This window comes from Halichoeres trimaculatus, unplaced genomic scaffold, assembly GCF_033239565.1.
Source record: "Halichoeres trimaculatus isolate MK-OKI-2021-1 unplaced genomic scaffold, fHalTri1.1 fHalTri1_scaffold_12, whole genome shotgun sequence".
In the NCBI taxonomy this organism is placed as follows: Eukaryota; Metazoa; Chordata; class Actinopteri; order Labriformes; family Labridae; genus Halichoeres; species Halichoeres trimaculatus.
Genome location: NW_027437190.1, coordinates 30,339,026 through 30,460,921, shown reverse-complemented (window position 1 = coordinate 30,460,921; position 121,896 = coordinate 30,339,026). Strand labels below are relative to the sequence as shown.

The 121,896-nt window shown below is 39.2% G+C and overlaps 2 protein-coding genes across 2 annotated transcripts; both read left to right on the top strand.

The window, feature by feature from the left end:
- Positions 1 to 5,029: 5,029 nt before the first annotated feature.
- Positions 5,030 to 9,934, top strand: LOC141801311 (cysteine-rich venom protein). Its single transcript, XM_074684306.1, has 8 exons — positions 5,030 to 5,093; positions 6,206 to 6,306; positions 8,455 to 8,545; positions 8,875 to 9,011; positions 9,107 to 9,195; positions 9,307 to 9,389; positions 9,501 to 9,657; positions 9,743 to 9,934. Exons 1-7 carry the CDS (start codon positions 5,030 to 5,032, stop codon positions 9,635 to 9,637), a joined length of 702 nt encoding a protein of 233 aa, XP_074540407.1. The 3' UTR covers positions 9,638 to 9,657; positions 9,743 to 9,934.
- Positions 9,935 to 12,069: 2,135 nt separating this feature from the next.
- Positions 12,070 to 69,041, top strand: plcl2 (phospholipase C like 2). Its single transcript, XM_074682973.1, has 7 exons — positions 12,070 to 12,486; positions 12,928 to 13,384; positions 35,199 to 37,682; positions 39,821 to 40,024; positions 47,591 to 47,666; positions 60,556 to 60,665; positions 66,185 to 69,041. Exons 2-7 carry the CDS (start codon positions 13,133 to 13,135, stop codon positions 66,386 to 66,388), a joined length of 3,330 nt encoding a protein of 1,109 aa, XP_074539074.1. The 5' UTR covers positions 12,070 to 12,486; positions 12,928 to 13,132; the 3' UTR covers positions 66,389 to 69,041.
- The last annotated feature ends 52,855 nt before the right edge of the window (positions 69,042 to 121,896 follow it).

The following is a 121,896-nucleotide window of genomic DNA, read 5'->3' as shown; positions in this document are numbered from 1 at the left end:
TACATGTTTGACTTAACAATTAAACATAATCAGTTCAGTCACTAGCACAGTTAAAAACTACTACTAATAATAATAAGTACTTGTATGCACATAGCCAGGTATTTGACGAAAACAAACACCCCCCATTGGTTTTAAAAAATACTTTCATCCACATGCACCAGGAAAATCTGCCGATAAGTTTGGCTTGAAGCATGCCAAACCCACATTAGGCGGTGTTTTTCAGATGTAAAACTTGTGCCAGCCAATCAGAATTAACTCCTGTCATTCAACTGGGACGTTTGAGAACCAAAAACTCTGTTTCCCGGTGTCTACACAAAACTATGAAACAGGAGTTTTCCAGAACCTTCCCTTTGGCCAGAGTTTCCAGAAAACATTGTTTCTAGTAAGGTAAAGCTGTGGGTGTGGATGACAGGCCTAAACGTATAAAAATGTATGCAGCTTTCCAGATACCTTACATGGCCTAAGTTGTGGCCAAGCAGCAACCTCCGGTCTAAGGACATGAGACAATGCTGAAGTGCTAAAATCTGCTGTTTCTGCGGTGTCTGTTTGAGGCTGGCTCCAGAAGTACCAGAAGTCACATACACACCAAGCAAAAAAAAACTGTTTTCAAAGCAGAAATTAACCTATTTATAGCCTGGTTCAAAAAAAATTCTCCTGTCTAATTTGTTAACTTTACTACCAGCACACATGTACGGGGGGTGAATATTTTTCTAACCGGGCAGTTCAAAGGATCGCCCAATAAGAGGCACAGCTTAAGGTCACGCGACCGACAGGCGCCCTATAGCTTTATGCGAAGCCTTTGCCACTACCAATATGGCCGCTAAAGCAGATGTGCTTCATTTTCCGTTTCAGAAACAGACGGGTGACGTCAGGGAGACTACATCCATGTTTTATACAGTCTGTGGTTGTGGCACAGCTTGCATTCAACTTCACAAACCAGGGCCTCCCCAGCTAATCTATAAGTACAGTTCACAACTGCTAGCACGACGCTATGACACTTGTCTACCCTGAGAGTAAACCAGCACAAGAAACAGATGATAGCTTGTCACCTATCCTGGTTTGTTTGTATTCTGATACAGGAAATGGAGTCGAAGTTGTAAGCACACTATGAGCACTCGACCTAAGTGATGCCAAAGCAGATTTGAACAAAAACTAGTGGTGCTAGCTCGGCTAACTTTAGCCACACTCTGCAAACCAACATTATCTCCTCAGTGATCCCTTTTCAGCTGTATTTAATCTATTGTGCTTGTCTTTGACTGCTTTCTGGGCAATTTTCCAATCTTTAGACTCATCAGTTAACCGGAATTTATAAATTCACTTTAAGGGTTTTATCAGGACCGGAAGCTTGAGTGAATTTTATAATCGCTGTGTGCATCTTTTTCTGCTTTTCACAACATATTCCTAGTTGAATTTCATACATTGTACATACACAGAACAAAAGTGACTTTATAAGTGTTAAAAATGTATAAATAGACCTCTTCTTGTTGTAATTCTAGTGGTTTTTAATAGAACGTGTCCGTCGCATGGATTGGTCAGTGTGTGTTCACATTTTGTTATTGTTTAAGCACTTGAATCGAGCAGCAGGGGTGAACAAAACAGATTTCAAACAAAAGCCTTCCACCTTTCCTCTCATCATCCCCACAGAGCTGAGCTACATTATGCTGTCACTTTTCTGCCCAGGTGCTCGCCTGTGGCTGCACTCAGGTCTGTCTAACAGGAGTTCTATAATGGCCAGCATAGCCTGCCATTACTATAAATGGGCCTGTGTATTCTTGCTTGATTGCAAGAGTTTTTGTTCCAGGGATACTATATCTGAATGAGTGCAAAGCTATAAGATCAGACTGTGAAAGCCATCATTGTGTAGAATGTCAAGAGCAAAGCAAATGGGCTTTGTGGACTGTATTCTTTTGGCTTATTCCTGAAAATACAGAGTTCATAAAATCCACCCAATCCTAGACTCTCAATCTTTATTCTGGCCACACAAAGTCTGTCTACCGTGTATAGGCCATTCTTATCCCCTGTTTGTCAAGTCCAAGACAATTTGTCACACCCATCCCATGTCTCGTACAGAGTCACAAGATCCCTCATTGTCGTTTGTGTAAGACAAACTGGGCTTTCAGCTAAATCCAATGCAAAGTAATTAGTGTCAAATTTAGATGCAAAGAGCAAGCACTTCATCCATCCAGTGCAGGGTAAATCCGGTGAGGCAGGATGAAGACTGAGAGAGTCCGTGATGGGAGGACATACGGGTTGATTGATTGGGTTGGACAACAAAGAGGTTTCACTCAAGAGAAGAATCACATGTGTGATTAAACGTCAGTGTTGAGTTATTTCTAATTTCTATCAGCAGATATCTCATCAATCTGAATACAGGTAGTACTTTTGTCCACCAGCACTTCTGCGGGTTTCACATCCATGCATGAAAAGGAGTTTGTGTGGAAACCCATCAGTTATTATCTAAGAAACCTGATCTTTAATTTATCTCTTTATTTTAAATAAAACTTCAGCTTTAAGATGTCATCTCTTAACTCCACCTACATTCTTGCTTCTTGTTATTGCTAGGACTGTCCAAAAAACAGCAGCACATTTAAAATGGAGTCTTCACCCAGAGCCATGTATGTAACGCTAACTGCTGGATACAAGAGATGCTCTCGGCGACCTTTTTTTTTTTTTTTTTTCGTCAAATAAGGAGAAGTTGCCCTAGACCTGGTGGTTCAAGCCTGATATAAAGAGACTTTAGTCCTCATTGCATGAATCTGTCCTTCGGCTCCCAGCCTCAACCATTTGCTGTACGTATTCCCCGACTCTTGACACCCCACATTCCCTGTCTCTCTTGGTGTAAAAAATGCCCCAAAAAAATATTACCAAGAAAAAAAAATCTGCCATACTAATATGGTTCAATGTCGGTAATGATAGCAGAGCTAGCACCACCAGCTTTCAGTCGTCCTTGCTGGGGAATGAAAAAATGTCTCTCCTGGTTACATTTTGACCTGGTCACCCAGAATGCCTTTTAAACAGACACAGCCTGCAATTTTATCTCAATTTTTGTTGATCAAAATACTGAAAAATCATACTTTGGTAGATTTAAAAACTTGTTTGTTCCTATTTCCATTAAGCTTTTAAATAGTGCTTTTTAAGGCTGTAGGGATTGTGCAACATTCATGTGATTTTCTTTCTTTTATAGCTGGGTATGTGCAATATGTGTATAACATGTAATTTCTGTAATATGCAATATGTGTAAGTATGTGCAATACTGGTGATGTGCAATTTTGTGTTGTTTGTTTTATCAGATTCTGGAGACCTGTAAGCAGCAGGCGAGTCCAAAACAAATTTCCCTAGGGGGACAATAAAGTATATCGTATCGTATCATATCGTATCGTATTGTATCGTATCGTATCGTATCGTATCGTATCGTATCGTATCGTATTGTATTGTATTCTTCATCAAATACCATCTGACATATGTGCTTGTTTACATCAGGGTAGTAGAGCACTTGACATTTAAATGCTTTGTTAATTAAATGCACACATTTGTATCAGGCTTTCATCTCCTCTGAAATATTTATATGGTCCAACAGTTTTTTTAACGGCAGTAGTAAATAATTTAGTCAGCTAAATGCATTTATCCTTTCTGGCAATCATATCCACATTTGCTGATAGCTGTGATAGCAGGTTCTGTGTTCTTTAAACGATAAGTGGCGAGCCCAACATACCAAGCCAAAAGAAGCTCTAATTATTTCCTAAAACTAAGGGTTTATTCCTGTTTTTTTTTGTTTGTTTGTTTGTTTTTTTTGTTAATCACTTCTGACATTACACATTTTGGAAAAATAAACACAAAACTTAAGATGTAAGAATTGAATCAGCATGACTTTTAAGAGCTCATTTTTTTTAAAAAGAATTTGCATTATAATGAAACATTTTCCTTATTTTCCAAGCCTTCACTACAAATTTAAATAAATAATAATAATGGCTTTTGAAGATAAGTCATGACTTGAAGCCAAGTCTCACAGTTTTGCAAAAATAAATAAATAAATAAATAAATAAATAAATAATAATATAACAATTAATTATATAATAATAATAATAATAATAATTATTATTATTATTATTATTATTATTATTATTATTATTATTATTATTATTATTATCATCATCATTATTATTATTATTATTATTATTATTATCATTATTATTAACTTTGAGTATGGGTTGCTTTTTGAAACAAAATACTTTAAAGATTTCTTCCCTATTCTTGAGTATAGGTGTTTTTATATGACCTCTAGTGTATGTTTTTTCTGCCAGAGCAGTGGGTGTGTCTTCAGTTCAAATGAGCTGTATTAATCTAATCCATTTACCTACAGGACAATATGGCAATATCTTATAATCTACCAATGCTCCATTTCTTTTATTTACCTTGACCTCAGACGCCTTCCAATTCTAAACCAAGTAAACTGAAGCCAATACATCAGGCACTCACTACACCCTACAGCCTGCCAATCCATATTTACTCATTCACTTGTCTTAATTTGGAATAAGAGTCTTGTTGGAGCTGCTTTAGGGACTTGTTTTTGTCCAGCCCGGACTACTATGTGCATGACGTGTATGTATATTTTGCTGTATCATGAGCAGCTGGAGAGGAGTGTGTTGAACAACAAGCCGGCACCTGGGTTGTGTCTATAAAAGAGGGAAGAAGAAGACTGCCAACTCACTTCCACCTGAGGAAGACCAAGGAGAAGGTATGTGTCTCAGTTGAGCCTTTCATTTTAAAATCATCTCAATTAAGTACGTTTTTTCAATGAATATATTTATTGAAACTATCTCAGCTGAAGGGAAAACAGTATCCTCTTTCCGATCCTATTTCTTGTATTTTCTCCTTATATAGTCCGTGTAACTCTCATTTAGTCCTAAGAATCAGACCTCTTTTTAAGATAACATGTTAGAATATCTTATAGGTTTGTCAAAATGACACTTTTGCAGTAACATCTCTCAGTTCATTTCATCCCTGTTAACATTTACCTCTTTCCAGGAAAATGTTAGCATTCCTGATTTGCATCGTGACGCTGCATCAAGTGCAGTCTGCTTGTGTTTTGGTGAGTCATTTTTAAGCCACAATTTTTAAAACCACAATTTTAAGTACAACTGGATGTTTTCATACAAAATGATATGCGCAACACCAGATTACAAAGTTAGCTATGCAGAATCATAGATAAGGAAACAAAAGATCTTCTATCAATAAACGTGTTAAAGTAGTGAGAACGACACTTTGTATAAATATTATCATTGTTGGACTGAAAATTGGTACATTACAGGAAGGAAAAAATGCATAGCAAAAGATAAGATAAGATAAGACATACTTTATTAATCCCCGGAGGGAAATTTATTTATTCATTATGGGTAATTATTACATTTTTCTCCTTTAATTTAGTGAAATGTAATAAAAATAGATGATAATCATAGAAATTTAAGATACTACACTGTTTTCTTCTTTTCAGAAAACCTTAAAATATTTTGTTTTCTTCTTGCTTTTCATGTTCAGTGTTTATGCAGACTTCTGTGTGCCATTCACAGGTGTTTTATAAATAATAGTGTGTTATATTGTCATTTTTATTAGGGTGCAAGTTATATTTCAGCTAAGCTAAGCTAGCAGTATCTGCAGCAAGAACAATTTACATGACAATCTAACGAGGCAAATGCTTGTTTTTTTTTGTAATGTTTTTTATGCTAATGGTTAAAGTTTCAAGTAAATTTTGACACCAAATAAGAATGTGCATTTTAGTATGTATGATGGTATAAATAAGGAATTACCGTTTTTATTTCTGTGGTACTGACCAATGCTTCTCTTTCCAACAAACTTCTCTGCGTCCACAGCAAGGTAAGCACTTTTTAGCTTCTCTAGCTTGTTTAACTTAAAAGAAATACTAGTTATTTATCTCATAGTAGTTTATAGACCACACTAGTCTGTCTCTCAATAAGACAGTGGGATCTGGTTCAGTTCTTTTGTGTATATTCTCCTTCCAAGTGGAGCCATCTCAGAGTAATTAAACCAGGATGTGTTTGTGAGTCATACTGATGTTATTAAGCTGCCAGTGTAAATATTGCCCTTTATTACGTCCTTAATCTTTTGTTGACTTATTGGTTTTATGTGTGTGTGTGTGTGTGTGTGTGTGTGTGTGTGTGTGTGTGTGTGTGTGTGTGTGTGTGTGTAGACATTTGCCCAGAGAATAAAGCAGTTCAGGATGAGATCGTTGACCGGCATAATGCCTTCAGGAGAGCCGTGCTGCCAGTTGCCTCAGACATGCTGAAGATGGTCAGTCCTGTTTCATTCAAGCGCAGTGAGCACACATCAGATCATTGTTTCTAATTATTCTTGGCATTTTTTCCCTCAGGAGAAAAACCAATATTATTTGTCTCTTTTGCAGAAGAAACTGCCTAAAAATCAAGTGCAATCAAGAAGTTTTTTGAAATAAAAGCTTGATATTTTGATCGTTAAGAGCAGGCTTCTTATAAAATCAGGTCAAAACGTGAAACTATGAAGTGAAATTTGTGTTCGGTAGTTTATTTTATAGGCGGAACCCACATACTCAGATCTGCTGCTCATTTCTCGACATTTGCATGTTCCTTACAATTGTGGCACCATTTAAGTAAGTAAGTAAGTAAAGGAAATTTTATTTAGTATAGCACCTTTTATAGAATGGAGTCACAAGGTGCTTCACAGAAAATATAAAATTTGAAATAAGATAACAACACACAAAAATAATCAAAATTGTAGTCGAGGGACGACCAGCAAGCCCTGGTCAGAAGACCTGAGTGACTTACTGGTGAGAAAGGGGTGAAGCAGGTCAGCAATATAATCATGAGCCTGACCATGGGGAGCTCTGTAAACAAGGACAAGGACCTTGAAATTAAGTTTTGATTTGACTGGAATCCAATTTAGGGATGATAAAATTGGTGTGATGTCAGTCGTCCGACTAAACTTGGTTCAGGAGACTTGCAGCAGCATTCTGAACTAATTGAAGTTGGTGGAGAAAGAATTTACTGTATGGAACCCCAAAAGATTCATAATCAAATAAATAAAAACAACATTTTGAAAGAAATACCATTTTGATAAATAACAGACAAATATATAAAATGTCTATTAAATTGTGAAATATGGCAATCTTATTATTTAATATGTTTCAGTATTATCATTACATATTTCATTATTCTTTTAACAATTTCGTACTTTTTTTTTTTTCCTTTTTTTTTCTTTTTTTTTTTTTTTCCAGAGGAAAAAAAAAACAATTTCGTAGTTTTTAAATGTTTTTTGCTAAGTGACTTTGTAAAAAAAAGTTTTTTATTTTTATCTTATAAAAGCATGGAAAATTAATCCCCCCCCCATTTTAAAAAGTATGAAATCGTTAAAATAATCATTATGAAATATTTAATTATAATAATTTGATATAAAAAAATAATAAAATATATTTCACAATAATAGTGCTATATTTCGCAATTTAATTTAATTTCATAAATATTTTTTGGTTATTTAGCAAAATTTCAAATCTCAAAACGTTGTTTTAATTTTTATTAATTATGAATCATTTGGGGTTCCATACTGAGGCTGGTGAAAAGTGATTTACACTAATCCAGTCGGGATGAAACAAAGACGTGAATGATCATTTCTAGTTCAGAACGAGATACAACAGACCTGAGATTAGAAATGTTTCGTAAATGAAAGAAACATGACTGGGACGACTGTTTCATGTGGTGATCGAGGGACATGGACTGATCAAATGTAACATCAAGATTTCTGAGTTTAGACTGGACAGCAGAAGAGAAGGAACCAATGCAATGGTAAACCTTTGCAGCCACAGAATCAGAGCTAATAATTAGGACTTCCGTCTTGTCAGCATTTAACTGCAGGAAGTTATAAGCCATCCAGACCTTAATGGCGGTCAAACATTCAAGGAAGACAATCAGTTTGCGTCATCAGGCTTAAATGACGCATACAGCTGTATATCATCTGCATCAAAATGAATGAATGTGCTAATAATTTGCAATGCACCAGTCCAACTTTTCTGGTCCCGATACCGGTACCTGGGTTCCTTGCTTTTTGAACTATCTTTATAAATGTAAATCTTACTATAGAAACGCACTGTTAAAAATATCATTCATCTCAGCATAGAGATGATTCATTTCCTTTTCAAAATGAGCAGCAAATCTGAAGGTGCAAGGTTTCTGTTTGAAAGCCAAAAGAAAAATCTCATGTTTGTAGTGGAATTTATTTTCATCTTTTAGCCTGAAAGGAATCAGTCACTTCAATCACAACCTCAACATACTGCAAAAGCTGGGGTGGAACATTTCATTGTGGAAGATTCAATCAAATATTCTTTGCTATAAAATAACAATATAGGGTTTAAAACCAGTTTCTGAAATGAAATGTTTGATATTTTCTTTGTTGTTTTTTCTTCTATTACAGAGCTACGATGAGCAGCTGGGTGCCACCTCTCAGGCCTGGGTTGAAAAATGTAACCTGAAACATGGACCACCCAGCACCCGCATGCTTGATGGTATTTTCAACCTTGTTTTCCTTCTTTTAACCATCCCTTACACTTTTACTCTTACCCGCCAACACTAATCCCTCAGAGATGAATGCAGCGTGAACTGACCGACCTTATGACTAATGCTCACACTGAGCACTATCTTATCTCCAGTCATTATTTTAATAACAAATAACACAGATTATGATGTGTTATCATTATAAGGATTATCATCAACAGGCGTCCTAATGAATCTTGTTTTATCTAAATAACTTCATCTAGAGGGAGGTGAAAATCAAGCTGTGTGTTTGCAGACGTCCATTAATCAGTGCTGTCATGTGTGTCCCTCCACTGAGCAGGATATGAGTTAGGGGAGAATCTCTTTGACTCAATTACACCCTTCTCATGGACCCGGGTTGTCAACGCCTGGCACAATGAGATGGGACATTACGATTATCCTTACGGCCTCAACATCACTACTGGTCACTATGTTCAGGTAACACTCTTGTTACATTCATGTATTCACTGTATTATCCTCCCTTGTAACTTATGAAAGAAACACTAAAGCTTACTTTTTGTGTTTATTGTCAGATTGTGTGGAACAGCTCTTACAAAGTTGGCTGTGGAGTTGCATTGTGCCCAGACAACATCTACTTCTATGCCTGCCATTATTACAGAGCGTAAGTGCTATGTGTTTGGAAGAGCTTAACACTTCTTTAATATGTTTAATAGTGTTCTCAGCTGAGTCAGTTTGGTTAAAAATGACTCAAACTTTGTGATTTGTGTAACAGAGGAAACTTCCTGAACTGGCCGCCTTACAAGCTTGGATCCCCGTGTGCTTCCTGTCCGAATGACTGTGAGGACAACCTTTGCAGTAAGTCACAGATTTTATGACACATTAAATATTTTTTATAATAAAAAATATGGGAATATTACTCATAAAGAATCATTTACATATAAGATTAAAAATCTGTTTTTGTTCCAGCCAACGTTTGTCCTTACATCAATTATTTCACCAACTGCAAGAGTTTGAAAGAACGTGCTGGCTGTGGACATAGTCTGGTCAAAATCTGGTGTCCTGCTTCCTGCAACTGCATCGATGAAATTGTTCCCATATATTAAATCTAAATACTTAAGCAAATGTAAGTTTAAAACTAATCTTTCTCATTTTTATTTGCCTTCAATTAAAGTTACATTCTGAAATATTAATCTCTTTTCTACACCCAGAGGGAAACATCTGAGTTTGGAGAAGTATTCCCTGTGTTGCAGGACCATGGAGGATATTATACAGACACATATCTACATCTCAGCACTGGGAATTGCAGAGATGATAGCAGACACAAAAAAAAATCATGGTGCAAATGTTTCATGCACAACACAATGCATATTAAACATTCTGATCCAATATGGTGTCTTACAATAAAGTCTACAGCAGAAAGCAAGTTGTGCAAACTGTAATTTTGTTATGGCTGAAAATACATGCATTAGTGTTTGAATTCTGATGACTGGCTTTTACACAACAGACTTGAATCTAAAGCTGACTGGTTCAAGAAAGTTTATTCGACAGAAACCAGAAAGGGTAGAAAATGTTATTTTTCTTTTAAGTAGTTGTAGCATTTAGTTCAAAGAATCAAAAAGCAGGATATTAAAATGTGGCTTATACATTGAGTCTAACTGTATATTGGTAAAATAATACATTATAATAAAAGAATACAAAGAAAATCTCAAATGAATCAACCCCGCAATAACTTCTGCAGACCAGCAGGTGGCTCTATTGCACAACTCAGTGACAGCTGTGGGGTCTCATAGTTTAGTTTAAAGCTGTGGTCTGAACTAGTGGCCTATGAATAAACTGCATTTAATCATGTAGAACAGTGTCATGCCTCATTACTCTTTCTCTTTCTGTGAACCGAAGCAGGAGCTATAAGCTATATGAAGCACGTCGGCCTGCATGTTCAGTACATGTGCTTTAGAGTTTAGCACTAATGCTACAAAGTTGTTTCTCTTTTTAAAAACTCCATGAACTAATGGTTTGTGATGCTTTTGTTTGGTCACGTAGGCAACTGTGCAGGATTATTTCAGTAACCTCATACAGCATCAGAAGAGGCTTTGTTTTAGTGACTGTTTTTAGTTCATCGTTAAGATCTGTTTGTTGTCACTGTGCTCTGTTCTGATTAAGAGGAGACGAGGTAAAAATCTTGATTGTGGCTGTCCTTGGGGGATTTTAAGAAAATCTGACAGCAGAATGAACAGAGTTAACACGACAGAAAGAACAAAAAGTGAAAGTAAAGTGAGGAATTTTGATGTTTTATGCCATCGTCATCATCCTGTTTTAGATTAAGAAGTTAGATGTTTAAGTGTTTACGATATTAAGTCATCATTAGTATAATTTTTAATACACGATTTGTCAAAGAATACATTTTTTTTTATTCTAAGACCAAACTAAGCTTCTTGAAGTTATACTATTTGAGGAAGAAAGATCACTTTGCCTCTTTCAGCATTAACAGTATCTGGGAGGTGGCTAGAAGTGGACTTGGACCCTCTTGAGTGGCTAACCCCAAATCCCAGACTATGATTGGCTTTTTCAAAGAGAGAACATCTCAGCTACCCTGCAAAAGCTGCCCTGTTAAAATAAACTATTTGGGCTGTGTTTAACTAAATTAATTAATTAATTATTATTTTTATTTTTTTTTTAAGGAAAAAAAATAAGCTCTTGCATTTCAAATACTTCAATAAATGCTATTTCAATTTCACATTTTCTTTTAATATCTTTTTTTAAATATAATTAATTAATTAATTAAATAAAGCACACAGAAGTATCACATCTTATGTTTATGCTCATGTTTGTAGTTTAAGATGAGATAAGTAGGGATATAAAGTGTAAATAAATGCTGGGTGTGTCTGTGCACACTTCGGCTATTTGATGCAACCCTGCCGCAGGGATGGGTACCTTTCACATTTGAAACGATACGGTACAGATTCCTGGTACCTGGCAATTGGTATCGGTACTCAACAGTACCAATTGCCAGTACTTTTGTGTGTTTATGTGGTAAAATATATCAATTTGTTTAATAATAGAATGTAAATTCTTTTCAGTTTAACATATTTATTATCTAATATATAATCTTGTAATGCTGTGTTCATGTCCAGCATGGAAAATCACCTACTTTTCCACTCCAATAAAAGTACCTAATTTGGTACCCATCCCTAACCCTGCATTAGTTAATGCTCCATTTTTGTCACTCCAGATAAAAAGTACAGACAATATATCATCTTATTTTTGTGTGGCCTTTAATTTAATTGTTTTATTTGTGTTTGTTTTCTTTGACTTCTTGGTGCATGTATTTTTCCGTTCATGTGTTATGACTTCAGGGTTGTTTCAAATGAGAGTATTTACTTGATGATTCCTGGGTTAGATAAACTGTGCATCAGTGCAGTGCATAAAATTTAGATTTAAAAAGGCAGGTAAAGGTGGAAGTAAACGGTCTTCCTTTAGTGAAAATAGCCTGATCGTGTTTGATTGACACCACAGCCTGTATTGCCAGCTGCGCGTTCACGAGACATACACAACTTTGTTCCATGGAAACGGCTTCAGTGAGTGACGGTTAATGAAGAGCCACTTCAACTGATTACACCTAACGGCAAATCTCAGTTAAGGTTCACGTTAGCCCAAAAACTCAAACAGAGGAAGCCTCGACTTCGACTGAGGTAGAGAGTGAGGGGATTTTCTTCATTGTTTGCTTACCCGGCGAATAACAGGAGAACTCCTGAATGGACTTTGTTTGCGGCGAAAACCAACTCCACTCAACGAGCCTGCGAGTGAGGAGAAGCTAACGTCGGTTAGCCACCTAGCCGTGCTCAGCTCAGCTCAGCAGCACAGACACCAGGCGGTAGACTGGCTGCTCAGTTCCAGCCACAACTTAAAAGGACGCCTGTTCTTCTTATGGAGAGACACGGCAGCAGCCTAAAAGGCAAGTACATGAAGCTAGGCTTAATTTTTCCTATCTTTAAAATGAGTGTTAAGACAGGGAGAGTGAACAGATACCTCAACGTGCCGTTTGTTGTGTTATTTAACTTACCGTTTTCGACAGATACAAGCATGCAGATGGTGTTACTACTGTAAAATGCAACACAACGGGGTTCTCCGGGTTCTTAACACTGCAAATGCAATAAGTTACTGGAAATGCCACAAAGCCTGTAGGTAGAGGGAAGCGTTTTATCACACTGCATTCACCGTGATAGTCTTAACTGATTGTAAGTTAACATCCGCTCCCTGTGTAACACTCCACACCTCAGATTCATGCCTTCTTTGTAGGACTGTGCAACGCTCATTACATGCTACTATTAAAGCAAATGCTGTTATTAATGACACAATGCTCAATTATGCTAATCGCTGTGGTTTCTCTCCACAGAGCACAATGCACGGAGCAAGCCCCTGTGTCTGTAGGAACCTGACAGATATGTGCACCGAGAGATGATATGGCAGAAATGCGTGTTACAACGAGGCAATAGGCCAGGCAGGAAATTGGAGTAAAGCTGAAACATAAGGCTTTGCTACCCAGCAGCTTGCCAGCTTGTGTGAGTGTGACAGTGTGTGTGTGTGTGTTCTAAGTGCCTATGGCGGAGTTTGGGGAGAACGGCAGCCTGCCTCCATTGAATCTTGGGGATACGGCCGTGCCCAGCGACGAAGCAGCAGGGAAGACGCATTGCGAAGTGTCGGTGCTGAATGGAGACTGTGGGATATCAGATAATATGGTCGGCTCAGGATCCCTTGTCGCACCTGGCAGCCAAGTCGGGGTGGAAACCGGCAACACCTCTGTTGGGTTGGATGGGAAATCTGAAATACCACGCAGGAGCAGTATTATCAAGGTAAATACTACAGTCTCTGTTTCATTCATTCATTGTGCTGAGCTAGCCTGCACATCCACACTGCACATAAGGTTGCAAGTTACACTTAAGGCTTCTTATTCATCTCACAGAAGCATGGACATGGTGTCATGCTGCTGTAAAATAGATAGTTTACATGAAAAAGGCCTGTGGTGGAATCACAAGATGCACAGATGTGTGTGGAAAAACCTTCTCTTATATGATCCTGAATACCAGTACGCTTATAGCTATATGTGTGTGATCTACATTGTTCCTAGAAAGGGAGGTGGAGTGTTACAGTGTGATAGAAAAGTATAAGTTACCAAATGCACAGCTCAGAAAAAGGTGGAAAGGATTGTGATGATGTTCGATACGAAAAATGTCTTTAGAAGGTTAAAATAAAATTTCAAAAATAGAGGTTGCACATGCCTGAAAGTGGAATGTGGTGCGTTGAAGAATGTTTTAGTTGTTAGGAATGAAGTGAAGTGTTTATGTGGGGAATAGCAGCATAAACAGATCAGTCTGTTCACTTTAATGTTAGTGATTTCTGTTAGTGAAGAATGAAGCGATGAGGAACACTTTGTTTCCACAATCCTGCAAGGTACCTGAGCTCAGCCTGCAGCAGCATCGATAGCAGTGAGTCACGGGCGGACCAACTGCTGCGTCCAATTTAAAGAGACTCTTTTATTTCTTTTAAGCCATCCTTTCAAAATAAAGGATAAAAGCATTCAAAAATAATCTTCAAAATAAGATAAAAGTCTTAATCCTCTATTTTTGTTATGGGTCAGAGAGAGTTTCTCCATTTGCACCATGCAACCAAAGAAGTTGAAATGTTTGTGAGTTGATAAGTTTGTAAGGCTTGTGGTAGACAACCAACGCATGACTTTTGTGGCCACAACATGTAATATTTAGTGGCCGTAAAGTAGCTGAAGTGGCCAAGTGCCAGCAGACTGAGCCTAAAGTCGACTCTTAAAAGGAACCCCGACAAGCTTAAATGCTTGTCTCAAACAAAAATTTGTTGTTAAACGACATAAAGAATTGTTTTGTCTGTAAAAAAAATACAGTTTAAAACACCGTTTCTATCCTACGGGCGCAGCCATTGTTTTATTCTTGGTTGATGACGTAGATTGGTTGCTTGGTGCCGAGCGTCTGGATTTCGCCGTTTACTCACTACTATTCGCTGTAAGTCATTAGGTTTCAGGAGCGAAAAAAACTTATTATAATGCCACATTGCGCTGCTTTTGGGTGCACTTTTCAGTCGAAAGGAAACAAGGAGACTGATGTTGGTCTGCAAAGCTTCCCAAAAGACAAGAAAAAAAAGGAAGTTGTGGGAAATTGCTTGTGGGCGTAAACAACTTCCATTGGACAACATCAAGTCATCGGTCATCCTCATGCAAAAAACACAACAGCGAAGGATTCTAGTGACTGAAATTATTTTTGTCAGCATTAATTTAATCTTAATTTAATCAACCTTGAACGGCTGATGACAGAAAGTGAACCTCCTTACAGCATCTCCCTCTCCGTTGACATAGCGACGCAGCAGCCACGAGCACACCAGCGACTTTGGCTGGCTCTCGCCTCTTCGCATCCTTGTTCGACTTCATTTTGAAGTTCGTTTGATTGTCTGTTTTCAGTATTATCATTTTCACTTGTGTCTCTCTCGGGTTCAAACTGAAATGGTTGAACAGACGACATGACTTTGCGTCGTGAGGTTAAATCCTATATTAGATTGAGACCGGTGCAACCATATGATGTCACTACCCAGACGTCATTGCGGCGTAAACAACAATAGTGAAAATATTTTTTCAAATTTTATACAAACTAAGATATTTTGAGAGATTTTATTATCGTTCTTATGTAGCTGGTAAAAACACTGATCATTTAGGAAAATGATGTTCTGGTTGCCAGGGTTCCCTTTAAGCTTTTACACTTAGTAAAACAACCCTGTTTCTGTGCTGGAAAAGAAGCTGCTGTATCAGAAAGTCTCTGAAAAAGACACGTTAAAAAATCAGGGGAGTTTAATGTGAAAACAAACAATGCTTTGAACAAATGAGCATGTTTTGAGGTGTTAGCATTCAAGTTTGTGTGCTGCTTTCTGAGGCTTTGTATTTAAAGTTTCTGATCCCTTGGAAAGAGACGTTGGGAGTATTGCTCAAGGGATATCAAAGATGATGACACTTCCTCTCGTTGCTTCAGTCTACTATATGTTGAAACCCTCAGAGACTCTGTCTGTCGCTAATGTCAGCAACTCTCTCTCTCGCTGCTGTATCCGTCACAATGTCAGCCAGAAGCAACAAGATTAAACATGGTAAAAGGGAGTTACAAGGCAATACCACACAATGCATTTATTATTCTCCAACCTATTGCATTATCTTTCTCATTAACATAATTCTACCACTGCAAAGCTTTTTTTTCGATGATGTTTACATTTGTGTTTCAGAGGTCAGTAAATTAGTAGTCAGAGTTTCATTCCCTCTAGAGCCAGCTAGATTTAAAATGCATGAGCTGGTGTTAGGAATGTGTTGAGTAGCACTTTTCAAATGGCAGTGTCTGATGTGTTGGAGTGCATTAGGTGGCTTAATCTTTTATTACCATGCACACAATCCACCCATAATTATAAAGTCTGTGATTTGATGCAGGAAGTGAGATGTCTTTGCTCAGCAGCAGAAGTGGGCTCAGCTTTGCATCTTTTTTTTTTGGCGAGTATCAGAAGCAACAAATTCTTGGCACATTGTTGTTGGTGAACTCTGATGTGCCCTCTGCCTGAGGATTGATGGGGATAATATTGACATTTCTGCCTTGTAAAGTTCCAAGTAATCTCTCACTATACAAGAAACTGTCTCACTTCTCAGGCTATTAAAGCACAATTTATTTCAGTATCCAACTCAGATGTCTAATCCTGTAAATTATCAGCTCTAGGAGGAAGGAGTAGGAGCTTGTTCGAACAAGAGAAGTGTCAATTTTGACTCCTTTTTGGGGAAATTTTGGATACAAGACAAGACAAGACTTGCATTTAAAGATGAGAAAGTGATGTTCCTGTCAAGATTGATACCGCTCTCCAATTAAGTGAACTGGACCAGAGGTTTCTACAGGCTGGTCCAGTGTGGGCAGCCATGCAGACAAGACATCATCCCAAAATGCTCAATGACCTGAATTCAATTAAGTGGCATCTCAGGCTACCTGATACAAACCATCATGACAAGGGATTAGAAATAAGAACTGGGTACAACAAGTCTGAAAGAATTTGGTAGCGTTCACTTAGCAACAGAGCTCATAGCTGGATAAACATCCGGTGAGTCATAGATGAAATGTTGACTTCTGATAAGTTGGAGCCAAAATTAATGTCATGCCAAGTCAGAAAATAGAGGTTGTTAGGCAGATTAGGACAAAAAACACAAACAAAAAATGTTGTTAATACATTATCCAAGGCAAAATATTGGTCTAAATTTACAATATGTTGCTGATAGCAATCTGAAACAACAGTGCATGTGTAATAATAATAATAATTTTTGATTCATAGTTGAAACCCCTTAAGGAATTCATGTTGCTTTGTTTGGACAAAAGGAAAGTATTATGACATGATCTCGGGCTGGGAGGATATGCTTTTCTCCCAATTCAATTCTTAAACATTTTTTGGGGTGCCGATTTGATTTAAATTGCGTTTCTTTGACATTTCCGATTTTTGTCATTTGTAGTTTGCTTTTTTAACACCACACCATGTGACAAAGTTGAGTTATATTGATGATGACTACAGACCATCAGGAGCCATATTTTCCCCAAAAAATGCACATTACATGAGTCAGTTTTTAAGCTTTATCAAGGGGATCCGACATCTCAACTGTTTTTTCCAACCCAACGATAAAGACTACAATCAGCACAATCAGTTGCTTGTTTTATTTCTCAACTGATAGACTTATTTCCACAGAAAAAGGTTTTATTTTGTGATTTTATGTTATTTTTTTAATCGTATTTTATTGGTTTTGAGTCTGTTGATTTATTTTATTGCTTGGCTGCTTGTCTTATTTGTTTATTGGTTTTTACCATTTGCTGTTAATTTTTACCTGTTTTTACTGTACATTGTGAAGCACTTTGTTACGTGTATAAAAAGTGCTAAACTTTATTATTATTATTATTATTATTTATTACAATAATAATAATAATAATAATAATAATAATAATAATAATAATAATAATAATAATAATAATAGATAATAATAGATAATTATTAAATTATTAAAATGAAGGATTTAAATTTGAAAAAAAAAAATAAAATCAGAATTTAAAATTGTTAAATAAAATCCTTATTCTACATCCCTTATCATAATCTCATAATTTGAAGTTGTGTCAAGGCAAAACTCAATTTCTTTTATCTGAAGCAAATCATATATTCAGCAATCCATGACCTAGTCTGCATGCTCATATTTTCTCCAAGGCATTTTGTTTTTGACAGCTATGAAAGATCAAATATTGCACTGATACAGAGGTTGGACAAGAGTAAACAAGACAGCTAGTTTCACACAGCCAGTCAGAGCCCTCAGTTCTTGTTAGCTGCTGCTCTGAAGTAACTGGAGGATGTGGTCGGGACAACGCCAACCACATTCTAATAGTAACAGCTGTATTACTGAGTGCCTTGCAATAACCGGGTTTTTCGTGGAACACATAAAGGGGTATGGGTGTGTACATATTCATGCATACATGCTCGTGTAGTCAGAGGGTAAGCTAATGGCACATCTGAACTGTCAATCTGAGACCTTTCTTCTCCAAATGAATGTGCACTGTCTGCAACACGGTAAATCTTGCAGTTCTCAGCTGACACATAAACCCTGTGCAGATCTTTCAGCTGGATGTTTCCTGAATTCTAAACTGAAAGAAATACTCTACACTCATCTTCCCACTCATATTTCCAAAGATGGCTAGTTTTCAAGTACCAATATATTCATGTAAGCTTCTGTAAGCTCTCTGCCTTTCTATTTGTATGCTCAATGTATTTTCGGGGTTTTGTTTTTATGAAGAAATCACCAAATATGCTGCCTCACAATCACCCAGTTCTGAACTCTGATGCTCTCTTTCTTTGGCAAAGACTTCGTGGACGTGTCCAGAATACGAATACGCTACAGGAAAGTTAAGAGAATTATTTAAGGGTGTTTTTGTACTTTGGAAACCGTCTTTGACCGCGACCTTTGACCACATCCTTTCCACGAAAAATGAGACTACCAAACTCTAACAGCTGTTTTTCTCCAACTGCAACAGGGTAAAATGAAAAAACAAGTCTGGTTGTAAGCTTTTGAGCCTATTTTCTTTTCAGCAGATAAAGAATGGTGAAGTAATAAACTTCATTAAGGAGCCAATGTTTCCAGCCCTGATACTTTGTGTAGACATTCTTTTTTTTAATCACTCTTCATAGTCAAACAGCTGTATGAAAAGAAACGGCAGTGTGTATATTCAGGTCAAACCAAGACTGTGTGTTACAAAGGCACTTGTGCATTACTTGACTAATGGCCCAGGTGTTTACAAATTAATTTTAAACTCTGTCTTCACAAGTAGATTATGACCATGTTGCATGTGGGTGGCCAGTGGCAGCAGAACTAATGAGCCTGTGGCCTCTTTGTTTTCCCACCTTACATCTCACCTCAGATCCTCTTGAACAAAGACGGACTTCTCATGCTTTGTTGAAAATACTTATTTCACAGTTTTGGTTGGAGGAGAAAGCAACCTCAGTGTGTCAACCTGCTCAAAGGGAAACAATATGGTATTAGTTCTGGTGAAGCAGCAGGGCTGTAAGATGGTGACAGCTTTTTACATGGGGATCTTCATTTTCTATCTGAACTAATTTGAGCTACACAAGCAGCATGAGAAACAAAGATCAGGGAGCAAAGTTTTCTTACAAAGTACGACTCCTGTGAGGGGTAGACATCCTTTGATTTCACATATTGTGGGCTACAGAGTTGAACTCCAGCACCTGTAAAGATGAGAGAAGATGGGTTAAAATCCATCATCCCACCTGTGTTTTTGTAGGTGGGATGATGGATTGGCAGTTTTGCTGTGAAGTCTAGAAACACCATCAACCTCCCTGCAGCACTGTTCCTTTTCAACTCTTTCTTCATGTGCCGAGGAGTCTTTCATCTCTTTGTCAGAAACTTTTGTACACCTTTGCACTGAGCTACACTGTGCTAGCTTAGGTTCTCTTTTGATCAAAATTACTCAGATAAAGTTTCTTTTTGCACTTTGCAGCACTGAGTATAAGATTTACTTCAAACTCTGTAAGTGGTTAATATATGCATCTTTTATAGAATTAATAAATCAATCAATCTTTATTTAAAAAGCACCAAATCATAACATACATTATCTCAAGAGACTTTCCAAAAGAACATTAACAGGTCTAGACCCGTTAATGTTGATAAAAATTTTATTAGCAGTAACCCAACATCAAGACAAGATAAGGAATCTTATGTCATCTTAACCCACCATGAGTACAGCACTTTGAAGCATTTAGCAAGTTACAACGGCAAGGAAAAACTTCCCTTTAACAGGTAGAAACCTCGGACAGAACCAGACTGTGTTAGACAGACATCTGAGGAGACTGTGTTAATTTAAAGCAAGGTTAAATGCTAATGAGGATGCTATCAATATAGAATAGAAAAAAAAATACTTTATTTATCCCCAGTGTTAGTGCCATTAGCCATGTCTGTGAATAGCATGATGCTACTCTGCCTTCTGGTATTTCTTCTGTTTGTTTTGCACGCCTAGCTTGCTATCCTCATTAGGGATAGCTCTTGTGTCCAATAACAATGGACGGAAGGACAGGTCGATGTCGTCACTTCTTAGCTCTCCCCTCAGTACCAGCACGTCGTCCTCACCTCCTTCTCCTCACCTTGTGGGAAAACATCAGGCCTCGCACCGGTTAGCATTGACATGCTACAGGCTGCTAAAATCTGATTTCACATGTAAACAATGCAGCCATGGTTACATGTATGATCTCCGGACAAACACAGGAGCAAAAGTAGTAAAAATATCACTGAAGACAAAACCAGTTTGGTGCCCATGACCAACAAATGAACCACACAAAGCACTCCAAACCCACTCCACTCCAAATGCAAAAATTACCTAAAAAGATGAAAAAAATTACAAATAACAGTCAAGGAAGAGAGACCAAGCAGCCACAACGACTGTAACAATGTTAAAATATCAAGCACTTCAAACTGTTTCTAGCCACTTGTATACTGTAGCAGCACATCGGTCCATGTGAGAACCTTCATGTGAACGAGTACAACTTGCTGCAGGACTAAAGCAAGGAAAATGAATCACAGAGTTAAGCATGGAACAGAATCTCTCCTGACTGCAGCAGAGGCCTTAAGCAAAAACCCACCATCAACTCATTCACAGCACCATCTATGTTTAAGGAAAGTCTTCTGGCTAGAAAAAGAAAAAACTTGTTATTTACTGTTAGTTGGATGGCATTTAGTTACCTCTGCGGTGGTGCAAACACTGTTGATTGTGTTGAGGATTGCCTAATTAATTATTCATATTGTCACTTGAGTAACTGCTACTAAAACACTACAGCTGACATCTGTGCCACAATTCAGGCCGTATCTGCACACCCCAGATTTTTTATTTAACACAAACTCATCTCTCTTCTCTCCCAAGAGGGATTCCCTGCCTCTCTGAGCTGTACAGCTTGCATATTTGAGTGTTATCCAGTTACCAAACCCGATGCCCCTGGCAGCTAAAGGGCTGATTAATTACAGATCTGTGGACAGCCATTCTTCATGAAGGGTCCTCTTCTTGGTCTGTATTCACTTATTGTGCCTTCATTTGTTTTAGGTGTTAATTCATCTGCTCAGGTGACACTGATTGGCACAAGCATTGCTTGCCTCGCCTTGTTATTTCAAGAGTAACTCAAACATTTGGCAGAAACAACAGTTGGGCCACATTAGTGGGAGTGGTGGCCTGAATGATGACTTGGATTAATATTGCACAATAATCGGCAATGAATTTAGAAATGACTAAACATATTTCAATAATGGGAAACTAAGTTTGCTTTGGAGTGCTGATCTTAACGTTATGTCATTTGGCTTTTATTAAATGCTAAAGAACATGATTTAGCTTTTATGTATGTCAATACTCTAGACTTTCTACAACAATGGCTTAAAGACTGCTGATCAGATCACAATTTTGACAGTTTCTGCTTTGTTTTCTCCCCTAAATAATTTATCACTCCATCCAAAAATAACTGCTGGATTAATCAATAATGAAAACAATGGTTGTTTGCAGCCCTAGAAAGTTGAGTACACTTCACCAGTCCCTGATTTATACTCTAAATGATGTAACACTCAGAGCGCTATGGTTATCCAGAAACAGTTCTCTGGGTACCTTAGACCAACCTCAGGCAAGGGGGAATTTCTTTTGTCTTTTTTAAACGATACAAACTTTTACCAAGAACTTAGGGACGGGTACCTTTTGCAATTGAAACGATACAGTACAGATGCCTGGTACCTGGCAATTGGTACCAGTACTCAACGGTACCAATTTTCAGTACTTTTTTGTATTTATGTGGTGAAAAATATCAATTTGTTCAATAAAAAATATCTTTATTTTTTCAACTTAACATATTTATTCTTTAATATATACCCTTGCAATGCTGTGTTCATTTCCAGTGTGGTAAATCGCGTACTATTTCACTCCCTCACAGTCACAAAGATGCATTTAGGTACTTAAACATAGTACCTTTTGATTTTACACAAATTAGTACCCGGTACTTTTGACAGATTTCGGTCGGTATCCATAAAAGTACCCAATTTGGTACCCATCCCTACTTGAACTAGTTCCTTTTTAATTAGAATAACTAAACACCAAATTAATTAAGTTCTGGGAAATAATTTACACATCAAATGGCACTGCTAGAGATGTGCAGGAACTTTGGGGGGCAGGCCCTGCAAGTTGTAATTTTTTTCTGAATGGCCATTATCCTTGTCTTGTTGCCCTCTATTGGTCAGGAGGTGTGCTGCATCTCCTTAAGGCTGATTTTTGCCTGACATGGTTTCGTGCGGACAAATGATGCCATTCTCGCGCCTACACCCTCTCACGCGGTCCTTTTCAAGCGGTCCTTTCACGCAAAATTTGGTAAAAAAATTTGGAAAACTTCTAACCCGCTTACCATTGATTACATTACTTTTAATACCTAAAACTAAAAAAACTCTCATGCTCCCATCTGTGAGGCAAAACTGCATTCTTCTAAAACTCTGACTTGTCTCTCAGACACATTGTTTCCTGCAGCCAACTTCTTCTGAGTTCTACCTTTGGCTCAGTTTGTCTTTTACAGTCCTGCAATTTGAGATGTTTTCAAACAGCCTCTGTGAGTAACAGTTTCCTGTCCATGTAACTGTCAACCATGAGAAAATATTTCTGTTTATATCATCTCTACAACTGTTTACTTTAGTCTGAACTCGTCGTAATTTGATCCTGAAAACCGTCATGTTGACTTTACAAACTAGAAAGGTTTGTTTGATGAAATCACAAACTGAACTGCCAAGATGTAGTTTACACATTTCTGTCATTTTGTGGGAATTTGATCCTGAGACTGGCCCATTTAATAATGACTGACATGTTGACACATTTTTATTAGATTGTAAAGTGTTTATATACTCTTGTTATTGCTGTGTTTTTGTCTCAGAGGACACAGTCTGATGATTGAATCAAATTGACCAGTTAGTTGTTATTCCAAGAGCCTCAACATTGTCTTGCATTGCTGTTCAGCATTAAAAGGCTCCAAGGATGAATCAGCTCAGCTGTTTTGCAATAATAACAATGTTGGCAGTGGAAAGTCTTATGAAATTGGCAGCTGATATCTTCATTGTGCTCACAGAGCAGGCAGAGCGTTTGAAGCCTGCCAGTGCTCTGAAACTGTCTCATCATGGAGGCCTTATCAGATACTGAGCTGAGCTGATGCTGCTCACTCTTTCCTCAGATAGACTGAACTGTGACATGACAGTTTTGCTTGATCTTTCTTTGACTGAGGTCTGATCAGAATGTGAACAACGCCATTTTTAGCTTTTGCAGTGTTGACCTGACTTGTATAATGTGAAGGGGCTTTGAAGTTTGACCTGATTGAACAATTTAACGGTGCACTGAAACGTCTGCTCTGCTCTCGTCATCAATAAACGGATGAACAGGTCTGAGTGATGTTTGTGTGGACTTGAGTTGACGGATGTTTGGATCATGAATGCTTTAGTGTGCTGTAATGGGTAACAGCAAAATCAATGCTTTCCACATGAGACAAATGTTTCTTGTTCCCATTATGTTTGTGCCAATTCTGCTAGAGCTGATTTCTGGGAGTTTTCTTTTGCATAACAGTTGAGGTGTTTTACCAGATACTGGGAACTTTAGTTCTTAGTATCTGGTAAGACATTACCAGGAACTAAATGTCTCTAGTGGCCCACATTTTTTTTTTTTTTTGCATTTCCACCGAGGGCGGAAGACCTGGGCAGATCAGGCAAGTGATGTATGGAGAAAAAAAATAAAGGTAGTTGTAACACATGACCAGACCAGCAGAGGGAGGTAAGAAAACGACAAAGGCCATTCAGCACAAATTATAGCATACAGGTCAAAGACAGGCTGGCATCCTGATGTGCAGCTCGGCAGTTAGCCTGTTCTGTGCTTAATTGCGCTGCAGATAATTATGTTGACACTCTTAAAGTGATACTCCGGGATGCAACAAGTTGTGTCCTATCACAAGGTTTAGGGCAGAAATTACCCCTACAGCAGTGTTTTTGTGCAGCAGAAGACCAGGGCGCACGCACCAAACAACATCGTGTCTCTTCGTTCTGGCAGACTACCTGCGTTTGTTTATATCTGGCACGCCGCGCGCACGAACTGATACACTAAAGGCGAGCGCCTCGTAGCCAGCTGTGGCTCTGCAGCAGAGGTAGTGCCGTTTTACGACACAACGAGAACTAGAGCCTTATTTAGCTGTGTTTTGTGTGAAAGTAACTCGCTGTAAATTCTCTAAATAAAGCGTGAATGCAGACCGATATCAGACTTTTTCAATGGGAGTCCGTTTATTTGTGTTTTTGGTCAAGTAAAAAATGGCCCCGTCTGAGTGCAGAGGAAACCGGCAGACGAGCAGGGAGGGGGTCTTTGGAGCAAGTGCTCTGGGCTTCTGCTGAATAAAAACACTGCTGTAGGGGTAATTTCTGCCCTAAACCTTGTGATAGGACCCAACTTGTTCCGTCCCGGAGTATCACTTTAAGGAGACAAGCACTAATCATGACAAAGCCATTAACGCCTGAAGCTGTTTCCAAAAGCCAGGGACAACTGGAAAAACAGTGGACCGATCTGCCATCTATGGTGTGAAGACATTGGGGATCAATCTCTCATCCCAGAAAAGAAGCCTGTTGATTGATACTTTTTTATTCTTAACTGTGGGTGAAATAAGAAAAAACTGCAGGTGCTCCACCAAACAGAAATGTTTAGCTTGCAGGCCTCACCCCCTAATGTTCCTGGACATCAAGAAAGTACCAACCCTAACATTACAAGACTCATATCAAAATTTTACCATGCACAACAGAACACATAAAGACAAAGAGGGAAAAAGAAATTCATCATGAAATAACGAGTGATAATTGGCAGAATGTGTGGAAAAACCACCAAACCACCACTGGTTCTCAAAAATGGAGGGAATTTTCATGGAAAAACCTGATCTGCTTTTTCACAACACCTGAAATAAAAATTAACTACTAAACCAACTTCTTCCATGCTGGAGAAACTGTGGATCAGTAAGTGCTTATCATAGTCATTTATTCTGGAAATGTTCAAAAATTAAGCACTACTAGGAAATCGTAAATACAGAAATAAGAAAAAACTTGGGATATACTATACCACTGAATGCTTTTATAATGGACTTATGTAACAGATGAACATGTACAAGGAAAGGATAAATATTACAAATCTTGACAGTGGCTTGTATAAAGACAATAACCAAGAAATAGTACCAGGCTGATCCCCCAACTGTGGAACAGTGGATCCAGACTATTGAGGAGATTTACCAGATGGAGAGACTGACACATAAACTGAGACTGTAGAAAGCCCAACTGGAGGATAAATCGGAGAAATGGATGAAATACAGGACTAAGATCAGCTATACTGTGAACTATCAGGAGACATGTAAAAAAAAAAAAAAAAAAAACGCTGAAAAGAGAGCATGCTATTGAAATCTTAATTTGTAGTATTTTCCCAAATGATTTTGGCTTTCCTTTTTTTATGAATGCTTATTACATATTGATTAAAAACCAAATAAAAAGAAAGTTAGAAAAAATAGAAAGTACCACCCCCAGGCAGGGCTGTTTTAAACCTGGGTTTACAAAGTGCAAAAAGAAACAGAAGAGCAAAGCGTAGCATAAGGCGCTATCTGTTTGGATTTTTTTGTCTTTGTTTTGAAAGAGTGAGCTTTGCCAAATAACCGTTTAACATCCACAAACCTACATGATGATTAAATTCAGAAGAGGAATTTGAAAAGGTCTGAAATACAGGCTTAACACCTAAAGGTCAGCTGCAAAACTAAACTGCAACGACACACTTTTACACTTTCTGTTCTCCATCCTCTCGTCAACAACAAAGAGTCAAATACAGCAGTGTGGCAGACTTTTCGTTAACAAATCTTTGACAAGAATAATGAAACCCACAAATTTGAACAGCAGACAAGAGAATCCTGTCTTGGCATGTTATGATTTATTGTTTTACTCTGAGGAAAGGACAGGAACAGAAAAGAACAGGTCTGATTATGCCAAAAGGGAATTAAGTGTTACAGCACATCCACCTCCTCTGTGTTTGTCTCTGATATCACACCGACTCTCAGCTCTGGACCGTGGCCAAACACCCCAAGATGGTTGTGTGGCAGATGATCTGATATATAAGTGTTTTGATTGCAGGCAGAGATGTTTCTCATCCCAGAGATTCCGTTTTTCTCCGTGTGTGTGGTATGAAAAGGTCAAAACAGACATCTTTTAAGTCGTCGTCTTTTGTTTTTACTGTAGATATAACTGATTATGGTGTTTGAAATTATGTTCTCAACTCTGGCTTACTTTTGTTTGACATTTCTCTCAAGGTCCCCTTAAAGGCTTTATTCATGATATTTAACATGTTATAAAAAGCAGTAGTAAAGGGTTACATGGTCATAGCTTCTTTGATAAATGAAAAAAGGAAAAGGAAATTCTTCTTCACCACCTGTCAGTTGCAGATATCTGTGTATGATAGAGTGATGATGGTTTTAAAAAGCTAAAATTTATCAGCTCATGTGATTTCTGTAAATCCAGTACACACCCATTTAGTTTCTATGTTCGTGACTGTGAATTAACCCGCCTGTGCCCCCACAACACATGGTAGAAAAGCTCCAAGGGGACATATCATGCTGATCCCTGATTTAATACTTACATATGATACAATAATTTTGAAAACAAGACCTTACACCCCCTGAATTTTCAAAAAAAAAAGAGATATTGTATTTTTTCTGATATCCTAGAACGAGATTTGATGCCTCTGAAAATAGGTCGTTGCTATTTGGCCGCAAGATTTCGACCATTGTGATGACACAAGGATCCTTTCTTTTTATTGGAGTAATCTGATAAAGCAGCTCCTCCTCTGTGATGTCAGTTAGTCACACAACCGCCACTGAGGGATACACCCACCAAGAGCCAAGTATAAATACAGCTCCCTACTAGCTCTGGCTAACTTGACTGACTGCTGGATGCAGGGACTCTGCTCTGCTGAGCAGCTCGGCTTTACATGGTGAATTAACAGTTAAAATACTGTAGTTTAAGCAGACATCGTAATACTGGTGAGACTGTGATATTTGCATGCTTGTTCTGACATGCACTGTAAACCTGGACCACAATAATGATACTGTAATAACATAGTGACGAACTGACGGTAGAGGGGATCTTTAGACTACACTTTCAGCATGATGGATAAAACAGACAGAGAAAAGTGAAGGAGCAGGATGGAGCCCTGTTATAGAAATAGTTTATCGGTGAAGTCTGCCTATATTTCCACGTATAAACTATACATGTTACAGTACCAGTTTGACTCACCACACTGAAGCATCCTGAGATGATCTGTGTCGAGGTGGATTTTCTTCCTCCTGAGCTGCAGAACCGTCCGGGTCTGACTCGGGTCTAATACAAAAGGACGTATCCTACACTCTGCCATTTTATTAGTGCTATCAGTGCCTTACGGTGAAGTTTTGGCAAACAGCAAACTCGCTCGGTCTGCCCCATCCAATATGGTGATTTTGTAAATACTGCCATGCTGCAAAAACCGCCCCCTGGCTCTCCTTACAATCTCCTGGCTCGCCCTCCTGATAGAACTGACCAATCAGAGCACAAAGGGCTGTGACGTTGCAAGGTTACTGGAAGTCATTCTCGAAACGGAGCGTTTCAACGAGATCTTCAGAATGGCCTAAACTGAGGATATTGAGAACGATATTGTGGGGCAATGAAGGAACTAAATGACTTGTACTGAGGGCAGAAATGCTTTACAGGCATCCTAGTCTGGCATAGTGAAAAGGAGAAACAAGCATGATATGTCCCCTTTAAAAAAATCATCACCACTGAGTAAAAACTACTCATTAGCATTAGCGAATTAACAAATGAATTTGTTATTGCAACTGTAGTTAATGGCTGAAATCGATGTCTGAGAGCATTAGAGTCACCGTCCCTTCACCGCAAGCCAAAACGCTGAGAGGTGATGATGTCAGTTCTGGATCAGTTCCACAGAGAACATTTTGGAGGAAAAAAATGGTGGTGAGCAATTATTCAAGGGCACCTCAGGTGATTTTTCTTATTGGTTCATGTTCCTTTTTTAAAGGAAAGATAGCACTGTGGAAATGTGTAAATTTATGTAATATTTCAAGGAAAGCTTTTATGGTTTCAGTGAAGGATTTTGTTCAGGGAAAATCAACCAGATACAGATGAATGTTTAGTTTTATTACACAGTCATGATACGTTTGCATACCAGTGTTATGCTCTGACTTAAAAACTCTTACGTTACTCATGACTGATGATGTCTGATGTATGATTTTGCAGGAATACACACTTAACTCTCTTTTATGTCTCTTGAGGAAACTGTAGACCTTTGATAGTTCATTCCCTGGGTAGTTAACCTCTTCACACTTCATTTGACCAGTGACTCATATCATATGGCAAAGTAGACACAGCTGGGCTTTTACCGTATGTAACTCACATGGGATTTCACATTAGTGCACCTGGAGGACTAAAAAGCCTGCTCTAAATTTACTCATTCAAGCTCTCTCCTGAAAACTAGTTTGACTTAGAATGCTAAATAAGGACTCCACTGTTTGTTTGGTTTTGATTTTAAGTGTGATGACATACAGGTTTGTCTTGAAGATAAATCCAGACATTTACAACATAAGCTGAAAAACATGAGAAAACACCAGGTTCAAGCCTTAATAACTACATCATGTTTTCTTCCGCAGTAACTTTTGCTGGCTGTAAAAATTAACAGTTTTCTCATGGCTGTAGGGAATTTTTAAATACTTTCAGAACAGGAGATTACTTTCTTTTTTGAACAACATGCTCTTCAGAACTTCCTCTAATACATTTATTTCCCCTATCTTACAGCCAGCAGGAGGTGTTTCTTGTGTTTTTTCTTGTTCTGTATTTTTCCCCTCTGTTTCTATCAAAGCTCTTTCTGTCCTTATTCTACAAATGTCCAACATGGTAAATTTATTATAAACTCTGCATTGTCTGACGTCATCAACTTTAAGCTGCTGAGCTTGTGGTTACCATCCTTTATGCTGTTTAAGCTCTGCCTGGCAAAAAATGCTCAGATCTTTGATGAACACAGAAATAGGGCTGAGTTAAATTGAGCTGTACTGTGGACCTGTCTTAGCGATCAGCTCTTCGTCACCGAAATGAAATCAAACTTTTCAGTGGTCGAATGATACACAATACCAGGATTGGATCAGTGCATCTCAAGGGGATTCATTCTGCACACTAAAGCCCTTTGCACACCAGATGCAATTTGCTAGTTATTTTTTCAAACCTACTGTTTTTCAATGCCAGCTTTCCCACTAGCAACGTTCTTTGGCTGAGCAAAACTGTGGCTTATATTTTTTCAGACTGAGGTCGATTTTTCCAAAGTTTCGTTTGCAATGAGTACACATTCGATGAATCAAAACACTTGTTGACAAGTCACATACCAAAACATTGAACCTTGGTTGTGTTTGTGTTCCAGCACAAAAGACATAAATATTACAAAGACAACAATTACAAAGACAGCGTTTGGAGGAGAATAGCTGCAGAGATTGAATATGACGCCTCAAATTTTTCGCTATTTCATGCTGTTTATTTGCGTCACCATTGGTGTGCAAAACCTTTTAATCATGTATCAATAAGAGATAATACTGAGTTAAAGCACATTATTTTCATATAGATTGGAATTAGCCACAGGTTAAAAAACAATATCATGAAATGGTCATCATGATATTTGAGTCACAGTCAAACATGCAGCTTTTGTCTTTCTCAAGTTTTTCTTCAAAAGGAATTAATTACCACACCACACCCTCTTCAGAATAACTGATTTCTAGGAGCGAATAGCTAACCATGGGATATTTATTAGGGCTAGAACGATATGTTTTTCTCCGGACTCAGTTCTTTTACAATTTTTGTGATGCCAATTCTATTTAAGTTGTAGTTCTTTGATAGTCCGGATTTTTGCAATTTGTAGTTTGCTTTTTTTAACACCAGACCAAGTGAAAAAATTGAATAATATTGATGATGTCTACAGACTGTTAGGAGGTATATTTTCCCCAAAAATGCACATCACATAAGAGTCAATTTTTTAAATATAGTCAGGGGATCTGACAACACAACTTTTTTCCAACCCAACTTATAAACACAGAGTAGAATAAAGGACTTGAATTTGTTTTTCGAACAAAAAAAAATCACAATTCGAATTGTTAAACAAAATATCCAGATTCTATCATTTTTTTCTCCCACCCCTAATGTTTTTAAGCTTTTTAAGTAACTATGCTATTGCCTTAGCTTACCTGGTGGAGGTGGAGGTCCAGAGTTGGAAATGGTACTGAATGTGACCTTTGAGTTAACAACAAGGACAGTTATTCTAAAGGATATGAGAGATCAGATAGTTTCCTGTTTGAAAGAATGAGAAGAAGGTCTGAATTGAATGGGTTATATTATAGATCTTGGATTTCATTTAAATCATTTATTTCTGAGGAAATTAAGTACAATGGACAGATGGATGGAATTACGATGCAGAGCCAATGCTGGACCAGAGCTGGACTTCAATTTATGCTGCAGTGAGATTTAGGTGATGCAGTGTTGTTTGGGTAGAACAGCGGAGCAGAGAGTAATAGACCCCCTGTTGTATCCTCAGTTGTACACACAGTTCATAACAGCTCACTGAGCCTTAAAAAACCTGGACTGAGCTGTGCATCGGGGATTCAGACTCCTATGGGATCTGTGAGCTGTTGAATATAAACCGTCTTGCTCACATCTCATTGTCTGTTTCACTCACTCAGTCTGCACACACGCTCAAACCAAAAACATATTGAAACTCCATGTAAAGGCAGAAAAAATGATTTCCCCTGCGCGAGTGAGCTTAACAGGATTAGGATGGTTATTATTTCTTTACCGTGAAATATGATGAAAACATCCAATATCCTGTTTATGTCCTGGATTCTTATTTTCTCCATTTTCTGTTCATAACTAGAAAAAGGTCAATACGTACCTCTTTGCAATATAAAGAGTGATGTGCTAATATTTTTGTTGTTTGCATTGAGAACGAAATGGGGGTTTATCATTCTGTGGAAATTGAGTCAAATTGTTGGTCAATACTGGTGACTCAGTGTGTAACTGACTGGTTTTCGAGAAATGTAGTTTCCATCACAGTGTTTTGACAACGCCCTGCCCTTAATGAGTTAGACGATCAGTCAAACTACAGTACTGACTAAGTGATCAGCAGAAAGAAATACAGAAAACGTCTCTTACAGCCGTGTCAGAGAGCTCTTAATAGAGATAGCTCTGCTGCATGCTTTCGCTAAGTTAAACGAAAAAGGGAAACATGATCAAAATTCACATTGTAGATAACGCTTACAGCTGAGCCTTGAGAAACAGAGATTAATAGCCATGATACCTTTTATTTATGTTTGGAAGGCTAGTATCTGATTGAACTATTAATAGGCATCTGATGATGGTCCGTCTCAGCACCATTTAAGGACTATTAAAACTACACCCAGGTCATCTGAGTTCCACCCAAAGCAGAAAAAGGAACGTTGTGGAAGAAACGGTCTGGGCAGGAAATAATAACAATGTTAAGACAGAGATGGGTGTGAGCTCTATTGTTTTCTACTTTTGCTTGAGGAAGCTGAAGGAAATCCTGCAGAGTGCCTGGCATGGCGGCCGGGGCTATACAGCAGGAAACATCATGAGATGCGTCTGTAACTCAAGGTTAATGTAAAGTCAACATTCCTGCTTAGATCAGAAGGATTATCTGCAGCCATGCATTGAAGTTTTAAGCTCCCCTTTTATATAATAACTCCCTACAAGCTGCATGAGTTGTATGTTAAAGGGGACATATCATACTGATCCCTGATTTAATACTTACATATAATATAATACATTTGAAAACAAGACCTGACACCCCCTGAATTTTCAAAAAATGAGATATTGTATTTTTCTGATATCCTAGAACGAGATTTGATGCCTCTGAAAATAGGTCATTGCCAGTTGGCCACGAGATTTCGACCATCGTGACGACATGAGGTACCTTTCTTTTTACTGGAGTAATCTGATAAAGCAGCTCCTCCTTTGTGATGTCAGTTAGTCACACAACCGCTACCGAGGTATACAACCACCAAGAGCAGAGTATAAATACAGCTCCCAACCAGCTCTGGCTCACTTGATCGAGTGCTGGATGCAGGGACTCTGCTCTGCTGAGCAGCTCGGCTTTACATGGTGAATTTTAGCAGTTAAAACACTGTAGTTTTAGCAGACGTTGTAATACTTGTGAGACTATGATATTTGCATGCTTGTTCTGACATGCACTGTGAACCTGGACCACAATAATGCTGAGGTAATAACATAGTGACGAACTGACGGTAGAGGCGATCTTTAGACTACACTTTCAGCATGATGGATAAAACAGACAGAGAAAAGTGAAGGAGCAGGATGGAGCCCCGTTATAGAAATAGTTTATTGGTGAAGTCTGCCTATATTTCCACGTATAAACTATACATGTTACAGTACCGGTTTGACTCACCACACTGAAGCGTCCTGAGATGATCTGTGTCGAGGTGGATTTTCTTCCTCCTGAGCTGCAGAACCGTCCGGGTCTGACTCGGGGTCCAATACAAAAGGACGTATCCTACACTCTGCCATTTTATTAGTGCTATCAATGCCTTATGGTGAAGTTTTGGCAAACAGCAAACTCGCTCGGTCTGCTCCATCCAATATGATGATTTTGTAAATACTGCAATGCTGCAAAAAACGCCCCCTGGCTCTACCCCCTCCACCCTTCTGATAGAAATGACCAATCAGAGCACAAAGGGCTGTGACGTTGCGAGGTTACTGGAGCTCATTCTCAAAACGGAGCGTTTCAACGAGATCTTCAGAATGGCCTAAAATGAGGATATTGAGAACGCTATTGTAGGGCAATGAAGGAACTAAATGACTTGTACTGAGGGCAGAAATGCTTTACAGGCATCCTAGTCTGGCATAGTGAAAAGGAGAAACAAGCATGATATGTCCCCTTTAACATTTTACTTGACATGCTCCATATGTGGGAATGTGTAGGACTGCAGCAAGTTTAAATGTGCCAGGTTTGTGTTTTGCACACAGATGGGGTTGATAATAAAAACCCTTACGAAATGTATTTTACCGTGTGTTATTTCAAATGTGCCTGCTCCCATTCCCCTGTGGATGTGTTTGTTATTTCACTTGATTGTATTTGACTAGTTTTCCTTGTTTTGGGCATTGTTTAGACCTCCTTGGCTTCTGTCCTCTATATCATGGTACATGACATACAATAATAAAACAGAATGGATGTCTTAATAGGGTAAACAAACAAACTGTCCGACTTACACTCTGTTCTCTGCAGCAGACTCTTCTGTGAGTCAGTATTCATTTCCTGTTACATCTCATCCGATTGTAAACAAGCATATTTACATCTAATCTGTGTGTGCCTCAGACAGAAAAGGCACGGCAGTGTGGTGAAACCATAGAAAAACAGGATCAAGGCTGAAGGGAAAATTTATGGTGAAACTGCTCAAGAAAGTTTCCTAATAAGGTGATTCTGTGAAAACTGCTGCACAAAAAAAGTCGGCATTATCAAATCAGTTATTATCAGCTGAACAGACCAAGTATAGGTAGAAAGATGAGTATAAAAAGACCATCTTTTGCGTATAGAGGTTTGATTTGTTACTCCACTTGTCTTTTCTTGTCTTATTTTACAAGCACTGCATCTTTCACTGTGTGCACATCTCTGCTCGGCTAGGTAAGAAGCTGTTTATGAAACCCCAAAGGAAAATTAGGATCAAGGGTTTCCACTGGAATGCAGCCTAAGGAATCCTTACTTGGCAGCATCACATACTTGACAAAATAATTCATTTTGTGTGCAGAGTGGTCCTATTAAGCTGCCACAGGATGACTAATAAGGTATTGGGTTTGGCTGGTTTTGAAATTGTGAGATGAGTCTGTATTACCCATAGCATAAAATGATGCTCCTCTGCTAAAGGATCTCGCTGTAGCAGAAAGCAGGGTTCATTGGAAATGTCAGGAATGTGGCTGCTGTAGATGCCTGGATATGTGTGGGCGATACTCTCCCTGGGGAGATTTCTTCTTGTATCTCCTGATATACAGTGACAGGTACTTCGACTTACCCAGGAGAGAAGCTGTTGTGATTCTGCTAAGATAATATTTTGGGGGCAACAAAGGGGAACCAGTCAGGAAGGGCAGGGTCTGACATGCAAACATGAGAGCAGACAGCATGTCGTCTGCTTTGTGTTCTCTGTAGAAGATGTTCAGCTAAATTTGGTCTGAACGTTGGATTTTGGCAGATAACTGTCGTGGTAAGAGGTTAACTGTGAAAATGATGACTATACGTGTGATTCAAGAAGTTCAGATATTGATTTAAATCAAGTTTCCTTTTACACTCTGCTCTCAAACAACACATCAGCAGGAAGTGAATTGCAAGGGGGTTAGGGTTAGGTTTTCTAAGTATATACCACAGTGATAACCACTCCATTACATAAAGTCCTGCAATGAAAATTCCCTTAGTTATTTAGACAACTTTATATGCTGCAGGCAGTTTATTCTTCTTTTTAAAATCAGAATCCTCGAGGATTCTTACTTGTGACTTAAGCTGTATAATACATAAAGTGACATATACCCCTGAAATATACTTTATAAAAGCATAATAAAGAATTGACAGTGCTTATTCAATTGCAAAGATACATCAAAGTTTAACAAATAAAGTGAAGTACAAGCACATGATTTATAATTCATTCCCATTGTTATCTGTTTGTCAGCTATGAGAGACTTTTAGAGCCAAGTTTCTTCTTTTATGTCTGGAGAATCGAAGCATTGAAGCAAAAACCAAGCCTTAATACAGCTGAACAGATATTTCATATTAATCTACAAGTAAAGAAACGACTAACAGGATATTGTCGTTTTTTAATCCAGTTTATCTAACATTTAAAGTGTTCTGCCTCATAAATCTCATGGCTTTATTTACCGTTCACTCTCTGTGACAGGTTTTGTAATAAAGCATTTTTCCTCTGTTTTCACAGGATGGCTCAAGGCAACGTAAGGAGAGAAAGAAGACGGTGTCATTTAGCAGCATGCCCACTGAGAAGAAAATTAGCAGCGCAAGTGACTGCATCAGTGCAATGGTGGATGGCTCTGAGCTGAAGAAAGTGCGGTCCAATTCCCGGATTTACCACCGTTACTTCCTCCTTGACGCTGACATGCAGTCTCTGAGATGGGAGCCCTCGAAAAAGGAATCAGAAAAGGCCAAAATTGATGTGAAATCCATCAAGGAGGTTCGCACAGGGAAAAATACAGACACTTTTAGAACTAATGGGTCTTATGATCAGATATCCGAGGACTGTGCCTTTTCAGTCATCTTCGGGGAGAATTATGAGTCACTGGACTTGGTGGCAAACACTGCAGATGTAGCAAACATCTGGGTCACAGGGCTGAGGTACCTGATCTCCTATGGGAAACACACTTTGAATATGATCGAGAGTAGTCAGAACAACATGCGCTCATCATGGCTCGGGGAGCTGTTTGACGAGGCTGACAGTAACAACAGCAAACAAATAACAATATGTGCTGCTGTGCAGCTGGTCAAAAAGTTGAACCCAGGGCTGAAAAATGTGAAAATAGAATTGAAGTTCAAGGAGCTTCATAAAGCTAAGGACAAAGTAGGTTCTGATGTGACCAGGGATGAGTTCGTTGAGGTTTATCATGATCTGTGCACCAGACCAGAGATCTACTTTCTCTTTGTTCAGTTCTCCAGTAACAAAGAGTATCTGGATACCAAGGACTTGATGATATTCCTGGAGGCAGAGCAGGGTATGGCACAAGTCAGTGAAGACACCAGCTTAGAGGTCATTCAGAAACATGAACCATCTAAAGAGGGCCAGCTCAAGAGTTGGCTTTCTCTTGATGGATTCACCAACTATCTAATGTCTCCAGAGTGCCACATATTTGACCCTGAACACAAAACAGTATGTCAAGACATGAACCAGCCGCTGTCCCACTATTACATCAACTCATCTCACAACACTTACCTGATTGAGGACCAGTTCAGAGGCCCCTCTGATGTGACAGGGTATATTCGGGCCCTAAAGATGGGCTGCCGCAGCGTAGAGCTGGATGTGTGGGACGGGCCTGATAACGAACCGGTCATTTACACTGGTCACACAATGACATCACAGATAGTTTTCCGCAGCGTCATTGACGTCATCAACAAGTACGCCTTTGTTGCATCCGAGTTCCCCCTTTTATTGTGCTTAGAAAACCACTGCTCCTTGAAGCAGCAGAAAGTCATGTTCCAGCATCTAAAAAAGATCCTGGGAGACAAGATCCACCTGGATCATCCAAAACCAGAGGACAGCTATCTCCCCTCTCCCTTAGAGCTGAAGGGTAAAATACTCCTAAAGGGTAAGAAACTGAGCACAAACTGCACTGCTTCAGAAGGTGAGGTGACAGATGAAGACGAAGGGGCAGAGATGTCTCAAAGGATGAGTATCGAGTCTGCAGAACATCAGACTATCACGCCCAAAAAGTTCCAGCTGTCAAAGGACCTCTCTGATCTGGTGACCTTGTGTAAGTCTGTAGAGTTTAAAGACTTCCCAACATCTTTCCAGAGCCAGAAGCAATGGGAACTCTGCTCTTTTAATGAGGTCTTTGCAAGTCGCTGCGCCACCGACTTCCCAGGTGACTTTGTAAACTACAACAAGAAATTCCTTGCGCGAGTTTACCCCAGCCCTATGAGAATCGATTCCAGCAACATGAACCCACAAGACTTCTGGAAGTGTGGTTGCCAGATTGTGGCGATGAACTACCAGACACCCGGTCTGATGATGGATTTAAACATCGGTTGGTTTCGTCAGAATGGAAACTGTGGTTTCGTGCTGCGTCCAGCAATCATGAGGGAACAGGTTTCATATTTTAGTGCCAACACTAAAGATTCAGTGCCTGGTGTTTCTCCACAGCTCTTACACATAAAGATCATCAGTGGACAAAACTTTCCAAAACCCAAAGGCTCAGGTGCCAAAGGAGATGTAGTGGATCCCTACGTGTATGTGGAAATCCACGGCATCCCCGCTGATTGTGCTGAACAAAGGACTAAAACGGTCAACCAGAATGGGGACAACCCACTGTTTGACGAGAGCTTTGAGTTTCAGATAAACCTCCCGGAGCTTGCGATGGTACGCTTTGTGGTGCTTGACGATGACTTTATTGGTGATGAGTTCATCGGCCAATACACCATCCCCTTTGAGTGTCTCCAACCAGGTTTCCGCCATGTACCTCTACAATCTCTGACAGGGGAGGTCCTGCCACATACATTGTTGTTTGTTCATGTGGCAATAACCAATCGAAGAGGAGGCGGAAAGCCACACAAAAGAGGACTGTCTGTCCGAAAGGGCAAGAAGAGTAGAGAGTATGCCAGCATGAGAGTGCTATTGATCAGAGCTGTGGATGATGTCTTCAAAACAGCCCTGCTGCCACTGAGAGAGGCAACAGACCTCAGAGAGAACATGCAGGTAAAGCATTTTAATCCTCTGAATGTTTATTATACTTACTCCATAAACTCTATCGTGTTTATTCCTGAGCCAAAACTCTGGACGTCTGTGGTGACAAGATGATGTCTTTTGCTGTCTTCCAGCATGGGAATGCGTTTTTGTTTTTGTTTTTTAGAGAAGGGTAGACTTAAGAGAAAAGTTAACCTCAAATCATGTTAAGATTCTTTCTGAATCTTGAGCCTTTAAAAAGGCATGTTTTGTTTTTCAATCCATGCTCCTGCAGTTTCAGCCCAAGATGAATGTAGTGTCATGCTGATCCCGAATAATTTTAGGCATCATAAAGATGTTTAATTGTTGTAGTCCATGTTATGCTTGTGTCTCACTTGCAGTGTTTAATCCCTTTAAAGTCTAGAGAAAAATCATTTGAGAAATGCTCCTGGAGTGTCACAACACTGTGTGGTTGGTCTCATGTTGTGTGTCCTCAGGCATTGTATTAGGATTTATTTTGGAAGTCCTGTTTATATTACACTCATTGTGTGATAACAAGCTTCTGGCCTTGAGACTATAACACATCTTGGCCTGTCCTGTCACAGTTTGTCCCTGTACTTGTTTATGAGGGGTTTAAATTTGGCCTCTTGCAGGAAGGTTAGGATTTGCGTGTGGATAGTGTTATGAGTGATATGAAAGTTCTCAGTGGTACTAAGTGAGCTTCCAGCCACTCCCTCTTAAAGGGTGCCACTATCAAGGGTTTTAGTTATAAACTTGACACATAAATAAGGCAATTTGTGGTTGCTAGATTATTTCTTGTAAAATAATTCTCGGCAATGCACCTTGCAGTATCAGAAAGCCTTATTTCCTTTTTGAATTTATAAGGAAGAGGCATCTTTAGGATGAGCAGCAGGCCTGAGTGTGTGGGTTTTGTGCATTAAAATTTTGCCAAATCTATTCTGCCAATGCCAAACCTTATTCTGCCATTGACTGTTTGATATTATTTTTGGATTAAATTAGGGCTGAACGATTTTCGAAAATAATCCACTTGCAATTTTTTGGACCAATATTGCGTTTTGGGAGGGAAATGTTTATCTGCTACATTATTCACTGAACACAAGCAATAAATCATTCTATACTCTAACCAACACGACAAAGGATACTGTCAACATATAAACAATTATTTCCTCTAGGCCAGGCCAACATGTTATGCTGATACAATTAATTGATACCATTAACACATCTTGATTTAACTATTACAATCACAGCAGAATACTAACTGATACTGATTGATTTAACTTCAGGCCTTGTAGACATGTAAAAAACTATCATTTATTACCTTAAAATCAGAGAAAGGAGAAAAGCACTGCAGAACAACAGGCCTGGTATGAACAATAATCTGAAAAATGAATATGAATCCTCTCTTCTATGAATCTAACACTAAATAAAGTGAAGAATGCGAATAAGACCAAATCTCTGGCTCAACCACTGAAATATGTCAACATGTGGAATGCACTTTTTTACAAAATGAAAAAGAAACACTGTGTGAACAAATATAAATATTAATCATATTAAAATCTTACTGATCTCTTATATGTAACAAAACACAAACTCAATTACATGCACTTTAAAAATCTTTTATTTATGTATTTCTTTATTTTTTTAATTGCAGCCTTTGCGATTTGAAAATTGCACTTTATTACATTGCGATGTCAGTTTAAATTTGATTAATTGTTCAGCCCAAGATTAAATGGTTGAAGTCTGAAGAAAGTTAAATTGGCAATTAAGCAGTTTATTACTTCAACAAACAAGAGCCTCAGTAGCAGTAGTATGGAACTCTGCCTTCAATTTGGAGATGGTACCAAATAATGCTGCCGTTTGGTTTGGCAGGACACCAGTTTGAAGTTGCCCTATCACACTGGACTTGTCCAGATCAATCAAACCTGGCATGCTGATTCCACTGTAGCAGGGCCCATGCTCCCCAGGGGGTACCAGAAGCTCAAAACAAGGGTCAATAGCAACAGCAGAATAAGCTGGTCAGCACTGGAAGAGGAGATTTGGCAAATTTTTCAAGGGCGCAACCCAAATACTCTGCTCTTATGTTTAACATAAGTTTATATTTAAAGCTCACCCTAAGCAAGGTTTCAGTAATTCCTTTCTTCTCTACACAGAATGCCATTGTGTCCTTTAAAGAGCTGTGCGGCCTTTCAGCAGTGGCTAACCTGAAGCAATGCATCTTGGCCCTTTCCCCTCGACTGACTGGACCTGACAGCAGCCCCCTTGTGGTTTTCAACCTCACTGACCAATACCCAAACATGGAGCCTCAGGGCTTGCTCCCAGAAGTCCTCAAGAAAGTCGTCACCACCTATGAAACAGTGAGTGTTGGGATTTCTACTTGATTTTTTCAACTAACTGGTTTAGTCGAAAAGATCACTATATCCAGAGGCACTGAGGGGAAGATGCATCACTGATCTGTGTCGGTACAGTCCAAAGAGATGTCACTCATTGAAGCTGGAAGAAGATAGGAAAGGAGATGGGAGACAGAGGACATGTGACAAAAGTCTGCTTTCAAAGAAAATACCTTAATTTGTCAACATATGAATTGTGGTTTGGAGGAGATGTAGTCAGTTGTATCTCAGTACAAATCTGTGTACCTATCTGCCAAAGAGAACAGAAAGACCTAACCTAGCAAACTGGCTCAGCCTCCGATTAAATCAATACCTTTGGCTTTACTGGACTTAATGGGGACACAGAGTTGGTTAGGTAATACGGCTGAAGCTCTGTTAAGTAATAAATCAATGTTCCCGTGTTATGCAACATACTATTGAGGCTATTCCCTGGTAAAACCATTATCCTTCACACATCCTGTCCTCTCAAATCAATTCTCATCATACTATGAGCAAGTTCCCATCATTATTCAGGAAGGGAGCTGATATCCCCTTCAATCCCGTGAATTGTGTCTCAGGAAGAATAAAGAGTGAGGGAACACCAGGTCTAAGTTGCGTCTAAATAAAGATTTAGATTTGGTTTCACTTGTTACAAAAAACAGAAGTAAGCACACCAGTTTTTGTGAATTGCACCTAACTGCAACTTTAATTGTAAGTTCTGTCCCTTGGGATTCAAAGATGAATATCTAAAGCAGGGGTCTGCAACCTTTACTTTCATAAGAGCCATTTTTCCCCAGCTCACCTGAATTAAAGACATTTGGGAGCCGCAAAATCTACTTACCTTCACAATAAAGACAAAAAAGTGTATTAAATTGTAAAAAGTCAAGTAAATAATTATCTACACAAGGATTATTTTTGTGTTTATGATATTGTACATGTGATGTCTTAGTTTTTTATTTTTATTAAATAAGCAAATATTTTTAAAAAAATGAAAATTTGCAACGTCATATATTTTAGAGATTTGCAAAATGTATTAAATTTCAATAAGTTGTATATTTTTTTTAAATGTTGAAGTTTTAAAAAATTGCATAATTTTTCAAAAACGAAATGTAAAAATTTGTGCAAAAGTTAACAAATTTTTCAAAAAATTACCAAATTTTAATGAATTGCAGAAAATAGAAAATTGTGATTTCAAAATTTTCCAAAAAGTTAAAATTTGCAAAAATGTAAAAAAGTATGCAAAATGTTGAAAAAAGTGACTTTTTTCTTTGAAAAAAAAAAAAAAATCTCAAAAACAAATTGAAAGCCTTACTGCAAGAGGTGACACATACTTAGTGAAAAAAGATGTTAACCCATGATTTTATTTTGTGTTAGTGTCTGTAATTATCGATACCCTCTTTGAGAAAAACTAATATGCTTTATTTGGATTATATATATATTTTTAAGCTTCATGGAGCCACTGCAAAGTAGTCAAAGAGCCACATGAGGCTCCAGAGCCGCAGGTTGCAGACCCTTCATCTAAAGAGAGATGATGCTGAAAAGGCTCAGGCGCAGACCAATTAAGGTGACCCCTCTGGTCTATTCAGACTCAAGGGTGGAGAGCAATGTAATTGGCCCTGATGGAAAGAGCACCAGGAAGATGCTGTTGAAGGAAAGAACAGAGGAAATTGACGGGTGTTTGGGGAGCAAAAATCGAATAAATTAAGAACGAGGGCTTAAGTGCTCTGAAGCTGGAGGCCTTGATCATCAGCAGATTGCTGGAGGAAACAGAGAGCAGAAAGGTGCACAGCTGATGGAAAGCTGGCATAAATAAAAGGAGGGAAACCAAACTTTACACAGTTGTAAATAATGTATAGAACGATAAAATTAGAATTCAGGCACTGTGTCAAAATCTACCACTAGGGAGTAGGCAGGGTTTGGCTCTCTAATTGGCCGAAAAAAGAATCTAGGTCTCAATCACTCCCCATTCATGATATGCCAGCTTGTGTCCTTAGAAAATGCAGTCTGATTTCTGTGTTTGTTCATAACAGATGAACTGAGGGCACTGACTGTAAATAGAGATGAGACAGGAATGCAAAAAACATATGTTAGAGTTTTGTCTGGTGGAATTTCAACTCTTCTCATTGCTAGACACATACACTCAAATAAATGTCTTCCAACAATTAATCTGTAGAATATCTTTTTCAAAGTGTTAAATAGCATCATGGTATCTATCAGCCAAGACTCCCTTAACCAAGAATTCTTACTGTTAAATATCAGTAATTACTGTGTTAAAACTTAACATACATCTTACAGCCTGCAGTCCTCAATATAGAAACAGGACAAGACCACCCACTGACCTTACAATGTGCCTTTAGACACATTTTCCACTCTGGATCTGCCACCAAGACAGTAATTTCGTCTCCCATCAGGGGCGTAATCACGGCATGTACGACAGCTGCAGCTGCAGAGTGACACAAAAAGCCACAACCACTTAGTCATGACTGCTTGTATCATAGTGATTCACTACATGGGCTGGGTGAAGCATATCTGCGTCCTCAAACAATACACAATATCAGGGGATGGATGCAGTGTGATGATACCAGAGTCACGAAACCTGCTGTACGTCATCGAAAACAAAAATCAGTGGGGAAAGTTTTGGTTATGTAATCTTTATTTTCTCCTTTTGGGGATATAAAAACTTAACTCAAAGTGTCATAGCACAAACATTATGAAAGCAAACATTCACTCTAAAAGGCAGTATAATCTTATTAAAAGGACAATATCAAAAGTTGAAGGTCTCAAAGAATTGGAAGCATCATAATAATAAAGGATCTCTGGTTTCTACAGAGTCACTGAACATTAGCTTCAGCTGTCAAAACCCCTCTCAAGTATCTTTAAGAAGCTGTATGCTTTACTTTAACAACAGTAATAACAAGTTAATGGGTGTCTGTTAGATTTGTGTGTTTGAGATGTTGTGAGTTGGCTAGCTACTTGATGATTATTTATAGGGGTGGGCGAAAAAATCGATATACAATATTTTGGGATTTTTTGTTTGGCAGTATCAAGATTGGTATTCAAAGTCAAAAAATCTCTTTGTTTTCAATTGCTGCATTACATTTGTACTTGGAAGTCAAAATTTCCAGGTTCCAAGTGGGAACGCTCGACAGGAGCGTCCCCGAGGTTGGAATTTCCGACTTGTAACTCGGAGCACCCACACCACCACTGAGTTCCCAGTAGGGTAAACGGTAATGAAGCTCCTGTTATATCCTTTTTATTTTAGAATTTCTGACTAGTGTTTGTTGCATTAAAACAACCGTATAAATAGTATTTAGGGGTGTAACAGTACACAAAAATCATGGTTCTGTACGTACCTTGGTTTTAGGGTCACGGTTCGGTACATTTTTGGTACAGTATGGAACAACGCAAAACCATTTGCTTGTTTAGCATGTTTATTAAACCAAAAACTTGCTGTTATACAAGGAGGGGGGAGGCTCTTCAAGCTCCGGTTGGTCATTAGCAGCAGCCATGATAGAGCCATGTGCAGTGACTGACTTTAACTTACTGTACTCGAATACAGCACTGTACCGAACCAAACGTCCTTATGGAGCGGTTCGGCACGGATACATGTGCCGTTACACCCCTACTAGCATTATTGGATGTTTATATACAAAGATACTGCTGTCAAGGCAATTTTTCCCGACTTGGCCACTGGAATGCTGAACTTGGAGATGGTGTCATCCCTACTCCCGACTTCCTAGTTCTGAGTACAAATAGAACGCAGCATTTGTTTATAAACTGGATTGGAAAAAAGTTACCACTTTTCACCAGCAGAGGGTGAAATTTTTCTCTCTGACTTGGGTAATGTGCATTCTATGGGAAAATTTGGCTCCTGATATAGTCTGTAGACATAATCATCATCCTTTAACTTTTCACGTAGTCTGGTGTTAAAAAAGCAAAAATCCTAAAAATTGTAAATATCGAAGAATCACGATTACGACATCCCAAAAATCAATATGACAGGACAGGAGGATCTAGAAATTCTGGTTTTACTTCTGAAAGTGTGGCAAAGCTGGAACTCTTGCTGCCTCAGAATGTTATTTTTTTGAGTCTTACTGTTGTTATTATATTATTTGTTGGTAAAAGTGAATAGCTTTCAAATGCCCTAAAAGCACTGTTTGGAAGCTGGACTATGTAACAAGCATGGGCTGGTAAAAAAAACACATTACAAAAATACATTTTTAAGATAAGATGAACAATTCATTTTTCCTTTTTGAACTATTAATCGAATATTTGAAAAACCATGACTCATCTCTTGTTGTGAGTGTTTCTAGCTGCTCCATAGTGAGTCTCAAAACAATCCTCATTGACAGGGTTCATTGTGATGAAAATACATCATTTATGAGGTTTGAATAGTATTCAGGCAACAATGGAGCTCTACTGGGAATGAATATGAACTAGTTTATGCTTTGAATACACCGGCGTTAGTTCATTGAACAAATCCCACAATGCTGCTGTGAAGAAAAACCTGCACAGCCTTGGCTTCCTTTTTTCACTGAAGCGAACGTTGTGGTAGAATAAAACCCAAGTGTGTGATTTCCAGATACCTCGGTGGTGTGACATGTAACATTAAAGCCTTGGCTTTTAGTGTAGCAGATAGCATACCAAGGTTTTTTAATACTATATTATTAACACCAATCTTTGTATTTCCTGTTATTATGACGCTAGATAAACGTATAACTAACTCTTAAAATGAATTACATTACAGGTTGTAATTAAGCCATATTATGGAGCAGGCTAATGCTACTGTATTACGAGTAGGCTATAATTTAATTCCTGTTAAGGGCAAACAAACATTCATGATTTCATCTCTTTTCTACTCCAGGAAACTGATTTTAGAAATGTCAGAAGTCCAAAATGTTTTGAAGGGGTTTTTATAATAATTGTTATAACTTTGATTTAGTACAGTCTCTGCAAAAGTTTTAGGTCATGTCAGCAGACCCTGTCAACCACAAAATTAAAAGTTCAATTCTTGAAAATATAAAAGCAAGAAGATCAGCATAAAAAAGAGACAGAGAGCTGCGTAAGAGAATAAAAGAAGTTAAATCACATAAACTAAACATACTCTTCAGATAGTTTAATGCTATATAAAACAGCCTAACGTCCACATACTTCAAGCAGGAACCACATTGTGGGATTTCAAGTGAGTTTAGATGAAGCCGAGCTACATCCTGTCTCCTATGTCTCCATTGGCAGTGTGTGTCAGTTCAGCTTAGCACTCTATCAAACAGACACACACCTGCAGCTCTTTATACAACCATGACACAGACAGAAAGCAGAGGAGAAAGACTGGGATGGTGATGTAACCTGGTCGCAACTTTTTTATTATCGAGTCTTGGATTTACTTTATAAGAAATCACAGGATGTCCTCTCTTCTATTAAGGCTTAATTCGAAATTCTTCTGTGCAGGAAAAACACTCGTCCTCTGTTTGGTTTGATTCTGTCCTCTCCATCTTCTTCGTTCTTTAGTTTTTCCTTGATTTAGTTGCTGTTTTTATAACACCTCATTGAACTGGTTGTCCATTGTCCAGTTTCACAGAGACATTCTTTAGTATTTATACCATCTTTACCACCAGTTCAAAGCTTAAAGGGGCTGTGAGGAGTTTGAAAGTGATCTTGAAAAAGGATCCTTTCTAGATATATGCCTGATCGTAATCCACACTTTAAAATTAGATTATCAGCACCAATATTGCTGGTCACAGGTTATTTTAAATTACCACTTCTCAGCTTCCAGGTAGAGTTGTCCAGGACTGGATTGATTTACGACATGTCTAGGTCTCTATGACAACACCACGCCGAAGTTTAGTTGTGAGAGGAAGATAAAACACAGAGATCTGTGTTTTTCTCTGCTGCATAATTTCTGTGACTAATTTTGTAGTGATGGTAGACACAGGAACCTAACTGTCAGACAGAAAAAGTACGTTAGCTCTGCTTGGTAGATAACTGGCAAGACATAGCTAACCAGAATTCACTTAGGATACACATTACGGACATGTCTTAGAGCACCAGACTGCCGGTTGCCTAAATGGCTACTTATGTCACTAACATATAGCCGGCTGCTACAACGTTCGCTTAATTTCACATTTCAAACCGTATTTCTACCTAACTGTACTGATACATACCTTACCTCGGCGCGTTGCATCCAGTAAAAAGTTGTCTTGAACAAAGAAAATTTGTTAAGATCCAATCTCTTTTTAATTCCAAAACAAACACCCGCCTCCCTTAAAGTAATTTACGACAATGTGCGTGACACTCCGGGCCAGAAGGTGGCGATGAAGTGCTATTAAAACAGATCCTCCCCGTAGCATCTTAAAAGCCCCTGTGGTGACTTAATAAGTGGCCTTGAAATAGGCTCACTTTTATAATTCACGATTTAAAGCAAGGTTGTCAACACCAAAGGTGTCACTGCATCAACACCAAACGGATGGTCCTCAAACGACCTTTCAGCAGCATGAGGGTGTTAAAATATAAAGCTTGTGATTCTCCTGTAATCTGAGTTTTGTTCATCACATCTCCCCCGCACACTGTTCCTCCCCTCTTTTCTCTTCTGTTGCTGGCAGGCCTCAGAGATTGTTCCCAGAGGCATGATGTTGGTCTCTGTTTGTTACACTGTGCTTGAAGGATTTGTTGTTTTTCTTTCCTTCCTGGCCGTCTTGGCAGCGTAGTCTGGCTTTGTGTCACAGCCTGCACGTTTGAAATGCAAAAGTGAATGTAAAAGTTTCTTACAACACCAAACTCATCAAGTAATAACTGAAATCCAAAGGAACACTTTGCGGTATGTCATCCCCTTTAGATGGAACAATTAAGCTGTTACCAAGATTATAGGAGAAAAGGATCCAGATGGTCCATCAGGCACCCTGTTCTCTCAGTGATTATTTACTTCTTTTTGTGACAGCCTACATATGCATCATTAACCTCCTGAAAACACCACTATGTTGAGTTCCCTGCATAAGGAAACCATTTTTTTGAAGATTTGATATGTAAATGAATCCCTTTGAGTCTGCTTTAAAGGCCACCGTGAGAGTTTTAACAGTCTGCAGGTCAGCAGAGTTTGTGCACTCAATTAAGGCTGAGCATAACACCACGGGAGCTAAATTTAGACTCCTTCACAGCTGCATTTTCACAGATAACAAGGTAGCAGCCAGTTTAAAATGACTCACATGTTTGGTTCATTCTCTGAGAATAATTACGTGACCTTGGTGATCCTCTTTTTTATTTTAAAGGGATGCTTTTAGACCCCAGTAACAGCACTGATGGCTGTATTTTTCTTCTCCAGACTCTACCCCAGCTTAAAGAAAACCAAACTTTTAATAAACACCATAATCACTTGTCTCCTCGCCTCTAATTTTGGCCTTAAAAAAGGCAATTTGGGGACCACACCCACCAGCAAGCCTGTAATAACAGCTTGTGTCTGAGCCTGGCCGCCAGACGGAGACTGCTCCCTGCTTTATTGTGGGATGCCAGTTTTGCTGATGTGGGAAAGAAAAAATGAACAGTGTGTTTTTCTGCTTTCAGGTGATTCAGACCAGCAAGACTCTGCTCGAGGGCTCTGAGGGGGTGTACGAGAGGATTCTACAAACACAAAAAACAGGTGAGAGATAGTCGAATAGTGGAGGAGACTGGCTGTTAAAAGCTGTTTCCTGTCACCAACACATGACTGCTAAAGATGAAAACTAGTTCAGTGGTTGAGACTGCGGTTCAAAATGAACATCAGTAACTGCTGCTGTGCTTTTTGAAGATCTGACACACAGCATCATCACTAACATGTGGCCCTCCAATGATGGATCTTCTGAAAACCCTTTCACAGAACAGATCACAATGGGTAGAAAAGCCCAGCATCACCTACATTAAACGTGATGGGTTGGAGAGAATTGAGCGGAGGAACAAAGAGAAAAGGGTTAAGTATTGTTGTGAACTTCTGGGTTTTTTCAGAGCAAGCATGCTCACAGGTTACTCTGACTCTGGAGTCTGAGTGAGGCTGTCTGACTGTTCTGTAAGGCTGGTGAGGAAATGGCTTTTCCTTTTCACATTGGTGTCAGTTAAAGAGCACATTGTAGGTTAAACTTTTTGTAGATTAACACTTAACATTGTCTGATAATGACAATAGAATAAGTCAATCTTTGATTTTACATGTTATTCAACAAAAAGGCACAAATTTAGAGGAAGAAGTTGCTGTTTTCAGTATAGCTGCTCTTTTTTAGACATCGCATCATTTGATGTAATGAAAAGGACTCGTATTCCTCCACTCCGCTTTGAGCCAATGTGAATAACAGGTTGTCATGAGTGAGATCAGGCATTTCGGGTCGTGCTTATTATGTTTCTTCCAAAGTATTATTTAATTTGACCATCCATTAAGATGATTAAGATGTGTTTGGATGGATGGATGCAGAAATACTAGCTTAACAGGACATAGAGTCCACTTTTTCAGACTCGGTGAGTTAGCTTTCATGCTCAGATTCGTTTTGATCAGCTGACAAAACGGGACTTCATTTCTGCGTCAGTCACAAAAGACACAGCTGTCCGTGGTGCCCGTTTCTCGAAAGGAAAATTGATATGATAGAGTTTATTTTATAAAGTCTATGGATGGAGTTCAGGATGGCATACTGGAGCCAGGTCTGAGTAGAGATAGGTACAGAATTAAGTACTTTTATAGGTGCCGATCGAATTCTGTCAAAAGTATGGGGCACTGATTCATGTAAAATCAAAAGGTTTCATGTTAAGGTACCTAAATGCACCCTTGTGACTGTGAGGGAGTGGAAGAGTAGGGGATTTTACATGCTGGACTTGAACACTGCATTGGAAGGTTATATATTGAAGAATAAATGTCTTAAATTAAAAAATACATATATTTATTCTTAAACAAATTGATATTTTTTTCCACATAAACACAAGAAAGTACCAAAAATTGCCAATCAGGCATCGGTACCGAGTCGTTTCAAATGTGAAAGGTACCCATCCCTGGGTGAAACTGATGCGGTAGCTGTCCTGTCAGACAGCAGCAGCTCCTGGCCCAGCTCCCCGTGACAGACAGTAGCCACATTTACATGGACCCAAATATTCCGCTTGCATTCGGTTTATTTGCTCAAATGGAAAGAATTTAACCTTTGTATACACCTCATTCTGAAAGAAAAGTGCCAATCCGAATGGACATTTAATCGGTTTCACAGGGGTGGAATATTCCTTTCCCCAAACCGATTGAGGTATCATGTATTCACTCAAACGGAAAGTTGTCAGGGTACGTTCTTTCAGCGTATGCTCAGATATGACGTAAGACGCAACTAGAGACGTTCCTCAACTTTAAAAATGGCTGCGAGCCATCAGCACTGGACTGCTGCGGAAAGTTTGTTTTTGATCCAAACTTTGAAAGAAATGAACATAATTTCAAGACTGGACGAACGACAAACTTGCATTACGGAGTATTGCAACACCGTCATAAACAAACTGTCGTCCTCCAGCTATAATAAATCTCGTGATGTTTACGTTTTTCTGCGCATGCCCCATTGAGTATTCTGTTTGAATACAACGGCGCATGTAGACCAGAGATTGGAATATTCCTTTCCATGTATACTATTGTTTTCGGAAAAGTCATTCGGGAAAGATTCCATTCGGAAAGACAAAAAACTCCTCATGTAACCATGGCTATTGTCAGAGATTAAGCCCGATGGAAACATGAGCTGAATACCGTAGCAAAGTCTTTGTTTTCTGACTCTAGATCAATGGATAGACCCCTGATAGACCTCTCTGTCCTTATCTCTATGGGCTTCATCATGACGGCTCAAAGCTAATCCTGCCCTGTTCCAGGACTCCATCTTTCCTAACAGACTTAAAATTTTAACCCTGGGGACCATCATATGGAAAGGAATTAAGATTTTCTTCCTCTTTATTGACAGGAGTTATAGTTGGATCCATGTTTATTTATGTTAAACAGAGGCAAAAGCAGTGGGACTCCCTTTGCAACATCATGTTCAAATGCCGGCTTTCAACACAAAGTATAAAAACTAAAACATCTCCAGGAGAACCTGTGGTTTAATAATTTAGGAAGCTCTTTTAGGATATTTTTTTTAGGTTATTTTCCTATCAATTTCTTAACAGTTGTGTTTAACTTGCAATATGCCTTTTAAGATGGATTAGTTGTAGTTTTGTTTTTCAGTGTCCATGCATAAAAAAAATTGACAGCAGAGCAACAAGTTACTGAGGTTAGTTGATGCTGTTTGAGGATTGTCTGAGTCAGAGTGAGATGATGGTGCTTGGATGATTGTTTTTGAGGTATGAAGTCCATAAATAAAAAAAACAGAAACCTTAGATGGGTCTAACCACAGAGGTAAATTGTGAATCAACAGCTTTAAAGGTACACCTGAAAATAGCGACAGAAATAAACAAGTTGTTTGGTTCTGCAGAGCGTATCATCTTCAAACTGTGTGATTATCTCTTCTTGTTGACTTTCCAGAAGTGAGCACATCATGTTGCCTTTGTCTAAACCTGCTTTTTTAAGCCTGCTGTAACATAACACATAATGTGTGCTCTTACTGAAACTCCACGTCTGTATTCTGATAAAACATGTTGATAATAAGATTAATTTTAATGCAGCAGCTACAGGAAATGATTTGATTCAGGTATGGGGTATTTTATCATAGCATTGGCTTGCTGGATGTGCTTAGTGTAGGAGGAGGAGAGGAAAGATGAACCATCAGAACCATAGCTCAGCTTTATTGGTGCCCTGAAGGATGACTTATAAAATATTCAATTCTATTGTCTTGGTTCATCAGAGAGAAGGACCATCTCGCTGTATAAAAGCAGATCAAAGGCTTGGTGCTGATTTTTTCCCCTCAGTTCAAGACCTTTAAGCTGTTCACAATTTCCTGCCATTGACTCTTAGAGTATGATGTGCTTTGGTTACTAGAACCGGAATTTGCAGACCATAAATTTACAAATGGTCAGAGCTGCGTGATGAAATCATCCTGATTCAGAATCATGATGAATTCTAAATAGATGACAAATATATATATATTTTTTGTTAAAAGGTATCTACTAGATTGATAACTAGATTGTTTCATATCTTATTGGGGTGTATTAATCGTACCATATAGTATCGTGTTGTGTCATACCTTACCGTAACATAACATTTCAGAGCATTGCATAGCGTGTGGTACTATATTGTAATACTCTGTATCATTTTGTATCATATCTAAAACCATCAGAGTGTATTGATTTCACTATATAATATCCTATTGTATTAAGCCATATCATATCAGACCTCATCATATAGTTATGCATTGGATCATATTGTATCCTAATGGAGTGTATTTAATTGTACAGTACCACACTGTGTTGTTTTCTATAGTATTGAAGCATATTGTGTGGTAATAAACTGTTATATATGGTATCTTATTGTACCATATTGTATTGTATCATACCTTACCATACTGTGTCAGAATTTTCCCTTCCATTACATGGAGGGGTTAGCCCCCTGGAAGTCAAGTTGATTTTATTTTCCATATTGTGCCAGATCAGAGCAGGAGTAATTTAGAGGTACCTCTGTCGTGAATAGGGTGTTAACTTGTTTTTTGTTTTTTTGTTTTTATTTAACAGACTAAATAGCCTTGGCCTCTAATTTACATGATGAGATGTCATTTGTACATTGTCGGAGTTCACAATTTTTCCCATGCTCTTTCGCTCACGGCAAAACACGTACACAAGCACGTGTGCACAATTACACACACAAAAGCATATTCCGTATAGCGGACAGAGACCTGGAAAAAGCACAAGAAACATCTCCCAGCCTTCTCTATGCCACCCCTCCAGAGCATATCCTATCACATTGGTTCTGAAATGGGGGTTCGCATACCCCTGATGCATACACAAGGGCACTCCAGGGCAAGATTTAAAAATGGATATTCAAAAATGAGCGACCAAGCAAAATTTCTGTAACACCATCTATTCAATCAATGTTTGAATCCAATGTAAGTTTAAGCTCATATACTGAATATTTCAATCCAACAGACAGAAATACTGCATGCATGCATACATAATACAGCACTGTGTTGTACATCTTTTTTTTCCAACGAAAACTGCTTGGCGCCTTTTAGAGGGTACTTAGCAGAAAGAAAATCATTTCATGATGGAAGAGGAGTACAAAGGTTTGAAAACCACCATCCAATTGTACCCTACTGTGTTGTATCATACAGTCTTGTATCGTATCATTTCCTCTCCTCTCGTACCATATCATAATGTATCATATCAGAACATATTGTCTTGTATGTCAGTACGATAGCGTTTTGTATGGTGTGGTATCCTTTCGTATTGTTAAGTGAGTGATTAGGTGATTCCCACTCTTAATGAAGACTGAATTACCCTGTACATTTTTTAAATTTTTACTAATTCAAGTAAAACAAATCAAAAACAAAACCCCTCAAACCTTAAAGACCACTTGAGCTTATGTAATATAATTCCTGATCATCTAACACAACATCTGGTTTCTTTAAGTCCTGTTTGATATCAATCTTTGTCTGTTTTCCCAACCAGCTGCTGTTTTGCCACCACTGTACAGATTCAGAGTTTGAAATTATTTATAAAATAAACAGTCTGCAAATGTGGGGCCTCATCACATAAATTTTACACACTATTTGATCCTTAAAGCAAATAAATAATTAAGCATTTCTAGCTTTTGTGTAGCACCACCTGTAGGGGACTTAAATGATTACTTTAAAAGAACTCAGTGTATTTAAGCCTGAAGCAGAGCTCTTATTTACTTCTGCTATGACTGGTGTCAGCAAAATAGGATTGCAATATCAGTAAAGTTGGATTTGAGGTCAGGTGATTCTCCATTTCTTGTTGAGAGTCTGGAAAAACAACAGGATGTGATGTAACTGCCCTTTGTTCTGTACAGTGAGGGCAAACCATTATTGAAAAACCCCTCGTCTGCATGAATCATTCTTTTATATGAAACAATACACAAATGAATAACAGACCACACAAGCCCTTTGGTCTGGACGCTGTGTAATATGTGATCGTCCACCATCAGCTGAATAAACTCCACAGCACACAATGCAAACTAGGACAACAGATGGCAAACTGATGAACATTGATTCATCGATTCATTCTCCATCCTGCTGTGACATATTTGAACCCAGGCGCTGTCTGTGTGTAGAGCTGTACACGTGCTCGATTGTAATTGTGTGCATGAGATGTGGTTTTCCTGCACTTGTCTGTTGTGCAGAAACTGGGTCAGTACAAACCCAATTCCCCCTTTACAGCAAGCGGAACGTTCCAGCAGCAACAGCTATTAAAGTTGTGAATAATCCATCACATCAGCTCAGACAGGCCCCACTTTCCCCGCAGAAAAAAGCATCAGTGCGCACAGGCAGTGTCAGAAAACACAGTCAGGTGTTAGCGGCTCTAACATGGATGTCACTTCCCTCAACCTACACTGACTTAGGCTCAAATTAGCATTCAGGGCAGCTGGATGGCTGAACCTGCTGCAGACTAACAAGATCATTACAGAAGATGTTCTTAAATGCCAAGTGAAAAATGATTGTAGCCGAGTGTCTCTGCTGCGACATTATGCAACACTCAGAGTAGAGAGCCAATGTTTGTCCCACAGGTTGAATTCCTTTTTAATTTTGTTTTCCTTGAGATCATTCATTGTGGGTATTATAACCAAAAATTGCTCCAACTTGAATTTTATTACCTGCCTCAACATGCCTGATACGCACATCAGCAGTCTCTCCGAAGATAAAGCCAGATACTTGTCTGAGGATGACTAAGACATTTCAGTACAGTTAGCATCGTCAGCAGTGCCCCTTACTCCTCTCCCAAACGCTCTGTGGTGGACTCTCCCTGCATGGAGAGTGAGGCAGGGCAGCTTCATTTGTTTGGGAGAGTGGTTTTGACGGTTGTCGTATTGGATTCCTCTGAATTTAGCTTACTCAGGCTAGTTTCTTGAAAGTTGCTGATCTTATTTATTTTTGGGTTGAACTTTCTTCCTCTAATCCTGTTCTGGGAAAAAGTATTTGCACCACATCTTCTCTTTAAAGGTCTTAAAATGGAGTGTGGAAATCATCCATCAATGTTTTCTGTAAAAACGGCATCATTTGTCATTTATTTATTGGTTTAGTGCCAACACTTGTTTCACAGCTTTACATATGAGAGCATTTTTTCCTTAATTTCTAAGCTACATATGAAAGTCAACTAAGAATCTTTTGGTTTTTACTGCTACCTTGTCAAAACAAGTAATCAGAGTTTACCCAACGCTGTGAGAAATGTTTTCTTATCTTTTTTTGGCTTTTGAAAGTACATCTGAAGAAATAGCCATAGTAGTAATTTTTTAAGAAAGAAAAGGAAAAAAAAACTTTTTATTTTATTTATTTTTAAATTAATAAATAAAGTGTTTAATACCTACACTGCCCATTACCAAGTCTTTGTCATGTGTTACACTGTCAGGAAAAAACTATCATCCGAAATCCAAAAAGCTGTTTTTTGTGTGTGCATTTGGGTGGCACTAATAAATCCAAGGGTAGCTGAAAAAAGTCAAAAATTTACTAAATGCATGCAGGCATTGATTGTTTATAATATGCAGTTTATTGCAAAAAAAGACAAGAAAATTTTAGCACAAGGAGGGCAAATAATTGAAAAAACTCACCTTTCAGTAATCTTGTTCATGTAAACTGTAAAATAAGTCAACCCACTCTGTAGTCTGTAATCCACCCCTGTCTGATACCAAAGTTAGTTGGTTTGTTCAGAATCTGCTCAACTTGTGATGTCACAAAGTGAGCAGTTATGATTATACCCACCTCTTGAACCTGGTATATCCACAAGTTATACTTGTAGCTTTTAATTTTTTATAAAATATCTGGTAGATCAACACCACAGACTGTAAAATATATATGGACATAATATCAGATTCGAGGTCCATCCAGTTGAACTCAACCTAGCTTTGTCCAAGTTAGGATGAAGCAAAACCACGGGCCTTTAACCTTTTTGTAAACAGCTAGGAAATATCTGCCTGCCAGTCAAGTCAGCCATACCCTTATATAGGCATTAAAAAAAACAAAAATTATAACTCCAAAGAAAAAGTTATTCAAAAAATACCCCATACAATGTGTGCGGAAAAAAATGGGCTGATTAGTCTGAAACTCTTTTTTTAACCATGCCGTACATGGTAACTTTGTTTTGCAGTCAAAATCAGCATTTTGGCAAACAAACTGCCATAAAAAATACTCAACTTACATTATTTTAGATTGACTCATTATCTGCTTCTGAACAATTTTTTATTTCGAAAAATGACCAGATTCTCTCTGTCATACCAGTCTATGTGCGTATTCAGACCTGGACTGTTTGGTCCACTGTAAACGGACCGGGGTTCCTTTCCCACGCTGATGTGGACTTTTCATGCAGGTGTGAATAGACACAAACGAACACTGGTGCAGACCAAACAACCAAACCGAGACCCACTTTTTGAGGTGGTCTCGGTCCGCTTCCAAACGAACCCTGGTGCAGTTTGTGGTTCTCCGATGCAGGTCTGAATACAAACCAAGGTCCATCCGAACTAACTATAGGATACATGCGCCTTTTGGGCCTATAGAGCCACCGTGACCTAACCGTCTTTGGTTCATACCTGATCCTCCATCTTCTGTTTAGCCACGCTGTTGCTAGCATGTTGTGGGTCAGGACATGCAGAGCATAGCGTCTCCTTGCTGCGCGCATTCGTCTTCGCTGTTCCAAAATTTGAAACGGTGCGTTGTTAAGCCTGCTTTGAAGGAGCTGCTCTTGAAACTGAAAATGATTTCGCAGCTCTAGTAAGAGCACAAACACACGTTAACCTCCATTTCCGGGTCTGTACTCGGTGTGCCGCCCTTTGTCAGTGCTGTCCAATGAGAGCACCGATCGTCACACATTTACAGAATATAGGCCGCTTGCAAAAAGTACAATCTGAATACGAACCGCATCAAACGAAAAAAATAAAGTTCGCTTTTGGTCCGGATCAAACAAGTGGACCGAAGGACTTTTCTGGTCTGAATACAGCCTCTGATTCAATCTTGACCCCAAACCTCCAAGCTAGCAAAATGGACAAAAACAAACATCTTTGGAAAGTTTCTCAAACCAGAGTAAAAGAGCCAGAAGAGAAGCCGGTCTGTGAAAATATTGTCTGACATTAAACTCGTCCGTGGCGCCCATAAAGGTTGGGGACCGCTGATTTATAGAACATGTAGACTGAAACATGGTGAAGATGCTGATGGCACAACAACAGATCTGCCACTTTTTTTGTCATCATCATTAATTAATAATGGGTCCCAGCTTTCTTGAACTGATGGCTCTTTATGTTACAGCTTCATGGTGCTCTTACAGTATAAACAACCTCTTCATGAATACTTCAGGTCATGGTCCCCTAAGCTAACCCTCTAAGCGGTAGGCCATCAGCCGTCATGTTACGGTCGCCGTCTTGCAGCATTACCTCAGACATCAGTGTGAAATGCTTCGCTGAGAACGAGCCCCCCGCCCGTCTTGCCGACCAGACTCCATGAAGTGTTGCTAGGCAACGTCCAGTGTGAGCCAGAGATGGAAGAAGCTGTGCACTTCCTTCAGCACAGTCATGGTTCACGTGCAGCACAGCAGCAGCAGCAGCAGCTCTGTAGTTACAGCAGACAGAGGAGAGGATAATGTGACATGCTGGTCATAACATATTAAGGAGGTGTGTGTGAGTGTGTGTGTTCAGGAGCACAGGTGTGATGTCACTCTTGAGATGATAAATGTGTCAGAGATGTCAGTAAATTCTGTCACTTTCTGGAGGCTATTTTCACGCCTGAGATCTGGTGGCAGACTTGTTTTCTCAGCTGAGAGGCTCTTGAGCAGCCCAACCCAACACCTATTATGGCAATTTCACATGAAGGGGGGGATACTTGTGTGTGCTCACCGCATTACCATGGCAACAGCACCAACAGGGGCCCAGGCCAGCTCTAACTGATATCAGAGCTTGAAGCGGAAATGTGTGCATCCTCTGTAGGAGTTTCCAGAGCACAAGTGTTACGCAGTTCTGGGCTTTGTGCGTAGAAGGAACTCTGCTTCATCTCCCTTTGGTTCACGTCGCTCCCAGGCCGAGGCGGCCTGTTGCAGCAGTGCAGCAGCGGAGCTGCACTGTACAGTCAGATCAACATTAAACACGTCCTTACTCAGGCTCAGTCATGCAAGAGGAAGGAGGAAAAAAAAGACAGAGAGAGGAAGAGAGGAGGTGGGAAAGCTCCTCAGGAGACAAATCCCTCCTCTGTTCGATGCCTTGATGCTAATCCACAGTGAAAGAACGTCATGTCTGTCTGCCTACACCGCATCTCTGCTCGGCCTTTCTCTCAGTTTCCGGGGCTCGTCCTTTTCCCTCTCATCCTGCCTCACGGCTTCCTTCAGTTCTGCTTGTTTTCATCTTTCCCTTTTGCTTTTGGCTTTTCCTCTTTTTACTTCACACAATTCGCCAACTGTTGCTTACTCCTGTCCCTCTACGTCCCGCCAACAACTGAAGATGTGCCACTGAGCTACTCTCACTACACTCTCCACCTAACAACATTTCACTGAGCGCTTCAAACTGCTCCCAGTCAAAAAGAAAAAACACAAAGAAGATGATCGTAGACCCTCAATACAGTTTTCAAGCCACTGAGTCACAAGATGTTCCTTTCTTTGAGAGCTAAAACTGAAACTCACAAAATAGAGTAAAATTTGTCACACTTTTTTAAACATGGTGTGGTGATGCACTTTCCAGTCAAACCGTTAAGCTTCCAACTGCAAAGAAGAATTCAGATTTCTTTCAAACAAACACATCTTTTCAGCTTGATTTGACTGCAGGTGTTGAGACAGTATTATGTTTGTTGATGACATATTTCGATTGGTATCCTACAGCAGATGTGTCTTTAAGATCTGTGATTTGAGATTTTTGATTGATGGCATATGAGATATGATGATATATGGCACACGTGTTGAAGTGTTGGGTGATGAGCTTAACCTGTGAAAAGGTTCCTGCTTCGTAAGAAGATTCCTGGTCCTGGCTTGTGCCCAATGACAGATGGGATAGGCTCCATCCCAAAGTGACCCAAAAAAAGGAAAGGTGGTAAAGATGAAAGATGGATTGTATGGTGTTGGGGAGAAGATTTGTGGCACCTTACAGTGCCTAAGTGTGTTAAGTAAAGCCCTGTTTCCACCAAGCGATTCAGTTCGGTGTGTCTCGGCAAGGCCCGCATTTTACAGCGTTTCCACTGGCTAATCCCAGGACAGATTCCCAAATAACCGAAACAAGATGACTTTTCTTCTTTGTTGGATTTATCAGCAAAGTACACTGTGTCGCGCTGCTATAGCATCATGCTTTGTTACTGATATGGCTATTGGCATACGGCTTACAGGCTGCCTACCACGAGGGGGTTCAGTTGACTGTGGAAATGCAAACAGGATCAGGCTTAACCGAGCCAACCCCTACCAAACCATACTGATCTAAAATGGACTGCTTGGTGGAAACGGGGCGTATGTGTTAAATTTCAACTGCTAAGAGAGTTACTACAAATCCAAGGTAGTGTAAAGTATTCCACAATTTCAAAAGTGTATTTTTAACGTTGTTTTTTTTAAACCTATGTGCAAAACAAGACTAAGTGGCAACACTAGAAGAAAATGTTTGGCATTGGCAGAGGTTTGGCAAACTTTTCACAGCCCACATACTCAGCTCCACTACTCGTAGGGATGGGTACCTTTCACATTTGAAATGATACGGTACCGATGCCTGGTACCTGGCAATTGGTACCGGTACTCAACAGTACCAATTTTCTGTACTTTTTTGTGTTTATGTGATAAAAAAGCTATCAATTTGTTTGATAATAGAACTTTTTTTAATTAAATATGTTTATTCTGCAATTTATAACCTTGCAAAGCTGTGTTCATGTCCAGCATGGAAACTTCCACTACTCTTCCACTCCCTCACAGTCACAGGGATGCATTTCGGTACCCAAACATGGAACCTTTTGATTTTACTTGAATTGGTACCTGGTACTTTTGACAGAATTCGGTTGGTACTGTAATAGTAGTTTTATTGCCTTTGTTTTTAATGCTTGAGATGCCCCATATCCTGCTTCCTTGAGACACCCCATCTCCTGATTCTTCAATAAGCTTCCAGACCCTTTTGTCATCACACCTTCTGCCCAGCTTCGAGGCCTTGTTGTGTAACTGCAAATTCATTGCTTTTGTTTCCACCATTTGAGAACCCTATCTCCCCATTTCCCCAAAAAGCTTCCTGACCCTTTTGTCATCAGGATTCTGTCTCAATGTGGATTCCTGCAGCAGACAGAGGGGCGTGAAGAGTACCTTTGAGGGCGTTTCTCTCAAGCATAAAAGTTTTGCTCGAACTATGTTCGAGGTCTTTCTTCACTTTGACCACTCGTGTGTTGACTGACCTTTTTCTTTGCAAAGGAAAATAAAACCTTGCTGGCCAGCAGAAGTCTCTATTTCATTCTTCACCAGAAACAGGAAAATTTCCACAACAGTACCTATAAAAGTACCCATCCCTAATTACTTGTTACCATAAATGTGGCACCATTTCAAAGGAAGGTAAACAGGCTTTCCAACAGTATAAGATTTACTTACATAAAGAATTTTTATCAAAGAAATAATCTACCAAATACTAGTTTATATCTAGTGTGGCCCATTCTTAAAAGTTACATTTAACTGAATTGCTCTTGCTTGCTCACTTATCGCCACATTGGAAGATCAGGACATCAGGACAGTGTTGTTTGCACCGCAAAGACAGTTGGGCTATGAGTAAGAAGAGAAGGACTCAGCAGGGAATTCTTGCAGGTAGTGGCCAGAGAGTTAGCACTGAAATTGGCAAGCTGAAAACATAACTCTCCTGAGCATCCTCCCCATGAACACCAGCTGACCTGCACCGACAGAGGCCAGCTCCACCACAGAGAATACAACGTCCAGGTGATTTATAGCCAACAGGACCCTGATACAGGGACAGTGAAAGCACGGGGGTTAAGACGGGATCGACCTCGAGGTATAAACCTGGCATTAAATCCACTCTACTTAAAGCCTTTTGTCTTTTCTTTGAAGAAGATGCTCTGCTGAAAAACTGTTAAAATCTCAGGCTGGAGTGGGACGTCAGAAAATCACACCTCATGTCTGTACCTTTCTAAACCTGTCACACAGCACATCTTCAGCAGCAGATATCTCGTTATTATCACTATTATCTAAAGATTTCCAGTGAGGAGAGTCCTCCTCCACAGCACAGCTACAAACTCAGCCCCTCTGCTGCTGGAGCAGGATGTGAAATGTTGACAGTACATGTCAGGGTCTCTGCTCTAATGCATTCTCTCACTGTAACAACAGGCTTAGCACCCAGTCACAAATCCCAGACTGTTCCAGTCACCTCACAGCTGCTCCTCTGTCACACAAAACAACATGAAATTCAACTATTAAGACTGACTCCTCTGCCTTTTTTTTTTTGTTTTGTCTCTTAGCTATGGAATTTCACGAGAACCTCCACGACTTGGCCGTGAAGGAGGGGCTGAAGGGCAGGAAGCTGCACAAAGCGGTGGAGAGCTTCACGTGGAACATCACCATACTGAAGGTGAGATTTTCAGACCATGTTTGACATGATTTTCCGTGTTTCCCTGTTTGTGTAGCGTGTACTCGCTACATAGCACAGTGTAATTTGAAATGTGCCACTTTTCATACGTCTTTCACAAGCATGGATTAGCAGTGGGGATCGGAGGTCGGGGTCAGTGCCCTCAAGCAATTTTCCTTATGGAAATATCCATCAGCTGCTGGAGCTGTTGGAGTTCCATAACAGCTCCTGTTAGGGCCGATCAGTAGACGAGTCACCAGAGCATGAGTCCACACACGGCTGATGTACTGAGGTCTTGAACAGTAAATTATTGTTTTGAAAATAGTTTTATGTCTTCCATTTAAACAACAAAGCTGTTATTCCTCTCATCAAAGTGATTATTTCCACCGATGAGAAAGGAACACAAGGTAAACAGGTCTGCATGAATCAGCACAACACCTGATCCTTTCTTCTGCCTCTTCCTGTCAGCGTGTGAAATTTTCTCTCCTGTTTATCACTCCTCAAACACATCCATATCCTACACCATGTTCTGTGAAGTGTTTACTTCACGCTCAGGATTTGTACATTCCTCTCCTTTACCTTCCTGCTTCTTATCTGTGGCTCTCATTTCTTTTTGGTCCCACTGTTGAAAAGCTAATATGCATTGTATTCTTCTTCTTTCTGGACATTGCTCTAAGCACAGTTTGTGTGTGATTAGAGCCACACCTCTAGCAAACACCTCCATCAGGAAGTAGCAGCTGTAAAATGTTGCTGGGCAATAACTGATCACAATCAGTAAGTAGTTGCTTGTTGCTGGTTGAAAAGCAATCATGATGTTGTATTAACATGTTTATGGATACGCCTTCTCCTTCTCAAAATAAAAACAGGAATTTATTTTTCTCGTAGTTAAAGGGGCTGTGAGGAGTTTGAAAGTGATCTTGAAAAAGTCTCTCTTCTAGATATATGCCTGATCACAATCCACTCTTCAAAATGAGATTATCAGCCCCAATATTGCTGGTTGCAGGTTATTTTAAATTACTACTTCTTAGCTTCCAGGTCGGGTCATCAAGGACCAGATTGATAATGTTGTTTCCAACCCACAGTCAGCAGTTATTCTGCAGTGGTCTGTTCAAACTTGAGTGTATCAGTAAAATGAAGAGTGAGGTTAAGTTAGCTCTGATTGGTAGATGACTTGCAGGACATAACCCTTACACTTTACAGACATGTCTTAGAGCACCGGGCCGACAGTGTTAGCTTGTTGTCACGTTAGCCTACACATACGTTGGGCTGCCGATAGCACTACATATACCCGGCTAATACAATGTTTGTTAAAGTAGGGTTTCAAACTGTAGCGCTACCTAGCTGTATTGATAAATCCCTTACTTTGGCCTGTTGTATCCAGTAAAAAGTTGTCTTACACAAAAAAAAAATGTTTGGATCAGATCTTCATTTATTTCCAAAACAAACGCAAGCCTCACGAAAAGTAATTTATAACCGTGTGCGGAGACTCCGGGCCACAAGGTGGCGAGGGAGTGCAATAAAAACAGATCCTCCTCATATCGTCTTTAAGTTAAAAGAGAAAACAATGTTTTACTAACTTTTACATCTTTTCTGTCTGTTGGCATAACCATCCTTTAGAAAATAGATACAACTGACCTCTTTTATCTTCTGTTGTGGCTTTTGCAAATCGTCTGACACCTACAGGCCACCGTAGAAATAGTCCTTCCCCTACATTCTGGATAATTTTCATGCACAATGTTTTTTCTTCTCTGCCCCTCTAAAGTGTTTTTTAAACTCTGGATGTTCATGAAGCACATAATTGATAGATTTTAAATATGAAAACTGGGAGCTGTATGAAAATAAGACATAGGGCTGAAATGATTTGACTGAAAATGAATCCTCAGACAGTTTATTGCTCATATATAAATCTTAAAAGGACGCTTTTCTCACTACATGTCACATACACCCATCTACGTGCTGCTGGTAGCAGTTGTGTGTGAACGTGCTAAAAGCAAAACATTAATTGAACCTGCTCATATTTTGGTGAACGATGAACTGAATAGGATCATAAGCGTAGTTTATTCTGGAGACACGGGAAAAGTTTGGGTTGCACCCATGAAAATTTTGCCAAATCTTCTCTGCTGTTGCCAAACAGCTTGTTCTGCTGACTCATATTGTTGGACTCATCACTGAACAAAACATTCCTACACATGTTCTGGTTCTGATGCACGTGTTGCTGACACCAAACTAAACCCGGATGATACCAGAAGCTTCAAACAAGAGTCAAAAGCAGAATGAGCTGTTTGGCAGAGAAGATTTGGCAAATTTCTCATGGGTGCAACCAACATCCTCCACTCTGCTGCTTATCCCAGAAACGAACGTTCCTTACAAATGCAGCTCCATTTAAAAGAGGAACAAACAGGCTTTCTAATGGAATAAGATTTATCACCAATAGATAATCCGCTTAACCAAAATCTTTACTTTTTGGGCTCAGTTTATCAACATCTGATGTGAAGTAGTTTGTTTTATGGGGACAATATTATGCACAGTTAAACCGAGGGAGTCATTAGTGCACCAAGTCTCAGCCACACCGCACCTCGTGTATTTATCTCACCTTTTATTTCAACCTTCCACTGCTTACACACACACACACAGGGTAATTACTGTGCTGAATATTTATTTGTATTTGCACGTGTTCATTAAGATTACCTCGCAAGAGGCACAGCTATAATATATTTACTCTGTCCCCAGGCTGTTGAGTGGGGCGTTTGTGTGCGTGTGATTCATTGTGTGTCCCTGTTTAATCTGGGGCTGCACATATATGGATCTTATTGTTGGCAGGCTTACAATGTAAACAGTCCAGAGAGTTTGTGATGATCATTAGACGGGCATCAAGTCATCGACTTAGAGCTCTTTAAGATTCAAGAATGGCTTAAATCCAATGGAGCTTTGAACTCAGTACAAAGGGTTTTTTTCTCTTTTGGGACATAACAGTGATGGCCTGATGTGTGTGCTGTGTGTGTGTGTGTGTGTGTGGTTGGAGCTTTATTCACACAGAACAGACCTTCACACAATAAGCACATCTGTGTGATATCTGACAACAGATGAGTAAGAGAGGACAAAACAGCTGAGATGAAAAGAGCAACACAGATGTTTCAGTGATCGTCAATTAAACTTTTCCTTTCAGCCATTTTGAACAGCTTGTGTCAATATCAGGGACGCTGGCCTTATTGATGCCTTCTCATTAGTTTGTCATCGGCTGGGGTGATGCATCAGGACAAAATCAGACTCATATTTAGGGGGTAAAATTTGAAGTTAAAAAAAAAAGGAGAGACACTAATGAACACTTTTCCCATCTTTTTGTTCTCACCCTTCTCTCTGTTTCACCTGGGGGCTTAAAAAAATCTCTTTATTGACTAATCTGACACCAGAAGAATCACCTCAGCCCCCTTTAATTGGCTCATTTAGGCCGTGCTGTGGTGTATTAAACCAACTTTACTTTCTTTGATGGTAAGACAAAGAGGATTAAAGGGTTGATTTATTACAGCGCCGGAAGCTGGGGAGGCATCATCTGAGAATCCTGCAATAGTAAGCAATATTTTTAAAGTATCAAGGTGAAAAAAAAAAAAAATGCTGCAACCCCTCTCCCAGACGGGAACATGCACATCCTCTTTTATGGCACAGGAGGAATACAGGAGAAGGCAGTGGATAGGAGATCAAAGAGAACAGCCCATTATTTTCTTTCAGATTAAAGCAGATTAAAATATAATCAAGCAGGAAGGACAGAAAACAAAAATCTTAAATGTTTTGAACACAAGATTTAGGCAGCACAGGAAAAAATGATGAAACAGGATTTATAGAAGCAGAAATGGCAAGAACAAACTGACATATTAAGTAATACATATCAAACAATTCAAATGCACTTTGAAACAGAGGAAACTGATCAATTATCAAACGTGTGTTTGAGTGGTGCAGTGTGTCACAAACACCTGAGTGTCAATAACAAGGTCAGCTTTTCCAAGTGCTTAAACAAGGCCTGAAATTACAGAGTGCAGATACACTCAGCTGACCCATCATCATGGAAAGAAAGTGCAATACAAACCACAGCTTTTCATCAAACCAGTGGTTCCCAATGTTGGGATTCGTATCTCCTGTGGAGTGGAGACACACCAATGCAGGATTGTGAAATACCTTCCAAAATTAAAAACTATGACCAACCATTTATTTAATCCATTATTAAAAAAAAGAGCAGAAATATTGTTTGGATTTCATATAACACCATGATTCATTAAGGACAGGGGTTCTCATACTTTGCTAATCCATGGCCCCCCAAACTACATTTGCCTCTGGCTTGGCGGACAGTGTTTCAAAACATGTAAAGAAATGTCAACTTTAAAAATGTGTTTCCTAACTTTTATTCACCTTTCAATAATCATTACATTTGTTTAGAACAGGAAATTGTTGACACACAAAGCCAGACTCACACAAGTTGGCTGTTGCAAAAGGGAAAAGGCATTTCAGGGCTCTGTTACTCCTTTTTTACATGTAGTCTGTAGATGGACAGGGGAAGAGCCATAAAGTTCAGCTTAGTTTTTGAGATAGATTTATAACAGGCAAAAACTGCAAAGTCAACACAGATCATGACATCATCAAGCCGAAGTTGCACCTGTCACACAAGGTGCGGTTAGGTACAGTCAGGAACTTGAAAATCCGATGATTATGACACTTTACGTGTTGTATACTCAGGAGAAATGGTTATAATTCTTTTTTTTTTTTTTAAAGAAATAAAATAAAGTAAAAATAATAATAATAATAATCAGATCCTGTTTTTCTCTTCCCTCCAATTTTCTGAGACCCCCAGGTGCGTCCTGGTGGCCCCTGAGAGGGCTGTGGCCCCTGCTTTGAAACTACCGATTTAGGAGACACAGACCATGTGCACAAAGCTAGTCTTATTTTCTACCAATCAAATAAATTTAGTGTTTTTCATATTTTTCGGGGGGGGGTTATTTATTTATTTTTGTTTTGCCTGTTTTTTGATTGGCCTTTTAGCCCAAAAACAACAAACAAAAACTTAATCCGTGTTTGTCAGAGGCTGTTGACAAATCCACCACTCTAGAGGACATTTTCAAAAGTTAGCATTTTAGGTCGGCTAAAATGCTGTAAACGAGAGGCTGAAATGCAACAAAACTTTTGCTTTTCACCCTAAAACCATTGTTGCAAAAACAACCCCTACATTTACTTTTGACAGGTCCAAAGAAAACAAAAACTGAAGTAGCATGTAAGAAATGAGGTTTCTAACCATCCTTCCAAGGCCAGAAAACTTCTACATTTTTAAATTTTTGTGATATAAAGTGGAAATGTTGTGAGCATAGCTGGTGGATCCAGTGATAGTACCAACATGAAATGCACTCAGGCGATGGACTTGTGAAAAAGATGTCAGACTTCCATCAGGATCATCTGGACATCTGGAAGAGGCTCAGAGCTCTTTTTTTTAAGTCTCACTTTCATTTCTCTAACCCTCTGATCTGTCTCTACCCCCTCAGGGTCAGGCAGACCTCCTCAAGCACGCCAGGAGCGAAGTCCAGGAGAACCTGAAGCAGATCCACTACGCCGCTCTCACCTGTAACCTGAGCAGAGGCGGCTCAGCGGGCAGCTCCTGCGGCTCCGAGTCTAAAAGCAGACGCAGCCTGGAGGCCATTCCTGAGAAGGCCGTCGCTGAGGACGAGCTCACAGACGAGGACAACTAAAGATCCACAACCCTGCTCTCTCTGAAAACCCAAAGCTCTCTGCGTCTCCACCCTGGCACCATCACGGGCCTGCTGTGTCGCCGTGCGTCTCCACATTCCACCGTGTACATTCCTGTGCCTCGAGCACAGCTGCCAACTCTGTCATCTGCCATGCTCGCATCAATAAAACGCCAACGACACTCCTGGACAGAAATACTTCCATCGCAGAGAGTTCAGAGTTTTTATTTCTGAGTCTTAAGTAGCTACACTGAAAGTTTATTTTTCTTTTTAAATGTTTTCTTCTGATGCTGCCTTGGAATCACGGTGTGAGCCGTCGCACCAAATCTGACCAACCCGCTAATAAGTATATAAATAGATAAATAAGGTGATGATTATTTAAATCCTTTTAGGAAACTGAGAGAAGTCTTCACCTTCACTCTTAAAACATTTTGTTTGTCTCAACTCTTTTCCCTCTCATCCGGGGTGAGCAGAGCGCGCTGTCAGCCTCATGACGTCTAAGACGCTGACCTTCTGTTCCCAGACTTTCACTTCTACTCAGCAGATCTGAGTCCTACACGAGGAAACAAACAGAAAAGAGCCTTGGATTGTCAAAGAGATTTCTTAAAGCACAATTTTTTTGGAGTTCTGAATGTAAGAGGACAGGAGGAGCCGAGGAGGGATCGAGGAAGAGTAAAGAGCTGTTTACAAATACTGAACTTGTCCATGTTCTCGTCTGCCAAAATAGTCTATTAACTATGTGTATATATGGAGTTTCCTGTTACCTTTTTTTCTGCAGAGTGCATCATTTTGTTATTGTATACTTGGAAATATAAGATTTATTTTATAAAAGATATATGAACATGTATGTGGAGAAACTAAAGGTTTTATTTGTCTGTAGATATCTGATACGGAGGGTCAGAGGGAGAGAAAGAAGTGACCTCATACTTTTCCCAGTGGAGAGCTTCAACATGTGGAGACAGAGGGACTGAAATAGAATGTATTTATGCCGTTTGTGGTGCAAATTACAGCAGATTCTCAAAAAAAACCCAACCAGCAACTGCATGAGAGGAACCACAAGTGGAGTATCCATAACAGGCACTCAAAAACTTATTTGGACGCAAACATGTTTTTTATTTTCAAGCATTTCATTTGGGAATATCTTCAGCCTTTATTTTTAGAAGACAGTCCTCCCATTTCAGAGATCAAAAAGCTCCAGATGAAGGAAACTGTTACTGTTAAATCTGCAGTAACTTACTGGGATATTTTTGGTGTATTACTGGATACAGCACAGCATTGTGGGACAAAAATACAGAAATTATGCTGTTCAGACTTTAACCTTAACAGACTTTCAGTGAGATGTTAGTGTGTTACTGAAGAAGTAAACTGCAAAAACTGAAATCTTATCAAGTGTTTGTTTTCCTATTTTACGTCTGATATTAGCTACATTAAACTGATCAGTCCAGAAAAATGTCTTCTTTAAGTTATTTAAAAGAAAAAAAAATAGGTCTGAATTTCATGTAACACGTAAACAAAATCTGCAAGTGGATTAAGAAAACAATTGTTAGAAAGTTTGCTTGAAAGTAAAATTAAGTCTTAATGCTGGTAACTTTTCTCTTGATCCATCAGCAGATTTTTTTGGTACTTGTTACAAGAAATTCAGACCTCATTTTTATCTTTTTCCTGGACTTGTCAGGTAAATGTGGCTCACATTACGGCTAAAATACACCAGATGTGTCTGCAGTGCGTCTCCGTTCCGAAACAGATAGGGACATTTGATACCACTTTTTTTCAGACTGATACCAGTACAAGTACTCCCTCTTGAGTGCTCACCAGTACTGAGAACCGATACTACTAGTACTTCTGAAACATAAAATTTCAATTTGCGGTGACAAATTATTTTGATCAAAGACAGCACAGTGACTCTGACATAAAGTCCAAATAAAACACAAACATCTGTCTCTGAGTTTATGATTTTTTTTTTTTGATAAATATTTTAAAAAATATATATTATTTAAAGTGCACAATGAAACTAACAGTGTCAGAGTTTAAGTATATTTTTAAGTAAACTGAAGTGTGAAATAAAACAGTTTCACTGTAACCTCTGCCTGGTTCATTCATGTTGTCTGAACAGGGCCTGACGCACATTTGCTGTGGTGTTAAACTGCAGCAAGTAGCAGCAACTAGTGGTGAGGAGGACTTGCTCAACGTAAGATTTTCTTACCTTGAGTATCTGCAGCCTTCATGAGTATTGATACCTTAAAAAAAGGCTGGAGACATGGCGCTACGACGCATCAACCTGGCATAGGAAAGATCGAGTGGGACAGGAAGTTGTGACCGGAAACTACCCAAAAACACCCAGTGACTTTCAAAATAAAACAAACTGTGTCAAAATCAGTTTGTATTTAGCTTGACTACGATTATAAACGGACATAATGAGCAGAACCGGAATAGTAGTCAACAGGTTTGAGGTGTACAGCCCAACATGAATGAAAAGAGACTGATCAATGGAGTGGGAAGCGTGGGAGCTCCTCGGTCTGTGACTCCAGCTGTCTTACTGGACTGAACACGCAGCTGGTGTGAGTTGACAAATGCAGTCAAGACGCAGCGCAACGGAGTCGCACTGCAGACATATCGAGTGTACTTCATGCGTTAAGCCTAAAAAGACTTTCTTTTTTTTTACTGAAAATAAGACAAAAACACTTGATAAGATTTTAGTTTTTGCAGTGATTTAACAGCAACCTTTTTACAGTGCGTTAAAAGTGCCACATTTTTCTTCAGGTGCACCCCGCTTTTCTCTATAAACCTCTATCCTCTTTGCTTCCTTAATATCACATATTAAAGCTGTTTTTCGGAGCAGAATGACTCTGAAACTTTTGGGATGTGTCAGACTGTTAAAGTGAGGTCATGTACAGAAACAGATTTCCTGTCCATCACGCTGTTTCTACCTTTTAAACATTTAAAGCTGTGTTCCACCGTCTCATGAGCTTTGCTGTGTTGCATCCTGCAGTAAGTCACTGTTCACTGTGCAGCTCACCCGCTTTAACCGTTTGGAGATGTTGTCTGAGGAACCACTGCGATGCAGACAAGCGGAGCGAGTCACAACAGCACTGATATTTAAACCCTTTGTATGAATTTAACTCAGGTCTGGTGGGATGGTTGGGATGGAAATGAACTTCAGAGTAATAATCGCATCGTTCTCATTCCCTGTGACAGTACGTCATCCAGAGTTTTCCTGTGATTTAACTGTGCTAGTAGGAGAGTTGCCTTTTTAACACGCTGCTTTAAACTGCTTTGCTTGCCTTTCATTTAACAGTCCATTTTGGTGTCTTTGATTTTTCATACACAACTTACAAAAAAGTTTATCATAGATTGGACACAGAAACTTTGATCTGATTTGCTGTGTCAACCTGACCACAAATCTGTTGGTGTTAAATCCCTTGTCAGGAGTTCTTAACTGGTTGACAAATGAAAACCAGACAGTCAGCAACATGATTAAAAATCTCTCTATAGTCATGGTAACTAGGAATGCACTAATCCAACTTTTCAGGTCCCAATGTCAATACAAAAACACTGCAAAAAGCTGAAATCTTATCAAGTGTTTTTGTCTTATTTTCAGTAGAAAATGTCTTTTGTCTTGATTTATGCCACATTCACCTGACTAGTCCAGAAAAATGTCTTGTTTTAAGTTATTTAAAGACAAAAATGAGGTCTGAAAGTGTTGTAACAAGTTTAAAAATCTGCAAATTAATCAAGAGAAAATTTACTTGTATTATGATATATTATTCTGGTTTCGAGAAAAAATTTCTTGTTCCATTGGCAGATTTTTTTAAAAACTTGTTATGAGCAATTCAGAACTCTTTTTTTGTCTTTAAACAACTTGAAACAAGACTTGTTTTTTGGGCTGGTTAGTTGAATGTGGCTCATATCAAGTGTAATAAGACAATTTTTACTTAAAATAAGACAAAAACACTTGATAAGATTTCAGTTTTTTACAGTGTACCTGGGCTTTAGGTATCAACCAATACAATACCAATCTGATACCAGTGTTAAATAATTACCTGCGTGCCCTACCGTGGGCTAAGACTGGCAATGCATTAAGTAAAAGGCAAAAAAATGAGTAAATAACTAAAGTTAAGATTTATTTTTACTATAAAATGTTTAAATATTTACCAGCAATTTGGTAGAAACATCGCTTTAGAATGTCCAGAAGAGTTTATACCCTGTAGACTGGCAATACAGCTGAAAACAAAGACAGTGGCTCAGAGGTAACATTCCAAATCAAGAAGCCAAGAGAGCTAGTTGCTTGGATCAGCACCGTGGATCTTTACCTTCCCATTGATACCCGAGATCGGGATCTGTGCATCTCTAATGTGAACCCATGAAAAAGACTTTTTTACACCCTGGAAATAAATGTTAAAGCCTTGGAAACCCTGTTCTTTCCTCTTTTAAATTGAGCCACATTTGTAAGGAACATGCATTTGGGGGATGATCAGCAGAGCTGAGTATATGGGTTGTCCCAATGAGAAATCTGCCGAATCTTCTCTGCTGATGCCAAACAACTTCTTCTGTCTTACTCCAAATAATGCTGCAACTTGGTTTTGTGGAACATCTGGCTGAAGTTGCCCTATCGTCCGTCAAACAGGAGTGGCTGATTCTAGGGCTATTTACACACAAAGCCAGGTATTTTCAAAAACAAAACAAATATTCCCCCTTCATTTGTTTTTAGCAGCAAGGACAAATCCGCCAAGAAGTCCGGCTAGAGGCATGACAAACCAATATTTGGCAGTGTTTCCCAGACGTAAAACCCGTGCCAGCCAATCAGAGTGAGCCCTCGTCATTCAGCTGTGACGTTTGAGAACTGAAAACGCCATTTACCGGTGTCCACATGAAACCATGAAACCAGGGTTTTCGAAGTCCTCACTTTGGCTGGAATTTTCAGAAAACACTGTTTTTAGTGACATAAAAGCGAAAAGCGATTATGTGTGGACGACAGGCGTAAACATATAAAAATAGATGGGGTTTCCCAAATACCCGGCCTAGAAGCAGACATCAACTGAGTGCACAGGTGCTACCAATAGGGCGCAAATTAGGCACCTGATTGGTAGCACCCGGGGGTACTGGAAGCTCAAAACAAGAGTCAACAGCGGAGTAAGTTATTTGGTCTCAGCAAACCACAAATGCATGCTCCTTCCAAATGTAAAACATTTATCACCAAGAAGCATTGTTGCAACAAAGAAACATAAGGCTCCCTAATTTTTGTGCCAAGTTTGGCTGATGAAAAACAATAGGATAGGATAATTTTCCAGGAAAAATGATGTTAGCACTTACAAAACAAGATCAGCAAAGATTTACGTCTTTGTCCACAGGGGGCGCCAAAGTGTTTGCAAACAGAAAGTTGCTCTCAGGAGCTTTAACCTAGCTTAAATCTAACACAACACCCTGCAATAAACGCAACCTCAGGAAAGTTATGAAGCCCAGTGTTTGTCTGCTCTGCTGTAAAAAAAAAAAAAAAGTTTGAGGTCAAGCTTTAACGAATTCTTCCGAGAAGTGCTTGAATAATTCGCCCATAAATGTTACATAACAACGCCTGGCTTGAAATTACTAACTCAGCATAACACAATTAAACATCAGCAAACAGCCAAACAAATGAAACTTCCGAAAAGCAAACAGATTGGATGAAGATGGACCAATAAAACATTCAGAGAAGAATTTATTACAAGGATGTGAAATAAAGCTGAGTATTTTGTAACATTATGATAATTATCTATATATAAACTCCTGCATTCTGCTGCCTGGCTGCAACTTTAGTTAGCATACTGTTCCTATCAACAGCTGACTGACGTAACTACCTGAAACAATGTGAAGCATCTGAAAAACCACATGCTTTGTGCTCCATCTCTTGGAATTTGGAGTTTGCGATATTAAACGGTTGTGTAGCCTTTTCTTTTTTTATATAGGAAATATAAAATCCTCAGAAACTCAGTTAGACCCACTCAAAGTAAGGTCACAATATGTCTTGCCTTACAATAATAACACAGATTTTTAATGCATGTGCTTGATAGAGTTATTTTTCCTAATATTAATAACCAGCAAAATCCTGCTCCGTCATCCTCTTCCAAACATGCAGTAACTGTTCCTCTCTGGACACGAGGTATTTGGACTGTTAAATGAAGCATCCTTTCGTCCCCCCCGTCATTGTTCTCTTTGGTTTTGTCCACTCCTCCTCTTCATCACACGACAAGACCTAACTAAGAGTTGTGTCTGAATTTCCGTGCTGTGCCGTTGTTCAATGGATGAAAAAAACAGCATTTCAACTGTACCCCCGTCTCATTTCTTTATCTGTCAAGTCCAAAAAAAGGAAAAAAAAAAACCACCTCTGAATAAAAAAAGTTGGATATTTTCTCGTGTGTGTTGTGCTGCTGTGTGTGTCAGTGGGAACAATTAGTGTTTTCATCACTTCGTATCCTGTATTGGCGAACAGATTTAGCACACCTCCTGTTTTCTTCACTCGGTTAATACAGCAGTAACATCTGTGAAATCCTGTCTCCAGCTCCGCCCGCTGATGAGCTCTGTGCTCCCTGCAGCCGCTGCAGCTCTCCTCTCTTCCCCTCTCCTTCCCTCGGGCTGAACCACATCGGGTTGACCTTCCTGCTCTGGTCAGCTCTGCTCTTACTCCCCCTCTTTCCCTCATTTGTGGGCAGCTATGAAAGTAGTTCACATCCCAGTGTCTCTGAATCACCTCATGTCCTTCCACTTCTTACTGCAAGAAGAGAAAAGGCTCAAGGGTAACACGTCACTCCTGGGTCAAAGGAATTTTTCATGTTTCTTTCCTCGCCTCTGGTTTTGAGTGCTACTGGTCTGAGTATCAGGGTCTTATCGAGAAATCAAAGCCGTCTTCCGTTTTATCATGACAGCTGAGTATCTCATGTCTGTCATCAGACATCAATACCAGCTCTCAGTTTCCCTTTAGAGTAGCATGAAATATTAGACCCTGTATCAGTGAAGTATGCAGTAAAGATGTTCATCTTTCTTCCCCTCTGATAAAGACAGGCAGCCTTCTCAAACATCTAAATTTAAAGAACATTTTAGTACAGCCCACCCCATCCTGATTTTTCTGAAATTTTATTCACACATTCCTCACAGAATGAATTTTTCCCTGGAAGAGGAAGTTTTAAAATGTTAATTAACCACCAAACATGGTGGGAGAAGAAGAGTCTCAAATTTTAATATCAGTTTTTACCTTGACATCAAAAGAACAATAAATTATCAGATTTCACGATATCAACAGCTGAAGTTCAAAGAGCACACTAGCTCACAGAAAAGGGTATGAAAATTTTCATTTAGGTTCCTGACTTTCATTTGCTCATGCATAAAATTTACCTATTCCCCTCAGTAAGACCAATAAAGTAAAAAACAAAAAAAAATGTGTGTTTTCGTTCACACATGCTGCCTATCCAGAAAACTTTGGGCAATTTAAGGCATGTGTGAACGAAGCTAAAGACTGTAATAAAAAAATGGAAGGTGTGACAGCTTCCTCAAAGTAAAGCCAAAACATTTGTCTTAAATTCCACCTCCTCCATATAAACAGATGGGGTATGACTGAAACTCTTACATCAAATTAAATGAATTATTTTGACACATCAAATAAAGTGGGCAAAGAAAAGTCTGAGATAATATCAGTTACCAACAGATGAGTAGAGAAGAGCCTGCTCATTAATTAAAATTTTACCGGGGGGGTAATAATAGACCATAAAGTCAAATATTTGTTGTTGTTTTTTTCATTCACACATGCAGCCTATCCTGTAAATTCAGTAAAATGCAGGTGGTTTAAGCTCATGTGTAAATAAGACTCTAGACTGCATAAAAAGGCTAAAGGTTTAGTGGCCGATAACACTGATCCAATCAAGTGTCACAGTCTATAAACAGAAGTCCTTCTAAAATGTGTAAAAATTCTTGAAAATTTCAAAACAAAACTCCTGATTTTTCCCTAATGTTTATTCTGCTCTTGAGTAATTTTCTAGAAAAACAAGAAAAACACTCAGAGAGCACAGACCTCCACCAAGCATATTGTGATTGACACCAACACTGTAGTCCTACTTTAATGTTATACTCCCTTTCAGCGGACTGTCTGCTACAAGTTTGTGTTAGCTGCAGGTTTGTATGATAATTTGTTTCCTGACAGTGTTGAAAATTATGACCCAGTACATAATTCATATTCCTGACCTTAGTATCCAGAGTATCCAGGACTTTGGACCTTGGTGACCTTGTCTTGTATTGTTTTGCAAAGCAATCCAACCATTTATGGTGGAGTTATATACACATATGGTGAAAACGGCCCTATCTCACAATGATAAAGAATCCTTTAAAAAAAAAAAAGTCCTGGATCCAGAGGGTGATCTGGATCACCTCCAAAATTCAACCACTTTTTTCTGATCCCATTTTAAACATTTCCTGAAAATTTCATCAAGATCTGTTTGTTACTTTTTGAGTTATGTTGTTCACAGACAGACAGACAGACAGACAGACTGATAAACTCTCCCTAAAACACAACCTCCTTGATGGAGGTAATGATATTTTGTATTAATATAGCCCCTTTTAACAGGTTGGGTGTTGGCTAAGTTGAATGCTTTGGTAAACAGGTGGTGTGGAGAAGTACTTTGAAAGTGTCCAGAGGTGGGGCAGTGCAAATCTCGTCAGGAAGAGACTTCCAAGGGGTGGGGGCATGGCTTGAATGCTCCGTCACCAAAGGATGGTAGGTGGGGCTGGAGGCTGCAGCTGTCAGGACCAGGTGTAGGGGATGAGGTACAGTAGGGCTAGATCATGTAGAGATGAAGGAAAAGGATTTTGCATCGGATGGGGGACTTGGTAAATGAGCATGAGGGTGATGTGCCCTCCTCCAAAAAAAAAGATAAATAAAATGATAAATAAAAATTAAATAATCAATTAATTGATTAAGTTAAAAAAAAAAAAGGTGCCTCTATTCACACATGCAGCCCATCATGATCGTTAAGGTGTGATGACTCCTTAAAACTGAGCCCAAAGGATTTGGAGCTCCCCCTACTGACTGGCTGTAGTATAGGTCACAAACCCCACCAAATGCATAGAAATGGGTGGGCCCTGACTCAAACTCTCCAATGAAATTACAAGTCAAATAAAATTTTCTTGAACATCAAAGATATTTCCTGTCATGCAAAGGTTTTTGCTCATGTTTGTTTTGCTTTTTTTCTGAGAAGTCTATGTTTGTGTCAGCTGAGGCATCAGAGAGACGTTCAGATTATGTTTGAATTTGTGCAGGAATTCCCAAGTATAACTCTCTTATGTCATCCCATGATAGCTTGATGTAAAATCTTCTTCAAACCTTTGCGGTAGCGCAACGCTTTTTAGCGGTAATGCATGTAAAACTTGCTGCTTGACCTATTGTTTCAGAGCAACAGGATTTTAAGCAGTTAAAAATCACCTGGATTGTTGTCAGAAGCTTTGCTGAAACCATCACAGTCAATTTTTTCACAAGCTGAATCTTGCACAGGGGTATCCTCCACTCGAAAAGAAAAAAATCTTGTTATTGTAACATGTTGCTCTAAAACAAACAAAAAACCTGTCTTGTAGAATTTTTATTGGTTGTTACATAATCAAAAATTCATTTTATGTCATTACTTATTTATAGGTATCACTGGATTAGCAAATCTGGCTCTGTTTATTTGTATCAAGAGAAATATTGGCGTTGCCGTTCCCCAGAGTTATGCCTCTTTAGTGCAGGGTATATAAATGTATAATTCATGTTTTCTGCCCGGCCACTTGAGAATGTGATTATTTCTTTTCAAGGACAGATGCACCTCATCCCAACTCGCTTTTTTTTTTCCAAAGCTGAAGGAGTGCGTGCATCAGAATCAATCAGCTTCCTGTGTGTTGAGTGAAGCAGAGAGAGCCTGGGGAAATAATGCTTTAGATGGACCTGCCTGCAGCACACACACGCTAACACACACATATGCACGCAGAGGTAACATGGGAAAGCAGGCGCTGTTTTACGAACATGCCAGCTGTGTTGTTACTGTTGAGGACATAAACTTTATTTGTACAGAGTTCCCTGTGTGGTGTAAATGATGTTTACTGCCTACGCTGGATCTCTATTTGACTCTAATCCAGACGTGGAAACAGGCGAGAGATTTGCCTCTGAGTCTAAGATTAGGAGTTTGTGCTTCAAAAAAATAAATATAAGCTGTGACTGACCTAGTTCAGGATAATCTCTGAACTCTTTAAATCACCTTTTTTCGTTTTTGCATCGTGAAAAACAGGAGTGAGCCTTTATGATGGCTCCTCTCGCTGGGAGTTGAAGGCTACCTGTCATATCTCTGACTGATAAGCCGAGCAAACACATCAACACAAGACCGTCTCTGCTGCTCCATTGACTCTGCAGACAGCTCTGCTATTAGCCTTTAAAGAACATGTTAAGTGAGCAGAACGGCCCTCTAATGCACTCCTTAAAAAGCTTTTTGACGAGCGAGAGCCTGTCAGAGTGTTGATTTAGTAAAATGGGTTTTATTGGCCAGAGGAGAGCGCAAAGTGAGGGTTTGTGTTTCTGTCCTTTAAAGCTGAGGATCGCTCTTCACAGAATCATTTTAGAGTTTGATCAAATGTCAAAGTCTTTCTCTGATGTTACTCTGCTTTTACTTTGAGTATTGCACAGCGTCACCGGTAAAGCTTTAATACGTTGGAGTGAAATTATGATTACTTTGTTTGCATCACTGCACAAATCCTTTCCGACATCAAGATGATTTCAGCCTGAACGGATCGGACATCAACTCAGAAAAACATGATTCTTTGTGCATGAATCAGAGCCTGTAAGCATGATAGAGGTTTGAAGATGAAGACAAAAGAGGAAAACTTGTGAAGAGACGTTCCTTCCTGAAAGTCATTGAACCGTCTATAATCACACAAGAATCCGTCTGAGGACAAACCGGTCCGAGGGGTGTTTACCACCAGTGAAGCTTGATGTGTTTTGTTTTCCTGAATACACGCTGCAGCTCCACTACTGGATCCTGACGGCTTGGGTAAGGCAAAGGTAAACAGATCCTCATCAGTAAAAGTCTCTTCTTTGTAGCAAATGTTGGAAAAGTTCTAATGGTGGTATCCAGTAAGACTTGGATCATTACTAAGGTTTTAAAGCAGAAACTATATCAGAGTTTAAGATCCCAACTGTCACTTAACAAAGCAGATCTTTGACCCTCATTGGCTGCCAGCCATTGTCAGAACGATCTTTCAAGACCCAAATATTATTGTTTTCGCTGACTATGTAAACACCAAAACTACCTAAGAAGAGTAGACTCTCTTTTATGTCTCTCTTCCTGTTTTTGATCCAAAAAACAGACAAAACATACTTTTTTCAGATCGCATTCATCTCAAGCGCTCTCTCTTTTGATGCTCTCCATGATCTCGTTTGTCTCTTTTCACACTATTGCGCTGTTCTTTTTTTTTTCTGAACTACCGCGACATATCCTCAGTTTGAGCGTGAGCTGCCTGAACTCTTCTGACTTGCAGCATCTCACATCTTCTCCTCATATCCATGCAGAGCTCTCATCCAAAGAGTGCACCGCTCTCACCCACAGAAGTTTACGAGCAGGATTTTGATTGAAAAGCTCCGTAAGACCCTGCCTCCCCCCGCTGAAAAACATTATTTACTTCTATAGACGTAGTTAACAATTGCACGTCAATGACAGCGAACACAGACTTTTTTTGCACTTGCCAGTTGAAAAATAAAAAATGTGGATTTACAAAAATTCTCTTCTTCATGTATTCATTTGATTAGTCATGCACTATAATTTTGTAATGTCCTAGAATTCAGATTCTTTATTTTGAGACCTTAAACAGATATGAGACAAAATTGTAATTAATTAGATTAATTAGTTACAAATCTTGTAATTAATTAGATTATTTTTTTAATCCCGTGACAGCACTACTGTTAACACAGATTTCTACACAGAATACATTTTATTTTAAAAAGGCACTGAGAGGACAATCCAGAAAGCTCATGATTTCTGCCTTCAAAATAAAATAAACCGTGATTGTATTTACCTTAACTAACTTTATTGAACCACCGTAGCCAGACTAGGAGTCAATAGGTTTGAGGTTTTACAGCCCAACATGAACGAGGAGAAGTTCACCTTTGGCGTGGGAAGTTTGTTTGAGACAACACGCAACAGAGTGGAGACAAAACAGACACTGACCTGGTGTTTGTCTGGCATAAAAGTCAGAACACACTCGGTCAACATTGATCATTGTGGGGCACCGATATGACAGTTAAGGGTAGGTGTGAAAGTTACCCACAAGCAGTCGGCCCAGGTTAAATCCAACCTGTTTTCTCTGTGTCCTGTCCTCTCTGATAAAGGCATAAAAAGCCAGAAAGATAAACTACGATGATGATTTCTTGAACATGGCTATGGAAGTACTACAGTGGCTGTTGGGTGTCACAGGATTTGCAAAAGCTAAAGCAACAAAAACATGAATGCAAAAAACGACAACTCAACGGAAGTTAAAAGAGGTTAGTTAACCTAACGTACACAGAAAAGTTAAGAAAGTAAATGATTATCTTTTCAGCTTCATCCATGATAAGGTAACACTTTACTTTAGAGGTCCACAAACTTCATCACACTAAGTTAATAATTAGACAAAGTTTCTTTTTGTTTCTTTAAAATTAGCACATAGCTTCTTCAAAATAGTGTCCGAATTTATTGTCGCAAGTCACAATTGGTAGGTTACTGTTTTTTTTCCCAGTTTCTTTGAAATTTACTCCAAGTTGCAAGGTAATAAAGTGACGATTAGAGAAGCAGGTGATAAATAGCTGCTTAGTTTTTGAATACAGAAGTTAGGTTCATTTTTACCTCAGATAATTTGAAATGATAAGTGAATAATTCAATTTCCCAATAAGCAGTAGATAGTTAGCTATTTGTTATTTAATTTCGCCAAGTTCTTTTGTACCCAGTTTGTTGATACATAATTGAGATCACATGCAAAATGATAAACCTTTATGATTAGGCCTATAATGTTTTACATGATACAGCTGAAGGAATCAGATGTGATATTCACCAAGAGTGGGGTTGGAAATTGGCCTTACCTGATTGTGACAGACACTGTGAGTACAGGCGCACTGCAAAGCAGAATCTAGACAGAAATTATGAGCTAATTTTCACCAAATTCTCATGAAAAAAACTTTGTCTAATTATTACGTAAGTGCAATGAAATTTGCGGTTTTCTTAAGTTAAGTGTTACCTATGATAAATATAGCTTCGTAGGGGTCTCACCTTGTAATATCCTTCAAAGTACATGTATATTTTTTATTTATCGGAAAAATATGGCATCTTATATTTAGTTTTATGAATCAATACAGTTAGCATTCAAGCTATAACTATCATAGCTAAAGGTAAAAAAGAAAACAATCATTTATTTACTTTCACAACTTTCATGTGTCTGTTGGAATAACTGTCCCCTTAACTTCTGTTGTGGCTGCACTTCCGTTGTGTTGTGGCTTTTGCAAATTGACAACTACCAGCCACAGTAAATCACAGAATCTGAGTTCAAATCTAAATCTCAGTGTAGTGTTGCTAATGCTATCACAGCTAGCACCACCAGCTTTTAAACCTGGTTTATACTCTCCATCCTTCCATCATCATTACACATCAACCATAAGAAATGCAGAGCTGTGTCTTTCCCTACAACAGCACAGACTCCAGCTCTAAATGTCATAACGAGAGCCAGCTGCAGGTGGATTTTGGCTTCCCTTTTTTATACAACAGGAGCAGGAAGAGACACCCCATCCATCTTTATATGCAGGCAATAATTTGGATCAGCAAACTTTATGTGCAAACACTGCAAAGATTTACCTGAAATATGAGCGTTTACTCCTGCAGCTGGCTCCAGACTTCTTACACAAGCCTCAATGAGTCAACCTGAGTGTTCAGGACCGCAGCACAGCTGAGGGCATTATCGCTATTTAAAGTTCTTAAATTGCAGAGAGTCTTTCTTGCTAACAATAGGAGAGTCTCTGTGGAGGGCTCTCACTGTAAACATGATCTGGAATAAATCAGCTGCTGTCACCCAGAGCAGACGAGGCCTCTTCACCGCCGCACATTCCCAGAAGTAAGCAAAAGCCGAGCAGTCACGATGAATGGATGGATGGACGGATGAATGTTCTCGTTCCTGCCTTAGAGTTTAAATCATTGTCTCTGTGTTTACAGCAGAGTGTTGGTACTAAAATGAGCTGAGCGAGACATGTTTGGACAGTGTGTAAAACAAAAAGTGCGCAGCTCGTGCGCTCGGTGAAGGTTTTCTGTGTTTAGATCATCAGGGTAGACGACTCTGTTTCCCGCTGCAGCTCCAGCGCTGTCACTTCAGCTGCTGCTGGAGCTCTGCAGCCCAACGGTGGACGTACACACCGTGAAAGCCTCCAGATACCTCGAACAGATGAGGTCCCAAATGGAGCTAAAGGTCAGTGAATGCATCACACACCACCTATATCTCTATAACACCCTGTGGCTTCTTCCTCTTCCTCCCTTCTTCCTCACTCACAGGTTATCGATCGGCGCTCGTCTCAGGAACGTGGCCCGCGTTTGGCCTCGTCAGCCGGGAGAGAGATGACATTTAATCCCAGCAGAGTCAGAGTGAAAGTGTGCAGTGGCATCCTGTGAGACAGGTCTGAGGGATCAGCCGTCACAATAATGAAAGAGGAGAGGAGAGCTGTGTTTCCCTGTGACTGGATGGATCAGACCCTTCTGTGTTTTTAATGATTTAACAAGAAGAAATAAAAAAACAAAAAACAAAGGTTCATTCACTGTTTAAGGTAGAGCAAACTACTTCCACAACTTCATCATTCAATGCTGCACTAGTGTGTTTGAATATTACCATTGTATTAATTATGGCACTGAAATTAATCCTGTTCTAAATTGCACAAAAAAAATTGAAGTTTATCTCATAATGTCTCACTAAACTACATATGGACTGTGCATAGGCTACTCGTTTAAAGTTAAAGCTCTGCAGAAACTGAACAACTCTTACAGCTCACGTCTTAAAATGGGTAATTTAAAATTTATCCTGATGTGAAGATGTAAGACTTAGAAAAAAAATGTAAGAGGACACTAGACCAGATTAAAGTTATGAAATGATGCAAAAAAAAAAATAAGATTCAGGATGCAGGATAAGAAATATTTTGGGCTTATTTTGGGTTCAGTTCAGTTCGTCTCCGCACAACACATTTTATGATGTTTCCACTGACTAATCCCTGGACGGATCCCCAAATAACCAAGACAAGCCATCACACTTTTTGGGACCCTTCCATTGGGATGCCAGACTAAACTTCACACGGTTGTTGGTCGATAGAATCGTCATTTACCATGCGACTGTGGTTCTTGTATTTCTCCCGGTGGAACACAGTCTTCTCTTTTTTTTTCTTTTAATCTTATTTTATTTTATTGTATCTTACTATTTTTAATCTGCTTTAAAATTGAATTTTAATTTTTTTTCTTTAATATGTTCTGTCTGTGAAGCACTTTGAATTGCCTTGCTGAAATGTGCTATATAAATAAACTTCCCTTGCCTTGCCTCTGAAACAAAGCTTGATTGCACTTTGTATCAAAGAGCCACATGCCAATCACAAAGAAGGCAAACTACTGGATGTCTACCATTGTTGCTCTTTGTTTACTACGTCACATTTTCTTCTTCGTTGGACTTATTGGGGGGTACAATGTTGGGTTGCTATGCTGTCACGCTTATACATAGTTGGCCAAGCTTATGGCATCCGGCTTACATGCTATCTACCAAGCAGGGACACGGTTGGCTGTGGAAATGCAAACAGGATCGAGTTTTACCGATCCAAACTGTACTGATCCAAACCAGACTGCTTGGCAGAAATGGAGCTTCTAACTCTACAGGAAATGGCTGAAAACAGTGTCATTAACTCAACAAGGTGGACGGTAACTACTGGGGCTGGGGCGATAAGCTATTTGATTCTATTGCAAGTTTTGGGGTGCAGATTTAATTTAAATCGTGATTCTTCGATACGATTTTTGTGATTTTAGTTTGCGTTTTTAAACCCGACCATATGAAAACGTTAAATGATGATGATAATGTCCACAGACTTAATCAGGAGCCATATTTTCCCATAAAATGCACATCATGTGATTTAGAAAGAAACATTTCACCCTCTGCTGGAGAAAAATAGAAACTTTTTCCAATCCAGTTTTTAAACAAAGACTAAAATGAACAATTTGAATTTGAAAAAAAAAAACAAGATTTTTTGACAAAGAATCCCAGTTTTGATATTGTCAAAAATAAAATCCTGATATATCGTATTTCAATTTTTTTCTCCCACCTGTAGTTACTACGTGCACGGGAGCACAAATTTGACGTGTTGGAGATAGTTTGTCAATCTTTAGGTGATCTTTTGAGACTTCTTCTGAAGGAAATCAATAACTTCCAGTGCCCGGATGAACAAGTAGGAACAGCTCTCATTTGTCCATGAGCAGAAAGAAGATAAAACGTTCTTTTCATGTGACGTGAACCAGTCGAGTACCTGAGAATCACTCTTTCCTGTATCTCTACTTGTCTCAGTGCCTCTTTGCTCCTGAATCTCTTGGCCTCGAGGCATCAGGCCGTCTGTACGTAAACAACACTCACTCTGCAGTAGGGCCACCTTCCTCATCCTCTCTATCTTCTCTTTGTGAATATTTCATGCTCTGCTGGTCACTAAACTGCCTGTCCCAGAGCGCCGGCTTCCCCCTTTGTGGGGAGAAGTGGTTGCTCTTTGGCAGCACTTAGTGTCTTCACCGCAGATTGAACGCTGCCATGATCGTGACCGAGCCGTGAGCCCCGCTGAGTTAAATGAGAGATTGGAGGAGGCCAATGTGAGCGTCAGTGCTCAGAGGAGCATCACTAAACGCAGACGTACCAGCTCAGAGACGGAGAGGAATGTCTGAGAGACGGGGCAGCTGGCGAGGATAACAGAGCAGTCGGTGAGAGTCTGGGATGCTGTTTGCCACGTTTATCTCCAGAGATACCTAATGGAAGGAAAATTTACATCGCCAACAGCCATCAGGGCACTCTGTTTTACAAGTCGCCTTGTTAAATCCACAAGTGTTTTATGTGCTCAGGCAAAGAGAGGTCTTCATGTTGTCAGAAGAGACATTGACCAGCGCCAGTCTGGCTAACCAATCTCTCATTCTGTAAAGGCCACAATCAGCTCAGGGTTTCACACTTACCTGTGAGTGCTTCATGTTCCTGATCAAGTTTAAAACAGAAGTTTCATCAGAGAAACTTTTAAAGAGGAAAAGTATTCATATTTTATCAGTGGTATTAGATATTTTGATATTACGTTTCAATAAATACCTGATTATTTTAGTGGTCCACATATATTTATACCATTGGCTACATATTCAACATATGTGGTATCATTTTAAAGATTTGTCTTTTATATGTTTTTTGAGAGTCTACAACAGTGGACAAAGAGTCGTGATGTGTCATGTTTCAAAAGGGTCAAAGGTCACAATCAAACTCACTGTAGTAAGGTTTTTAGCTGAGCCGCAATTTCCGGTCTAGGAATATGAGACAAATTAATCTATTGACAGCCTGGTTTAAAAAGAGTCTCCTGTCTGAATTGCAAATTTCACTATAGGCAAACGCTGTATGGAGGGTGATTTTTTTCTCTCATTCAGCAGTTTAGAGGATATTAAGATCGAGAGCTCGCCCTCGACTGAAAAGCTGTACCTGAAGCCCCATCACTTCCAATATGGCCACGATAGCCGATCTGCTTCAAAAATCTGTTTCAGATACAGGGGAGGTCTGGGGGGAGACAACGTCCATTAATTTTACAGTCCATGGTTTTAGTGCAAAATTTTTCTTAAGACTCTGGATGTTTGAGACCAGCTCTTTTAACTCTCCACAAACTATTTTGAAGATCCTTATAGAATAGAATAGAATAGAATAGAATAGAATAGAATAGAATAGAATAGAATAGAATAGAATAGAATAGAACAGAATGACTTTATGATCTCAAACTAGGAAATTGTGGTGTTACAACAGCAATTATCAGAGCCAGTAGAACAATGAAATATATACATAAGCACTCAAAATATAACCAGTCGGATTGTAAAAGATATATAGCCTACACCAAGATTTAAGCTAGCATACTTACTGGTTTTGAAATGAAAAATTAAATACATTAACTAAAACATGTCAGCTGAAGGTCAGAAATGTGCAAATAGCTGCTTAATTGGTGATGTTTGTGAAATAAAATTAAAAAAAATAAAATACAGTGGTAACAGAGGGAAATGTGTTATGATAGTATAGAGGCAGAGCAGTCCACCAGTGTTATAAACTTAACTAGAAAGGCACTCAGCGAGCGCAGACATAGCATATATTATGATTGTCACCAACACTTTAGTCTTACTTTAATGTTATACTCCCTTTCAGCAGACTGTCTGCTACAATTTGGTGTTAGTTGCAGGTTTGTACGATAATTTGTTTCCTGACAGTGTTGAAAATGATGATGACCCAGTACATATTTCAATATTCCAGAACTTAGCATCCAGAATCTTGCCAGGATCTGGATCGTACTTTTACATCTGTCAGACACTATTGTGACCTTGTCTTGTATTGTTTTGCAAAGCAATCCGACCATTTATGGTGAAGTTATATACACATATAGTGACAACGGCCCTATCTCACAATGATAAAGAATCCTTAAAAAAAGTCCTGGGTCCACATGGTGATCTGGATCACCTCCAAAATTTAATCACGTCCTCCTTATCCCATTTTGAGCATTTCCCAAAAACTTCATCAAGATCTGTGAGTTACTATTTGAGTTATGTTGTTAACGGACAAACAAACTCCCAAAAACACAACCTCCTTGGTGGAGGTAAATATAGTGAGGAGTAACATATACAGTGGCATGACCAGAGCAGGTTGTGAATAAAGAGACAGATATTAACCCTATGATGAAGATGACAGTGCTCTACACACAAGGTGAACTGTTGTAGAGGGTTATGGCCTGTGGTAAGAAAGAAAGATCTCCTGTATCTAATTGGTATGTGATGATCTCATTATTTCAGCAAGTCTCATCAAGATCTCGTTAAGATCTTGTACTAATTTATAACATGCTAACAGCAGGATTACTGCACCTGTTCAGCTGTTTTAAAGATGGTGGATGTCAAGCTTATACATTTCAGATAAAATTTGTCAAGACAGATGTTTAGCGTTTATGGATCAAATCCTTTGGAAAAGTATGATGATATGGAGCTGTACAGCAAATCTAGATTTGGGAGATGTGACATTTTTCTGTTATTAGATGAGATAAGGGAGGCGATCCAAGTCTCAAACCAGCAAGGCTCATAGTTGTCAGCTTTAAAAGTTTGCTTGGCTCTTTGCTTTTGTACATCTGGGTCCTTCCAAGATTTTTGTGGTGAAATGTTGGAGTTCATCAAACTTCTTCTGCTGTGTGCTTGGAAAGATCTGTGGCCAAATGTTCCCTTTCTCTTTGTTTATCTGATTGACTCACTGACAACAGCTGTTTGTTCACTCTATATTGTTGTAATAAAATACCCATTTATTCCATTTTAACATGTTTGATAATGGCTTTCCAGGAGGTTCCTCCAACATATGACATTCTGCACCTGCCTCACTTTTATGGTGCAATCAGTAAACTGGCCGATATTTTGGAGTAGTGCATGTGGCGAAGACTTAAGCCCGATGGTCCCTTTGTTTAATGACTACACCTGCATACAGACATTCAGAGCAGGTTTAAGGATATGTCTGCAAAGTGACCATGAATACCTGTTAACTAGTGAAATCATTCTACCTCAAAAATGTCTTTCCTGATTCACTCATTAACTGGTTTTAGGAGTCTGGTAAACTTTCTGCAGCTCTCTGACTCTGCAGTTTTAATGATGCTAATGCTAGCTGCTCTTGCTGCCTCTTGTTTCTTGCACACATTTCTGTAGCAGTGACAACATTTCAGGTGACCTTTCAAATATCTTTTTGTTAAAACATGAGGATGTCTCACTTCTCTTTCTTGCAACAGCAGATCACATACAATGTGGGTGGTTGTTTTAACCTAATAAAACCATCTAATTGGATAAATTATAATGAATTGGCCCCTTTTTTCAGGCGGATCACTCATTGACTTGATATGTAAACATATAAACATACACTGGCAACTTTATTACACCTTGCTAGTCCTGGGTTGGACCCCCTTTGGCCTTCAGAACTGCCTTAACCCTTGGTGGCATACATTCAACAAGGTGCTGGAAACATTCCCCAGAGAGTTTGGTCCATATTGACATGAAAGCATCACACAGTTGCTGCAGATTTGTCGGCTGAACATCCATGATGAGAATCTCCCGTTCCACCACATCCCAAAGGTGCTCTATTGTATTGAGATCTGGGGACTGTGGAGGCTGTTTGAGTACAGGGAACTCATTGTCATGTTGAAGAAACCAGTCTGAGATGATTCCAGCTTTATGACATGGAGCGTTATCCTGCTGGAAGTAGCCATCAGAAGATGGGTACACTGTGCTCATAAAGGGATGGACATGGTCAGCAACAATACTCAGGTAGGCTGTGGACTTTAAACCATGCTCAGTTGGTACTAAGGGGCCCACAGTGAGCCAAGAAAATATCCCCCACACCATTTCACCAGCAGCAGCAGCCTGAACCGTTGATACAAGGCAGGATGGATCCAAGCTTTCATGTTGTTGACGCCAAACTCTGACCCTACCATCAGAATGTGGAGCAGAAATCCAGACTCATCAGACCAGACAACGTTTCTCCAATCTTCTATTGTCCAGTTTTGGTGTTGCTGTGTGAATTGTAGCCTCAGTTTCCTGTTCCTAGCTGACAGGAGGGTCACCCGGTGTGGTCTTCAGCTGCTGTAGCCCATCTGCCTCAAGGTTGGACGTGTTGTGCGTTCAGAGATGCTCTTCTGCAGACCTTGGTTGTAACCAGTGGTTATTTGAGTTACTGTTGCCTTTCTATCAGCTCCAACCAGTCTGTCCATTCTCCTCTGACCTCTGGCATCAACAAGGCTTTTTGTCCCACAGAACTGCTGCTCACTGGATATTTTCTCTTTTTGGGACCATTCCCTGTAAACCCAAGAGATGGTTGTGGGTTAAAATTCCAGTAGATCAGTAGTTTCTGAAATACTCAGACCAACAACCATGCCACGTTCAAAGTCACTTTAATCACCTTTCTTCCCCATTCTGATGCTCAGTTTGAACTGCAGCAGATCGTCTTGACCATGTCTACATGCCTAAATGCATTGAGTTGCTGCCATGTGATTGGCTGATATGAAATTTTTGTTGACAAGTAGTTGGACAGGTGTGCCTGATAAAGTGGCCGGTGAGTGTACTGTCCATCCTTGGTCTATCCCAGGTACTTTCTCAGTCTGATTGTATGGATTGAAAGATATTTACATAAGAACAAAATCTTTTAGAATTTTATTTTGAAAAGCCAAGTTTCATATAGCTAGCTTTTTCCACTAACTTTCCTGTTAAGCTACGCTAAGCTTCATTGTTTATCTTCAGATGTTTCTCATGACATTGGCATCGAGCCTCTTGTAAAGAAGACGATTAAACCTGGTCAACAGCTCCCCAGTTAATCCAGATTCCTGTCTGAAATTCTCCTCCTGGGTCATCTAACACTGCTGCTGCTGGTTGAAAAGTGAGACCGCGGCGCTGGCAGAAGTTTGATGGAGGAAGTAGCGCTGAATGACCTGTTGTGGAGGACAATGTGACACTGCAGCCGGCCGTATTTCTCAGACTGTGACACAATAACGACTTGTTCTTGCCATTGAGCATTGTGGCTCAGTCTGGACTCTTGCCATCGCAGCGCTGTCAGGGTTTGGCTTCCCGTTTGCCAACTCCCCAAACAAACTCTGACTATCCTTTCCCGCATAATGGCGCCTTCTTCTCGCACAATGCAGTCACCGGAGTACGACAAAGTGACAGCAGCTGATGTAGGGATGCGGTCAACGGAGGCCATTGGTCTCGCCTGGCTTGCTCAGAGGCACGTTGGCAGGGAGGAGGCGCTTTTTTCTTCTGTCTTCACATCCGATGCCATAACTCATGCTGGCCTTGGCTGTGTGTAATGGTAAAGAGGAACATTGTACGCTACAGCACTAATGGCAGAGGAATGACATCTATTCTCAATCAGCGCAGATTGAGGGGGAGCTATCCGTTAAGAAGAAGGATCGCCTCCTCTCCTTTGACTTGATTAGAGTGGTCGGCCAGCCAATAAACTCAGGGACAGATATTAATGTAATTGCTGAAGCAGCTGGTTCCTGTCTTGACTCATGATCCATTGTTTGAGGGGAAAAACCGGCGTGGAAGAGGGGGGAGCAGTGCGCTACAATAACCATTTGTTAACAGGGCGAAAAAGAGGAAGTCTACGAAAATTATGTTTGCACACCACACGAACAATTTCACAGAGAGGGAAGGTCATCCCAACAGCTAAATAACCTTTGTTGTGCTTTGATGAAGATTGCCGTGGCCTCTTCAGAGCACATCATACCTGAGAGCTCTCAAAGATGAACATTAAGAATCGTCCTTGTCAAGGTCTCTCCATCGCGATGACGTTCCTGATTTAATTTTCTTCTGCTCCCTGATCTTTCATCTGAAGCCTCTGTGGAGACTCTGTTTCTAAAAGGCATGAGAGGAAAAAATACAAACAATGAATCTGTGTAAAAACTTTTTTCTTTTGTTAAAATCTCTTTTAGCTTGGAGCAAAGAAAAATATGAATCCAGTCATGAGGATGTAATGGAAGTATAAGTTAGAATAAGATTTGGAGTCAAGAGCCACTTAGCAACTTTTTTCTATACTCTGTTGTAATAAGTTTTTAATAACCCTTGGATAAAATGCCTTAAAGCATTTTGATTATTTGTATAAGTTCCCTTCACTGTGAGCACTGACATGTTCGTCTCAGAAGCAAACATTCTAAAATGATCATCTACCCCCATCTGGTGGTCAAAGTTGAGTACTGCAACATCAAGCAGCCACAGGAGACCTGCACACGCATACTGCAGCTTGTCCACACAGCATTTCCTATTCTAAATAAAGCCATGACCCGTTTTAATGTTTAATGTGCACTGTTTCCTGGCCAGCGAGGGGCCAACGTCAGCACATTCCTGATGCAGCCAAAAAGTCTGCAGCGCCGGCAGCCAATCAGAGGGCCCGCTGAGGTAATATAGGATACCTTAACTAGAGCAACAGAAGAGGAATATGAAAGACTATACATATCTGAGAAGAGAGAATAAACATGTTTCATGGGGAGTTGGCCTGTAATCGTGTTCAGGTTATATTCAGGAGACAGTAAAAGTCTTCCTAAAGTATTTGATAATCATAATCATAATTATTGTGATTTAGGCAGAGCAGAGAGTGTTGCAAACCATAAATTTATAAGTACCACAAACTTTCTTTTCTGCATGTAACTTAAAGAAAAAACCCAAAACACAAACAGGTTTCCAGATTTTCTTGTCTTGGGATCATTTCGACAAAAAAAAATGTGTATTCCTTTTTGTAAACAAGGTCTATTGAGCCTAAATTCCAAAATGAAGGGAAACAAATCATATCATATGGGTTGCACTGAAGTAAGACTGAAGGTGTAACACAGAATTAATGACTTTTCTTTTGATGTACACTTTAACAGTAAAACCAGGTGGGGTCATTTTAATCATACACAAATCAATCAAACTGAAACTCAAACTTTTTTAAAAATAGGTCCTTTCATGTATTCAAACATTCATTCATTAATTTTCTGACCCGCTTATCCTGTTCAGGGTCGTGGGTGGCTGGAGCCTATCCCAGCTGTCATTGGGCGAAAGACAGGGTACACCCTGGACTGGTCGCCAGTCAATCACAGGGCTGACACAGACAGACAACCTTTCACGCACACACTCACACCTAGGGACAATTTAGTGACCAGTTTACCTGATGAGCATGTTTTTGGTCTGTGGGAGGAAGCCAGAGGACCCAAAGAGAACCCACGCATGCACAGGGGGAACATGCAATCTCTACACATAAGGGCCCACCAGCCAAGCTGGGAATCGAAACGACCTTCTTGCTGTGAGGCTGCAGCACTAAACGTTGCGCCACCATGCAGCCCATATTCAAACATGCCGCTCAAAATGTGACAAAAAAGAACAGAGACAATAAATAACAGCAATAAATGAGAAGTGTGTGCTCTTAGAAATAATTAAATGTTGAACATAAAGCTCAATATGACAAGATGTAAGAAAAACCATGACATTGGTAAAATACAGGAAAAGAAACAAACAAAGTAAAGGATTGAATTAGATATTATTTGAACCCCTGCTCATCCATTCTGTCAATTGGCCATGGCCTTCAGCACTTTATTGGCAAAAGAATCACATTTGGTACATGACTCAAAATTCTGTCTCAACAACATAATGAGAAATTGCAATAAAAACCTGTCAAAAATGTGTGGCCCCCCATGAGGATTATCATTTCACTAACAGGCAGCTAAAGTTGCTTTTTGGACTTTTACAAACTGGCTGTTCTCATGAAAATCATCAGTAAGTTTCTAGAAGTTGTGGTAAGAATAAGATCTTAATTCTTGATCATTCTTTAATATGAGTATCTTTTGCATTGAAAAAATATGTCTTAATGAAAAAAAGGTGCCAGAACTGCCTAAATTCACAAATATATACAAAAAATACATCACAAACAAAATGATACAGCAATATTTTTCTGTGGGTTTTACTAAAAGGGTAAATAAACATCTCAGTTCCAGAAATTAGAATTTTCTAGCCCCACCTTTTTTATTTTTGTATTTTGATAGATCAGGCTTTTAAGTGTTAAAGAGAAAAAGATATAATAAGAACATTCTTCCATATCCCAAGGTTCCAACGTCTATCAATGTATCTTTGCACATAAAACCACTCTTTCCTTCAATGCATTTCTTACTGCCGCTTGATAATTCCAAAAAGTGTTGTTTGCTAGTTTGACCATTTTGTGCATTTATTACCTCAGTGGAAGGGGAGTCAGATTAATTTCATTATTTTCATTGCCAGTTAGGTTTTTTTAATAATGATTTTAAATATCAACGTGTCACAAGGTCAGTGTGTGTCCCAAAAGGCTCATTAGTTTCTGATTCTATATATCTTAGTGTGACATTTCTTGTAACTCGACCAGTTGGATTTCTTTTTCACCTTGACATGTTAACACAAAAAACTTCCTCTTTTCTCAGACAAGTAACATGTTGTTTTATGTGATTTATTAGAGGTTTGATTGTCCTACCTTATTAGCAGGACAGACAACCACACCGATCATTCTCCCTGTTTCACTGATGGAGTTTTTTTTTCCACAGGAGTGGCCGGATATTTCAGTAATGATGAGTCATACAAACATAAAATGTACATTTGGTTTCAGACTTGACCTCAAAGAGAGAAGCGCTGATAAAAATGACAGAGGGAGCTGAAAAACTATATGTTTCTGCACATATAGAGACATGTATAAGAAACTGATCTGATTTGCATAAAGTCTGTGCAGGTACCTGTGTCCTCCACTAGATGGCAGCTGGAGCTCGTGCTCTCACCACCTCGCCTTCCTCCCCCCTGAAAGCTGCTCCGGAGTTTTCCATCTAATCACGTCTGATTCTGCTGGGAGCTGCCTCCCGGAGTATCACACCTGCCCACTTCCTTTCTGCCTCCATGCCAGGGGAATGCAGTCACCCGCTCCCACAATGCACTGCAGCTCCCCTCCCTGAAGAAACGCTGTAGTGTCGCTGTGAGCATATGGCACTTTCTTAAAAATAAATAAATAAACAAGTCAGAAGTGAAGGTTTACTATGAGGTGCTGTATGTAAATGCTGAAGGTTGAAGTCTCCGGAGCGTCAGGTGACACTTTGAGACACTTTTACCTTCGCCTCGGAGGGTTTGACTGATGCTTGTTTTTAAATGCAAACGTGTGCAAAGTGGGAGCTCAAACTTTTTCACTGAAAAGGAAACAAAAGTGTTTCTTCTCCCATCCTCTGAGAGGAGTTGTATAGACACACGCTGCAATTAATTAAATCTTGGTGTTTTTAATTTGACTCAAAGAGAAAGATCTCGAGTCTTTTTCCACAAGAGAGGGGTTTGTTGTTGTTTTTGTGTAGCTACGCTCTGGTCACACCCTGGATGCTGAGACAATGTCTTTCCAACTCGACTGTACTTTGAAATTTTAGTTCTTCCTGAAGTATCCTCTCACCTAGTGCAGAATATTTTGTTTCAGACAAGAACGAAGGTGTCATGCAAGTGCTGACCAACAAAAAATAAATACTTCCTGATACTGATCTTTTCTTGTATCAGATTTTGTTTTAGCTTTTGGGGCTTAGTATTTCTGTTCTTAGCTTGAGTCATGATCAACCAAAAGCATCTTTTCTAGAAAGTCTTAGGTCATAAAACTAGACACTATTACTAAATGTGACAAGGTTTGTTTGACACTTTCACCTTACAGGGTCAAAAACTGTGGTGAAATGCATTCAGAAATGCAAAATATAAAATGTGTTTCTTTCTCACTTTGCCTAACAGTCTTTCTCAGTGGTTCCCAAACTTTTCAGCCAACATTTCCCACTTAGCAACTTCAGGCTATATTTAGTAAATTTTCAGACCCCTTTTCTAAAAAATGGCTGGCGACAAGTCTAATAACTTGTCTTTAAGAGACTCTGACCTGGATGTGTGCAGAGTCTTCCAACTAACTCGCCACTGGCTGATTTTGTTGTCCTGGCTTGAGTTTATTTCCTTTTATAATTCGGTTGTTTTTATTTAGTTTCTGGTTCCCCCATGATGTTATCCCCTCTCCTACAGGATCCATGACAGTTACATGCTCATTGCTAATTATGCAAGTTGGGTGACGTCGTTGTTCAATGACAGCCAACAGTTACTTTCCTTGCAGAGGACTATTCACCTCTGCCTTTGACTGGCAACCCCCTACCGTAGGAATACACTAATGCATTGATCCAAAACAGACAAAAATGAAATGCATAAGAAGAGCCTTGAATACCTAATTTAGCTGATCTGTAGAAATTTGATGTGCACATATGTTTCTCAAATTAATCTGTCACCACTGATAAAATAAGTTGAGACACTTAAAGTTTAGTTTGTTGCATATTTAAGATATATAACAAAATATAAGTGGGAAAATAGAGTGCAGTAAAGTAAAAATGAGTAAAATGGAATTAATTAAGACATAAAAAAGGCTGCATGGTAGAAAACTGGTTAGTGTTGCTGTTTCACAGCAAGAAGGCCACCAGTACAAACACAGACGTGATTTTGCTTAGCTTGAAGTGAAGTCGCCACAAAAACTGCTACCCCTGGTGGCTGGCTGCAGTATAGGTCAAAAAATTCTATCTCCCCAGTCTTTCCAGATGGGCTGTGGTCAAACTTTAAAAAATTAACACACCTGGTAGAAATGTTTCTCACGTCCGATTGTTGTGGTGATTTGAAGATATCAATTGGCTGCCTTGTATTCAAGTCCCTTTTTTCTGAAAAGTTAAGTTTCCTTTAGTTATAAGAGGTTAAAAACAAGGTTTTATGTCACATTTAATGATGAGTGACAGCTGCCGCTCTTGTGTATTTTTTTTTTCTTTTTTTTTTTGGTGATTGTAAAATATGTCGGGAGGTAGAGTCAAAAAGTGATTAAACTCTAGTAAAAAAAATAAAAAAACAACATGTACAGAATGTAACATAACAAAATAAATTCAGGGAGTAAAATAGAATAAACTAAAAAATATAATGATAAAATGTATTAATATTAAAAAAGAAAAAAAGAAAAATGACAAAGTTTAAATGTTTATGCAACATAAATACCATTGTTATTCTGGCTCAGCAGTGTCAAGGTCTATCAGTGGGTCCTGACCTCCACTTCAGGAGCTACTGTGTTACTTACTGAGGTAAAACAACTTCCTGTAAAATGCATGACTACTGTAGCTTTAAATCTGCGTTATGAAACATCTGAAGCACATCATAAAGTTCCAGGTGCCTCTGCAGATACTGGTACCATCATTCAAAGAACAAAGCTGTGAGTGAACCAAGTGGTCTCAGATTTAGATGATTAAAAATCAACTGCTGCTGAATTTTTAAAATCTTTGGCCTCTTTGGCCTTATTTTCCAGCCAAACAAAGTGAATTTCTAAAAATCTTCCTTCACATCAAACCTTCCTGATACCAGATATTCAAACAGATCTTTGTCTAACGGAGCAGAGTTACAGTATCTTTTGTCCTCCCTGCTTTATCAAAACCTCGGCCCTTTGTTTACTGCACAGCAGCACGCAGAGCTGCATTGTTTGTCAGGCTGAGGGAGCCTTGATGGAATCAGAGTCCATTAACATGGAAGGCAGCGTCGAGGTGACTTTAGCTCCTAATTAAAAACAGATGTGTCCATTTAATAGTCTTAATACTTTGTGGGAGAGCGAGACAATCACCGCAGAAATATCTATTTGCCTCATTAAATCGGGAGGCTTGATCATGATGAGAAGCAGGGTAATGAATGAAGACAGACATGTTTACCAGGTTGTTTAAACAGTGTTTGCAGGGAGGAGAGAGGCTGGAATTTAGATGGACTGTTGTTTGGTGGCAGGGACAGGAGGGATTGATGAGATGAATGGCACGTAAAGTCAGGTAAACACGAGGAAGAGGAGACGGGAGAAACTGAACCCGCTCTCAACTGTTATGTTTAGGTGCTTGTGTGCATCTCTGGAGGCTTTACGATGTCACTGAACATGATTTCAGACCTGTTAGACAAAAAAGATCTGCAGTTAACTTTGTTCTATTGTGAGATTAAAGGTCATCAGGATACAACTTTTTAGTTATACATATTACACATTTCAAACACACCTCATGGAAGCTTAGTTTGGCATTAGGCTCAGCTGGATTGTAAGTTTACGGATACGCTAAATGCTAATCACAAAAGAATAACATGCTAATTTAACACCACTGTTATTCCATCAATCTATCTGTCATCTTTGTGACTTATCCTGACGGGCGTTGTGGTGGGGGTGGCACCTATCTGACACAGCTGACATTGGGCACAATGTGGACAGGCTACCAGCCAATCAGAAGGCAAATATGTAGAGACAGACAACCTTTAATGCACATGCTCACCTACAGGTAATTCTAAGCTACGGTTCGACCTGTTGAGCATGTTATTGGACTTCAGGAGGAAGCTGGAGAGAACCCTTGCACACTACACCCAGAAAGGCTCCTGCCAAGCCAGGGAATCAAACCAGGAACCTTCTAACTGCGAGGAAAGTAAGCTAGCATGTGGACATTTAAGATATACACCACTGTTGTAGCACTTGAGTCCAACTTAAGTCCAGATTCTCATGTCTTGTGACTTGAGTTGGACTTGACCTCTGGTAACTTGGACTTGAACCTGGACTTAAGCAATGATGCGATATGATTTGGCAAGTGTGACCTTCATCTGATGTTAAATAAAAGTCACACCGACCGAAACGTTACGCCAATAAATCTATGACTGAGAGTGATACAGTGTGCAGGGACCTGTCTTTGATTTTGTGGACACATTTTGGGTCTTCCTACACACCTGTGCTTTCAGGTGTACTGAGATTTTGCATTCATCTTAAAAATTTGTTTAGAACAGTAAATTTTTAATAAACAAAAGCCAGACTCTCACAAGTAGGTTGTAGCAAAAGGGACAAGGCATTTCAGAGCAGCTCAGCCAAGGTGGGATACTCCTTTCTTACATGTAGACAGTAGTTAGAGAGGGGAAGAGCCTCAAAGTTCAGCTTAGTTTTTTTAGATAGCTAAATAACAGGTGCAAACCATCTGGTTGACACGGATCATGGTATCATCAAGCCGAAGTTGCAGCTATTACACAAGGTGCGGTTAGGAAACTTGAGAATCAGACAATTATGACACTTTTTCCTGTTGAACATTCAGGACAAATGTTTGTAAAAAAATGAAACTAAAAGAATAAAAGGTAATAATAATAATAATAATAATAATAATAATAATAATAATAATAATAATAATAATAAGATCCTATTTTTCCCTTTCCTCCAATTTTCTGAGGCCCCCCTGGTGCCTCCTAGTGGCCCTCACTTAGAAAACCACTGAATTAAGTTACCGTTTGCATGCTAAACCAAGGCCCCGTTTACAATACATAAACTCAACAATGCAGTGAAAAAAAAATTGTCTATACAGAAATACTGAGGGACTGAAAACGCTGTAGTAAGCATGTCAGGCCTGTAGATGGCGCTATAACTGTCTCATCCAGAAGCTGCTTTTGGAAGATCTCCACTGAAGTAGACTTGGGCTGATCATCTGGTGTGTTGGTGAATACTAAGAGCAGAAGTGGAGCAACAGATGCACATTTTGTTGAAAGACAGTCAGCAGATTCAGCAGATTGAGCAGCACACCGCAACACGGTAGTTTGCAACAATCGTAACAGCGGAACTGTTGCCCTGTTGTATGTGCTCACACAAAGCAGAGTGTGACGTCAGCGTTTCCACTGAAAACAAACCAGCTTGGTGTTAACATGGCAACTGTGGCAGCAGCGTTTCAGAAAAGTTGACTCAGGAAATTTTGCATTTTTGGTCGTCAAAACATTTTCCGTGTAAACGTGAGGCTGAAATGCAAAACTTTTGCGTTTGAGCCTAAAATTGTTGTGTAAATGGCCCCAAAGGTATGACCAAGATGTTTCATTTTTTATTTTTTTGCTATTATTTCATGAGATGGTGAAGAAAAAAAAAAATCCACTATGAACTGCTGCTTTTCTATTTCCCAAAACTGTAACCACATAAAAAAAAAAAAGTTTAATGTGGAAGTTTCTTACAAATTTGCTTTTTATGCAGAGATTAACACTGTATTTATTAAACTGTTGGCTCTATAAAGGTAGATACATTCAAACAGCAATAAAAGTATTGTATCAATAAAAAGAAACTGTATTTTTACTGAGACACTTTTCTCTAATTAGGTAAAGTTGGAACTGGTTGAAATTTGCCAGACATATCTGGGCTAGCGTCAGACAAACAGTCAAAGAAAATACAGAAAGGCACAAAAAAACAAAAATCAAAAGTCTCAAATGTGGCTTCAGTAGAAACTGAAATAAATATTCAGTCAGTTTAACTGTTGCCACTTAAATGGAAAGTCGAACTGCTAAATGATTAACAGGCTAAAGGCAGGGAAGTCGCACCAGCTCCTGCTTCAGGATTATTGGAGTATTAGTGTGCATAATATGCACGTCAAGTTCGTTTAATTCATAAAACATCAAGAATTTAGAGAGTCACACACACAGAAACACACACATCCACACACATACACACACTCTCTAAAGCAGCAGTGTAAGCCCTGCTGTCTGCTGTGTGCTGTGACTGTGCTGGTGTGTGTTTGTGACAGGGACAGAGATGTGTGTGGACACTTCAGCCTTGCTCAGGGATCTGCTGTCACATCTGATCATAACAGAGGTGCATTCACACCCGCCGCCGCCGCGCAGGACGCCCCAGAGAGGGGCGGGGCTGAACCTTCTACAGGCTGACAGTGGTGTTCATTTAGGGATCAGTGTCAGTGTCACCAATGCTCTGCTCTGCTCAGTGACAAATCCTGTGTCATTGAAGCACGTAAACACTGGAGGAGGTTACAACACATTCTCACATTTTGGTGCTTGTAGATAAATCAGCAAACTGAGGGAAGGACGTGAGCAACAATTCATCAAACTGGAGACTGATTTGAGTCTACAAAAATAAAACCTGTAATTGAATTAAAAGACTCATAAATTGATAATTATTTTCAAAGGATGCAGTGAGCCACTGATGGTTGAGCAGTTTCAGTCAGCACCTCATATACAGAGACTGTCATTCTGGTTTGACTTCCTACCACAACCATTTGTAGCATGTCTTCCCCAACACTCTGCTCCCCATGTTTCCTATCGCTCTTCAGCTGTCTGATCGAATAAAGGCAAAAATTCCCCAAAAATTTAACATAAAAAGAGAAAAAAAATTGGTGATGTAAAAATGCTACCATTCCATGTTGAATAAACTAAAGGACAAGGCTTTTGCTGTATAACTTGAACTTGTATCTTGATCTAACTATGCCAAAATTTTGACTGAAAGTCCGCGGCAGCTGGAAATATCATGTACATTTGTGTAAGTTTATATTTTTTGAAAAAGCCATGAACACTTTTTTTAAAAGGTATGTTTAAGTTTTTAAGTTACTGCAAACACCTGCACATGTTATTTTCTTCTGCTTTGACAACTAAACAAACTACCAGCTGTTTGGCAAATTGGTTGTTTAATATAATATAATATAATATAATATAATATAATATAATATAATATAATATAATATAATATAATATAATATAATATAATATAATATAATATAATATAATGAATACAAACCTGAAACTTGCATCTCTTATCCCCTCCTTCTCCATTCTCCTTCATTACAGTGATTATTAACAATTTTACTTTTATTTTTTTCCATTCATTAACTAATTTATTCACCTTTTAAGAAATACCATAAGTTCTATTAGTACTGTGCTTTTTGTTCTGATGCTATTATTATTTTGAATAGCGTATAATAGTCATAATAATAATAATAATAATAATAATAATAATAATAATAATAATAATAATAATAATAATAACAAGAAGAAGAAGAAGAAGAAGAGGAAGAAGAAGAAGAATTATGTGGTTTTTGTAGTAATAATATTTTTTACTTTATTTGATAATTAGACATCATTGTTATTGCTGTTATTTTTACTATTGCTATTGCTATTAACAATATCACAATTATCTATAATGATTAACAATAGCATTTTAAAAATTCTCTCATTACTCTTTTTGTCACCTTTCTTGTTATCATTTTTTTGCTTCTTTTTTTTTCAAGTAATTGTTCATTATGTTTACATTATTGCCACAATTATTACTGCCATCATCACTTTACAACCCTCTAGTACATCTATTTCCTTTTCACAATAAAACAAGATCTACAACATGCAATGTAGGGAGATTAGCATGAGAAAAAATTGCATGACAAGTTCAGAAAATGTCTTTTTTAAAGATATTCAAAAATTACACTTCAAAAAAATTTTTTTGATGTCCTAATAGGAGAAACTGAAACTACCATGTTGGCAATTTTTTTTGTACCCTTAAAAGAAATTCAGTTATTATTTTTCTCTTTTTACCTTGAAATGTTTTTTTTTTTTTAGAATGAGGAGACAGTGGCTCATATAAAGATATTTGAGCCAAAGATATATATATACTTTTATTTTGTTAAACTAAAAATGAGACATCACATTCCTAAGATTTTGCTTTTTCAGTGCAGAAGAAAACTTGTTTTAACAAGTAATATTTTGATAAAAAACCCCTATCATACATCTGATTGTAAGAGGTATTTCAGTATTTCAACTACAGTTTATAATAGTTTTAAAGCAGCAAAACAAAATCTGATTTGATTTAATACTCACTGTTTTTTCAAGAGACCAACTCACAACGTTGAAATGTTTCAACATCACTCTTTTCAAGTACAGATTGAAAAACAGACCCCGACACGCTGTGAGGTGTAAATACAGAAACTGACACAGAGGAAACCTGGACAAATAAAAGTAAGGGTGAAGAAAAGGTGTAACAACAGAAACAACTCCAAAATTGTCTCCCCTGGCTAATGTTCAATCACTGGTTCAGGGAGTCTCAAGAAAACAAAGATTACCCACTGTGGGTGCCAAGGAGAAACCAAAATCAAATCAGATATCAATCTGTTTTGGTTTGTACCTGTGTTGCATCAAAGTGTAAGATTCTGGTACTTTACCAGACTCAGTTTATTAAATCTGAACATGTTTTATGAACCAGCCTCTCTGATTATAGGTTGTATTTCCTGTCTTCATCATGTGTGGATTTCTGTCGTCATGTTTTAACTTCATTAGCTGAAAACATGTTTAACACAGAGCACGGTTCATAAAGCTGTAAACTGAAGAAGTTATCTGCTCCCCTGTGAGGCTCTGTGTCACTCACTCAGTCATCCAGTGCTGAGGTTGTCGGTGAAGTTGTTAGCGTAGATAATGAGATAATTGGCACTGGACGGATCTGCTGTGTGAGCTGGAAAATAAAAAGACCCCCAGAGACCTGAACTCACCTCCAGGAGGAGGAGGGGGAGGATGGGGAGGTGTGTGTGTTAGTGTGTGTGAGAGTGTATTCTCTAAGGTATAGTTGCTAATGTAGCATAAGAAACACAAGAAGAGAAGACATGTAGAACAGATGCGTACGGAAAGGTCAAAGTGGAAGGTGAAGGGTTAAAAAGTAGACTGAAAGAAAAATATGATGGTGTCTAAATAGGGTGGAGAGCTGTGTTTTCAACATGACATCTAATAATGAGCATCATCAGTGTGTGTTAGACCAGAGGAGCTGATAACCTAGGTGAAGTTTGAATACATGTGAACTTTTGACCCTTTTGATTTTATTTAAATGCTGCTCTGATGACAAGTTTCAGTCAGGGTGTCAAAGTCTGACATAAAACAAACAAGAAAAAAAAACTGTTCGACAAATTCTTCATTAGCTTAGTGACTCTTCATAATCTCAGTGTATTAGTCTTATTACAACAAGGACCATGATTTAGACCCCCTCTTCTTGTGAAGTTCCCTCATATGACCCCACTTATGATTTCATGCTCCATTAATAAGGACAGAATTGACTATCTTGATATTTAATTCCAGATTTCTCTTTTTGTTGTAAAGATATTGTTGGTGTAGATGACGTATAGATGAGGGACAGCGACAAGATTTTTCTGATTAATTTTCTTTTTTGGGGGGCCAAATACCACATCTATTAAAAAAATAATAATAAATTGATGACAAAAAAACTTTCCTCCTAGCTTTCATATCAGAACTCAAAAACCATACAGATTCTATCACGAACTCAGAAAATACCAAAGCTATAGGGACAATACAAATAATTCAAAGTCTGTTTGACATCGTGATGAAAAACCAGAAAAAAAAAAGGATGATTAACTATCTTACTATTCTTTAGTACAAGTAAAATGAAACTAAACATGTAACTGTGTGTTTAATTTTCTCTGGATAGTAACTTTTTCTTTAGATATCGCTCGAAAACTGACTGGGAAGTTAAATAAATAAAACAAAATAAACTTGTGCTCTATCTCAGATCAGCATCAAATCAAACTGCTTTAGTTGTCCGTTTAGCTTTACTGCACAACAAATTTTACCACTGGAATGGGCAACGAATGGGTGACTCAGGATATAACACTATATGATCAGGTACCAATAGACACCATATCATACAATACCAAACAATTCATCTAGACACAAAAAGAAACAACACAACATAAACCATAAGATACAACAGGAAATGGCGCAACAGATGACAGAATATGATACAATACAGAATTGACCTATGGCTAAGTCCCGCCCTCAAAGTGATGAACCAATCACAGTGCATAGAGCCATTCTCTTATACTCAGACATTCTCTTCTTGAACGTACATTGAGATGTATTGTGGAAAGTCAGTTTTGGTTCGGTTTTATGACATTTTTATGAGATTTTAAGTTTTAATATACTTAAAAAGTGTCCTGGGGAACATGCAACGCCTGCACAAGGTACCCTGAGAGGCTGGGTGACTGGGTGTATTTTACATCTCAACCGAGAAAAGTGTCCTCTTTGTATTAAGGTGTGCGGTAGATCACAACATAAACTCAACATGAATAAAATGAACAAGGATGCCCCCATCTGTTCTGAGGCAAGTCAACATTGTATTTGAGGCCACATATTTTCACTTTGCTGGAAGGAAATATAGTTATCTTCAACATCTCTGTAGCATTAGCTAAAGTTAGCCTAACATTAGCGCCTAGCTCTGTTTTTCATCATGTCTCTTTGTTTGTTGGGAGTTCATTGACCTATTCTGTCCTCATTTTTGGTTTTTGGTGATCAAACATCATTGTTAGCTGTTGTCTAAAAGGCCCTAGTTGAGCTTAGCTTCATTAGCTTATTTGCGATAGCCGTGGTAACAAAGGTTGGCAAACATCTGAATAACTCAGTGTACATATTGTCGCAACCATAGACTGTAAAAAAAAAAAAAAAAAGGAAGTCCACTTGCTTGGCTCAAATTGAGGTCGCCACAAAAACTGCTCCCCCTGGTGGCTGGCTGCAGTATATGTTTAAAAATACGGCTTTTCAGCCATTCCAGATGGGCTGTGGTCAAACTTTAAAACATTATTACACCTCGTAGAAATGTTTCTCACGTCCGATTGTTGAAGTGATTTGAAGATACTATTTGGCTGTCTTGTATTCAATACCTCTTTTTTCTAAAAAGTTTCATTTACATTAGTTATTCAAGGTTAAAAACGAGGCTTTATGTAACGTTTAACTATGATTGACAGCTGCTGATCTCATGTATTTTTTTCAGGGATTGTAAAATATGTCAGGAGGTAGAGTCAGGAAGTGATTCGACTCTTGAAAGAAAAAATATAATTATTATTTTTGTCACCCAGCTCCACTCAGATTCTCCCAGAATCCCTCATCGTCTCTACTGCGCAGAATCTGGCTCCAAAGTGCTACAATGTTGGCGCCTGAGACGACGGTATTTTGGCTTCAAAACCGTACAATGATAAATGGCGGAGCCACACTGTCCTCTCTATATACAGTCTATGGTCGCAACTAACAAAGAGAAACTAACAAAGACCCAATCTTAGTAAGAATGGGGAATATACTCTTAGCTTTATATTTTTCTAATATTTTATCTTGTCTTGTGGCTTTTTATCAACCTTCTAACAATTAAATGATTAATATTTCCCTTCCATGCGTAGTTTATATCCTTTAAGCGACTTCTAGATGATACCTGATCTTCCTGTCTCCAAAAATCATCAATAGCATCCTGCAAACTGTCTCCTACTGCAACACTTGCTATAGCGCCTGCCACTGAGTTTTCATTTGTTCCAGTGAGTGGAGAGGGGTATGGCCTAGCCATAGGTCAATTACACAACACTATACAAGGGTGCATCATTATGTATTAATAATGAAACTGTGAGAAGACTCACTCAGGAGTGTCTATGTTTAAAGCTAGATGCTGATGCTAATGATGAATACTTAAATCTGAAAGTAGAAGAAGACAAAATGAAGCCTGAAATATACTTGGTGGTCAACCTGAAAACAGCTACGACATGTTCTCCTTAATCATAACTCTGGTTATCCTTCATCATTTTCTGCCCGTCAACAGCCCATTATCAACTCCTTGATATCGATCCAACTCTAAATGTCAACAATCTCCAGAGCAAATCCTTATTAGTGCTCGGGGACGCAGACAGAGTTTGGCTGTAAACACGGCTTCTCGAGCTGGGACCCAACTGTCTTCTGAGGGGTAATTATTATTATTAGCACTCCGAGCTGCACAACATCCCAGGAGATCTTCAGAACAACCAACATCCACCTGGGTGCCGTGACAAACACTCGTCTAAGTATCAGAGTGAGTCAGCTCGACGTTAATACCCAGGCTAATAATGGCTGCCAAGTGGAGCTAACGCTGAGCTAATAGCAGCGGTGAGGGACAGGCAGGTGACACCGCAGGGACGCGCCTCACTCAAACTTGGCCATCAGGAGGCTTCGTCCTCAGGCTGTAATTAGTAGCCAGTGACAACAGGGCTCAACAGAGGAAAAGCAGCATGCCAAGCAGGTCCACAAGGGTATGTACAACAATAATAATTAACAGTCACCAAAACAAACAACTCCCAGTGCTGAATATTCTATTACAAACTCTTTGTGTGGAGTTACTGTTCAATAAAAAATACAACCAAGTTCAAAAACATCCGAGATGAGCAAAAACTTTTTATGTGTGATGAAACAGTTTAAAATGTTCCCAGAAGTGTATTCTTTCAAACCGCCACAAGTAAGACTATTGTCCTCATTTACCTCATAGTCATCATCTTCCCCATCGTTATCCTCTTGGTCTCAGCCACCAGACATCTGCATTTTTGGTATAGTGTGTAAGAAGTTCACATGGTCATGTTTGAGTTTGTAGCCATAGCTGTGAAGTATAAGACTAACCCTTTCTCTAATTGTAAAAAAAAATAATAATAATAATAAAAAAAAGATAAAAGATCCTTCTGCAAATAAATCTGCAAGGGGACTGATAATGAAATCATTTTGCAGGATTTATAACAACTTTCAAACACTCAGAATGCTTGAGTTAATAAATCATTATCTTATCTTGTTTTTATAATCACTGCTGGCCTGAAAAAAATATTCTTATGTTGATTTTGAACTGTAGTGTGACCACCTGGCACTATTCTGTGCTGTAATGTTGATTAACTCCTATTCGCAAATTACTAAACTGCTTTACTACCTGGATGTAAACAAGCATAGATGACATATGATGCCTCGTAGAGCAGCAGCACAGTTCGGCAGTATTTTGGTTCACAGATCAGTGATTCAGTTGTTTGTAATCAGCTCTGGAAGAAGACGTTCGGGTTCTAACGCTCGGCTTCTAACTGGAGCACGTAAGAGGGAGTACATTACTCCCATCCTGGCCTCCCTCCACTGGCTGCCTGTGCATTTAAGAGTCCATTTTAAGATTCTTTTATTTGTTTTTAAGTCTTTAAATGGTTTGCCCCCCGTGTACCTCGTAAGCGTGAGCTCAGAGGGGACAGAGCTTTCTCAGTTGCCGCACCCAAATTGTGGAACGAGCTCCCCCTTCACATAAGACGAGCCCCTTCACTGTCTGCTTTTAAAACAAGTCTTAAAACCTATTTTTATTCTTTGGCTTTTAACCCAGCTTGAGACTCTGCTCATGTTTAAGTGTTTTTACGGTCTGTTTTAGTTTTTTATTCATTGTTTCATTGTTTTAAATTATTTTTAGAACAATGTCACAATTTATTTTACTATGTGCACCTTTGTTTTAATGATTTATTTGATTTATTTACTTATTTATTCCTCTACTACTTTTATGTACAGCACTGTTTCAACTGAGATTGTTTTAAAGTGCTCTATAAATAAAGTTGAGTTGAGTTGAGTTAAGTTGAGTTGAGTTGAGTTGAGTTTAACCTGGAAGGAGGACTGGAGGCCGGTGGTGCTAGCTCTGCTAGATTTAGCCACACTCTGTAAGGCAAGTCAACATTTTTTCCCTCAGACTCTGAGTCCCTGTGTTAGGCTAGCTTAAGTTTCAATACATTTAGCTTGATTATGACTGTTTATGGAGTGTTTCATTTAGAAGTTAGAATTCAAGATTTAATTTAAATGACCCAGAAATTAGCAGCTTTGGAAAAACAATATAAAAAACAGTCATTGGCAGTGCCTGACGAATGTATCTTTGGTTTATTTACATCTCAAAAAGCGGTTATAGTTTGAAAAACCAAACATGGGAACAGACAGACTCTGTTGTTTGTTTTTTGTAGGATTTGTTAATACTAGGTTAAGTGCAGAGAATTTTCCATCCCATTTCTCCTTCAAGTAAACGTAGCGTAGGGGTTTTTGTCACAAAATTTGAACAAAACAGACAGAAAAATTGAAATGGAATTGAACTTGTGAAAGAGTATGTAAAACTAAATTCTTGGGAGTAATTTTCGATCTTAAACTTAGCTGGAAGCTACATATAGAGTATAAAAAAAAATCATCTGAATCTATCGGTGTTGTTTATAAAACAAGCAAAATATTGAATAAGAAATGTCTGCATATACTATACTTCTCACTTATTATGCCCTATATTGTCTTGACTTTTGAGGGAATTTTTACACAACATATAAAGATCCTATAATTAAACTCCAAAAAAGAGCTTCCAATAAAGCTTCCTATCTTAAAACTACAAATAAATTATTTACAGTCTTGCACCTTAAAATTCTTCAATATTGTAAACTCAAAAAAAAAAAAAAAAAAAAAAAATAGAAATACTATTTCGAGCAAATAATAAAAGAAAAAAATGTACTCACTAACTTTATTTATTTATTTGTAAAGTAATAGCATAAAATTCATATTCTATTCTGGTGAATGTAACCAGAATAAAATACTAATCCATTCATAAATTAGAAAAAATAAAATAATATCAAGTCACCAAAATGATGTGACTTCAAACAAAATAAAACATTTGAAGATCTCACTGTGCGATCAGCAAGAGCCTGTTCCAGATCCTTCCGTATCAGGTCTTTGCCAAGACTCCATCCGAGTCCTCAGTGATGGTCTCAGACACAGTGATCACCTCTGATAACACAGCACACATTTCCATATTTCATCATCCCCAGAGTGTACAACACTCAGTGGTGGAATTATTGACCTGCCACGCTCAGCTGGCTGAGTGTAGTTTAAATATGAATGTCTTCAGAGCACTACATTAGAATCCTCTCTGTCTTGTAATGTGGAAGTAAATGTGTTCTTAAGAACGATAAACATGTTTTAAAGTGAAGTAGTCTGGTTGGGGAAGTGACCCTGGGTTTGTTTTTAAAACAGTTGTCTGAAGAGTTCAACTTCTAAGGTGAAAGAAAAGGAAGGATGTGTTTGTAACCTGACAGTAAGGCTGAAATGACGTCCCATATGTTTCTATTTTTCCCCAATACACAGCTGTAATACTCTACCATACACTGTGTTTCAAGTAAAACCGTCTGAAGTCAAATCTGTGTCTTAATCTTTATCATATTGAGATACAGTGTGACCCCAAAACCCCAAAACACAAAGCACAGGTAGCGTCATCACCTCACAGTAACTTTCATTCAGCACTTCACACACACACAGCGCTGTACTCAAGTTCCTGGTTGACAGACTCTCTGTTCAGAGACCTCCCAATGCGGCTGTTGCTTATACACAGTATCTAAAGCCGACCCCTCGCTGCACTGAGCCCAGGGGCTGATGGGAGATCTCGGGGGAACCATTAGCGAGCGGATCGGCAATGTGGCGCGCAGGGAGCGAGCACAATTCATGGGAGAGTGCGGAAAGAACTCACAACACTCTAACAACACCTGTCACCCCTGCGCCTAATGAGAAACACAATTAGCAATTAACAGTGCGATCTGTCAGGGCTAATACCTGCCTCCCTGTGTGCGCACACACACACACTTACACACTCCCACACACACACACTCACAAAGCCAGGGGGGAATTAGACCCCTTCATCAGCACTTCCTTGCAGGTATGAAATGAGCCCAAACAAACGGATCAATTACACAGGTGATGTAATGTTGTGAAACCTAAGCTGATCCCTGATGTCTGGGTGGCTGACTTCCTAAACAGCGTCCTCATTGAAGCTCCGCTGTGACTTTTAAGACAGAAATAAAGCTTGGTTTTATCACTCAGAGGGGAACAGAGCTGGACGCACTCTTACTGGCCATAGATCAAACTACATGGGCTGTTAAACTGTGAGTGGAAGAGGAAGTTTGTCAGAATGCACTTTCCTGCTAGATTTGGTGCTCTACTCTCCTGTAAAACAATTGCCGCTGTGGGGATAAAAGAGGGAAGATGAACTGAAGAGAACATAAACAGCACAGGCAGTTAAGTTCCATAAATCATTATGTTCTGTGTTCCTGTGCAGAGCTCTGTTAGCTCTGTTAGCTCTGTTAGCTGCAGCCGCGAACTCCTGAAGATCAGTTCAAAGCACATACTGATCTTCACATGCTCAGGCATTCCTCAAGTATCATTTCAAAGAGCACTGTTAGGAGAGCTGTTTTCCTCTGAGTAAATAAAGAGAACCCCACAGAACCACCTAACAATAAAGAGTTAATACATGTGGGTTCTTGTTTTCAAAAGAGCCCAAAAAGTCTGACGCTTGTCCTTGAAGACCTTAAACACCAAGGACAACATTCACTAAACCAAGATTCAAAAAAATCCAAACGGAAAGGGAAAATCAGAAATTTGCTGTCAATCTAATAAATATCTTATAATCTAATATCAAGATGTCTGTCTGTTTACAGTAAGTGTCAAAATGTGTTATTTCTAAATACTTTATCCATGAATTGTCAGTCTAGTTGGCATTTAAATCATTTCATCATGTGATCGTACATCCATTGTTTGAATGTTCGAAAACTGATTTCACCTCAACTCAGCTGGCAGCTTCTTAAACCAACAGTCTATGGTGGAACTGGTACTCTAGAGTGCTCTCTGCTGCCCCATCCCTTTGGGGTTCATTCAGTGGTCAGGTGTTGTAACTGCTGGTAAATTTTCCCTGATTTTAGAATTACCAAAAAACGCAATTTAACTCTTAAATACTATTTTGGGTTCAAATTTGACCCATTATCCTAAAATGGATTGTAGATCTACCAGTGTGGATCATGGAAAATAGTTTTTTTATGGTATCTTAAAACTGTTCAGGCCATGTAGAATAAAATAGAATAGGGTAGATTTAATTTATCCTGGAAGTGAAATTTTAGGAGTCACAGCAGCAATCAAGAAAACAAAAGTATGAAAGTGTATAGACAGTGCAAAAAAGTCTTTAAGAAAATAGATGATGACAGCTTGTCCATCATTGTCCAGTCAGCCAGCCTCCACCTCCACAGGGTCCAGGACTGAGCTTCTTCAGCAGTCTGTTCAGTCTCTGTCTCCTGCATCCTGTCTGCTCACAGCAGGTGAAGCTCTTCCAATGTGGTGTTAGTGTCTGGTGTTAGCTCCGTTGACCATGTATGTGAGTAGCATGATGCTACTCTGCCTTCTGCTATTCCCCCTGTTGCTTGGTTAGCATGGCAAGCTCATCCATCTTATTGGAGATAGATCTTACGTTCCCAATAACGATGGATGGAAGGACAGGTCGATGTCATCACTTCTTAGCTCACACCTGAGAACCAGCACATTGTCCTCATCTCCTTCTCCTCACCTTGTGGGGAAACATCTGGCCTTGCACCAGTTAGCATTGACATGCTACAGGCTGCTAACAGCCACAAACACAGGAGCAAAAGTAGACCGACAAATGAACGATACAAAGCAACGACATACTCTAACTACAAGATGATGAAGCTGCTGCAACAGGTGCCCCCGAGAGGACTTGTCTGTAACTTTATGATAAAATCATTTATTTGAAAAAGAAAAATTGTTTTTTTTTTGTGGTCCAAGAGGTTGAAAACTCCTAAAAAAATATGTTGTGAAATGCCTTTCCAGATAATCTATACCTGTACAGACAATATTCCAAAGGCCCAACACTGGCCCCGATAATCAGCTAAGACCAACAATCAGTTGATTCCTAGCTCCAAAGAGGTCTGGGTCTAAGCTGAACCAGCACTTGTTTCCAAAGACAGAAGTAACACACGGCTCTCTTCAGGTACAGGTAGATGTCCTTGTTGTTTCCCAGCTGGTTTAACGACTATAATAATTTCTTCGAGACTAATGAGGCAGAAAAAACCTGTCCCATTTCATGACGCTCTTCCTCATGAGATGTATCAGTTTAATAGTGTGAGGGGGAAGGTCAGAGGTCAGGTTTGGCTACTTGTTGATGACTCTTGGGAAACAGAAATGATTATCTGTGACACCTCACGTAGAAAAGGAGATTAAATCTTTTTGTTACTGTATTTCAGTTAAAAAATGTTGAGAAGTTCTCCCCTAATTCAAATTTCACCCAATTTATCATGAAACATTTCGCTTTCAGGTATGAATTTCTAATAAACTGCCTCCCTGAAACACACACACACAAAAATGCTGGCTGTGTTCTAATTGGATTACACTCTTGTGTGTCTGTGTGTGTGTGTGAGGCACATCCAGCATAGTAATTGTGTCAGCCTTGTTGGTCAGTGGGGAATTGAAGTGTTAAATCCAATTCTGAATTTGTATCTGTGGTACAGAGGAGGGGGAGATGTAGCGAGAGCACCGACCATATGTCACCGTCCCCAATTCAGAGCCGCTGAATATGGATGAGGAACTACTCGGGGTCCTGGCGTCACCACTGGTAGCAGGTTGATGGTGGCGGTGTGAGCTCGTTTGTTCTAATGGAGGAAGTGGATCTGTGGACGGCAGTGAAACTGACTGAGATTTCTTTTAACGAAGATGAAACTGATTTTTTTTTTTTCCAAACTCCAGGATCCAAAAAAGTAATTTCCAAACCTCCTCAATGTGATCTAGATTTGTTGGCGTTGTTGTTTTTTGGAGCAACAACTCTAAAGATTTCCTACACCCCACTTCTTACTGATGTAGCAGTTTGTATTTTTGTGATGAAATAATAATGAAATATATTTGAACTGTTGGTTTAAGCTATAATAATTAGTTTATTGACACATTAACAGAGATTAGGCAAGTCAATTCAAAGAATAAAACTGTTTTCTATTGTAATGACTGATTAAGGGCCTGTTTCCACTGACAACACTCACAGTCGCAATGTCAAGGCACTTCCCACCGTAAGGCCTCAAAAGAAGTCTAACCGTGCTGCCGCTCACTTTAGTAGTGAAGTTTAAGCCCATTTTAAATGTGCTACATATGCTACATATGCTACATGTTTGCAAATATTTGACCAAATCTCATCCAGAATACCTCAAACAATTAGTGGAAATCAAGTTATAGTGTAAGTAACATCTCTAGATTTGTAAATTTGATTATCAAAAAACGAGTGCAGTATTCCTCCAAGAGTTTTGTCAGCTAAGTTGATCACAGAAACCCCACACCTTTCTGATTTTGATTCGACCATGATTGACAGTTGACATTGGCTACATTTACATGCAGCAAAAATTCAGGTGAAAATCAGTATTTTGCTTTCCAAAACATTCAGGATAACCCGTTCACGTGCGTGAGCACACAGGGTTATTCCTGTTTATATGGTATCCTGATCAAAACAGTGACGCATGGACAACGTTTCAAAGCACAGAAATGTCATGATGCAATGTGCGTAATTTCCACTTTGTCTTCCTGTGTCCATAGCTAAATGTCCATAACAACAGCTCAACACAAATCAGTGTTCCTTTTGATGGGGATATCCAGATAGGTGTATACATGACCAAATATTCATGTTAGAAAAGAAGTACCCTAAAAATATTTTCATGACTATCATGTTTTGTATGTTTGTTTTTCTTGCTTTTTTGTTTAATTTCTTGTTTTTCTGCAAGATATCAAAAACTTTAAAGAAAGGGAAGAGGATCTTGGTGAAGGAAAAAATGATGAAATTTTTCTTTTTTTGTGACACAGATTCATGATACCCTAATATTACTTCTAGTTATTTTGAATAGATGTAATACATGTATTTTTGTATTCTGTATTGTAAATGTCTTTCTTCCCCTCTCTTCCTCTTTGTTGGTGTTGCTGCCTTTTTTTAATTATTTACTTTTTTATGTATCAATCTATATATTGTCACATAGTTGGGGGACACATTTTTCTGACACCATATTAATTACAAAAATGTTAAATATTGTCAACCTTATGTTGAATTAAAAAAGATTTGTATTGAATGTCAAAACATGATGACGATAAAAAGTATTATAAAAAAAAATAAGAGAAGGAGTATCCTAGGGGTGTTTTTTAAATTTTTAAAAATTGGAATATGAGCGTATTCTGGTTTTTCAAAAGGGTAGTAGGTGTTTACATGGTCCTTGCGGAACAGGGTTATTGCTAATACACTTAAAACATTGTTAGGGGAGACAGGCCCTGATTGTTCAAATCTTTTCTGAATTTTAAGGGTTTGTCGCTTTTTTTGATTATAAATGAAAAGTCTTTCAGTATTTAAACCTGTAGAAGTACAAACTAAATATTTATGGCATCAGATCTGATAAGTTAGACTTTGAGTAAATGTGGTAACTCACATTGGCTCCACTCTGTTGAGTTCTTGCTGTATCTGGATAACACACAAGATTCCTATTTCTACCAGATGCTGAAGTAAAAAAGTCTCAATTTGCACTGAGCAGATTATTCTGGGCAGGAGGTCATGCACTGAAACCATATTACAACTAGAGATAGACCGATATGGAATTTTTAGTGCCGATACCGATACCGATACCGATACCGATACCGATTATTAGTAGGCATGGAGGCCGATAACTGATATTTGAAGCCGATATTAATTTGCAGTCAAAGTGAAAATATTTGTGTAAAAAATTCAACACTCAACACTTAACTGCTTTGAAATGCCTTTGACAGGCGTCTTCTTTCATTTTCTCTAATCATGAGAACAATCCACAGGTTAATCTACAATGAAATGAAACCTTTGTTTCAGGCAAAGATGAACAGATTTTCAAATTATCCTTCAACAAAGAACTGATTTAATGTTTACCTGGTTGATGATTTCAGAATAAAAGCTGTCAGAAAAGTCAAAAACATCATGACTGTTAAAAGCTCAAGACTTGAGTTGACAGTGACAGATCTGTCTTCACTAAAGATCTCACCGTCTCCAGTGTTCGTCTGTTTCCATTCCCTCTTTTGTCATCCAGGCTATGTTCCAAGTTATCACGACTGAAATAATGACAGCAGTCTCATGTGAATGATGTTGGATTTAATTACTTTCATGGCAGCTATTCAAGATGAAACGCTGGAATACAGGTCGCATGTAGGTTGTGTGCATCGTAATTTAATTCAAACAGGAAATGTCTGTGTGATCTGTACTGGTGCCTCCTTTAAGCTTTGTTTTAATCCAGTATTTGACTCTCTCATCACTTGATGAAAATGTACCAGGGCAAAACCCACAACACGAACACCAGAGTGTGTCACATAAAGCCAATCCAGCATCACCTCGCACTGTTTGATTGGCAGGAAGTCTTTGGGGGACCATAGTGCAGAAACACAACAGCAATCAACACCTACCTACAAACACAAACCAAAGATGAAATATGAATCTTGTGAGCTTCCACTTTATGTGAGGTGTTAAAACTCACTGTTGTCTTTATGTGTCATAGGCAGTGACTGATTAACATCACTCCAGTATTGTGTTTACAGTAGAAACAGACAACAGCTGATCATCTCTTGTGAGTTTGAGGTTATACAACACCTTTTGTTATTTATGCATAATAAAAAGTAAGAATATTCATTTTAGGATCTAAATCAGTTTACCCTGCAGCCCTCTCAGTTGAATCCCCCCTGAGACGCAGAGCGACGCATGCAAACAGGATTTAAATGTTTTTATGGACTTCACTTAGTTTTATGTTGTCTTCTCCTTCACCAAAGTTCTTCGATATCGTCTCCTGACTGTGATATTTCTCGCCACTTTTGTTGATCTATTGCTCCTCCTGGTTTACTCAGCAGCCCGCTGAAAGCAGCATATCTAATGAAAATGCCAGGCTAACCTTAGCGGTGTCAATTTGAAGTGAGTAAGTGCTCCACTGTGTCTAATACGGGCTCTTAAAGAGACAAAAACAAGCCTTTGCCTCCAGTCGATTAATGTTTGAATAAAAGGTGGCACTGCCACAAGAAGTTGGTGTTTTGTCACAGATGTGGTTTCTGTTATTAATCTTTAACATCTGAATAAATCAGTGAGGAAAAAGTCTTCTTTAGTAGTGCTGAGAATACAAAATACTTAGGAGGAAAAAAGGCAAAAGCAGAAACAATGTGCCACAGATTATATACAGCTCCTTTTAACCTTTTGACAGCTGAAATACACCAGATGTGTCTGCAGTCTGTCTCCATTCTGTAACAGGAAACAGATCACATAGGTTTCCACTCAAGTTAATGTGTCAACTTACACTGGATCTGTTCCTTGCAGTACGTTTACATGTCTGGTCTGTCATGTCACAGGTGACACACAGTCGTCTTATTTTTGCCGGATGTGGACACATAAAATTAACGTAGGGAAGATCGAGCAGGACAGGAAGTTGTGACCGGAACTACCCAGGAACACTCAGTGACTTTCAAAATAAAACAAACTGTGTTTAAATCAGTTCATATTTAGCTTGACTTTGATGAAAAATGGACATAATGAGCAGAGCCAGACCAGTAGTCCACAGGTTTGAGGTTTTACAGCCTAGCATGAATGAAAAGAGGCTTATCAGTGGATTGGGAAGCACAGGAACTCCTCAGTCTATGACTCCAGCTGTCTGTCAGTCTTTCAGCTTGTTGGACTGAACACGCAGGCAGTGTGAGTTGACAAACACAGTCAACAGGCAATGGAATAGAGTTGTCCTGCAGACACTTTTTGTTGTTGTTGCTTATTTTGTCTTTAAATAGGTTTGAAAATTTCCTGTGAGTAAATGCTTTGGTCCATCTTTCTGGAACACTCAGGACTTTTAATGTCTAGTAGTTATGTACAATTTGCTGCATGATACATGAGACTAAGTTAGTGTTGGTAAAGTGAAGGAAAAAAACACTGCCACTGAACAAAAATAACAACTTTTACAGTATAAACCTAAATTGAACGTTATCAAACATATGTTCAATAATGTTCATGGGTCTTTGTCCCTTACTTTAACAGAAAATAAAAAAGGAGGCTCTCATGCACCATCACCAGAACCTCTACCATCTAGTATCCCCACAGCCTGTCCGTTCCCCATCACACCAGCCACTTGAGAATGGCTGCTCCTCACCACGAAACAAAAATGGTTGTCCCTGCTCTGTATAGCAGGGGCGGCATCACAGGTGGGCCCAAAAGTCCCAGGCCCACCCACTTTTTGACAGGCCCACCCTTAAATTTGCTTTAAAAAATGTATTTATGTATTCTTAAGTGGTTTAAACATTTTGAAATGTCGCCAGTCACTTCATGTATGTTTTGAATTGTTATAAAATGATGTTATATCGGCGGGACTAGAATGTTTTGGGGGAAGAGTTCAGTACCATGAAGCGCAAGTACAGGTAGGTCCATCTGATGCATTACAACATTATAGAAATGCTATCAAATATAAACAGAGCATAGGCAACCAAATGTCAGTCATTTTTATTTATCTGAATAGTGATCTACTAACTTTTGCAATTAAAGGCCTGACCAAAACTGAAATCCTGGCTCCTTTCCCGCTGTATAGCACCAACTAGGAATGGCAAATCAAAGGTTAGCGCACAAAAAAACCTCAAACCATGCTCACACAGTACAAAGAAGACTTGGCACACTGTTCTAAAATAGAAAAATAAATACGTATGTCATACGACATGGTGCGTGATGCACACATTTACACAAGGAAAGTACAAACACAGCACGATACTCTGTTTGAAGGTTACTAGAAGGTTATTGTTATCATTGAATTATGCACATATTGTACAAATAAGCCATAATCTGCACATACACATATAAACTGAGAGAGAGAGAGAGCGTCATTCCTCCTGAAATTTAACCTAACATGACCTTTTTTTCTTTTTTTGGCATGAAGTGCTCCTTCAGTCTCAGAATCATGCAGAAACCTCAGTGGGGGATCTTCTTTTTGGCATTTTTGGACAAACTCTGCTTGGTTTTCTCTGTGTGGTCCTTTTATCCATCTGCTCCTCACTCTGGGTGTACTCGTGGGCTTCCTTAAACGCCTGAGTGAAATTACCGTAATAACTGCATACTGGCTGGAAGAGCAATCTCTCTATCTCTTCACAAACAGTTGGATTTTTTTCTGGTTGTGCAAACCGTTGACAGTCATTCAAGGTGTGAGTGCCTTCACATCCAGAGTTGTTGCAGACCCTGCACAGATCACAATATAACCACGCAGACCTGAAGAAGCCATTTGCTGTTTTAGATTAACCTTGGACTTTTTGTCTTGTAACATATTTCCCTACAGCCAGTTGATATAAAAAGGGCCCGAGCAGATAGCCTTGAGTCTTGACAACCTTAAGACAAGAGAGGAAACATCTCTGTCTGGCTCTGACGCCTCTGTTGCTCCAGTTAAAACGGTCACTTTCTTCGCCCTGCCTCCTTCTGCTTTGCTCTCGACTGTGAATCTTCAGTTAGTCTCAGCCTGTCCTCGGGTTAATCACAGCTTGTTAAAGTTTCTGGCACACTGAAGAGGGAGACCACACGGCTGTTTGCCTGTCAAACAGTCTGCAAGTGCAGGGCAATTACAAAAGCAAACTTTGCTCATCCTCCCTGGCCTTAATGAAAAGGTGTGTGTGTGTTAGTGTGCACAAATCTCCGTGGGTGGACGAGTCTTGTTCTGTCACTTAAAAGTTATTTAATCTCCAGTGAGTTGCTGTTGTTTTTTGTCACATTGAATTTCTTGATCTATTAACCGACCATCCAACACATTTCTCTGCACACCACCAACATTTCACTTCAGTAATTATCTCATCACGAGCGTCTGACACTGTCACAGACGTGCTGCTCCTCCGATGGGTCATTTAAGGCCTTCACCTGATTTGGACTTTCATTAACCTCAGAGTTTTACACAACATGAAGCTCTTGTTCGTGGCATGTTGTGACAGTCTGAAATAAAATACGTCACCCTGTGTTCAAGAGAGCACAACATTTTTTTAATGTAACTTCATGTGTCACAGTATTACCTTCTATTTATCTCTACTGAAGGACGGCTAATTACTTGATCCAATTTTAGCGACAGAGTCAAAGTTGTTTTGTTTCCAACTGTTGATGGATCCGACTGCGAGTATTCTCTTTAACTCTTCCTGAAGCAGCAAAGATGATCTCAACACGTCTGCAGATTTTTTCCTTTAAAGTCGTCTCCCTGCACACCTGGAAGCTGCCCAGTAAAGCCACGGTCCTCCGCTGCTGGCCACTCAGCAGCTCACTGAAGTAATTGGAGCCTTGAGCCTTCGTGTAAGAGCCTCCATCAAGGGCACGTGTGAGATAATTGCTGAGGGAGAGCAGAGTGTTACTCTTCCTCCTCTAAGGATCTGATCCAGCCGGTTAGTGATCACATGTTTTAGGAGTTAAAGTGAAGAGGGTCAGTCCTGAGGTCCTGTAGAAGAATAGTGGGAAGGGACTTTTAGTCTTTCAGGTCAGAGGGTTGGGATATTTTTCCCGTATAGATTTGATTTGATAGTAAGAGAAGTGTTGGATTTTCAGAGTTGGTTTAAAAACTTTCCTCAGACTCAAACCAATAATCAAGTCTTCAGCACTGTGCTGATTATTTAGAGCCCTCTTTTTCAAACTTAAAGGTCCCATGTTATGCAAAAATCACTGTATTAAGTCTTTTAGTGAAATTTGTGGCTCTTTGGCTTTCCTCCCAGCCCACAAAATGTGATACTTAATGACAAAACCTGTACTTGGTAGTGCTTGTGAATGTAAAATCCTGACCTAAAACAAACTATTTGGATTTTGGGGATTTGCGGACGTCGGCAATTCCTTTTTTTGACCAATCAGGAGCAAGTCTGACCTGATTGGTCCACCGGAGCAGATACCCCCGAACCCCCTCCCTGCCCACTCCCCTCCCCGCTGCTGCTCCAGCAGCCATCACTGCCATCACTGCTCTGTTTTTGGCTGTAAACAGCCACATAGTTTCATGCACAAGCTTCCCATCTCAGAAGAAGACAAGACTAAGTGGCTAGAATTCATTTTTCAGGAAATGTGCCAGCTACACTCAGTAAAACTGCGCATGTGTGTGCTAGTCACATCACAGCCGACTGCTTTTCCAACTTTGGACAGTACAACAGAGGGCTAGTGAATAGACTGGTCCTGAATCCAGGCGCATTACCAACCATCCGTCAACAAACCTGGGACCCTGGAAATGTGAGTATTTTAAATGCTGTGTGCTGTGGAGCAGATGTAAGAGCTTTTCCTCAGTGTCCCTCCTGTCTCTGTGTTAGCTTCAGGATGCTAACTTTAGCTGCTGTTAGCCTGTTGTTTGAGCCTGTAATGTTACGGTAAACAAGCTTTGCTGTTTTCTACACATTGTACACTCGGAGCTCCGTAGTCATGGTTAAATGGCGCTGCTCTCAGTGACGTGGAAGAGCAGGGCGGTATCAGCGGTGGCTCATTTAGATATGAGGTTCACGCCCACTACATCAGACCGTTCTGAACAGAGCTTTGTATATGAACATAGCTTATTTCTCTAACAACACAGATTGCTAATGAGCTAAATTTTTTCTAACTCAGTGGTTTAGAAGATATTAGGATCACCCAACCAGAGGCACAGCTGACCAGGAAAACAGGTGCCCTTTAGCTGCTTGTCAGGGGACTAAAGCCTTGTTTCCACCAAGCAGTCTGGGTCAGTTCAGTATGGTTAGGCACGGTTTGGTACAGTTAAGCCTGTACCATTTGTGTTTCCACAGCAAACTGTGCCCCCTTACGGCAGCGTGTAAGCCGGATGCCGAAAGCTGCATCAGTTAAATAATAGCGTGACACCATAGCAGTCCGACACAGTGTACCCCGTAAATAAATCCAACGAAGAAGAAAAACAAGACACAGCCACCTAGAGAAATACAGCCACTGTCACACAGTAAGTGACAATTCTTTCGACCAATCAATGGTCTGGAGTGTTTTAGCTCCACCTTCTAAGATCGGTTTAGTCTAGCACCCCAATGGAAGGGTACCAAAAAGTAGGACAGCTCATCTCAGTTATAGGGATCTGGCTTGGGATGTCAGTAGAAACGTCGTAGACGAAGTAATCTGAACTGTTTGGTGGAAACGGGGCTTTAAAGCCTGCCTGTCAGGTTAGCATTTCTGATATGTTTTCCAGTGACGATTAGCTCCAAAACTCTATGCCAGGAACAGATAGAGGATGTCACAGACACTACATCCGTTTATTACAGTCTAAAGGCAAATAAGAAACTCTCTACTTTTAAACTGAAGGTATCTTTTGTTGTTTCAAGTTAAGAATCAGGAGTAGAAAAACTTAACAAAATGCAGCAGCAGTGGAACCAAAGCTGAATGACAAAAACTCAGGCTGGTGATAAACTATTTGAAGGAATTTGATGCAACACTAAAGTTCTTCAAAGGAAAACCGACAGCCCTTACACAAGGAACTGGAAGCACTCCTCAGTCAATATTATGCATGAGGATCTTTTGTCTGCCAAGGAAGTAACATGAAGCCTTTTTGTGAAAACAAAATGTTTCTCAACTTAAGAGATCCTCAGACTCCCATGAGGATGTCAAATAAAAAGCACAAAGCCAGCTTTAACAGGTTTCAGAGCAGCCGGGTCTAAAGATGCCCAGAACTTCAGGTCTTGAAACCAAAAATCATCAACGACAGCATTTGGATTTCTTTTATTTGCTCAATTTTGCTCATTTTTTCTCATTTTTTCCCCTAATGTATGTCCATTTTCACCCTCTCCTTTTTTATCTTTTTAATTTATCCCCAGTTTCTGCGAGCTCACAGTATATCTCGCAGGTTTTGTTGGAATATTTATGAAGGCCGGAGCAGAAGTTCCCACAGCGATGACAAGAAGTGTAACTACAGTATATCAGGAAGCTCAGTGTGTCAGTTCCTCTCCACCATCATTATCTCTCATCTCTTGGCAAACTGAGGCCATATTTATCACGTCTGCAGCAGCAGTTCTCTACCATCAACACTCATCTCTGCCCTGCTCCCCTTCTCTTCCTCCTCTTGTCTCCTTCCAGCCTCTCTCTCGTCTTTTTCCAGCCCCACGGAGGAGACACGGCCATAAATCTCAGGGTAGCTAATGAACTGCATTTAACAATAAAATGCACTGGAAATGGAACATTTCATTTACAAGAAGATCAATGGCAGTGACAAACACCCTTCTCGGAGCGACTAGTTAGCGGGATGATGTTCCGCAGGCAATCTAATCAATCACAGCACACCGACGCTGAGATCAATCAAAGGAGGGAAGAGAAGTGGTGAAAAAGAGCTTTTATCTTTATACTGTATTCATGGTCTTTATTTAAAGAGGGCCACTAATCACTCAGCGAGAAGTCCACCTTCTTGTCCTCTTATTCCTCACCCTCCATGGATTTCTCTCTGTCTCTTTCTTCTTTCTCCTGTTTCTCCCTTTTTCTCCTCTCGCCCTCCTAGCTCTGGGGAAAGCAGTCGAGAGGCAAGAGGAGGAGAGTGAATGATAACCATCCGGGGAGTCAAGTGCTCCATCACCGCCATCCCCATCTGCGACCCGACAAGTTCATAATGCCAGGCATCTGCTTTCATTTATAAAGGCCTCACTTAGCCCTCACACACACTCACAGTCACTCTGTGGTTTTTGTTTTTTTATTTTTTTGTTTTTTGTGTTACACCCTCCCCTCCTTGTGCTTTCTCCCCTCCCGTCACTCGTTTTCCTCCCCATCCGGCTGGCTGAGAGGGAGAGCGCCTCTTGTCCTCCTCCTCACCTAATCCCCCTCATCTCCTCCTCATCTCCTCCTCCTCTTCTTCTTCTTCAGCTCAAGCCTTCTCCTTTTTTTTTTACCCCCCAATTTTTGTCCTGCATCCATTTCTCTCCCATCGTCTCCTTGTAAAGCCCTCACACGACAATACATGAAATAAATAAGAATGGCATATTTTAAAATTTTCTTTCGAAAAGAGATAAATAAAAGGATGCTACCAAAAAAGTTTTATTATTATTATTATTATTATTATTATTATTGTTGTTGTTATTATTATTATTATTATTAGAATACCTGTTTTTAAATTGTTTTTAAATTATTATTTTTTACATAATAATAATAATAATAATAATAATAATAATAATAATAATAATAATAATAATAATAATAATAATAAATAAAATATTTATGACAAAAATAATTTAAAAAAAGGAAAAATCTATTGAATTATTGTGGTATGAGCTTAAAAAATCCATTACATACAATAAAAAATAAAATATTTTTAAAAATTAAGAAAAAAAATCTGTCTTCATGCGACGTATCCCAAGTATTTTTTTAGATTTGTGTTTTCCTCACACCCTGGAAATTAAATAAGGCAAAAATGTTGAGCGTTAAAATCAGGAAATGATGCATAATCCCTATTCAAAAATATTTTTGAATAGGGATGATGTACATTTGAATAGAATGAGTTAAAATGTAATCACAGAACAAAGGGTCAATCAGCTGTAAAATATTCACTAAAATATTTTCTAAAAAAAAAACCCAAATGCTTTAATTCTTTGCTTAACTGAGCAAAAACAAGCATTCTGGCTTGAAACACTCATTTCTTGTTGCAGGTTTTATTTTTGGACCGTGAATCAAGATGACTCCATAAACTTTTAAAAATCTCACGCTGTTTTTTCTTATTGTCATATTTCAGAATCAACACTTTGAAATGATAAAGCCACTTGCATCTCTAAATTTTTCTTAGTCTGCACAGAGAGATCATCAGGAGTCTGTGCACTCCATCCTGAGTGAGCTGTCAATCATTAGCATTCAGTGCACTGAGGATGCAGCCGCTGCAGCACATTACTGCTCCGCTCTGAGACTGAGTGGGCAGATAAGGGACCCATCACATGCATCTTATGATCTGAGTTGGTTAAAGTTAAAAAAATTGTTTTTTTTTATTTTTGAAACTGTTTTTGGAGACAGTTGAGTGAAAGTTTGACTGATAGGAGACGTGTGCAGCCATTAGGTGGTGCACTTCTCTCACTTAACACACCAGCGAGCTCAGAAGAAGACAAAAAAGGCAAGAGAGACAGGGAAGAAAAACTTGCTCTGCCCATTATGAAGTAAATTTTCTGAAATGGGTTTTTATCATGAAAAATAAAATGCAACATCTGTTGTAAATATATTTGGATACATTAGTGTGTCCTCTGAGGGCTGCATGGAAATCGCAAGTGGTCTGTGTGTGTATGTGTGTGTACACATGAGCACTCTTTCCTGCATGTGTGTGTGAGTGTGAGTGCATGTGTGCTTCATTTGAGGAA

What these genes read in the sequence shown, in the direction of transcription:
- LOC141801311 (XM_074684306.1), top strand. Translation starts at nt 5,030, where the DNA reads ATGTTAGCATTCCTGATTTGCATCGTGACGCTGCATCAAGTGCAGTCT. An exon ending in CCTCAGACATGCTGAAGATG is followed by an intron (nt 6,307 to 8,454) that starts GTCAGTCCTGTT and finishes CTTCTATTACAG; the next exon opens with AGCTACGATGAGCAGCTGGG. An exon ending in CAGCACCCGCATGCTTGATG is followed by an intron (nt 8,546 to 8,874) that starts GTATTTTCAACC and finishes TCCACTGAGCAG; the next exon opens with GATATGAGTTAGGGGAGAAT.
- plcl2 (XM_074682973.1), top strand. Translation starts at nt 13,133, where the DNA reads ATGGCGGAGTTTGGGGAGAACGGCAGCCTGCCTCCATTGAATCTTGGG. An exon ending in TCGTCACCACCTATGAAACA is followed by an intron (nt 40,025 to 47,590) that starts GTGAGTGTTGGG and finishes TTCTGCTTTCAG; the next exon opens with GTGATTCAGACCAGCAAGAC. An exon ending in GGAACATCACCATACTGAAG is followed by an intron (nt 60,666 to 66,184) that starts GTGAGATTTTCA and finishes CTACCCCCTCAG; the next exon opens with GGTCAGGCAGACCTCCTCAA.